Source organism: Myodes glareolus, chromosome 1 (genome assembly GCF_982192425.1).
Source record: "Myodes glareolus chromosome 1, mMyoGla1.1, whole genome shotgun sequence".
In the NCBI taxonomy this organism is placed as follows: domain Eukaryota; kingdom Metazoa; phylum Chordata; class Mammalia; order Rodentia; family Cricetidae; genus Myodes; species Myodes glareolus.
The window spans coordinates 13,554,659-13,698,837 of record NC_142026.1 but is presented as its reverse complement, the minus strand read 5'-3'; the positions used below and the strand labels follow the sequence as shown (position 1 = coordinate 13,698,837).

The 144,179-nt window shown below is 39.5% G+C and overlaps 1 protein-coding gene across 1 annotated transcript; it reads left to right on the top strand.

The window, feature by feature from the left end:
• Nucleotides 1-40,380: 40,380 nt before the first annotated feature.
• Nucleotides 40,381-106,956, top strand: Bard1 (BRCA1 associated RING domain 1). The gene is made up of 11 exons (XM_048459050.3): nucleotides 40,381-40,669; nucleotides 53,641-53,697; nucleotides 55,161-55,309; nucleotides 60,830-61,758; nucleotides 71,849-71,929; nucleotides 73,515-73,687; nucleotides 83,286-83,394; nucleotides 87,430-87,562; nucleotides 88,306-88,398; nucleotides 103,146-103,243; nucleotides 104,549-106,956. Exons 1-11 carry the CDS (start codon nucleotides 40,530-40,532, stop codon nucleotides 104,879-104,881), a joined length of 2,295 nt encoding a protein of 764 aa, XP_048315007.2. The 5' UTR covers nucleotides 40,381-40,529; the 3' UTR covers nucleotides 104,882-106,956.
• The last annotated feature ends 37,223 nt before the right edge of the window (nucleotides 106,957-144,179 follow it).

Below are 144,179 nucleotides of genomic sequence, written 5' to 3'. Positions count from 1 at the left end.
TGGAGAGACTCACACCTACATATAACTCCAGCTCCAGGGAAATTCATTGGAAACCTGCATTCATAAATTAAAATAAAATAAAGTAAACTCTTTCTTAAAAAGAAGTAAATGCATAAAACTTCTTAACTATCTCCTTTTACCTGCCTAGAATTAGGGCATAAAGTCTCCTTAGCAGGAGATAACACACGAACCTACAGACAACCTTATTCTGGCCTTATTCCATGGAGCCCCTCCTCTCCTCCATTCACCTTCCCACAGTCTGTCCCCATAGGAAACTAAAACTGCTTCCCCTTTTGTTGTTCAATCCTGTTCCTGAGGAAATGTGAACAAATTTCTACTTACCCAAGATAAGAAACTGACAACAGACCAAAGCCCAACTTGATAAACCAATGAATTTTCCTGGGGTTAGTTAGAGGCTTGTGGGTAAGGGGTTAGTTACATGGATGATTGAAAGGCAACCATATCACCAAAAGCCCACCCTAGCATGAGTCACAACTCACAAAGCCTGGAACCGTGGAGCTCTCTGAGCCACTTGCAAGCAACAGGTAAGAGAGTGTCTTCCCAGCAGTACTTACTGCTTGTACAGTCTTAGACATAGAGGGACCTTATAAATCTGATCACTTTCGGAGACTCCCTGAGACTTCTGAGTTGCTTACTTTTTGAGTCTTAATGAACCTCCCTTTAGAACTTTCTGGGTCTTTTATGTTTATTTTTTATTCATGTGTATTACAAGTATCTGTGTGTTTGCCACATGTCTACAAGGGCCTGTGAGGACTCGAAGAGTGTGATAGATCTCCTGGAACTGGAGTTACAAGGAGTTGTGAGGCACCTAACATGGAGGCTGAAGTTGAACTCATATCCTTTGGAGGAGCAGTAAGTGCTTTTAGCTTCTGAGCCATCCCTCTGGCCCCCAAACTCTCTGGGTATTAAAAGCATCAATCTAGGATGGACTGTTTCAATTTGGAGGAAGTTCCTACACAGCACCTTTCCTGTCCTTTTCTTAAAAAGTGTTGTTCTTTCCTGATGATATTTATAAGCCAGAGCTCCAAGGCACAGGTGGGTTCACTGTTTCTTCCTTGTTGGGCATATATGCTTTTGAACTTTATAATTCTTTGGTTATTTCCTTCTTTGCTGTTGTTGAAGAATATAAAACGAGAAATGACAACAGCTTGGTTTAAAGATCTTAACAGACTTTATTTGTGGTTCTAGAATCAGGCACCACTTTATTCTATCAACTGCAATAAGTACTGTGATGAGCTGAGCAGAACAGGCTGGTTTTATAGCCAGAAAAAGCTGATGAAAGCAGAAACAGAGAGCTGAAAGGCTGGTCATTTCAAAAGTGTTTTCCTCATAAGGAAATAAGGAAAGAGAAACCCAGCTGATGAACTAATAGCAGATTATTTCCAGTGACTTGTTGTTTTATAGTTCTGTTGTTGCTTGTTTCGTGATGTGAGATGTCCTATATATCTGTTCCTTTATTGGTTGATGAATAAAACTGTTTTGGCCAATGGCTTAGCCGAGTAAAGCCAAATGGGAAATCAGAACAGAGAGAGAGAGAGAGTAGGCAAAGTCAAGGAGACACCATGTAGCTGCCAAAGGAGAGGGATACTTCAGAACCTTAATTAGGAACCTTACTGGTAGGTCACAGCCTTGTGGCAATACACAGATTGATAGAAATGGGTTAATTTAAGATGTTAGTGCTAGCTAGGAATACACTAGAGTCATTGGCCAAACAGTCTTATAATTAATATAGTTTCTGTGTGATTATTCACGTCTGAGCAGTACCTGCCTACAAAATGACACCCATACATTTGGGGTTAACCCTCACGGCCAGCCACACGCTGTAGGTTCAGATACTTGTATACCCACTCAAGGTTAGTAGGAAAGTAGCTGAGAGCATGCCTACCACTCAGCAGCCCCACCTGGGGAAGCAGCTGGATTGCGTCTGCCAGGCGTGCACAGGCAGGAAAGCATGGCCGATTCCCACTGCCATACACAAAGACATTTCCAGGCTATGTAGTGTGCTGCATGGAAGATTTAGCTTTTACTTAGACAAAAAGGGTTTATGTGCTGCATGGTGCTTTCCAGAGTTGAGGTGGTGAGCATGGCTCCTACCTAATAGTCCCAGAGCTGGTGATAAACATGCCTCTGCCATGATGAAAGGCCAAAAGAGGTAAAGTCGGCATCCAGGGCTGCCACAACTACATTGCTTACCATTTTAAAATGCTCCTTGTCAGAAAAGGATTTCAGATACACAATAGGACAGATTCAGACATATAAGACCTCTAAGTGTGACACAGTGTGTTTAAAAATGTACATAGGCTTGGGAGAGAGAGGAAAAAGAGTATAGACAGTTATGAAAAGTAGTAAAGCCTTTACTTTTAGACAGTAAAAGTAAAATAAAAGAGTAGAGACAGTCATAGATTAAAGGAGTAAAGAAAAATAAAGCACATAAAAATGTAATATACACAGAGAGCCTGGATTACGTACATTATTGTGTTTTCTTTGGATTTTTTGACTGCAGAGAGGCATTTGTTTCTGGGGGCTGTGAAGTTAAACCAACATAAAGATATCTTGACCTCAAAATTTGGGTCTAAGGATATGTCTCTTTGGAAAACAGGATCTGCTTTTGTTTCCACAGAAGATGAGAACCTGTGGATTCCTTCCAGACTAATGTGGCTTGATGAAACAAGAATTTCCAAAAGTTCTCCATGAACCCTAAAAATACTTTGCCCAACAAAATGCAGGAAGCAGTTTGGAGAAAACTACATCCAAATTTACGAAAATGGTTGTTTATAAATGTTTATTTTCATTTTAAAGGGTTGGTAATAAATGTTTAATGGTCACAATCAATTTAAAATAAAAATAAGGGGAATATCATATAGAAATGAATATTTTACATTGGTATGGAATTTGGTTTATTAATATAAATTTAAGGTCAATTTTGTTATATGTATATTTCTATTCTTGTTTAAGGTATTAATGTTTATGCAATTCATTTAAAAATTGATATGCAATTAAAAATACATATTAATAAATACATAGTCATTTATAATAGTCAAACTTGTAGTCATATTAGTTTGGGTTTCTAGATATATAGACATATATTTCCGTTAGATAAATGGTCTTCAACATGTCACAGACCTACAGAATACAGCATTTAAAATGTTTTAAGAACTTAGACTTTTCTCAACAATGAGACATATCTGCTTCTGGCAGCACAAATTATTTCAGAGAGGTTGATGGGCATTGAAGAAACTCATATGGGATTTGTCTTCAATGTGACAAGGCTAGCCATTTGGGAAAAAAAGAAAACTGCTCTTGCCTGGACTGCTTGATGGCATGCTATGCAAACTGGACATGCAGGACCCACAGAAAAATGATTGCTGAACATGCCAAAAGAAGATAAGACGGTCCTTTAGGGTTCCTGCATCATGAAAGAACTGCCAGACATTTTGCAGGACAAAGAAAGAAAGCAACTGATGAACTTTGTCAATACAAGACAGATCAGATATTCAAATTTCCTGCTTCACTGATACTATGAACCTGTAGGCTGATGATGGATGTCCAAATGATATAGAAGAACTTTGGGTGACTGTTCAGGCAGCAAGATGTATCTGTCAGTCCTTAAACTTTGGAAGTTGCTTACAATGCACTTCTTGTTTACGTAGGTAATTGATATACTTCTGGAGTCTTTGTGGAGTTGAAGAGTAGATAGTTATAGTTTTCCTTAGTTATGATAAAAGATAAATTAGATATGAATCTTTAGATTCACAAAGAAGTATTGTGAACTATAATTCTTGCTTGATAACTGTTTTGTATATGTAATTTTACTATGTTGAAGGAAAAACCTTTCTTTTTAATTAGACAGAAAGGGAGAGATGATGTAGGATGCACTTCTGTATATATGCTGCTTTATTGGTTGATAAATAAAACTGTTTTAGCCAATGGCTTAGCAGAGTAAAGCCCAGCGGGAAATCAGAACAGAGAAAGAGAGAGAGAAAGAAGATGGAATCAAAGAGACACCATTTAGCTGCAGAAGGGGGATACCTTGGGACCTTAGGAAACGTACTAGTAGGCCACAGTCTTGTGGCAATACACAGATTGATATAAATGGATTAATTTAAGATGTTAGAGCTAGCTAGGTATATGCTAGAGTCATTGGTCAAATAGTGTTGTAATCAATATAGTTTCTGTGTGATTATACGAACCAGCAGTCTCCACTGCTGTTTGGGATTGAGTTTTTTGTTTTGTTTTTTTATTAGTTTTGGTTTTTGTTTGTTTTCCTTTGGGTAGGGATTAAGGCAAGAGTGAAGATTACTGGCATGCCACCTCTGGTCTATCTTGAAATTCACGTATCAAAATCCTTGTTCTTCAGAAGGTCAGATAATAACTTCCTTGTATTTTGGTGATGCTAAATTTTGGCACAAGTGACTCTGCTTTGGCTTCCAGTCTGATCTGTAGGTTCTAGTGCACTAGCTTTAGTCCAAAGCAATATATTTTTGTAATTTTCATTTAACAAGGGTCACAGTCAAAAAATGTAAGTAGACGTAAAGGTTGGCCTCCATGTCCTGGTGGCACAGTTGTACCCTGAGATCTCTTGGAGGCTGCAGACTTTGATATTGCATCCAGGCTTTCTCCTTGTAGGTTCTGATACCTTCCTGAATGCCATGAGGAACAGGCATGCTACTTCAAGAATCCCTAACCATCAACCCTTCCAGGTCTGGGAGCTTCATTAAACTGTCTCATCTTTCTCCTGAATTCATACTTGTTAATGCCTGTTCCCTTTCTTGATCTGTTTTCTATGATTAAACAATATTTTAACTCTGCTCATCAAGTTCCAGGTCTTCACTCTGAAACTTTGATAGAGCAAAGATGGGAACATCAAATGAAAACCCATGCTTTTGATCCATGTCTAGAAATACAAATGAAACATAGATTAATATCTTAGTTGATGAGTCTGACATGCAGAAGTGAAACAGTTTATGCCATTTCTTGTTTCTAACTTTCATTCATATTGTGTAGCTTCCTTTTTTTCTAGCTAACTAACTCAACTAACTCCACATCTTAGATTAAATCTCATTATTAACATTAAACTACAGCTCGGTTATCTCAGAAAATCAAAGATCAGCAATTTCAAGATCATACACTTCCACATCCACAAAGTCTCCCATCAGAGTGAGGACAAGGAGACCTCCTGGTGGCCTGTGGGTGACATCATCCTTCCATCCAGGAATCGTCTCCTGTAGAGTGTCCCTTTACAGGACTGGGTTTTTCCTTCCAACGTCTTTGTAAATTGTGTTAAGCCTCCCAGGGCAACCACAGACTAAAGGAAGTTCTCTTTGTCTGCCAGTACAGTGGAGCTAAACTGCTGGAAGACAGGTTTTACTTATGTCAGCTCAGTCCTGAGTGATTTTGAGCCAGTCCTAACCTCTCTCTATCAGTAAAATACTGCTGAATGTATTCTGACTTTCCCAAGGGTTATTTTGGAAACCAAATGAGATAACATATTTGAAAGTGTCCATAAGAATAAAGTGCTACACCAGCACTGAGTCTCTTCTTAGCAAGTTGTGTGAGTTTAACACTCATTGGCATTCATGGCCAATCTGAAGATTTATTCATAACTCCCAGGTCTCTACATTGCTTTCTTCTGCTATGCATTCAGGAGACGCTGTAATTCCATGCAGACATAAGAACAGGCTCAGACTAGCTTCAGAAAGCAAGAAAACATTTTTTCCCTTAAAACAATGCAAGTGTCTCATAATGATTTTTTTCATAATCTTGTTGAATTTTCTTCTTGGTCTCAGTGGGTATCTTCTAAGCCTTCTTTACATTTTCACCAGAGAATATTTATTTTCCCACAGAAATTGAAATATTCTTTCTGTCAGACTCATAAGCTGAATTTTGATTATTTATTAAACATAAGTCATTTCTTTATTTTCAATAAGAACTGATTAGATGTTCCAGAGAAAAATATCTTTAGGTATTATTTTTTCTAGTTAAATTTATAGATCTGGCCCTGCTGTGTTGGTGCACACCTTCAATCCCAGCACTCAGGAGGCAAGGTTAGGCAGATCTCTGTGAGTTCAAGTCCAGCCTGGTCTACAGAGCATGTTCCAGGACAGCCAAGGCTGTTATACAGAAAAACCCTATCTCTAAAAACAAAAAATAAAAAATACATAGATCTATAGAGGCTTGTCTTCAAAAAATATATATTATGCCATATCAAATATATGTAGTTCAAACATTAACATGTACTTCATATTTCATTTCCTGCCTGCCACTAAGGCACTATTTTTCTTCATTCATCAACTATTTTGAATTTGTGTCATTAAAAATAATCGTTGCCTACTCACATTGGAAGTTTAAAATTTCCAAGTGGTTTAAATTTCCCTATCAGTGTCCTTATAAAAATTTGTTTTTCCCCAGGGCCAGAAATGCTTTTAAATAGGCGATGAATTTCCTTAAGGGGAAAATAATACAGGGTTCTATTATTTATTTTATTCTTTTAATTTATTTTATTTTATTCAGCATTTTGGCCATACCCAGGATCAAGCCTAGGACCTGCAACACGAACAAGGGCTCTGTTGCTGACTGCATCTGTGTCCTATTTCTTTCTGTTTCTCCTTTTGTCCCATCAGCCCCACTGGCCAAATGTTCATTGCAATCAGTCGTTGGTCCTGTTCAAGGATTCTGGGTTTTGGTATATTATCACTGGGCTGGGCCCTCATCAAAACTCCTCTTGGATATCCTATTATTTCTGTAAGTCATGGAGATTCTGCTGTTACCGTTCTGCAGGATCAGTCTCTTTGTGCACTCCGACAGATCAAAGATGGGACAGCTGTTAGGGTGGGCCAGCATAAGGCCCAGGATGTGCATCTGGGTGGTCGTTGAACTGGTTGGTCAGGGTCATTGGGGCACAGCCAGCTCTCCTAGGCCCACACATTAGGGCCAGCTCTCCCATGCCTACATTCTGGTGTGGGGTCTTATCTCCTGAGTGCTGGGGTCAGCTCTTCAATGCGGGGAGGGGACGGCACCAACTCCCTTGCTATAGTGTCCAGAGAGAGCCAGGGCCAGCTATCCTGGGACCAGTGAGGGACAGGGCAGGCTACACACGTCCAGAGATTTCAACATGCACCGTTCCTATGATCCCCTGTGGGATGCAACATGAGCCACGGACATCAGCCCAGAACTTGGCTGCTTTTGGGCCTTGCACTCAAACACAGCCATGGGTAGCAGCCCTGGCCCAGACAGCACTGTGGCCCCAGTGGCAATACAGTTCTTGGACACCAACATGGCCAAAGGATGCAACCTAGACTCCGGGAAGCAGATTAGCATCTTAAAAAATTCTCTCGCATCTCATGTTCTGCTAGCAAATGTAGGAATGAGAACAAAGGCAGCCAATAATCCCACAGCTGATTCTAGCCACTCTGGTTCGGGTGGTCCTCCTGTCTCAGATTCATGATGTAGGTTCTTTTTTAATCATTTGTATCAGTGTACATTGCTTCTTTATCATCTCTTCCTGTGCAGTTGGGGTTGCATCCTTGAGCTACTGAGCCTTGTGTTCCTCCAGGAGAGTCCCTTGGGCTAGAGGCTAACTCAGAACAAATCTTTAATCGTGGGTGCAAGCTGAGTTGTTTACATGGAGTGTATACAGATTCCCGTCTACAATATGAAGTAAAAATATGTTCTTATCATGCAAAGGTGTCCCTATCTGTGACCTGTCAACAAGAAAAATGCATGGAACTAGACACATGTCAGATTATGGATTCTTTCAGATTTTGAAATACTTGCAAATACATGAGATATCTTGGAGATGGGAGCCAAGTCTGAGCATAGAAATTCATTGGTTCTATATGAACCAGATTGTCATGCCGTTAAAAAATGTGAATTGCATTTTGACGAAAATCTTTCATATAAGGTCGAGTGTGGAATTTCCTACTTGTGTCAGTACTCAAAGATTTCAGAATTTGGAGTCCTTTAATTTCCACATTAGGGATGCTAAATCCATATTGGGAGTGTCACACATAGAACAAAGTAGAGGCCACTTGCTTGGTCCCAAAGGGCTGGCTGTTCTCAGTTTTAGTAGGCAACTGCTACCATGCAAAGAATCATACTGTGACATTTTTTTTCTATTTTTCAGGACAGGAAAAAAACCAAAAACAAAACAATTCTTTTAAGCATTACTAAATCCAGAGGATTTTTGCTTTTTGTTTTGTTTCTTTCACTTCATGAGGCAAATAAACATATTGATTAGAATCTGACTCTTGAACTCTTAATTTTGACCTAGAACTTAATCTTTCTGGGCCTTCAGTCACACAAATGTGTTGGTGATACATTGGTGTGTTAAATAAATGCCATTGTTTGAGTGGTTTGTAATGTTTTAGATTACAAACCCTTTAAGAATTTGAAAGTAGGAGTACTTTCCTTAAATCTTCTCAGTGACAACATTTGGTATAAAATTTCAGTCTGTCCGCTGGCTCCCTTAGGGTTACTAATATTGCTGGGCAGTGGTGACACATGCCTCTAATCCCAGCACTCAGGAGGCAGAGGCAAGTGGATCTCTGTGAGTTCGAGGCCAGCCTGGTCTACAGAGCAAGTTCCAGGACATCCAGAGCTGTTACAACAGAGAACCCTTGTCTTGAAAAACCAAAACAAAAGCAAAACCCAAACCAAAAAACAAACAAACAAAAAAAAGAACTACATGGACCCAGTCTAAGACTCCTTGGTTTAATCAAATACAAAACTAAAATTTTATAACTCCTATCTTTTTCTAATTCCCAGGAATTTAGACCAAAGTCTAGGCTCACCTATAATAAATAATTAAAAATTATAAATATCTACTTTTCAGTTTGATATTTTTTCCTCCTTGGCCTTGATCATGAAGTTATTTTCCCCGTGATTTTCTTAAATTATAGCCTTTTCATTTCGTTTATTGTTTTTTGTTTTATTGCTTGCACTTTTCTGTAGTCAGTCCATCAAAATTAGCTAAGCAATAAATAAGTGAATAAATGAATAAGAAATGACAGTAAATTGCAATACAAGTAGTAAAAACTTATTCACATAATTTTGTGCCAAATAAAAATGAAAATAACTGTGAGCCAGAGAACAGCCTGTCTCCAGGGCCCTCGTACTCCTTTCTTGCACTGTTATTTTCTCTGTGGGTATTCTATTAACCCTCCTAACTGCTGACGTGCACCTCGGCTCCTCAGAGCGTGCCATGGCTGTCCATTACTCAAGTGTGTTGTCTTGCGGCAGCAATCTAGGTCACAAATCCATGCTGGGCTAACTTTCTTAGCCTTCTGTTGATTTCTTCCTCTTCCAGCAGAATTTCAGAAGTCCTTGCTAACTGTATGCCTCGTTCTGACCCTTGACCACATTCTGCATCGTAATGTCACGACTCCACAACACAACTGTACCATGGTGCTACATGAAGCTTGGGGCATCATCCCTTGTCTAGAAGCTTCATGGCACCTAAGCAAAGTGGTGAGGATGGACACTGGCTTGGTAGACATAGATTAAGCTTGCTTGAACTGCGTCTCATTCAAAGTTTCCTAGTTTTCCAAATTATTATTTTTTCAAATAGGGCAAATCATCCAACAGAAATGTCAGTGCTTCAATAGGCTTTCACCTCGCCATGCATTGAGAGCTGGAGCTACATGGGAACCCGCAGATACGGACAGATGAAAGCTATCCCTCTCCGGGAACTGAGAGAGCTCCTGCTGTAAGGGGTTTGAGTGGATTCCAGGGATGCTGAAATGAATACAGATCACTGGCAGCTGCAGATTAAAGAGGGAACATGTTCTTTAATATAGAGTGGTAAGGTAGGAGCGAATGGCTTCTGATAATTTACCAACCCATTTTACATTTTTATTAAACCTGTGCTGTTGGAGTAGAAGTTTATTAGGCTTTGGATGTAGCCTGTTATTCACTGCACAACACAGCCTTCAAGTAAATGCTAATATGGCTTCTAAAGGTTAACGTTGCCAGTGTCAGATATTTCTAGGCAGCAGTTTAAAAGGCTTGACATTTGCTGAGTAGCCCCCGAGAAAGTGCCTCTTATTAAAAGCACACCTCCTCTTACAAAGCAGCCCTTCCGTGGGCTAGCCTCGTTTTGGATAACATGGAGTGCTACCATATGCAAGGATGGGAAGAAAGGAGTTCTGCCTTTAAGTCAGTAGAGACAGTGAGACCGGACCTTTAAAAGACAAACTCTTCCTCTCTTCTCTCCCTCTGTTTACTGAAGAAACAGCGGAGCAAGACAAGTGCTATGAGACTATGAAGTAAGAGTGAGTGCCCATGAGAAGACCTTGGCCCAGGAGGGCTTTTGGGAGGATAGACTAAGATGGTTTGTTTGTGTTTTTCTTTCTTGTGAGGGAGATGTTTGTGATGTGAGGCAAGGCCTGGCATTCCCTTACTAAGCATGCGCTCCAACCCTGAGCTGTATCCTTACATCTGATGCTTACGCTCTGCATCAGCATCATCTGTGAACAGTCTGTCATTATTTCTTAAATTTGTATTTATTTGTGGTGCTGGGATCACACTCAGGTCCTTACACTGTGAGACAAGTGCTTTGCCAACTGAGCTTTCTCTCCAGTTCAATATCCTGAGATGCATCAGAATCTTCCTTCTAAAATAACTTATGGAGCATAGAAAAACCAAAAAGGGTTGCATAGAGTCTAGAAAAACAGCTGCTCCCTTGAGAAAGAAAAGTCAATTTCTTCCTCCTTCTCTTCCTTCATCCCTCCCTTTCTCTATCCCTCCCTCCCTCTCTCTCTCAATCCCACCTTTCTTTCAACATTCTCTCTCTTTCTCTCTCTCTCTCTCTCTCTCTCTCTCTCTCTCTCTCTCTCTCTTTCTCTGCATTCATGTGTACACATACAAAATTAAGTAGAGTAATTTAGAGGTTAAAATTTTATACATTAAAGTTGTATTAGACTAGTAGCTTGGGACAAGGCATGGAGTAAATATAATTTTCTAATAATCACTTGGTTAAGATTAAGATCAAATATCAAATTTTCTGTCACAAGAAACTATGCCTTTAAAAATTTCACAGCCTTGGTCAGGTATTTTGAGCATAGAAGAATCTATTAGCTGATTTAACTTTTGTTGGGTAGCTACATGTCTGAATAGAAATGACTCCTTCTTGGGGGGAGGGAGATTTACAAGACCCGAGAAGTAAAAGGAAATTACTAGGCTCAAGCAACTCATGAAAGTTCTGAGCCCCTGCCCGTGGCTACAGTGAACAATTACTGCAAGAGCAGACACTGTGGCCAGTGGAGCCACCTGCAAGTTGAGCGGGAAGCCGGGGGATGCAGTTTTCATGACTCCTCACTCATGCTGGGGTTGGGAAAGCATGTCTGGTGATGCAACTACATTTGACGTAGGCCCCCGGAAAAGGCCCTGCACTCTTATACCCAGATAACCCCAATACATCTTTTGGTTCGTCAAGCTAGACTGGGGTGGAATTGTTTCTTCCATCTGGGCCAAACAGACCTTAGTTCACATCTCCCCAGGAGAAGTCACGAGATATTCCCAACAGTAATCGGAAGCTTGCGTCATCAAATTGTGACAACGTTTTATTCACAGCAAGGCCATCAAATATTATATAAGAAAGGATTACTGGCATCTGTAGAAACCAAACTTGTGATACTTAAGTGAATTTATTCAAGGATTAGAACATAAAGAAATTCTTGTCTAAGAACCTAAAGGAATCCTAAAATTAAAACTTTATATCTTACCTTTTAACAAAAACTGTTCCCCCCCCCATTTTTGTTGATATGTATTCACTGTAGTGTTGGGTTTTATAAAGATCATTTATTTCAATTACAGAGTATTCTTTGCTTTTTCACTATAATTTGTCTGTTTTTCAGTCAGTTAGCTGCATATTGCCTTTAAGATGTGATGAGATATTTTTTCCCATTCCTAATCTGATACCTCAACTTAAAATGTTTTCACTTTAAAGAGAAAACAGTGTTAATAATGACCAAAGTTTATGCCATACATAAAACTGCACCAAATTACAAAGTCATTGGTCTCTCTAGCCCTAGGATGCATGATACACAATCTAGAATAAAATAACAAATCTATCAACAGAGACTGAATCCGACTCTTCTTAATCCAGTTTATCAGATCCACTAGAACCAAGAACATTCTACCTGACCTGCCAGACTCTCATTTCACCTTGTAGCATTAGTGAGGAAGCTGGGATTTATTAAGAACACCAATGTCTAGATCTTTCTCCATAGAACTTAAAAGTTTGAGCTTCACATTTTACCCTAAAAGATTTAAATTCTATAACTAGTCAGCTCTTCAGAGGTAAGAATGACAGAGCCTTTAGACAAGGAAGCAAAAAAATATCAAATGGAAAATAGAAAGTATATTTAACAAGTGGTGCTGGCATAACTGGATATCAACACGTAGAAGAATGAAAATAGACCCATATCTATCACCATGCACAAAATTCAATTCCAAATGCATCAAAGACCTCAACATAAAGCCAGCCACACTGAACCTTATAGAAGAGAAAGTGGGAAATACACTTGAATGCATTGGCACAGGAGACCATTTCCTAAATAGAACCCCAGTAGCACAGACACTAAGAGAAACAATTAATAAATGGGACCCCCTGAAACTGAAAAGCTTCTGTAAAGCAAAGGACATGGTCAACAAGACAGAATGACAGCCTACAGAATGGGAAAAGATCTTCACTAATCCCACATCAGAGAGAGGGCTGATCTCCAAAATAGACAAAGAACTCAAGAAATTGGTCATCAAAAGAACAAATAATCCAATAAAAAATGGAATACAGACCTAAACAGAGAACTCTCAAAAGAGGAATCTAAAATGACTGAAAGACACTTATGTAAATGTTCATCATCCTTAGTCATCAGGGAAATGCAAATCAAAACAACTGTGAGATTCCATCTTACACCTGAAAGAATGGCCAAGATCAAAAACACTGATGACACCCTTTGCTGGAGAGGTTGTGGGGAAAAGGAAACACTTCTGTATTGCTGGTAGGAATACAAACTGGTACAACCCCTTTGGATGTCAGTGTGGCGATTTCTCAGAAAATTAGGAAACAACCTTCCTCAAGACCTAGTAATGCCACCTTTGGGTATACATCCAAAGGATGTTCAATTGTGCCACAAGGGCATGGTCTCAACTAGGTTCATAGCAGCTTTGTTTGTCATAGCCAGAACCTAGAAACAACCTAAATGCCCCTAGACTGAAGAATGGATAATGAAAATGTGGTACATTTACACAATGGAGTACTACACAGCAGAAAAAAATAATGACATCTTGAATTTTGCTGGAAAATGGATGGAACTAGAAAACATTATTTTGAGTGAGGTAATCCAGACAGAAAGACAATTATCACATGTACTTACTTATAGGTTGTTTTTAAACATAAAGCAAAGAAAACCAGCCCACAAATCACAATCCCAGAGAACTTAGACAACAATGAGGACACTAAGAGAGACTTACATAGATCTAAACTACATGGAAAGTAGAAAGTAGAAAAAGACAAGATCTCCTGAATAAATTGAGAGCATGGGAACTTTGGGGGAGGGTTGAAGGGGGGGAGGGAGAGTCAGGGAGGGGAGCAGAGAAAAATGTAGAGCTCAATAAATATCAAAAAAAAAAAAAGAATGACAAGAGCCTCCAATGGATCTTTGAATAATGAAACAGGACTCCATTTGGGTATTGAATGGTGACAATTTGAATTCTTAAGCCTCAAGTTGAAGGTCTGGAAAGAGTGAGATCTACCATCCTGCAGTTTCAGCTCCCTGTTCTCCTAGAGCTGGTGAGCTGCACGCCGGCTATAGTGTTGGCTACATGCTGAAGAAACACAGCTCTCTCCAAAAGCTTCACTTGTTTTTCAGCACCTGAGTTCTTGCTTCCAACCACTTGTTCTCTCCACAGCACATCTTGTGTTTTCTGCTTGCATTTCAACTGGCTTTCTCCCCCGCCCCATGGCCCTGTTGTTTCTCTTTCGACATTGGCAACACTCGCCACTCTCTCCACCCATGGGCAAACTCCTTGTGTTGATGACACGGATTACCTCCTCCTACAGGAACAGCGGGCACCAAGTGAGCAACCGTCTGCAAGTCACTGGCATGTGCCTGAGTGTGAATATTATTCTGCCTCTCCTGGACTGCTGGCTGTGGTGCCTTGTTCATTTGGACTCGCTCTTTTCCAATATAGAACAGCGAGAAACAAGAACAAGGTAACCCATGGCTTCCACACCCAACTGCTAAATATTTGTCATTCGTATCCATGACACCAGCCAGTCTACCCCCAAATGGTCCCCACAATGAAGATCCAGAATAATCCCCACAATGAAGATCCAGTCAACCCAGGTCTGCTAGCTGCCACCTACTTACCCTCCTAACAGGATTTATATCCTGTACTCATGACCAATGTACACTCTGTGTCCCTGTCACTGTGGCCTATTAGGAGGTGGCAGAAACTTGAAGGGATAAGGTTTACAGAGAAGACAGGTTGTCAGGGTGATGACTTTGAAGGGAGTATTAGGACCCTAGCTTAATCCTGTCTCTCTTGCTTTCTGGTTGCCTTGAGGAAAAGAGGTTTCATCTCCTGCACCCTTCCCACTTGTGATGCACTGTTCTATCTACCGTGTTCACAACAGCAGGAACAAGAGGCTGTGGGAGGAAATTTCTGAACTGCAAACAAAAATTAATCTTCGTTCCCTGTAAGTTGACTGTCTTAGTGATGTCACTACATTGGTAGAGAGCTGTCTAACACATTATGGAGGAAAGATACATTGGAAAGCATAGAGGAACATAAGACTGTTTAGGTAAATCACACAAAAACTTTGAAAGGAAACAGGTGTTATATGTTAATGCTGATTTAAATAAGTACAAAGATAAGAATAATCAAATTCTTTAAGTGGAAGGTCCTTATAAATTAAAAATAAATGTACAGATAAATTTGTGAATTAATTATAAAGTGTACAGTGAACAGAACTTTAGAACAATGTGTTACTAGTTTATTAAAACTATATAATGGGCGAGGAGAACTGGGTTCAGAAATTAAGATCACTGGCTGCTCTTCAATTCCCAACAATCACGTGGTGGCTCGCAACCATCTATAATGAGATCTGGTGTCCTCTTTTGGTATGTAGGTGTACATGCAGGCACAACACTATATACACAGCAAATAAATAAATCTTTAAAAATCAAACAAAAAAACTGTATAATGGGTTAGAAGGATATAGACAGCCAGGTTTAATATTTGTGGACTAACTCAATAAAAATGACACCAAAAATGCCACTCCCAGCAGTATTAGTAAGTTCAAGGATTGGCTTATTAGTTGAAGACCAAAAAAAAAAAATACCTTCATGCTTCATCAAAATTTTGTCAGAATAACCCCTGATTGTCAACTTGGTGAAGTAAAACACCATATATTGTTCTTTCTCAGTAGTCAAAATCATTTTGTCTGGCTTGACGCTAAGGTATTGATAGGGCCACACTCTTTGGGAAGGTTCTAGGGACCAACTTGTTTCCTTGTCTTTTCCAGATTCTAGAACAGTATCCTTGGCTTGTGATTTTTTGCTACATCTTCAAACTCAGCACCATAGCATCTTTTTTGTTGTTGTTGTTTTGTTATTTTCCAAGATAGGATTTCACATAATACACCCCAATTACACTTGCTTCCCAGACTTCCCAGGTCCACTCCCAACAATTGTGATCCCCTCTTCCACAAAACGAAGAAACAATTTATATATATGAAGTCCAATTTGTGTTGCCTGTTTGCTCACTGGAGCATGGTCAAACTCCCCATGGCCAGTCCCTTAAAGAAAACTGTGTCCTTCCAACCCCCACCCCTACCAGAAGTAAGGAACTGTAAGAGATACACTTCATCTCATCCTTATTGTAACTTCTAAGAGTTTTCTTCAATGGATTCCTGTGTGTGTGTGTGTGTGTGTGTGTGTGTGTGGTGTGTGAGAAAGAGAGAGAGAGAGAGAGAGAGAGAGAGAGAGAGAGAGAGGACGACTGTCACAGGCATGTCTATGTCTCTCATTCTCAACTGTGAGCGAGCAGTCATTGATACCACTGCAAAAGAAGACAGCAGCATCTTGGATCATGAACTTCTACAGGGTTTCTGGCGGCAGCACTTTTTAATCTCTTCTCACCTCATAGCGTCTACTCTCCTGTGTTTGTGAACAAATTCCCGTTTCCCGCTTATGATTACACTTGTGATTACATTCAGGGCTCACTTCAAGAAATCAAGATGATCTCATCTTCTCCAGTTTTAATATAATTGCATAGTCATAATGCTTTAACTATGCAAAATTATACTCAGACTCCAGATTTGAGGGCCTGGCTGATCATTGTTCAGAGGCCGCTCTCTCGCTAGAACTTCTCTGTAACAGTGGCTGCTATGGTAAAGGATTTTTGAGCCCAGCAAGTTTGCATGTTCACTAAATATTTCCAAAGAATTTCTTTTCTTTTTGCCTTTTTTTCCCAGACAGGGTTTCTCTGTGTAACAGCTCTGGCTTCTCTAGAACTCACTTTGTAGACTAGGCTGGGCTAACCTTGAACTCACAAAGATCCACCTGCCTCTGCCTCCAGAGAGCTGGGATTAAAGGCGTGTTCCCCCATGCCCTGCAAGGTTTTCAAAAATTCTATTACTAAGAAATTGACTTTAGTTTGCCTTAACTCAGTATATAAGATGTGAATACAACATGCACATAGTATGATATTGTGTGATGCTAACTAACCATAGGTCTGCCCTTTCAGTGGTCCAGACGGACTCATTCCAGTTGATTTTTCAAGCTATTAAACTATTGATAGGCACACACATCTGACCTAGCAGTTACAGATAAGCACCCATGAGTCCAGTTATGCATAAAGGACTTGGTACTGGAGTATCTTTCAGAGGCCCTTGGCAGGGTGGGTGGTTCTCAGAAGTACACAGTCTACTTGTGAGTTTGATTGCATAATCTCTCCAGTAAATGTAGCGTGGGTTCTATGATTCTGATGCTATAGAATTATCAGGGTCATGACATAGTTACCAATTGACATGGCAAATCCAGAAGAGAATGCTCTAATGTATACAAGGCTAAAAGTATTACTGAGGAAGTTGGGTTGGATCTAGAAAAGCAGTCCAAGAATTGTTATCTCTTTACTGATTTTCTTAATTAAGTTTCTTCCCTTTATGAGGAGAGGGAGTTGGAGTCAACACACAATCAGGTAAAAGAGAGAGAACAGTATAGGAGAGATCCGTTATGAAAACAAATTGAGTTGAAATACAGCAGGTGAGCAAGTGTGAAGGAAACTAAATTTATTTATTTTTAAAAAGAAAACAAACTATCTTTTTTCATCATACATACCAATCCAAATTCCCATTCCCTCCTTTCCTCCCATTCCCTTCACAAACCTCCCAACTTACCCCTATTCAGTACTCAGAGAGGATAAGGCACATTGCTTTGAGGAAGGTCCAAGGCCCTCCCTAGGGTTAGGGTTAGGGTCCATCCAAAGAGAATAGGTTCCCAAAAAGCCAGTTTATGCAGTACGGATAAATCCTGTCAACCACATTCAGAGGGACTAGTTTGGTCCTATGCTTGTTCCTTCCCTGTCCGACTGGAGTTGGTGAGCTCCCATTAGCTCAGGTAGACTGTTTCAGAGGGTGAACCCATCATGGTCTTGACCTCTTTGCTCATCTTCTCACTCCTCCCTCTCTTCAACTGGACTTTGGGAGGGAAACTGAATTTGTAAGTACTTAAACTTCTCTAGGAAGAGGGTTCCATATATAAAACCCTAGATCATTCAGACTCCTGTCCACCACAGCGTGATGTCTGCCATGGATTTCAATGAGAGAGACAGAACAAAGTGAGAGGTGACGGTTTCATTACTTACAGAGATTACCAGGGGAGAGACATGGAAGTTACCATCATCTCTCATTTCCACCATTGTTTTCCATGCTCTTCTCAGGGCCACACATGAGTTAAAAAAAACTGTTTGGAATTGTTTTTAGTTGCTGGGTATTTTTTACATGCAGCTAAGTTTCTAGAGACTTAGAAATGTTTGAGATGCATGAATCAAACCTAACATGTAGCTGAGTTTATTGATGGATTCAGTACAAAGTAAGACTAATGATAACTGAGAATCATTTTAAGGCAACCTTACTATTAATGTCATTCCCTTGCCCTATTCTCAATAATAACACGATTTCATGTTCATTAGCTGGGGAAAATGACTAGTGCACATAGGAAACAGGAAATTTTTGTGCTTTCCGTAAACCAATGTCAACACTCTCATAACCACTGTTTATGAGAATTGATGGGCAACTTCTGATATTGCTAGAACAGGCATGGCTGATAATAGTGAAATAGTAAAGGACAAAAAATTGATAAATTTTAAGGAGTATCTCATTCAGTCAAAGCAAATAGATATAAATAATCCTCATAACTCTAAATGAAAAATAAATAAAACAGATAATTGCAGTGCTCTTCAATTGTATGTTTCAATAGAAAGGAAAGAGGTCACTCTTTGTCTTTATAAGGTGATGTCCTGCTCGTAAGCCAGACAGGGGAAGGGCAAAGAGCCTCTCTTTAATCTGCTTTTTTAACTGACTCCAGATCAAACAAGATATTCTTGTAGGGTGGCATATACTGGTCTCAAATAACTATAAACTCATAATTACATTCCAAATAATCATACCATAATATTTTCCACATATATATGTGTGTATATATATGCATATACACATATATAGTTTAAAAAAGAGCAGTCTTAAAAAGCTAATAACTTTTATGCATTCATTTTTTTCTGTGCTAGAGATTCAACAAATAAACTTCATTGTGCGAGCCAAATACTCGTTCTCTGAACTACTTCCTCAATTTCAATTTTCACAAGTTTCAATTAAGATAAAGACAATCTACTAAAATAAAAATATTTTATTGGCTGAGAAATTAGCAGCCATATTTAACGGATAAGCAATTATTTTTCAAGACAGGGTTTCTTTGTTTAGCCTCGGTTGTCCTAGCTCTGGAGACCAGGCTGGCCTTGAACTCACAGAGACCCGTCTGCCTTTGCCTCCTAAGGACTCGAATTAAAAGTGTGTACTGCCACCACCACCCCCTGGCCTCTACTGTATACTTGGAGGCTAAATTTTGAGATGAGCAATTGACTTGCAAAGATTAGGAACGTGTGCCCCAGATTGATTAATGTGCCTGAAGAGGTCAGAGGACAACTCTTAGGAACCATTTCTCTCCTGCCATCAGGGCTTCAGGCAAGAGTCACTACCTAACTGCAGAGCCATCTTACTGACCAAAGAACTCTCTTCTTAAAAGCTATGTAGGTAAGAGAACATGTTTTCAAACAGATTTATGTATGAATGTATGTATATAGGGTTTGTTGTTCTTTTTCTGACAAGGTCTCACTCTATAGGCCAGGCTAGTCCCAAACTCCTGGTGACCCTTTGCCCCAATCTGGTGTTGGGATTACAGGCATAGACCACCATGCTCAGTTTACACCACCTGGTACAAATGTACACTGCAGGAATTTTTTAAAATACCTTCTGAACAAAGCAAATAAAATTCATTTTCTACATGAAAATCAGGTTTTAGCAAATCAAACCTAGCAGAACACACAAAACCTCAGGAGGACCCTACTGTATTATTATTTTCTACTATGTAAAAACAAATATGCTTCACTCTGGATTTGAAACTTAATCTCTTCGCTATCCAATGTACTTTAAAAAAAAACAAAAAAACTAAGTATCAGAGACTCCCACTGTTTGAATAAATTTTGATGTCTTCCTGAACGGAGTAACTGAAAAAGAGGATATGATTGAATAGCCTTGTTTATTATGACTCAGCCAAGGCCAGCCATAAGAGAGGAACAAGCCATATTGGTACATTTGCTTCTGGTACATTCTAATAAACCATGGGGAATGAGTACTTGATTATTCGGATACTACTTGTTCTCATTTATGACAGAAGTGAGCACCGAGCACACAATTAGGTTGAAGTCCATCATTAAGGGGCTATCTGTGTATATTTTCATACACAGATTAAAATATTAAAGTATATTTTCAGATACCTTGTGGATGATCTTAATGGACTGTTGTGGTCAGTGATAAAGCATCACATGCAAAGCACAAAATGATTATTCTTTATAGAAACATGTTTTATAAAGGCCTCTATTACATGCCACTCCAACAGTTATTAAGTAAAGTGTGGACTACTGTTTGTGATTCATTTTTTTATCAATTATTTCATGGTATTTCAAATTTCACACATAAAGAACACACATTTTTGAAGAAAGGATATTATGTCTCATTAAAGTCCTTTTGGAAATAAATTAGAAATTGGAAAGCAATTCATAACTTAAAGTTTCTTCTCCTTTTCCTTTCATTTCTTTGAGTTAAAATACTAATTTTCTACAAACATTTTCTTATGTTTTACTGTACTAAAATTTTATTAAACCTTATAAAATGAGTAGTGTTTCTGTTCCAGATTTCTTCTAGACATTTAAGAAAATCACATACGTGAAGCTCTTTATGAAAAATAAAATGGAACAAGCGCCCTAACTTCCATAAAAACTACCTTGAATACTGTTGAACTTCACTTTCTTTTTTTTAAAAATATTTAAATTCAAAGTTTATTAAATTATAAAAGTTTCCTTTTCCGCCCCTCCTCCCAACACCCTCCCATTCCCCCCACTCCCTCTCCTCCTCCCTCTCCATCCCTAAGAGCAGTCAGGGCTTCCTGCCCTGTAGGTAGTTCAAGTTCCTCCCCCCTCCCTCCAGGTCCAGGAAGGTGAGCATCCAAACAGACTGGATCCCCAAAATCCAGTATATGCAGAGGAAACAAGTCCCGGTGTCATTGTCAAAGGCTTTTCAGAAAGACTCCGGGCCAGCCACATTCAGAGAATCCGGCCACATTCAGAGAATCTGGTTGGATCACGTGCTCGTTCAGTCCCAGTCCAACTGGCCTTGGTGAACTCTCATTAGATCAGTCCCCTTGTATCAGTGAGTGATCGCACCCCTCGCGGTCCTGATTTCCTTTTTCATGTTCTTCCTCCTTCTGCTCCTCATTTGGACCATGGGGGGCTCAGTCCGGTGCTCCAATGTGGGTCTCCATCTGTATCGCCATCCATCGTCGGATGAAGGTTCCCTCTGGTCTTGCCTTCTTTGCTCACGTTCTCTTTCCTTCTGCTTCTCGTTGGACCTAGGGAGTTAAGTCCAGTGTTCCAATGTGGGTCTCTGTCTCTATCTCCATCCATTGCCAGATGAAGGTGCAAATGGATGGACATAGAAAACGCTTTACTGAGTGAGGTAAGCCAGACCCAAAAAGAGGAATATGGTATGTATTCACTCATAAGTGGATTCTAGCCATAATTAAAGGTCTTTGAGCCTATTATTCGAGATCCTAGAGAAGCTAAATAGGAAGGTGAACCTGAAGAAAATCATGTACTTATCCTCCTGTAGATTGGAAATAGACAAGAGTCCCAGGTAACCTCGGATGCATGGGGGCGTGGGAGGGTTGTTGGAAGAGGAGAGGGTTAGAGAGAAGGGAGTAGGGGAGGAATGGGGAAAACCTGGGGGACTGGGATGGTGGAGGGAGGAAGGATGGATATGGGATCAGGGAAGAATATATCTCAACTAAGGGAGTCGTTTTAGGGTTTACATGAGACTTGATTATAAATGGGATCCGAGGTCCAAGGAGAGATCCCTAGATTGTTCTCTGGACAGAGGAGAGGGTGCCTGAACCGGCCTTGGCCTATAACCATACTGATGAACTTCACTTTCCCCAAAAGGGTATTGCCATTTTTCTTTCTGCTTGGAATTCATATTGCTTTCTTAACCAGGGTAGGACTCTTTTTGCCTTGACAAGACAAAGAGCTCCTGATTCGTGAGTCCAGAATGAAGGCACCACAGTAGAACTTAACTCTCCAGTGGAGCTGTTTCACAAGCTTGCTGTCCTTTACAAACTGATTTAAAAATACCTGTGCTCTACGAAGGCAAAGACGGCATTCTCTGTGCTTAAATACTACGTAAACTTTATGTAGTGGTCTGCGTTTTTTTCCCCTTCTTGCCCGAATGTACCACATGGTTTAGACTTTAGAAATGTTTGTGCAGTAATTTTCCGAGTAAAGAAAACGTCTCCTGTGTTTCTAGATTCGGTTCTTCATTAGTCTTACTAATTGAATAACAATGAATCAATTTATTCTTATACCCTGTAGTGATAGTCTGGATTCTGTACTGCAATATTCATATGCATTATACCTTTATGTGGCATAGTGATTACAGCTGTAAACTTAGAGAACCACGGAGGAACGCATCCAGATATGGACTTCATGGCTAAAATGACAGCATACTTCACTTTGTGAAGAAGGCCATGTGAGCATCTGGGTTGCTGGTCCGAAAGTTCTGTATTGGTAGACTTCATTTTCTACAGTGAATGGTGTCACTGATCAGGGAGATCACCACAAGTGGTACCCCACTTGCGGAAACAGAGGAGTAAAGCATTCTCCCTTATTCTTGGTAACAGGTGGAAGAAGATGATTCTTTTCCTGGGGTTAAAGTCAGTGAAAGGAAAGAGCAGGCTGTAAATTCTGAGAGAACTTGGTTTCACCTTTGTATGTCTGGTACCCAACAAAGTGTCTTAGTTACTTTTCTCGTTATGATGAAATACAAGGACAGCTTAAGGGACACAGAGTTCTTCAGTTCTCTCACCCAGCAGCCAACATCGATGACTCCTGCCTTTTCCAGTCACCATGAAGTAAGTGTATAAAAGCTTCGTCTTCCAGCAACCAACCAGTTCTGGAGTAGCCAACTTCCACAGTTTGCTGATTCAGTTCAACGTGGATAGTATCTACTTGGAGGTAGCATTTGAATCCCCAGGTTGAGGATTTCATTTCTACAAGACTGTGCACACCCTGCCCATCACTTCAGGTGCCATATGCAAGCCTCCCCCTTGACTGGTTAATATGGTAGAGGTGGCTCACTGAACTCAGAAACATACTCATGTACATTTATTCATTTATTATAACGGATGCTGCAGAGGACAGAGGTGAAGGGCTGCATTAGACAAACAAGGTATGCGAGAAGGGAGATGTGGCTTCCCTGACCTCCAGGAGTCTCCAAGTGTTGAATTAAGTGGAAGCTTTCTGAACCCTGTTGCTTTGGGTTTTGATACAGGATGCTTTATGCAAGAATAATTGAACAGCTCACATCTGTTAGGTTTCAAAACCAGGACAAATTTAACATCCCAAAGTAGAATCCTGCTGCCAGGTTCTCCCAGTATTCCTCAATATTCACCACTGATCAACTTAGCCAGTCCCCCACCCCCTCCCTCATCTCCCTTCTGAAGATCTTGAGGAAGAAGTATGAGGCTGAAACTCCCTGAGAGCTAGTCGGATCCCCCCCATTCTGGGGTTACAGGGGCTTTTCAAAAATGGCCTCATTAACATAAATCCAGGTGTGGTTGAAAGGGCTTTTTAAAAAGCGAAGAGCTGCCTTTTATCTTGAAATTCTTCAAAAACTGTTTAAGACCAGTGTTTTAACAAAAGAAACTTAATTTCCAATCATTTAGACGATGACAAGGGTGAGAAGAGCTGAGACAGGAACAGGCCAATCCCCTCGGATCTCTGTCTACCCCACTGTTCCAGCACTGTTTCAAAACTGCTATGCTTTGAGCCAAGTAATACTTGAAGGGCAAGAAATACTCATTTTAAGAAATACTTAACCTTTCTTGAATAATTATAAAGTACTCAGCAGAACTGAGCTTATCAAGATTGCGTGATCTTCAAGCATGTTCAAGCTCTAATTTCATTTAAAGAGACATAGTATATAAATACCAGAAGAGGACATTATGCCGTGGGTCTGCTTGATTCAATACTATGTTTATTCCCCCAAATGAGCAGATAAAATGACTATTTTAATTCAATATTTTTAAAACTTATTTTTAGGGATGGATTTTGCACTATCTTCTACAAATGTTGTATAATACAAAATTACCCAAAGTCTGAGGATATTTCTATTTAAATTGCAGGACTTTTTCCTGTCTGCAGTTCACCTCCTAGGATAGAAATAGCTAGATTTTGTGACTCTTGCTCAATGCTTCAACTGTTCTGGCACCCTATAATTCAAGAAAGGAAACTTAATTCCTACTTGGAAATGAAATATAGAAATTTCAAAGCAAGCTGCATTATCTATTGATCACAATGAGAGTTGCAGAAAACCTTCAGAGGTTTTTAAACTGAGGTTTTTTTTTTTTCCTAAAGGCAATTGTACACTGACAATTGAAGTTAATAATTTTGTTTTAACTTAACAAAGGTGGGTTTGGCTGAGTACTTCTTATTTTAAGTTTGAACAAAGAGCAGGCTAATAATCGTCTCTGACACGTATGGTTTACAAACTGCTTCTGTATAAGGTATTCCTATTTGATCGTCACAGCCACACGGTGAGCAGGCAATTATTATTTTCCTTATTTTAGAGTTAATGAAGGGAAAGCAGAATTTCTAAGATCTGAGGACAGGGCCAACTCTTGACACTCATTCACCTCTGTCCTTCTAGCGCCTAGAAGTGTTTTGTTTTTCCTCTTCCTGTGATACAATATTGCCCGCTAAAGCAACTGAAGGGAGAATGGGTTTGTTTTGGCTCCCAGTGTGAGGCTGTATAAGCCATCATGATGGGGAAGCTACAGGGGTAGAGGCAGTGGCTGGTCACACTGCAGTTGTAGTCCAGAGTAGGAGAGTGAAGAATGCCTGGGATTAGCTCACTTTCTCCTTTTTATTAAACAGCCAAGGACCCGAGTCCAGGGCCTGGTGCCATCCACAGTGGGCAGGCATAACTCTGGTTAATCTAGTGAAGACAGTCTGCCACAGGTGGCCCAGAAGCCCATCTCCCAGGTGATTCTGGAAGTCACCAACTTGACAATAGAGATGAACCATCACTCCAAAATCATTTGCGGCATGAGAGTAGTTGGAGAAATTAAGCATTAAATAGCTTAAGCAGGGAAACAAACACAGCAGACAGACAGGGTATAAGCTCCAAGGACAAGGCCCTAGTCTCTCTTTTCCTATTCAGTAGCTGCTTCCTGCCGCCCATCTCCTGCCACCGAGACTGACGCTCATCACATTACATTTAAAGATGTTACCTTTCGCGTTAGCTTTAAATGCTCTTCACCATAAAACATAGAGAACAAAGGGCATCTCTCCCTTTCCCGACCACTCCTGGTTCTGATGATGATTATCACAGCATCCACATTCACCTACAGCACTCAGCCCGAAAGATGTGGCAACATTTGACGTGAAGTTGCTGAGTGTGAAAATAAAAGATAACACGATCGGAAATCAATTGGGTCGTATGTCCACAGGACTGTCTGTCGCTCCTTGCCTCTGGCAAGACGGTCCTCTGGCGTTTGGGATGCTGGGGACTGGAAGATAGAAACCTAACTAGTTCCAGAGCCTCTAACCATCTTGTTCTGGAAGCAGAATGTTTCCGGATAGGATAGATAGGATAGATGCTTGTATCGGCAACAGCAGCAAGAGCAGCTGCCTATGACGGCGTATGCCTGTAAACTTAGCACTAGGAAGACAGAGGCCTGAGGATCTTTGTGAGGTAAAACCCGTTCTGCATATCAAGTTCCAGGCTAGTGAACTACATAGTGAGACCCTGTCTGAAAACCAAACCAAACCAAACCAAATAAAATAACCTCTTACCAAACAACAAGAGGAGGCCTTTCTCACCCAGGTCTGCTGAGTGAAAGACTGGATTTCAGACAAGACTCTCCCCTCCTCCCTTCTCTCTTTGCCCTTCCCTTCTCTTTCTTTCTTCTTCCCTCCCTCCCTTTGCAATATCTTAATAATTTATTTATGATGCATGCAGTAACTTCTGCGTACACAAAGCGACCTATTGGAATATGGAATTTCGTCACCCTTAGTCTCAGTTCTACTTTTTACAGGGCATCTTCCGAGGAATTTTCCAGGTCTCACAAGTCTCAGATTTGTTTCCGTAAAGTACTTATCTGCTTCTAAAAAAGCATTATGTAACGAAAACCTCTGGCTCTCACATTGCTCAGCCATCAAGCTTCTGATCTTTCAGCAGACTGTGTTTTTCATTGCAAGACTCCCCTCCTACCCTTTTCTCTTCTTCTTTCTCATGCCCCCAAATTGGCTTTTCTCTCCTGGTAGCATGAAAAATAGTTTAAATACTGCCCTTTGTTGTTTTGGATTTTGCTAGTGTTTATCCCCTAGCCAAAAATCTCATCAAGAATTTTCTCAAGTCACCCCATCAAAGAAATCTGTTCTGAAATGTTCAGAAAATGTATTGTCTGTGTGTCTTTGATGCGGTGTGTCTGTTTATAACCCAGGATGACCTTGAGCTCTCTTTGCCGCCCAGGCTGGCCTCTAACTTCTGATTCTCCTGCCTTGATTTCCAAGTAGTGGGATTGCAGTCCTATGCCACCACACCCATCTTTAAAATTTTTATTAAAAGTATTTTTGAAAGGAATTTTGGGTGCTGACCTGTAGCTCAATGGTAGAACATTTGCTCACAATGAGATCCTGCTGGCTTTGCTTTCCAGAGTGCCTGCCCTAACTCTGTCCCTTCTACAATTTCCATTGACATGCTCCATTTATTTTTCTCCAGATATGTAGGTTACATCATAATTGCTCTAATTACAACTGTATGTGCAGATGGAAGCTGGTGTGGGGAGAAGACGTAAAGTGAAGCTAAGCTAAGCAGCCTGGAGAATTGAGCCACATTAGAGAGCTTGTTGGCTATAAACAACCTGGGGGCATCCGTGGAGAACAAACATTGCAGGAGAAAAGAGAGTTGGACCCAGAAATGAAACTACTGTAGGACCAAAGGTGAAATCTGTTTTAACCGAGGCCTGCTTTCTTCTACCTTGTCCTTATTAACTGATTCATATGTGCATGTGAAGCATCCTTAGGGCTATCTGGGCAGCAGAGGTATTGTGATGGGTACACAGAAATCCTTGCTCTCTTAGCTCATACACTCTATTAAGAAATACAGATAGCAAGTTAGGAGTAAGTTAAATACATAATGTGTTCATTGGTGATGTGAGTTGGAAATACACAAAGAAGGAAAAGTGAACTGTGCTTGATGGCACGGGTGTGTAATTACAGCGACACTGTAGGCTGAAGCAGTAGGACCTCAGGTCCATGGCCTGCCTGGGCTACAGAACCAGTTCAAAGCCAGCCTGGTCAACTCAGTGAGACATACCCTCAAAATAGAGTGGAAGGAGAGTTGAGGATAGAGAACATCTGTGGAACACTTTCCTAATGAGGTCCTGGGGTTTATTTCTGGGGTGGAGGGAGACAAAGAAAATAGAAAGGTGGAACAGGAATATTCTTCCAAACCAGCAGCCATGGACTTGTGCTTGAATGTAAAAAGCACCGAAAAATCCAGAGAACTGATTTCACATAACGTGTCTGAGAGAGAAGAGCCCAAGACAACACTTGGTGTTGGGGGTGGGAAAAGGCATTCTCTCTGTCTGAACAGAACCAGGTTGTGGTCTAGAATGTTACTTTTGCACTGGATGAATATAGACCCCCCCCCACACTCACACAAAATGAAGATTCATGACTTCAGGCTATGCTAAGCACATGAACTTAGATGAAAAAACAAAAACAAAAACAAAAACCGTGGACCTCAACTGCCCCAAGACATGGTAAAATATGCCATATTATTCTGGCAGTACTGAACTTCTATAGGGTTGTAGTCAGATGGTGTGTGAGAATTGTCTGTATTCTGTCAATCATGTTTTAAATAAACGCTGATTGGCCAGGCAGGAAGTATAGGCGGGAAAACCAGACAGGAAGTAGAGGTGATGCAATGAGAACAGGACAGTTCTGGGAAGGAAGAAGCTGATTCCTCCCAGTTCTGCCCAGATCACCGAGAGGCAAGATGTAAGCTGCCCCACTGGAAAAGGTACTGAGCCATGTGGCTAACATAGATCAGAATGATGGGTTAATGTAAGTGATAAGAGCTAATAAAAAGCCTGAGCTAATGGGCCAATCAGTTTTACAACTTATGGAAATCTCTGTGTTATTTTCTTTGGGGCTAGCCGGCTGTGGGGAACTGTGTGGGACAGAAACCCCAACAAGCTGGCCCCTTCTTGTTACAGTCAGAGAACTCACAAAATGTCATATTAGAAGGGGGCACTGATGTGCTGGTAAATATTGAACTTTTTGAGTGTAGTTTCAATATCTCGGTATCATTCATGTTAATTTAACTAATTTAGTGAGAAAAAATCAGCAATTTTTTTTGTCTATGATCTATTTGTTATTTGTCTTTTTTTGATTCTGCTTTGAACACTGTAAGGAGACTTTGTGGTGTGGCCACTCACAACACAACAGCAAAAGGCATGACTCATCCACGCCTTTGTGCATGTAGTGTAAATACTCTCACCATGATTAATTCCAACCTATCATGGTGATGTCATTGAACACAGGGCTGGCAATAGATGTATAAGAATTTCCTTTCAAATACAACTGTATTTAGTCATAACAACAAAAATATAAATAATGGTCAACAAGAAAATATAGTAAAACTTTAAAGAAGTGATGTTTTAAATATACATTACATTTGTTTTAAAAACATAATAATCTGTTTGATGCTAGGGATGGTAATATACATAGAGAGTCCCAACATCCAGGGATGGGGCAGAAGGATCAGGAACTCAAGGACATCCTCAACTACATCATGAGTTTGAGGCCAGCCTGGGGTACATGAGAATCACCTAAGACAATCGAAATAAAAAAATAATGATACATTGTAAATTTTATATTTACAGTGATTTTAAATTATAGTTATTTTAAACAAACAGTTTGCAAAATTTCTGGAAGATTTAACCCGTGCTTTTTGTGAGCCCATGTGTATCAGGTAACAATGCCTTGGATAATGCCAAAGTTAGATAAGTGGGTTTGGGGCTGTGGGCTTTTAATCCTAGCACCTGGAAGGGACCAGCATGCAGGCTGCAGTAACTTTGTGACCAGGCTACAAAATGAGTTCCAGGTCAGCTAGGGCTGAATAACGAGATCTATCTAAAAAAAGCAAAAAATAAAACCAAAACTGAAACTATGTGTGGATAAATAAAGAATGATTAGTTTGAATGCAGGAATGCTTGTTTCCCTTCTCAGAGATCCTGGAGTTATTTTAGTTCTTTAATTTTGCTCTCTTTCCTTTGATTTGACTAGGGGATTTTCTCTGGCTATCTGAGCACCACATTGCCGACTCTGACACATGAGCCGACAAAAGCCTCGGCAATTAGTTGTTGATTCCTGCAAGCCTCCTTCTGTCAAGGTGATATTTTCACCGATTTCTCCCCCAATTTTAACAGTTCCTTAATGCATCCTGTTGTGTACTGGCTATGATCACTACTATCTAATGTGAATTAGGCTGAACTAAATGGGTTGCTATTGTCTGACTTTTTGGGATTGTGGGAAAAAAGCTTCAATTCAGTATCTCAGCTCTCCAGTAGAATGGCTGCAATGTTTCCCTGTCCATTGTCTGTGTGGATGCTCCCAATTTTGCTCACCTGAAATAAGCCTCCTCCAGCTACTATTTCAAACCGTTTCTTGGCCAGGCTTAAACTTCCACCTTCCCCTCTGCCACAAAGCTATCCACAGCCACATCAGTTTCCTTGGAGTGATTTGAAACAGGCTTTCCCTTGACCTCTTGTGAGGCTTATGTGTTATCACACACATACCCGAACAATAGTGTCATATGCCACACACTATTTCCATTGTTTCTTTTGTTAGCTTTGTCAGTAACTAGGCAGCCCATTTTCTGCAAGGAGAGACTATAACTTAATAATTCTCAGGTGCTTGGTCTTATGGCAGCTTGATATGCCACGCTTTGCTGACCCCAAGGGAGGACTGTCAGGTTCTGAGTGATTACCGAGTAGGGAAGGAGAGGGGAGGTGTAAGAGGAGAGGAGTGAGGGAAGGAGGGAGTCGGAGGCTGCAGTCAGGATGCAAATGAATCAATAAATTAATTTAAAAAGTTATACTCACAAAACAAAGAAGCTTGGCAATGTACAGTGCACCGTTGTCTGGGAATTAGCGTGTATTCTTAGTATTCCAATAGATTTGGCCTTAAATGTCATCCTTTGAAGTTGAACGGAATTCAAACTAGGTTACAAAGGTTCTGAAAGTCTGGGTTTGAAGTTAGGGAGCCCCGGATCTAGTTCTGTGCTGTGCTGCTTGTAAGTTGTGTATCCCAGTTCACTAACCACTGTTTCACCTTCTGCTAAGAGGGATGATAATGGTACCCACGCTACAGAGCTGTAATTCTCCACCTTCCACACTACAGAGTCGTGGTTCTCCACCTTCCTAACGCTGCGACCCTTTAACACAGTTCCTCATGGTGTGGCAACCCCCAACCATAAAACTATTTGTTGTTACTTCATAACTGTAATTTTGCTAATGTGATAAATCATACTGTAAGTATCTGGAATGCAGGATATCTGATATGATTCCCAAAGGGGTCACGACCCACAAATTGAGAACCACTGCTTAGAGTGATATAATTGCATAGTGAATTGGGATAATACAGATTCTTTTTTAGTGACTAAAACTAGTGGAACACATCTGTGAATGTATGTACATGTGCACGTTTGAGACAGGGTTTCATTATACCTTGGGCTGATCTCAAAAGTGTGATCCTCCTGACTCAGCTTTCCCAGTGATGGGATGACAGCTGTGTGCCACCTAGGACAGCTTTGTTGTGATGTGTTTTCAGAAAGGACATTGTAGCACAGGCTGGTCTAGCATGCTCTATGGTTCCAGGTTGATCTTAGACTCTGGATTTTCATGGCTCAACCTCTAGAGTAGCTGGGACTACAGGGGTGCCAAACACAGTGATTTCCTTTTCCCTCGTATTATCAATTTTAATTAATTTGTTTACTTTCATACAAAATTGTTTTATGCTTTTTGAATTGTTGAAAGTGCTAGGATGTATTGATAACATTGAGATGTACGCACTACACCGTGTGTGAGCTTATTTATCCATATACTGGGGATAAGACATTTTCTATTATTCTTATTTCATCTGAAAAAATACAAAAGGCATCATTTGAGGTAGTAGGAAAAGTTACTAAATAAAGGCATATGCAGTAAGATCAAGGTGAGATTTAATAATCTCACCTACAGTGGTGCAATTTAGGTAACCAAATTTAATTAAGCCATCTAAATTTTAAAGCCTAATGACTTTTAAAGGGTTCTACCAATACTAATGAAGTGAACCCAACACAAACAAGGAATAATTCTCAAATAGCATATGGGGATGGGGAATAAATAAAGCTGAAATGCAGTTTATAATTGATCACGACGTTTATGATAATGGTATATAGTCTTCATTTCTTCTCTTTATGGAACACACATTGTTTATGAGGTATATTTAAATACATTGGTTACTTCTCTTTTGGAAGGAATTCCAATCATTTCATAAATTTGATTAAATTGGTTGCAGAATTCTGAAGAACAACGGAACCCCAAGTAGGGCCAGTGCTCATTTCCTAAATGAACATTTTATGTGCAAAAAACAGCTGCTGGACTCCAGCAGAATTTTAAACAAGCTGTTTTTAAATTTTACTGACAGCTGTTTTGGCGATTTTTGTCAACAGAATTTTCCTGCTTTGCATCACGGCACTTTTTTATTACAGTGTCCCTTCAAAGAATAACTTGCTTGCCTTAATCACGTTTACGGAGATTTACGACTTAATGCTTATTCGGTGGTGGGGTTTCTCAACACAAAATGTCAGTGAGCCTGTTATGAATTGCTTCTGGCATTGCTACTCTATCTTTTATTTGGCTGGGAGTGTTTCCACCTGAAAGTGATAAATTCCTGCTATAACCACTTTATGTGCTTCAGTAATTACACTGTACCGAAAAGGGGTGGGAATGAGGGTTTCTCCTGAGGTATTTCCTTAAAAATAGCAAGTAATAAAATGCAGTGGAATGGGCCGAACTCTGACATCTGTTGAACAAAATGCAATGACCAATGAGCTATTTGCGTCATATGGAATTTGACAAGTGACCAGAAAGTAAGAAGATATTCAAAAGTCTATCAAAAACCATTTCTAGAGGGAATGTTGTTGTAACTATGTCCTTAAACTAGCTGCTTTTGATTCTCTGACAAATGTGGGAGTGCCCACAAGGATGCTGTTTACATCCTTCCAAAAACTGTCCCAAAACATCAAGCAGATGCTTCTAGAGCCTTGAATAACTTTCCACTGAGTGCCAAGGTCTCTGTGACATTGAGACCTAATCTGTATGTACAAGTCAGGGACTGCAGCATGTCAAAACAGTTCAGTTATGCAAACAGCCCACTGTAGCTGATATCTTGATCAATATATACAGACACAACCGACTGGATCAAGGCGAGATCCACATTAATCATTATGATATCCATGGGTGGTGGATATTGACTAATTTTCATTCTACTTGTGTTTCTTTTCCATAAAATCTGCCTATCATGCTTAGGAATAAATAGCATCAATTTCTGGGGATGTTTTCCTCATGAAGGAGCAACACAATAAGATAAACAAAAGATGTTCAAGTTAATTAAAGGGTCATGAAGATTCTTATTACCAGGTCCTTACAACAAGCTAAAGAATCCTATAGATCCAATAGCTGCTTTATTTACGAAGATTTAACTAACAGTTTGTTTTGAATTAAGTTTTAATTGTATATGTTTAATTCTACACAGTCCATGGTGAACAGGGATCATTGACTGTGCTCTACTGAGGGCTTCAGACAGTTTCACAGTCTATGATTCCTTTCAACAGCCCTATGAGCATAAAGTCAGTAGTTCTTTTTCCTGTTCCTTTCTTCCCTTCTCCCTCTTTTTCTCCAACTCCTCTTATTTCTTCCTGTCCTTAGGTCTTCCCCCATCTCTCATCATCCTAAATGGGACTTCATATTTGTGAAGCGGGTACTTCTTCATTCAACTATGTACCTGGCTCGGAGAGTGGTATAAATTAATCCTAAATTTACAAATGATGAAGAGAAATCCTAAAATAGGCAAAACAATAGGCCCAAGGAAGTAATCCTAAGAAATGGCAGGGCTTGGCTTATAATCAGCTTTGCTGATTTCCAAACTCTATGTGCTTAATCATTATGCCACACTGGATTCCAGAAGGAGAGAAGCCAGCATAAAGCATATTACTTTAGCTTATTTTAATAGCATTTTTATGCAGGAAGGCTAGCTCAGTCAGATGCACACAGCAAATACCATGATCCTAAATTCTGTGGCTGTTCATTCACTTCATTAATTAACATATGTGATTGTGCCTAATCAATTGCTTCCAAATTGCATTTTTTTTCCAAGCTCTGGATTTCATAAAAGTCCACCTGCCCTCTGCCCTGATATAGAGTTTCTCTCTTTAGCTCTTGCTGTCTGGAATTCTAGAGACCAGGCTGTCCTCCAACTCAGAGATCTGCCCGCCTTTGCCTCCCAAGTGCTGGGTTTAAAGTCATGAACCATCACTGCCCAGCCATAAACATCTTTGTATCTGACAAAGAGAATGTACTCTCAACATGTCAAAGCAGTTGACCCCATTGCATGATTCCATAATGGAAAATCAGAGGAGAGTTAGTGAGGGTAGGGATTCGTAAAATAGCCTCACTAACTTGTAAATTATCCATGGGAGGAAAGTCTGGGGATTCCTATATCCATATATTCCATTTTTCTTCTTATACATGCTTATCCAAGTGGCTGCAAGAAAGCTTATCACTTATAAAACCCTTCACAGCACAGGAATAGTGTCATGACAGTTTTCAACAAACCAGTACATGACATCAAACCTGACGATCAGGAAAGAGATCCAGACTGAGATGCCTTTATGCACAGCACGACGGAAAATAACCAAAGCCCTGTGGGGAAAGTGTGGGAGCACAGCATAGGTAAATAGGCTAAAGCAAGCAATTTGTGTGCTTCAGAATCCTCCTAGGATCACAGCGTTAATTTGGGGAGGATGAACAGTTTTGAGAGTCTCAAGAACTTTGGATTACTACTTACTTGAGAAACATGTGCAAAATGAAATGGAACAATGAATCTAAATTCGTGTGTGCGCAGTTGGTTCTCGTGAAGAATCACTGAAAGGGGACTAGGAGCCACCTAGCCCCTTTAAGTGAGAAGCGCTGTAAACTCAGGCTTTAGTGACACCTTACTGATAGACTGGGTTTCTTTATGGATTTTCTTTTGCCTCTGAGAGAATAATTCTAGTATTCATTCACACCCCCACTTCTTATTAGGGGTGGGACAGGTTTTGTGAAGTGCCCTACCACCACTCAAGAATTCCAGTGTTTTCACCACTATTGGTCACCTCATCCTAAAGAGGCTGTCTATGTTTTATGCATAAACACACACACACACACACACACACACACACACACACACACACACGAACTGGCTCTTGAAATTGAGCATTTATGGCTGAGGGAATGAGTTGGTTCCAAAATATAAAACCTATCTCCGGTAATAGTAAAGGCATAGCAACTTCAGTGATAGTAGAGTGAGCTGGAAGCTATGGGATGGGCAGTTGTAGACAGGAGGGTAATCTTGTTTATTCTTTTGAAGACTGCTATCACCACCATTACACAGCTGCTGAGGATGACATGACCCCTGCAGAAGAGGTATCTGGGCCACGGCAGAGGGAAAGAAACCAGGAAACTAGCAGAGAACTCACTGCATCTGCATCACAATTGCTTCAACACTATTGTAGAAATGGGCCAATTGGAAACATCTGGTCCCCAAAGTATTTTACAAAATGTGAAATTTTCATTTACCATGATCACAGTGAAATAGTTCCATAATTAAAAAAGCATTTGATAAATGTGTTCCATGTTCTTCTTTAATAAGTAGAGAACTGTTCTTACTGCTACCATTTCTTGGATGCTTATCGATTTGGGCAATTCATACTTATGCTCCTATGATAGTATCAAAAATCTATATGAATTATTCTCATTTTTTCAGAGAAAATTAATACTCAGAGAGTAGAAGACTGAACCTGAGTCTGTAATCCCAGCACTCAAGAGGCTGAGGGAGGAGAATGACAGGTTCAAGTCAACCTGGACTACATAGCAAGATCCTATCTCAAAAACTAATATTTGACATAGGCCACATATTTGTATGAGATTATAGTGGGCCGGAGTCCTGAAATTACCCATTTACTTCACGAATGCTGCAGAGGCTCTCTAAGTTTGAACAATTGAAGTCACCTAGAACTTGATTAACTTGAGGTTCAGCAAAGAATCAGTAATGGCTTAACTGCGTCTGTGATCAGGGACTAATTTCACAAGGCCTCTGAGTTTTAGAAAAACTGTGTGGTGAGTTAAACTGTGTTAAAGTCTCTTTAAAAGCTTTATGAGCCCCAACAGGAGCAGTTGAGATGTGACTCAGCCATAGAGTACCTGCCCAGCATGCACTTGGTGTAGAGGTGGGGATGGGGCAAGGAGTTGATTTTAGTTTGTTCATCTGCTTCTACTCAAATGACCAATTTTGGTTAAGTCTCTGAAACATGTTGGGTCTTTTTTTTATGTAGAGGACTACTGAAGTTGAGGGAAAACAAGAGCTCTAAAAATAAAAACATCAGGGTCAAAATTGACATCTCTGAGCCACACCCTAAATGTTTCTTTTTGTAAAGTATTTTGTTTGGGTGGGCTGCTATAACAAAATCATAGTTTGGTGATTGTTATGGTAAAAATAGAACTCATGAGGGGCTGTGAGCTTCAAGGAGCAGCAAGTCCCAGGCAGGGAGCTGCGCGGCAGGTGACAGACTGAGAAGGATAGGCACACCATGCAGAGTGAGGTTGGATATTTATTTAGTGGGTTATGGAAGGGAAGGGAGAAGGAGGGAGAAGGGGGACAAGGAGAAAGAGGCAGAGAGAGAGAGAGAGAGAGAGAGAGAGACAGGGGTAAGGGGAAGAGGAGAAGAGCCACAGCAGCGGCTACTTTTTCAGATGACAGATGGAAAAGAAGAAGGTCTCAGGCTAGAAACTGAAGGAAGATCCACTTGCCTCAGTGGATCGAAATTTTAATCCTCGGTGGATTGGGTATTTAGGATTTAATCCTATTTAAATACCAATTTAAAACATTAAATTAAATTAAACATGCCAATTTAAAACATGAGACTTATTGTTTTTGTAGTCTGGAATGACATACAATGAACAGACAATTAAAACATGCAACAGTAAACATAGGTGCATTTAAGTCACATGTATGTTCACATACACATTAAACAGGAATTGGGTGAAGAGGATGCTCGTAGGTGGGCCCTACCAAAGGTATACCACTGGACAATACACATCTGTAACAGAGTCAGCACCGGGGGACCAGAGAGGAAATATCTCAGTAAAGATGTCAGGACATGGTCACTTGAATTGGCTCAAAGTTAAGATGGCAGTGAAGTCACCTGACCTCAGTCAAAATGGCAGCGGTCACATGTTATATGGAGAAGCCACGTTTTTTGAGCTGTGGGAGTTCTAAATATAATAACAAGAGAGACCTAGAGGCGTGATCCACCCTGTTGTCTAGCTGCCACACCACAAGCTGCGGCAGGGAGCAAAGGCTGGAATTGGAAACAGCCGCCTTGTGGATTCCACTAATCTTGTCGGTTTCCATAGGACCAGTGGTAGTGGTGGCAGGGATGGTTTGAGGAAAAGCGGAGCCAGTGGGACACCAGCAGAGCATTCACAGACCAGCGGTTGATAGTTTGGGGGTTTATATTCCATAGCTGAAAACGTGAAAACCTGCAAGAACAGCACACTATAGGGCTTTTAGGAGAAAGTCTCTTCTCTATAGGCAGGGTGTGAGTGAAGCCTGACTGTCTCTGGTCCAGGCGACTCAGAAGCCAGAGACTAGAGGCTGCTCCGAGCGTGTGCAGTGCTAGCATGGGAGGAACAACCTGGTTAATCCAGTCACGTTCTTAGCTATGGGAATCAAGTAGAGATGAATGTCAGTGAAGGGCTCAATCCTAGCCGTGAAGGCTGTGGTTGGGGGCTGGAAGGGGAAAATTCAACACCGAAGCCGCTGGTGTGCGTAGAGGTCAGTGTTCAGGCAGATAGAATGTAGAGCTGTTGTAAAGAAACCTGGTTCCTGAGACCAGGGTTCCACAGGTCCTCAGCCGGCCTGCCTGCAGGCCAGAGGGAACGTGGAGAGTGCCAGAGTCTAGTCACAAGCAACAAATGTTAAGGTAAACCGCTGCAGATCCCCATATGTCGGCAGTGGGCTGTGGGCTACCAGACCTCAGTGGACCACAAAGGCAGCCAGTCTCAAGCAGGGAGCCACATGGTGAGTGAGAGACAGAGACCCATGCAGAGAAAGTGGATACCTATTCAGTAGGCTATGGAGGGAAAAGGGGAGAAGGAGAGAAGGGAGAAGAGCAGAGAGAGAGGCCGAGAGAGAAAGAGAGAGAGAGAGAGAGAGAGAGAGAGAGAGAGAGAGAGAGAGAGGAAGGGAGAAAGGGGAAGAAGAGAGGCAGGCAGAAGGAAGATCCACTTGCCTCAGCAGAAGCAGTGGGTGGGGTTTGTCTCTTAAAGGGACAGGACAGATCATTATACTGACCATTTCCTTTTGATTTCCCCATTGAAACAGACTGGGCATCACTTCCTAAAGCCTTTTGTGGGAAGTACAGGGGGAAAACCCAATTGTGCTTTCTTTGACCAGATTGTAAAATGAGGGGCCGGCTTGTTGGGGTATCTGTTCTGCCCAGTACCCCACAACCGACAAGCCCCAAAGAAAATCACACGCAGGACTCCATAAGATTATAAACTGATTGGCCCATTATCTCAGTCTTCTTATTAACTAATTCTTACGTTTTACGGTAGCCCTAATTCTTGTCTGTGTTAACCATGTGGCTTAGTACCTTTTCCAGCGGGGCAGGTTACATCTTGCTGCTTTGGTGATCTGGGCAGGAGTGTGAAGGGAGCTTTCTGTTTCCCAGAATACTCTCGTTCTCTTTGTTTCACCTCTACTCCCTGTCTGTTTTTCCCGCCTATACTTCCTGCCTGGCCAATCAGCATTTACTTAAAACACGATTGACAGAATACAGACAATTCTCCCGCACCACCAGATGGTCCCTAGCTAGTTCTTAGGAGAAGGCTCTGGTCTTCAGCAGACATTTGCTGACCTCTGATCCTCCACCCTAGAGCACCACAAAGTCAGGGTGAATACCGTTAGGACACAAGCAAGCATCCTTCTGGGCACTGAGCTAAGGCAGAAAGGGGAGTGCCATATCCTAAGCATCCTGCCTGGGCTCCAAATGGATGGCTCATGTCAATCACTCATTTATCCCAATGACAACCTTGTGACAGATTTGCCTGGAGTCAGGGTTGGAAACATAGCCCCATTTCTAGAACACACTGTGAGTCAAATGGATCGCCAATCTACATTACAAGTGTGAAGTCAAGGGGCCTTCCTAGAACAGCAAACACAGGGTCAGCTGCTATACCTGTCATGCAGTAAAGAATTTATGACAGTCTGGAAGACAGACATTCAGGATCAGTGTCAGCATTGCTAGGCTCAGATGAGGGCCTTCCCCACTTTCTGTGCTCTGACATGGTAGAAAGTGAGAGAATTCTTCCTCAGCTGAAGATTATGGTGTTTCTGTTAATCCCAAAGATGGGAGGAGAAAAACCATCAACCCAAATAAACACGGCCAAACTAATTAAAGCAAGCATTTTAATTTGTATACATGGTCTGCCTCCCGCTAAGGCAGGGTCCAAGAGGTTAGAATTAGACATGAGGAAGACAGGGTTTTTATAGCTCGGGGCAGGATTTCCAAATGGGGGATCTGATAGGCAAAATAAGTGGAGTTACAGGTGTAGAACATAAGCACAACAAGGTGGTCATAACGACGCCCTGAAACAAAGACCTGACTGCAAGGTGGGCATAAGCTGGTCATAACAAGGTAATCAAAACAACCTTTTGAAACAGGGTAGGTGTTGCAAGATGGTCATATCTTTTTGAAAGAAACAGTTGGTTTGGAACATCTAGTATAGAGCAATTTGTAGTTGAGGTTAGAGGTGAGGCTAGCCCAGACCTAAGGAAACAGAAGTTTAATCATAAACAGGAATGAATCTGATTTGTCTTTACTATAAGATGCAGACTGGTTCATCAATTCTCAAAATCTCACTTAAACCTATGTATTTCCATCAGGCATTGCCTCCAAATGCCATCTTATTAGTGACTAGGGCTTCAACTCATGTACTTGGGGTAGACACAGTGATGTAGTCCCATGTTGTATTCAGTACCAAATTGTACCCTATGAGGTTTTAACAGATAATTAAGTGAAGTACTTACAAGAGACCTGGCTCATACAGTTCACAAATTCGAATCTTCAGCCTGACTTAGAGCAGGCACTGTATTAAGGAACAGGCCAGATGTAGTGGATCTCTGGCCCTTTGGGATTTGGAGATAAGGAAGAAATATGCTCATATAAACGGACGTGATACAAAGTGTAATCTTGAAAGGACCCGGGAGAATCTAAATGGAGGATGAGGAAAACCTTTCAAGGACGGATGTTTGAGTTGAGATCTGAAGGAGCCCCGGTAAGAGGAAAATCCCAGGTTCCAAAGTGAATCTTAGTGTACGAAAAGGCAGCAAGACGGAGATTTTTGATGAGTCGAAGAGAAGCTTCATGGCACAATGAATGTTCCTCAGGTTGGCGTAGGCCACCTGATCAGAAAACAAGGAAATACCTTTAGAGTTTTATCTTTATTTTCGAGACCGTTTCTCTGTGTAGCCCTGGTTGTCTTGGAATGCTGTAGACCAGGTTGACCTTGAACTCAGAGAAACGCCTGCAGCCGTCTCTGTGTGCAAAGATTAAAGGCGCGTTACCTCTACTGACCTTTAGAGTTTTATCTGGGTAGTGGTAAGATAAATTCTGTGTTTGGCAAGGAGGAAAAGAAAACTTTCTTATGCAGAACGGCAGTACTTTTATTGTCATGGGAAAAGCTTTTCCAAGTTCAACAAGTTCAATAGTAGCGAAACGCCGTTGTTTTTTTCTTTTCTTTTTCTTTTTTTTTTTTTTTTTTTTTTTCTGACAGCTTCAGCAACGAGTTTCCGCGGCTGCGGGTGGCCTAGACTCTGGTTATGGGGTAGGTACACAAGCCCTGCTCAGGAATGACATCCATGGGGGGGGCCGCCCCCCGGTTTACGTTGAAGGCGTGGCCTTGAGGCCGCGCCCCTCTGCTTCGCGCGCAGGAATTTCGAGACGTCCCGCCTCTCGGGGCTTGAGGTCGTGACCTCTACCCACGCCCCCTCAACCGGGAACCCAGAGACTTCAAGCCCTGCCCCTCCGCTTCCGGAATTTTGCCCGCGTCTCGGAAGCTCCGCCCCCAGCCTCCGAGGGCGTGGCCTCACACGCCCCTCCGTCTCGGGGAGTTTTACCGCGCGCGTTTTCGCCGCGCTGCCCTAGGCGTTCCACCGGTTCGGGGGCTCCGCGCGACGGCCGGGTCCAGCGGTGACCAGCGCGGGGTGGCTCCCGAGCAGGGCCTGCCCTCCCGCCCTCCGAGGCGATGCCGCGTAGGCCGCCGACCGTCCGCTCGGGGAACAAGCCTTCTCCCGCGCCCGCTATGGAGCCGGCTGACGACGGGCCCTGGGCCTACAGCCGCGCGGCGCTCGCCCGCCTGGAGAGGCTGCTGCGCTGCTCCCGCTGGTAAGGACCGACCTGGCGACCCGGTGTCGCCTGCTTCTCCGTGGCCCGTTCCTGTCCTTTCCAAGTGGCTTTCCGGTCACTTGCCGCAAACTGGGTTCAAACGGCACTTTTCGAATTTTCGCGGGAGAACAGCCATGGGGGCGTGGCCTACGAAGCTCAGGTCGCTGGCCCCTCCCCGAAGGTGACGCTCCGAGCTGGGTGGGGCTAAGGCTTTGGGGTCAGTGGCTCGGTGTTTTGGGAAGGTGGTCACCCTAAATCCGGGCCACGACAGCCCCTTTGAGACCCACCTTTTCCAAGCAGCAGCCTCGGCGTGTGAGAGAGCGGGCGGCCGGGATGGTGACCTGGCTAGAGGTAGTTTGACGGCGGCAGTGCGGTGGGCATCGCAGTTTTCCCCGAGTTGGAGGATTAAGGAAGTGTACCACTGTTCTCCAGCACGCCCTATCAAGGATTTTGTTTGGTCCAAAACACCTTCTTGAGTGGTTCTTCCTTTCCTGTAGCTGTTTGTTGAATACGACCCCGAAAGTGCCCCTCTCTTCCCATTTTTCTCTTTGGCAGTACTGAATGTGGAACCTTCAGCCTCTAGTACTGAATTACTGCAGTGTTAAACAGCAACTTTTTTTTTTAAGTCAGACTTAATTGATACCGAATTTTGCACTTAACATTACTTATTATTTTCAAAATGTTAGTGTTCCAAAGAATGACGATACACTTCTTAGGAAACTGGCAGTTTTGTTAGCATGTAGACATTCTGAGGTGTGCTTGTTTTTTTTTTTTTTTTTTTCTGAAGCAAATGGGTTATCTTTCTGGGCATAGACATTATCTGAAACTGTACTTCTAGTCACAATAACAGAAGCCAATGCTGGCTCACACTTTAAAAATAGTCGAACCAAAGGCAGGCACGTAGATGGAAGCAGCATTTCAGTTTCACTTAGAATGTATTAGACCGCTTAAGGTCAGGTTCCAGCCGCATCTTTGATCCTCTCTGTACCTCAGTGATACTGATTTGTTCATTCATGTGTTAGTAATGCACATTTATTGAACACTTAAGGCTGGTACCAGTATGGCTTCAGAGTAAGAAGTCATTAGTAAGCAAAGCAGACAAAAAACCCCAGTGTTTCTGTCACTCCGCCTCAGGGATTCCAAGCCTTCTATTTGGGAGAGGAAAAAAGAAAACTAAATATAATTATACATGTAAACCGTTTTCCTATGGTGATTATCGTAAATGGTTACAAAAAGGTTGACGAACCATTTTGATATACTAGGTAAAGTGTACCCAATCTATAGATTGTCCTCAAATTAAGCAGTTTCCCTGTTTAGCACCTGCTAACTATTTCTTTACCTTCTAAATTAAGCAAGCTTACCATAAGAGTCAAGAGCCTGAAGAGACAGAAGTAGTTAGGCCAGACTTAAATATCTCCCTTCCAGTTGGCCAGAGAATGCTGTACTTCTGCTTCCCCCCTTTTTATTACTATAAGTATATGAACCTAGTATGTGGTAGATGAGCTAAATTTAACTAATAGAGGGTGTCATTTTTTCCTCTGAAGTGTCAGCAAATATTACTTAGGTTTGCAGCCCCAAAGAGTCCATTTTCTTTCTTTAAGAAGTTGGCTTATGACTTTATTGAAGCTCTCTGGAGGCAGTTACAATCAGATGACTCTCTGAGTCTCTGGCCAGCCTCTTCTACGTACAGTTCCAGGCCAGCCGCGGCTACATAATGAGACCCTGTCTCAAAACCAAATCAAAACAAAAATATAAAAATGGTTTTTATCTGAAGGATGTAGAAAAGCAGACTGCTGACTTGATTTGGACTTGAGGCAACAGCTTTCCAAACAATTTTATGTTTTCTTTTTCTTTTTTTCTTTTTTCTTTTTTTTCCTGTTGCTACAGCGACCTGCTGTGTAGCCTGGGTTTGCCGGGAAGATACTCTATGCCCTTGCCGTCCTACATTCAGCCCTCTGCTGCTGTCACCTCCTTGGCACTAGGATTGTGGATGGATTCTGCTATGCCCAGCTTCAGACTCAGTTTTAGCAAAGAAAACTTAAGTTTAAAGACCCTTTGGGCATACAGTTTTACAGTGCAGAGGAAATGACCTATATCACATTGGGACTGCTTTTCTTTTTCCATTTTGCTGTCTCTCAAGCTCTCTGCCACCACCCCCCTCCACCCCCCACCCCCGCTTCTGCCCCACTTGCTAGAAAAGAGCAACCCAGGTTGGTCTGCGGCTTGCTTCGGCTCACCATCACCCAGAGTGTCATGTTATTTGAAATTGTGTGTGTCCTTTTACAGAGCTGCAGAGTTCCCCCCAGTATGCCGGCGATGATTGCCCCATTACCCTCGCTATCGGCTTGCAGCTGTCATCTATCTGGGGCTCCCAGCTGTCACCTGTCTTGTGTAGCACATTGGATCTGTTCTGTAGCAAGCAAGACTTGCTCTTGCAGTGGATTGGCTACATTACAGGGCATCCTTTCCTGACCTTTAACATGATTCTGGCTTCAAGGTGAAGCTGGTGAAAGTAAAGTGTTCAAGAGGTCAGATGTGACATTTGTGCATTTGTGTTAGGGCCAAGCCTCACAACCAAACAGAAGCTATTTAAACATTGGGGAAAAGGAGGCTGGAAGACCTTGTTGTTAGAGGCTGCCAGAAAGGAGAGTTCCAGGGTGTTCTGAGGGAAGCAGGAAATGCATATAGGAACTGCCTTGTCAAAGCTCCAGGTGCCCTTCCTGCGGTGCTCTTTGTGAATTAAAACTAGTTAGGTACTTCCTGGCATATTTTTGGGGTGGGGAGGGTTGGACTTTTTATGCCAATTGTATTTTGAGCTTATGTCACATTAGAGAAGATTAAAAAGTAATAACTTTGAAGATAGTTGGTTTTCTTTTTTCAAGTTATTCCTTATTTAAAAGACAAAAATTCATTTTACATTATACATGCCCACACACATGTGTCTTTTGAGACATTCTCACTCTGTGGTTCTTGGTGCCCAGGTTGCCCTCAGACACATACTGATCCTTTGACTCAGCCACCTGAATTTAGGTGTGGACTTGGTTTTCGTTTGTGTCTTTTTTTTTTTTTTTGACGGGGAGGGTTGAAGTACAGGATCATGCTATGTAGTCCATAGGGGCTTTAAACTTGGGGATCTTACTGCCACAGTCATGAGAGTTGTGGGATCACAGCACTATACATGGATTCTAGGGGCAGGGTGGGTTGTTCAATGGTTAGAGTGTTTGCTGTACAGGCATGAGGACCTGAACTCAGATCCCACCTTCCACAGAAAGTGAGGTTGGCTCTGTACATCTCTAACCCCAGTGTGGGGGTGGAGTGGAGGGAGACCGTCTGGCTGAAATGGTTAGCTACAGGTTAGTGGTGAAATGATTGAGGATGATATCCTAGCATTAGTTCTGTATGTGCCTACATATGCACATGCCATACATATATACACATGCTTGAAAGTATACATACAAGTTAGAAGACATTATTGGATAGACACCCGTCATCCCAGTCCGCCCAGCTTTTTCAGATCTTGGGTCAGTGTTATTACTCTTAGTTTACTTCATTGTTTACCTAATCCTAATAAGATTGCCTGTTTTATACTAAATGGCATATGAATGTTCCTAAAATAAAGCTTAGATTTTCTGACTGCAGCATTGAACTTCTGCCTTTCTTTAGGAGTTTCGGGTCTTTAGAGTGATCCTTAAGTAGGACGACTGCTCCCCCCGGTTAGCTGTGGCACTGGTTGGTTATTCATTAGAACAGGAAATCACCAAAGCATAGTAGCGGCAGTGCATTTTCTACCCGTGAGGCATACATGCTCAATTTTAAGGCGTGTAAGGGGTACACAGTTCAGGGTAAGTGATGATGAAGGCCCAAGAGATGTAGAGGAGGGAACTTTGCTTAGGTCGTTATGGTAGAGGAAAGCCACATGGGCTTTACAGTTGTACTTTTGAGATGTGGGTAAATTTTTATTAATAGTACCATTGGCCACAGTGGTGGAGGTGGTGGGATAGTAGCAAATGATTTGTGTGCCAAGAATGGTAGGATACATGAGAGTGGGTGAGATGATCTGGGAGTTAAGGCCACTTAGATCTCGAGGGATAAGAGCCTATCAACAAAGTGTCCTGTTTGTATAATTAATGTTCCAGTTTGCTTCCCTGTTGTGATTAACGCCATGACCAAAAACAATTTGGGGAGAAAAGGATTTATTTCAGATTATATTTCTAGGTAAGGATCCCTCTCCAAGGGAGACCAGGGCAGGAAACTCAAGACAGGAAATGAGAAGTGGAAACTGAAGCAGAAACTATGGAATACTGCCTGCTCTGTAACCAGAACTTAGCTGACTTACTTATCCAGCCCAGGCCAACTGCCTAGGGAAGGTGCTGCTCACAGTGACCTGGGAATTCCACATCACTTGTCAATCAACACAATAGCCAATCTGATAAGGTGGTTTTTCAATTGAAGTTCCCTTGACTGTATCTAATTGACAGTTAAAAATATAACAACAACAACAGCAAAAAAATCAAAACCAAAAATGAGCTAGCACAGCTGACTTCCCAACGAAAGCTATTCATGTGGCCTCCTAGAACTCTGGTGTCCTTAGCTATCAAATGATGAATGTAAATGAATTGACTTTTAAAGCTGTCTCCAATTTACAGATTTCATAATTGTCAGCATTGTTTAAAGCTTTTAATAAAAATTTAACATATATGTAAAGAGGGCACAGATAGTGTCCAGTTTGCATCATATCCTTCAGTCTAGAACTCATTTATTTATGGAACTTATTTATGTGTTATTTTACTTACTCGATGTCTGCCTCCTTCAATTTTGGTATTATGCTCATAAAGATAGGTTCATGTTATTAGTCACAGTGCCAGATATGTTTCTTAATGTTAAAATAATGAATGAAGAAAACTAGGTCAACTAGGTCCCAGTTTCAAAGTGGTGATACCAAGATGACCTACTTAATTCACCAAGAGCACAAGAGAATCCTCCATTGGTTTCTAGTGTTAATTTCCAGTGGTTAAGGCCTCAAAGCAGCTGTACACGTAGATCGGTCTGAATTCTGAGAGTCAGAATTAAAACTACCATATATGCAGTCCCCTTATGAATGAGGCCCAGCTGGGGTTATAGAGGGCTTATCAGACACATGGAACACCTTTTATTTTACTTAATTTTAAAACAGAGTCTCATTGTGTTGTGCAGGTTGGTCTCAGATTCACAGATTCTCACTCCTCAGCTTCCCTAGTGGTGGGACTGCCAGTGCATGCCACTAAGGGCAGCTGGATGCCCTTTCTTCTGTCCCTTGTACCCCTAGCGAAGGTATTACTGGTAAGCAGGTCTGGGCTCAGAGGACACATTAGAGAGTGACAATGGATACATGCAAGAGTTGCTTCCATGTGATTGAAGTCTATTTCTAGAGATGAGAAGGGAATAGAGGAAGGCCTAGCTGTGAGCCTTGAAATCCAGCATTCGAGTGACAGATGAAAGCGATGAGGCTTTTAAAGAACCAGAGCAGCAGTTGCTTAGATGTTGTTTTACTTTGGAGGGAAGGGAAGAGAAGACAGACACAACACTGTTGGGTCAGGTCTACCTGATGGTCACTGGGGCTTGTGTATAGCAGCTTCTCCTAGGATAGGACCGACTATAATTAGTCATTACTGAAATTCTCTTGTGCATTATTTACTTCTGTTATAATTGCCTCACTCATTCAACATTTGCTGACACTAACAATTAAATACAAATTTAAAGTCTTCCCGTATGGTTTGTCTGAATCGTCACAAAGAGACTCTGGCCAGGGGAGCAGATCAGTGCCTTGCTCAACCAACATTAGAGAAGCTTCCTTTCTGCAGCAGATGTGAACACATAGAGACCCACAACCAGACAATGTGCAGAGAGTAAACACCTTGTCTTGGCCCCAAATAGGATGTCTCCATCAAATCCCTCTCCTCAGGGTTCAGGGAACCTTGTGGAAGAGGAGGCAGAAAGAATGTAAGAGTCGGGGGGTGGGGGCGATGTAGGACACCAAGAAAACATGGCCCTCTGAATCAACATGAGCAAAGCTCATAAGAATTCGGAGACTACACCAGCATTTATAAGGCCTGCATGGGTCAGCACCTGGGTGCTTATATTATGGCTTCTGGTTTAGTGTTTTTATGGGATTCCTGAGAGTGAATGAGTATCTCTCCATCTACATCTTTTCCTTGCACCATATCTTAGGTTCTTTCCCTTCTGGTTGTTTGTTTTGTCCTATTCTGATATTTATATTTTGTTTTATCTTATTTTATTATCTTCCTGTGGAAATGTTAGTCTCTAATGAGAGACAGAAAGGGGGTGGATCTGGGTGAGGGGGTGGGGTGGGGAAGAGCTGGAGGAGGAGTAGAGGGAGGAGAAACTCGTCAGGATATATTATGTGAGAAATAAATCTCTCTTGAATCCAAGGAAAGACATAATCTCAATGAATAGTATGCTTAGTTGGGCATGATGGCTTATGTCTGTGATCACACCACTTGGGAGGTAGAAACAAGAGCAAAAGAGGTAAAGCCCAAACCTAACAAGTGCTGTATTGTTCATTTGCCTTTACCTTACTTACTAGAGACGCCACATATTCTCTTAAAGGGAGATGTAACAAGTTGCTTAATTGGCTTGGAAAATTGTACAGTTTCTTGTTTAACACACTGATCTACAACTTAAGAATACCTTGAGGATACCCTAATGGGAGAGCACTGGAGTTTTGTTCCAGCTAATAGTAACTAGCAGGTGTTCCTCGTGGGAGTTTAGGAGAGCCATTCAGTTAAACACTTCTGCCTCATTAGTATACTCTCAATTGAATTCAATTTTCCTTTGTAAAGAAAATTTTATCAGTATGATTTTTTTTTTTTTTTTTTTTTAGAATTGCTTGTTCTTGCTGTTTAGTTTGTCTCTAAGTTATGGTGCATGGGTTGCTCTGATCTCCTCATATCCACTATGTAGAAAGTTAGAGAAGTGTGAGTGTAGTTGAGAGTTGTAAGGCTGAGTTTTACAAAGGTATGGAGAGTTGAAAGCTCTCCTTATGAAGTAAGTGTCTTTCTTCATTTTCTTCCTTCCAAGTGTACTCACAGGACATGGGTAAAGGTAGAGTGAGGAATTTTTGCCCAGTCTTCCATTTGCTTCATTCACTAAGGGTTATTGAGATCCATGCTAGGTGGTAGGTAGAAGGGATTGGGGAACTTAAAAAAACAACAGACAGAAAAAGGTCTCATATGAAAGACTATAGTGAATTTGGAAATAAGGAAATGAGAATCTAGCAGTTAAAATAAAAGTGTTTTCAGCATTTAATTCCAGAACCCCAATTAGATGACATTGCTGCTCTTTGGAACTTTAGAACATTTTGTGTCTCCCTTAAGTCTTATATTCATTTTTTTATATAATACCCCAGTAGATTGCAAGTCCCTTAGGAAGGAATGACAGTCAGTTGAGTGTTTTTTCACATGCATGGTAATTGTATGAAGTCCACGAAGTTCTCTGCTTATTTGTTTAGTGTCATTTTTCTTATGTTCCCGTATAGTGTTTGAATAGTATGTTGAGAGTGTCAGATGTTCATATTTGTTGTATAGAAGAAAGTGTATTCTAGACTTGGAGAAGAGTTTAGGCAAAGTTGGGGCTAGAGCTGGATGCAGAATATGTGGGAATTGTCACAGACATTGGCCCAACCATGGCAGAGCTTCTGCTGGGAGCAACAAGAAGGGTCATACTGCATGGCATTGTTGTTACCAGATTCCGAAGGGCACTGTCATGGTAAAATGTCTAATTTAAAATGATACTCCTGAAGGAATGATCAGGTGGAACCTTGTCTGGTAACTCAAAATCATCAGTGCTTGTGTATCCTTTAAGAGATTTTTATGTGTGTGCCTTCATATGAGAAGATCCTGTACATGAAGTAATAGCTTAGTCATTACCTTACTGCTAAAAGACTTAAGTTGCTTGTTGTCTTTTGTAGTAACACGCAGTACTGGAGTGAGTATTTTTACCACGGTTAAAAAGGCTTATGCATGAACATAGATGACAAAGGTAAAAGCTTGCAGTGAATATTTTCTTTATCTCTCACCATTCCTGAGGTCTACAATTTGGGTTCAATTTATTTTTTACCTCTAGGTTTCCAAATAACATTTATATTCTCTTTTCTAGGTTGTTTTCTAGTTTAGATACTATTTCTTTTCTTCTAACTTTTAAAGCTGAATTTTCTTATTCTGTATTAATCTTGCACTGTAGAAGGTGACTGGGTATAGCATTCAAAGTCCAAAGTAATTTCCCATTATTAATTAAGTCTTCACTCCCCTAGTCTTTCAAATCTCTTACAACCTTTGAAAAGTCCTATGTGCTGATTTCTGTTTAAACAGTATGTATGGCACTTTAATTTTAAGGACTTCTTTTTCATATTTTGAAATTTTCAAATAGTTTCATCCTGGGGCCTTTAAGGCAACAAAGACGTTTTACTTTTTAAATGTTTATCTTTAGTTTTGAGGATTTCACACATATATACAATGAAATATAATCATAGTTGTCCCCTATTTTCCCCTCCAGTTTTTCCTATACTCTCCCAACCTATTGTGCTTCCAACATCATCTCTTTAAGTTTTTCATTCAGCCTATTAATTTCCATTAGTGCTGCCCTTATATGCATGGGTGTGGGGCTGTCCACTGGAGCATGGGAAACCTATTGGTGGCCACACCCTCAAGTGATTCTCCTCTCCCTTGGCAAGTCTGTGTATCTCGTTAGTAAGGGTCTATTGTTTCTTAATCTCTGAAAGCTTACCTAGGTAATATTTGATGTTTTTAAGTTTCATTATTTACAAGTATCTATTATATTCAACAGAAATTCCTGCAGCTTTAATAATTGAGTTAAAGTTGGATGTATTTAAGATTTTGGTTGGTATCTCTTAGTTGTAAGGTAAAATTCTTTCATTCTTGGTATCTTCTTAACCAAAGGTTTGACTTTGACATAGTTGAACTCCACTTCTGCAGTGTCTGCCTTATACTCTTCCTTGAAGTTGGCCTTGCCTTCTTTCCATTTGGCTATCACATTTCCTTTACTGTTCTTTTCCCCAGAATCCATACAGAACTCACTCACATTTCCCATGTCTTGTCTCATTTGTTAAAAGCCTCATAATGACTGGTCTATCCTACTAATTAGAATAGTTCTACTGGTCAGTAATTCATATATATATGCCACTGCTAATTACATGATAACATACCCTTGCTAGGGTGAAGGGTAAAAACTATAGAAAAGGTTAAAAGTTACCTTAGGAAGGAAATAGGAGGCTTAGAAACAGAATGCAGACATTGAGTTTAGTGGTACCAGAGAAAGCCAGGAGTATGTGGACCGACTGCATCGTGGAGATCTGCTGACATGGAGGGTAGGAAGTGAAACAGCCAAGGCGGTGCTGATGTAGGCAGGGAGAGGTGCTGTAAGAAAATGAATACTCAGTGGAAGGAGAGGGTTCAGGAAGAAGAGGTTAGTGTAACTTCACAGGGAAGTCAAGGAGGAGAAAGAACCCAAGGCTAAGATGTTTAGGATGGACTTACTGGTAGAGCATTTAGTTCAGTTGGGGGACATGCTAGAATGGGTGGTGGGGACCAAATGCAGAGACTTTAAGGTTGAAGGGAAGGTTACCTGTCTTAAGTTTTCTATTGCTGTGAAGAGACATCATGACCATCACTACTCTTATAAAGGAAAACATGTATAGTCGGGGTGGCTTATAGTTTCAGAGGTGTCGTCCATTATCATCATGGCAGGAAAGGCAGCGTGCAGGGAGACTTGCTGCTGGAGAAGGAACGGAGAGTTCTACATCTTGATCTGTAGGCAGTGGGAAGTGAACACTGGGTGTAGCTTGAACATAGGAGACCTCAAAACCAACTCCCACAGTGACACACTACACACTTCCTCCAACAAGGCCATACCTACTCCAACAAAGCCACACCTTCTAATAGTGCCGCTTCCTATGGGAACCATTTTCTTTCAAACCATCACATTGCCTGTGTATGCTTACATGTGAGTGAAAGAAAGGTGACTGATTCTAACAGTGATGGCCACAACCTTTAAACAGGAAAGGTATTGGAGCTTGAGAACAGTCCATTGCAGGAATGAAGAGTACCTGAGGAAGAGCTTCTCCTCTGAGAGGGGAGGGGCAGGTAAGGTTATGGGACAGGTCGCAGGGGTCCAGATGGTCACAGGTTCACACTGTGTGAGGTACTTAGGAGCTAAGGTAGCTTTGAATAACCATGTAGTCATTGCTTAGCTTTTTACTTAGTGATCATCTCATCATTGTCCAGGTACAAAGGTGAAGAAATACTGCTTTTTAAAAACATAGTTTTTTTTTTCTTTTTTTCTTTCCCTTATTTTGGATAGAGTCTCATTTTTTAGGCCAAGAAACCAGGAACTCATTATGTAGTGAAAACTGTCCTTAAACCTGGGATCCTCTACATCTGCTTTCTGAGTGTAGGAGAATTAGGTGTTAAATACCTCATCAATCACCCTTCTTTTTTTAATTTATAAAAGTTTATTAATTTATAAAAGTTTCCATTTCCGCCCCTCCTCCCAACACCCTCCCACTCCCCCCACTCTCTCTCCTCCTCCCTCTCCATCCCTAAGAGCAGTCAGGGTTTCCTGCCCTGTGGGAGGTTCAAGTTCCTCCCCCCTCCCTCCAGGTCCAGGAAGGTGAGCATCCAAACAGACTGGATCCCAAAAATCCAGTATATGCAGAGGAAACAAGTCCCAGTGTCATTGTCAATGGCTTTTCAGAAAGACTCCGGGCCAGCCACATTCAGAGAATCTGGCGGGCCAGCCACATTCAGCCAGCCACATTCAGAGAATCTGGCTGGATCACGTGCTCGCTCAGTCCCAGTCAACTGGCCTTGGTGAACTCTCATTAGATCAGTCCCCTTGTATCAGTGGGTGAACGCCCTCCTCACGGTCCTGCCTTTCTTGTTCACGTTCTCCCTCCTTCTGCTCCTCATTTAGACTTTGGGGGCTCAGTCCAGTGCTCCAATGTGGGTCTCTGTCCAAACGAGAAACAGAAGGAAAGAGAACGTGAGCAAAGAAGGCAAGACCAGAGGGAACCTTCACCCGTTGATGGATGGAGATTTTCTTTTATTTTTGAATCATGGTTTCTCTGTGTTTCTCTGGCTGTCATGGAACTCCCTCTGTAGACCAGGCTGATCTATCTCGAACTCACAGAGATCTGTTTGCCTCTACCTCCTGAGTACTGGGATTAAAGGTGTGTGCAACCACCCTGGACTTCCTTCTGATATCCTTCTGAAAGGCAAGGAACACTGAGGCCTGTCTAACATTATGAACTTGCATTCACAAGTCACTAGTAAAAGTGTCTCTGAGAAGTTAAACCTTGTGGTCTGGGCTGAATACAGAATCCAGTGAACCACAAGGATGGTCAGTATTCACTGTAGAGAGTAGTTGGCTTTGGCTAGGATACACAGATGCAAGATACACAGACAAGGAGTAGGAATTCCATGTTGTAGGGGGGAACAAGTAGAATTTAGCTCTTAATTATGAAAGAGGTGGTTAGGTTTCATAATTCATATAATAAGACTTATAGGAGCCACACAAATACTGGTTATAATCATTGTATTGTTAGAGTTACCAAACTCATATTTTGTCAGTTCTATGTAGTGTGATTGAAAAATGAGGTTTTGTGAGTTTTTGAAAGTAATAGTTTTATAATGTCAGCAAGCAGCATTTTTAGTAACTTGAGAATATTGGGGCTGTGTACTTTCTTCTTACTTAGCCCCTTCCCAAAAGCTCCATTTTACCTTAGTGTTCATATCTATTAAATGTGCAATGTGAAATGTTTGATGTTTTCAGAAATGCAGAGAACTGTGTTTTACTGATAGGTGATTTGTGTTTAGAGGTAACTGGATAATAATGGTGTAAACACCTAAAGGTCTTGGGGTTGGTCTAACAAGCCAAGTGCAGGAAGTGGTCGTGCTTTACGGGCTTTCCTTGTGTGCTGTGCTCTTGATGTATTTATTACCCCTCTGAGTGTCAGGCTTCGCGTCTGTGTACTAGGAAGAGCCTGTCCGTTCCCATGACTTGAGAGGCAGCAGGAATTCTGATGGACAGCACTAGGGAGGTTTGCTTCTGCCGCTCTTCTCTCAGTGTATTGAATCTCCTTTAGTCTGAAGACTGCCAGCTCGATTTGTGTCTGGAATTGTTTAAACAATCAAGTAGGTGTGAACTGAAAGAACTTCTATAAAAGTAGATGACTCCTTAATAGCAAACTATTAGGTTTTTGTTTGTTGTTTTTAAATGGAAAGCACTGTATTATTATGGTCAAGGTGTTCCAATGTTTTCTGGGACAGTTCTAGGTTTTATCCCTGGTCCCAACATTCTATCCAGTAAAGAACCCCTCTTCACTCTGAGAAATGTCTCATTGGATGGCAGGCCCCATTTTAGATTTATAGGTTTCACTTCAAGGTAGTCAGGGAAGATGTACCTTAGCTGTTGAAAGAGGAAGTTGGGAGGTGCTTCAACACTGGTCCCTTTTCCTAACCTCTCAACAGATACATTATAAAAAGTACTAAAATTAGGTGGGCGGTGGTGGCATACGCTTTTAATTCCAGGACTCAGGAGGTTGAGGCAAGCTGATCTCTGTGATTTCAAGGCCAGCCTGGTTTATAAGAGCTAGTTTGCAGGATAGGCTCCAAAGCTACAGAGAAACTGTGTCTCAAACAAAGCAAAACAAAACAACACAAAACAAAAAAAAAACAAAGAAAAAGTACTAAAATTCATTATGATAATTGCTATTTGAGTACAACAAGTATCTCCATGGGGTATTTAGCCAGCAGAATTAAAGCCTTTGCAATAAATGTCTCCTTAATATTTTATACTTTAATGAAAAGAGAAAGAAAATCGTGTTAGGTCTTGGGTGTGTAACTTATTGGGTAGAAAATGCTTATGTAACAATGACGTATCTTCCTTTCTTCATTCAGCGCTAATATTCTGAAAGAGCCCGTGTGCTTAGGAGGATGTGAGCACATTTTCTGTAGGTAAGTAGTTAGAGCCTGATGTGCACTGGTGGAATCATTTTTGTTTTGTTGTTTTGGTTTTTCGAGACAGGGTTTCTCTGTAGTTTTGGAGCCTGTCCTGGAACTAGCTTTTGTAGACCAGGCTGGCCTCGAACTCACAGAGATCCGCCTATCTCTGCCTCCTGAGGAGTGCTGGGATTAAAGGTGTGCGCCACCACTGCCCTGCTGCAATGATGGAATCATGATGCCTGTCTTGATGTGCACTTTGATGTAATTGCGATGTCTCTATGTTATCTTTAGAACTGTTTTTATTTACAACTAAGAAATAAAGCTCACAGGGGAGTGTCCAGAGTTCCAAAGGAAGTAGCTCTGCTAAGGTTTTGGAAATGCAGCCGTGCCTTTGGCATAATTCTAAAATTCTGATATATCCTTGAATATTCCAGTTTTGAATGACTGAGACAATAATCTTTCAAAATTTATTGAAGTCTATTTCTTAAATTTCCAAGGTCGGGCGACTTAAAACAGTAAACATTTATTGTTGTAGATCAAGTCAAGTTCTGATATATGTTGGTAGAATTTGTTCTCCTCTGGAGGGTTTACGGGAGTATGTTTTTGCCGGGTTTCTTGTGGGTTGTAAATGAGGTTTTCCCTTGCTGTGACAGAATAGCTGACCTCAGCAGTTGATGGTGTCTATTGGTCAGCCTGTTTGTCACTGGGCCAGAATACCTGCCTTAAGTTATCTGAGGAAAGGTCTCTTTGAACTCAGGGTCTCAGGGTTCAGGTACAGTGCTTTGTGCTTGGCTTTGGTGAATTTGGTGCTTAAACACCAATTTTACTTCTTGGGGTTAGTATAATAAGCCAAGTGCTGGGTATGTTTATCTTTCAAAGGTTTTGTGAGAAGAACCTTGTGAAAAAGGGCAGTGTGGTGGTAGGAGCATATGGAGGTAGATGGTCTGTCATGGTGGCCAGGAAACAGGAAGGATTGAGGATTGAGCACTAGGTATAACCCGTAATGACGTCTGTAGGTAGGCCCACTTGTTAAAGTTTCATCTACCTCCCCAAATAGCGCTACATGATTGGGGACCAAGCATTCAACTGTGAGTCTGTCAGGGGAACTTGTTATGTGTAAGTCATAGTCTCTAAGCACACATTTGAGATTCACACTTACATAACAGGGGAGAAGGATTTATATTGGTTAGAGGTTTCTGGTCCATAGTCCTATATATTGAGACTACTTGTTCACATCTCTATAGCTTTACCCTTAGGAGCCATAGACTTGTTTGCTGGGAAAAATTAGGCAGATTGTCATGCTAAATAATGTCTCATCATAGTAAATTGATCAGACTTTACATATATGTGCATACCCTATTCTCAAAGCACATTGCTTTACCATACTATGGGAAACAACTGCTGTTTTCTTTCTGTTCATATGCTCTAGTGTTTGGAGTTCAGATTCTGCTGATTTTTCTTTTAATTTTTTTAAGTGTTTGTATAAGTGACTGTGTTGGATCAGAATGTCCAGTATGTTGCACCCCAGCCTGGATCCTAGACCTCAGGATAAACAGACAATTGGACAGCATGATCCAGCTTTATAGTAAACTTCGAAATTTGCTACATGACAATAAACTTTCAGGTGAGTAACATGCTGCCATTCTTTTGTTAAAGGGTGGACACATTAGTAATGGTAATGACTACATGAAGGAAGAGTGGATAAAGAGTTCTGAATGGTGTAGCTCAGATCTTAAGATTAGTAGGATTTTTTTTAAGTTATTTTGAGAAATGAGATAATTAAGTCTCAGCTTTATAGATGAGGTGCCAAGGTCCAGAGAAGTTAAATGCTCTTGCCTACAGTCACATGTATAGTTAATACAAGAAGCAAGAGAAATGGTACTCATTTCTTGGTGTCAGTCCAGAGAATCTCACTTCACACTGACTGCTTCTGCAGTTAGGATAATTTCTGTAGATTATATATGCTATAGTGACTTTATTTATAATAGTGCTTAATTCACTTAAGTACCCTGTTACAAGATAGAATACAATATTCTTGCAAGGATCACTTTTCTAGACTGAATTAATTATGTATACATTTTGAAAGAACAAAAATCTAACACTCATTTTCTCTTCTATTTAAATGGGGGTTAATGTTTTTCAAATTGTTCTTAGACTCTGTGTATTAACTATATGTCTTCCCATTGTGCCTTCTGCTGAGAACTAATTGGCTGTGAAAAGAAACTAAAGTGTTTTGAATTTTTATAATTGGATGTTGGAGTTGTATTTTGATTGACCAAAGCGTATCATTTTAGCATGAATTTATAGCAAACCCTGTCTGGCAGGATGCCGTGAAAGAATGATAATGGTAATAAGAAATTGTTGGCTTTTTTTCTGTTTTTAAGTCCTTTGTTCTCTGGATTCTGATATGTTAGCATATTAACTGCTAGTAAAGTTGATTAAGCAAAATTAAACAAGTCAAATGATTTTAAGTATTGTTGTCAACAGGTCTGTGTTTTTAAGAATGTCAGTCAAAAAATGTAAACCTCTGTTTACATTTAGTTATTTGATCATTGTATTAGACTCCATTTTTTAATGATGAAATGTGTTATAGTAGCACTATGAGTTAATCGTATCCATGTCTGTACATATATTTTGTAAAGTACTTGCTTTAAAAAGCATTGAAGTTATAAATCTCTTCATGCATTGATTTCAGGGCTGACTACTCTGTATTGGATAACCACTTGGGGGGACATTACTCTAGCTCCCAGCATTCATTATTATTCTGTAGTTCTTTGTTTAAGTTTGAGGCTTCATGAGGTTATTCTCTTTTGTGCTAGCATGTCTATTGGTGTCATTGGTTCTGGTCTTGTTTGGATAGTGTGTATATGTTTATGTAATTATATGAATAACAGCTCTGTGTGTGTGTGCGCATGTGTGTGTGTAAAAACAGAAAAAGAGGCCATGAACTTGAGAGAAAGGAAGGTGGGAGGATAATTAGGAGGGATTGAAGGGAGGAAATGGAAATGATATAATTATAATTTCAAAAAAATATAAAAGAAAAACAAGATTATAAAAAGGACTGTATTGAGTGTGACCAGAGAAATGGTTCAGCAGTAAAGGGCACATATTACTCTTGCAGCGGCCCTGAGAGCAGTTCTAGTACACAGGCTAGACAGTTGCTGCTTTCTGTACCTCCGTCTCCAGAGGACCTGACTCCTGGCCTCTGTGGACCTGTATTCGTGCACATGTACATACTGATAAAATTAAATCCTAAAAAAGGAAAAAGACTGCATTGAGAGAAGAATTGCCATTAGTTCATCTGAATGTTTTTCTTCCTCAAGAACAGGGTGTGATGGTATGTATTTGGTAGTTGAAAAGATTGTGTGTATGTTCTAATTGACCTCTGTCTTCCCCTCATGTACTTTAAATTGGTGTAGTGTTTTCCAGTAATGGTCCATGTGTGTTTGGCGGTGTCAGAATTGGGAACGGAGAAGAATCAATGAGTCATTACTTGGACAGTATGGACAGTATATGTGTCTCTGAGAGTTGCTTTCATTAGATTCTTATGGGTATGTCTGATTGCTTAGATTATTGGCCAAGCCCTGAAATGGAGGGGTTCTAATTTGAGATTGCCATATTTTAACTTGACTCTTCTCTAATTATTGTATAATAGTGTTTTAAGTTATAGCAGATGCTGTAACACTGAGTGACAAACCAGATGGCTTAAGCAAAAGAAACTGCCTCAGTGTTAGGGACACTAACACTGCTTAGGGAGTCTGTGCCAGAGCAGCTTCCTCTCGGATGAGTCTGTCTAAAACAGACTTTAATTAAGATTGCATTTTGGGTACCCCGTATTAGTTATAGTTTCTGCGTATGAACTTAGAGAGTAGAAGGAAGTTCACAGTTTAATACATAAATAAATAATTTGACATTTTTAATGGTGATTAAATGAGAGGAGGCTCGTCTGGTCTTTGTAAGCTAATTGCACTCACAGTGGCTCACTGTGTTAGGTACCTTGGGGTACAAAAAGAAGTAAGGTTCCCAGAAATTTATTGTGCTGAAGGGTGTTTGAATCATAGTATTGTTTTTGTTTATGTGGACAGTGAAAAATTTGAGTTTTGAACAATGTTCAGGGTGGGACCTGACCCCTTTTAGAATATGTTCTTACTGTTTTCCTATTTTGAACATTTGTTGGTTTGGTAGGTATTTGCTAAATTTGTTGAATTAAGTTGAATAGAAATCAACAGTGTGGGGGTAGAGTTCAGACTCCAGCACCCACACTGCAAGCTAAACATGCTGTAAATACCTGTGACTCCAGCTCAGAGATCTAACAGCCTCCTCTGGCCTTCCTGCATGCACAGGCTCGAGCGTGCACACACATGTAAAGTAATCTTTAGAAGAAAACAAAACCGAGAGTGTGCCTTTGCTCCCTTGATGGAAATCACAGAAATGTTAGAGAAGTTTATTGAATATACCTCTGTTTTTGTAGTACATTTTTTTTTTCCTATTTTAAGTTTTATCACTTTCAACTTTTCCCTGAGTCTTCTCAAAACAAGCCAGCTCTGAGGGGCAATTCAGTTTTAAGGCCCTACTCTAGTAGCTCCCTTTGTTTCTTTATAGTTGATTTAGTATATGTATTGAGGTTCTGCGCTAGTTTATCTAGTAAGTATTTCTAAAACTACATTTAATTGGTAGAAGGTAAAATGTTTTATAAATAGACAGAATCAGGAGTTTGGAACAAGTGAGAATTGCTTTTCTTGTAAGAAAATGATCTCACCTTAAGACAAGGACATCAGATTGAGTGATTCCTGAAGCCTTAGCTGACTCCAAAGTTCTGTGACTGTTAAATGATCACATGTTAAAGTGCTGAACTGAGTAGGATGGTTGAACAGTTCTCACGTTTGCTCTGTCTTTAAACAAAAAACCTGTAGTTCATAATTTATCTCTCAAATGAACCTTGTTACTTGCATTTACACAAACTGCAATTACTGTAATTAAAGTGGGTAATTAGGAAGAACTTGTCAGATCATGGACATGGCATATGATACACTAGAAATGAAGAAGCCTGATTTATAGGAGGCATGCAGAGAGGAGCTTCTAAACATTTTAACATATTTTTCTCGGTTCAGTGTACTTTAAAGAGAAGAGGTTGTCATATTTTCCTGATGGCCATTTATGGATAATTTTAGCTTATTCTTTATAACAATCAGTTTTCTACAAATAGAGTTAAATTTAAAGTTTCTATTTTCCCCTTGAGCCCACCATATTAAATCAGCCCTTGCAGGTGCTGGTCAAGTTTTGTGGAACGAGTTGGTGCTAGTGACATTAAAATAAAGAACATTGATTGGGCTTTCATAGGATGATAGTTTGCATTCTCTTCTCTAGTTTGAGGAAAGATGCTAGTCCTTCTGAAGTGGTTGCACAGTGTTTCATATATGCTGTGACTATAATAGACAGAGAGGAGCGTTTGGATAGCCATGTTGCTGTTGTTATTTTAAATAGGCCTAAATACATCTTAACTTACAGAATATTATTCTTTAGTGAAGGTGTTACTGTTACACAGATGGTAAACAGAGTGCCTCCCTTTTATTTTTTTTTAAGTAAGGAACTAGCTAGTCAGAGATTTCTCAACTTCTGTTGTGTAACTTATAATAGAGAATAGTTTGGAAAGCGCACAATGTACATCATTATAATCCTTTGATGTAGATTAATGATAGCGAAATCACATTTCTAATTGTTTCTCTTTTCTATGCTTGTTATTAAATTTTAAGAAAAAGGAAACTTGGCTAAAAACCTCCTTAGTAACATGTATGTCTGTTTCTTGATATTTTTTAGTATATTCTGAAATATTTAAATTCAGAGAATAAGATTCTTTTAAATGTCATCATTAAGAAATTTGCTATGCAGAGGAAGGATCAATGTTTTTCTTCATGAAATGAATATGATAATTTATCAAGCTTAGAAGCACTCACCCATGAAACAGTTGTAGCTGTTAATGATATGATTTATGTTCTACCAGCTGAGTTGTTTTGCTTTTTAGTTTTATCTTAGATATGCTGCATAAAATCCAGAATTTACAGTTATTGTTTGCAATTATCCTTGCTTAGTTGGACCAAGAGAGGTGATTAAAATCCCTGAGCAAAGATGTCAGTACACCTTAGTTAGTGAAATGATTGCATGCATATAAATTGCATAGTTGTGTACTCTCTTTTCACTCTTTTATAAGATAGGAAGCATGCTGCTAAAGTTAAAATTTACTTTGTTTAGATTTGTGGTTTTTAGTCAATTGAATATGTTAGTATTGCTCACATACCTTGATTTCACTTTAGCTGTACAGTTCTACCTCTTATTAGTATAAACATCGAGAAATCAAGATTTGACTCCTTTTTAGTTGAAAATGTCATTATCTGCATTTAAAATAATAAATTAAAACCAAATACAACTTTTCACAGACTATTTGAGGATTAACCTTTAAGTCTGTAATCCTGAGGCCTTCTTAAGAAGTAATCTCTGGGGACATTTCATTTTGACCTTTCTTTAGGCTCAAGATTGTGTCAGAAGTGGCTGGATTTCAAAATCTACTTCTCACTGAAGAGAAACGACCTTGTTGAATTTAGATGTATAGTCTCTCTGTGAATGGAAACCTCATTCTCTTTGTTTTGATTCCTAAGATTCTGTCTCAGTATCACTGTGTAGACTGCGTAGACTCAGCAAATCATTGCAATAGCTGTGGGGAATCTGCCCTCATTCTGTTACATAATTTTGCTTGTATTGGCCTTATCTGTTTTCTGTCTTCCTGGCACTCACTGTGCTCCCGTGACACCCGGAAGAAGTGTCAGCCTGAGTGCTGGTAATGTTAGGCATGGCCGTGCGTGACGTGCGTGACATTCCTACAGGTTAAAAACTACTTACTTAGTAAATTAAAAAAAAAAACAAAAACAAAAGCGACTATTTTCCATTTCTTCTTCTGTACCTAGTGTGATTTTTTCCTGGTAGATGTGTTTATAAAGAAGCAATTCTAGGCACTTAAGAATTGGTAGTGTAGGAGTAGAGAAATAAAAGGTGACTGTTCTTAGGAAAACTAAAAGTCAAATTCATTGGTAGCTCAAGATGGAGAATGAATTCTCATAGCATGTTTCTCCCCCCCCCTTTTTTTAATCAGATCTCAAAGACAACACATCTAGGGCAGATTTATTTGGTAATCCAGAAAGAAAGAGGAATTCAATTAAAATGTGGTTCAGCCCTCGAAGGAAGAAGGTTAGGTACGTGGTGAGTAAAGAGTCAGTGCTAACCCAGCCTGGAAAGGCGGAGGATGGCAGAACCCAAGGAGCCTCCATATATGATTTTTTCTCTACAAGTTCCCCTGAAGTTGTTTCTAAGAGGGCCAAAGCAGCTTCTAGAACATCTGCAAAAAAGCAGCAGAAGAAATCTTCAGGTGAGATTAACCAGGAGGGGAATTTAAGGCCAGAAACAGATAATAGTAGATTTGATTCCAACGGGGAAATGGAGAAGGTTGTCTCCTGTAGCCGAATACCAGTTGTGAAAAGTCCACAGGTAAATGGTGAAATAGACTTATTAGCCAGTGGTTCTGCTGAAGAATCTGAATGTTCTGGAGGATTGACTGAACTCTCCTTACCATTGGCTGAGCATATAGTGTCTCCAGACATTGTGAGCAAGGAAGAGACACCTGAGAAGAAGGTCTGTGTAAAAGATCTTCGTTCAGTAGGGCGTTATGAAAATCACAAAGGCTGCAGCAGGCCTCCCAGTCCTGTTTCTAAGAATTGTGGGAGCAACGTTCTGAGCCCCAGCAGAGATGTCATTAAACCAGCAGTGCTTGCAGAAAATATGCTGTTGGTTGACTGTTCTTCTGCTCCTTCGGACCAACTTCAAGTTGATGTCACACTCAGGAGAAACAGTAACATATCAGATGACTCACTCAGCCTTTCACCGGGTGCACCCCTACCTCTGCTGAATAATTCAACTCACGGACAAATGATGCCAAGCCCCTCCACAGTGAAGCTGTCACCCAGTATTGTGGCAGGGAAGAGAAATCACAGAGGAGAGACTTTGCTTCATATTGCTTCTATTAAGGTAGGCTTACCTACTCTGAACTAAATCTTGGAATGAGACTGTATCAGTTTGCTGTTACTATAACAAATACTTGAGATAGTAAGAGAAAAGGTTTAATTTATCTCACAGTGTTGGAAGTTTTTGTTCATGCCCAGTAGGTTCTGTTGCTTTGAATTTGTCATGGTAGATGCGTGTTATAGAACAAAGCTGTTCACCTCATCAATGAAAAACAAGAGAGGGAGTGAGGAAGGAGTGGAGATCCTGTTCTCTATGTCCAGTGACTTGAAGACCTTAATGTCGAAGATGGAGATGAGGTTGGGGTAAGGGAACCCGTCCATTATACATTAATGGTATAGGGTCCTATACTCTTAAGACAACTCGGATTTTTGTAGTTAACATCTGGTTATGTTTCAGATGATATCTACTAAGCCTGTTTTAGAAAATTAGTCTTTTGGTCATCTTGTCACATTAATAAAAAATCTCCACACATACGATATTGTAGTATTTTTTAATGCTTCCTAGATATAGCTAGTTAATAATTATTATGTTTCATCCAACTTTACAAACTATATAGTATATGTCAGCTATCACTGTGGAGCAGAAATAGCTTCAGACAAGTAAACCAATAAAACTTGACATGCATATTCAGGTAGCTCATCCACAAACTAGATTTTATATTCTGTTCTAGGCATGGAAAAAAGCCACAGTAGAATAGGAAAAAATAGGGGCATGATGGTATCATGGTGATTTTTCTTCATTGATGTGTTCATGATTGCATTGTGTATGCTTTCTCAATAGACCATTTACTTGAAAAGTCTTGCTCAAATTAAAGTTGCCTGTATTGTGTTCTTGAACCCAATTATCAGATATTATTGCTATTAGTTGACTGATTCTGATTTATTAACACTTAAATATGCATTAATTTGTATTGTTTTTAAACCATTAATAATCATGTTCTTTTAAAATTTTATTTTGAGCTGAATGTCTACTCCCACCTGTTTGATTTTTGTTAGGTTTTTACAGTTCTGGGAAACAAACACAGGGACTTCTTCAAGCACTTTTATCAAGTAGCTGTGCTTTCAACTTCTGTGTTTGACTTGATCGACATTGCCTAGGAAGAAAAAAAAATACTAGTGGGTTTATCAACATAGTTTTCTTATTAGAAATTATTTTTATTTAGTTTTCATCTTAATTTTTTTATTTGTAGTAAGAATGAACTGTCTAGCTATATGAGGAAGCCAAATACTATAATTCTGCTGTCTTATCTCAGTTGCATGCCCATCTTCTTCAGAAAAAGATTTGAATGAGCCTTAATGTTAAAGCTACCATAAAATGAAACAAGGAGCTGGGAACTGAGTCCATTTTACACAGTGAATTCAGAGTTGGTGACCTTTAAAGCAGCCAAAGCAAAGAAGGAGAAGTAGCGGGCTTATGCAAGTCAAATAATAAGGCTTCTCCGAGTTGCTGCTGTGGTTGTTGCTTCTCCCTACAGCACAAGGTAGATTTGGAGCTTCCACAGTTCATGGTGCTTGTGATAGTTAATCTAGATTGTCAATCTTTTTGGAGCTGGGTCCAGTAGTTCATACCTGTAACTCTAGCATTCAGGAGGTAAGGCCAAGTTGAATTATGTAGCTAGTTCAAGGCTAGCCAGACCACAAAACAATCCCCCAAATTATCCCACTTCTGGTACCAACTTCTTTCTTAGTTACTGTTCTGTTGCTGTGAAGAGACACCATGATTAAGGCAACTGTTAAACTGAAGCCCAGCAGAACAAACTCCATATTCTGCATCCCCATGTCCGATGCTCTTCAGAACTTCAGCTTCTCTCAACTTTGTTGACTGCAACACTCTTCTCTCTCTTGGGCTGCCACCACACCCAGTCTGCAGCTCTCCTTGACAGGTATCCCTACATATCCAAAATTTTGGGGTTTCCAGCCCAATTCAGGCTTCACCTTTACAACTCCATACAGTGGCCTCTCTGGCGCTGCACCTGCACGGCCTGGATGCGGAGACTGGCCAGGGTGCCAGGTTCGAGACACAGAGACTTCTTTTCAGGTGGAAGAACAGCAACCTTTATTTTTTCCTGAGCTAAAGCCTTTTATACCTCTCCTGCTTCTGTGGAAAACCACTGGCCAGAAAGAACACAAACATCCTTGTCAATTACAGACCCTAAGGAAGTTCTGCTGTTGGTCAGGGGAAGTGAGGGCAGCTAGATCACAACACTTTGGGACTGCATTCAGGGCCTACCATATACCTAGCCTCAAAGGCTTTCTTTAATGGAGGAGAAAGATTCCACAACTCCTTTCCTTTATTCTTGACCCTAAAACTATGTGACCAAAGCCTTCAAGTTCTGCTGTCTGCTCAGGCTAAATTGTAACACTCTTGATGATTTACATTTGCATAAGCTTTGACTTGTGGAGGTTTTCTAGGCTAAGGAAATCCTCCAGGTTTATTCCTTTTACAGGTTCCTTTTACAGGTTGCAGGATTTAGCTGATTTAGCTAAATCTTGCCTTGGTGTTGCCAGTCCCTTTATTTCATTTAGCATCATGCTTTTTTTTTTTTTCCTTTTTAATCTCATTAAGCACCAGTCTTGGCTCCAGCATTGCATATCCTGGTGCTCTTTTGTCCTTAAACTGTACATTTTATATTTCTCTTTGCTTCATGTGTTCATTTTCATTGTAGGTCTATATAATTGTGATCATTAATAGCCACACAATGAAGTCTGTCATGAAATCTCCTCTGTCAATGCCATTAATCCAAAACTCTTCAATTCAACTGCTGACAAATTTTTAGGACAGGGGCAGAAAGCAGTCACATTCTTTGCCAAAATTGCACAAGAATGTGGCAGCCAGTAACATTCTTGGCCTCTGAAACTATATAAGCTGGGCCCCACATTTCATATCACCCTCAGCACCAGCATCCATTCTCCTACTAAGATGGTCCATTAAGCATTGCTTAAAGCATTCAATTACTTTTCTAGTCCAGCGTCTCAAGACTCCCGTATTCCTCCAAATAACAACATGGTCAGGCCTGTCACAGCAATACCCTAGTCCCTGGTCACAACTTTTAAAAAACATCAATAATATTAGTAAACACAGTTCTGTGTGTCTCAGAGGCAGATAGTAAGGGCTCTGACAAAAGTATGGCCTGTTCATTGAAGAAGTCCATCTTTAAACTGACAGTTGAGCTGCTGTAGATCTCTGGAACATGGGCTTGTTTAGAGGAAGTGGTCACTGAGAGTGTATCCTTACAGGCATATCTTGGAATAGCCTTTTTCCCCCTTGTTGTTTCTGCTCCTCTCTGCCTCCTAATTGCCATGACGTGAATTGCTCTATGTTACCTTTATGCCACAGTGGGCCAAAGCCCCCATGAGCAAAATAAACCTTTCTTTCTGTAAGTTGTTTCTGTGTTGCAAAAGTAAGGTACGGAGAAACGTTTGCTTGTACTTCATGCCTCAGTAGTGGGTTTTCTGAGAAGCGTAAGAGGCTGACATTTCATAATGCCATGCAGACATAACAGATGTTAAGATGGCAACCTGAGGCAAGGTGCTGAGAATCTAATGAATTCTAATTCAGGGTAGAGAGACAGTCATTGAGAGGATCTGCTTCCGAATATAGCTTTGCAGCTCCTACTTCTAGGCAGTCCTGTCTGTTTCCTCCTCCTAGCATCATGAGAAAGTATAGAACACACCTGCAAACGGGACCTATGATATGTTGAAGATTTTATTTCTGGAATACCACATGGAGTGAGCACGTAGATCCTTGAGTCGGCCACCCACCGCTCCCTTTGTAATACTAGTGATTTTTTGTATCACTGCGTTGTCAGGATATTTATGATTTACTTTATTCCATAAGAATAATTCTAAGAAGCCAGAGAATTGTTTACCATATTGTAGAATTCCATTCCCAAAGGTAATTTTGTCCTCTCTTTATAAAATGACATCTGATTGCTGAATGGGGTGAAGTTTTAACTATCTGGTTTCAACTGAAAAGTTTAGCTATGATGGGTAAGTAAGTTCTATTATGCATAATTGTAATTTCCTATAGTTTTTATGAAGATTTTTTTAGTGGTATTTTTGAAGAGCCAATCTAATAAGAGATAAGAATTCTATTTGCATGCTTTTAGAAAGTTACTTTATATTGCTGGAATGTGCACATAGTCCTAGTATGTGGGACCATTTAAAGAATCTTTCCTTTTACTGCAAAGTTGCAGATATATAAATTGACTTGGGTACACACTCCTTTATTTTGATGCCTGTAAAGTACCTTTGATGCCTTGAAAATACCCAAAGCACTTAAAATTTCTTAAAAGTTTTCATACTTTCCTTAGCTGATGTTTTTTTAACGCTTTAAGGAAATCTTAATTATTCTTTTAAGTTGTGAGTAGTGAGTGTGCTTCTCCTAAGGATAATTCTGCTGGAGAAGAAAGTCATTTAAAGCAGCAAGAAGCAGAGTTCATTTATTTCCTGGAAAGTTTGTACCGGTGCAGACCATCCTGTTCCTGTGGGCCCTTTCTAATTATCATAATTTTATTTATGTGCATGATATTGAATTTACATGAAGTAGAAAGATGAAAATAAGACAAACTTTCGAGTATTATGAGGAGAAGGCAGCTGAGGTCTAACAAGCAGCAGTTTGCTAATCAACTGTATGTTTTAGACTGTTTAAAATAGACAGCCTACCTTTGATGATACTCAGGAGCAATGTGAAAGCAAAGCAGGAGGTCTAGGAAATCAGAGTCTTCTGCTCATATTGCTAACGCTGGCACTCATTTCCTGTTGGACTTTCACATGTGGCTTTTATTTCTCACTTGTTTCTAGTGTTTTCTGGACTTATTAGGTTATTTTAAGAATTATAGAAGTTTTGACAGTTTTTTTTTTTGTGTGTATAATTTTGGGGATACTTTCATTTTGCAGGTAGGATAGATGTGTGGCAATAAATTTATACAATATTCAGGGAGGTTTAAAAAGAATTCAAATTTTATCTTGGTAGAGCTTTCTGAATTCCTTTGGAACTTGAGTGCAGAACAAAAGTTAGTAAATTGTGTTAACTTGTACAGGAAGTATGGAATAGGGATTTGAGGCAAATATTTTCAAGTTCCAACTGGGCAGCTTTTTTTCATATATTATACATAGTAGTGAATTTCATAATGACATTTCATACAGTATCTAACATACTTTAGCTATCTCTCTATGTTCTAATTTCTTTCCTGTTGCTGTGCACACCACCAAGATCAGCTTGGGGAGGAGAGAGTTTGTTTCTACTTAACCTCTGGTGGGTCACTGTCCATGATTTAGGACAGGGCAGGAACTCAGGCAGAAATCATGAAGGAGTACTGCTGTCTGGCTTGTGCTGAACTTTTATATAGCCCAGGCCTATCTATTCGCCTTGGGATTGTTCCATCCCAGGTGAGCTGGGCCCTCCCACGTCAGTCAAGACAATTTCCCACAGGCCATTCTGAGGGAAGTCTTTGGCTAAGGTTCCCTCGTTCAGGTGGCTTAAGGTTGTGTCAAGTTGACAGTAAAAACTGAGGCTCTTCTTCCGTTCCCCTTTTCTCCTTCCCACCTCCCATTAGTCCTCTCTATTCCCCTAGGCAGTTTTGCTTCCACTTTCATGTCATATTATACATATATGATTTATATAAAATCCATATAAATCTAGTATCCACAAATGAAGTAGACATGGCGCGGGAACTGGATAAGTAGACGAGAGAGTACATCTTATTCCAAAGTTGGAGAGGGGGAGACAGAGAGAAGGAAGAGAGAAAGAGAGACTGACTGACTGACTGACTACTAACTAGGTTTGGCATGGGTTTGTAAACCCCAAAACCCACTTTTGGTGACACTCCCAGTCAGTGTCAATCTTTCCCCAAACAGTTGTACCAACTAGGGACCAAACATTTCAATATATGATTTTATAGGGGTCTACTCATTCAAACCACAGTGGATAATTTTAAGTTTTTCCCTGTCTTGTGCTTGCCTTAATTTATTTGTGTGAGTAGGTGGATAGGCAAGTGTGTAAAGTAAGAGGACAACTTTCGGGAGTTTATTCTGTTCCACCATGTTGGCTTCTGATATTAAACCCATGTTAAGACACGGTTGGCAGACACGGTTGGCCACTAAAGCTGTCTCAGGCCCACTTTCTATTTGAGGATAATAACTGATTTCCGTTATTGAACTTATATTCACAGCAGCAATATGTAAGGGTTCCCCTCTCTACATCCATTCTTATCAGTATTTGTTTTCTTCTTTTCGCACTAGGATGGGGTGAAATCTCAGTGTTTTAATTTGAATTAAACACTGATACCTAGTGATTTTTTGTACTTAATGGTCATTTGTGCTTTATTTTTTGAGAGTTCTCTCTTCATAATTCTATCTCTTTTATTGATTGGGCTCTTTCGTTTCTTTCATTAACAACTTGTTTATTTTTATTTTATATGTAAAGTTGTTTTGCTTATATAGATATCTGTTTGCAGAGGCCAGAAGAGGGTGTTGAATCTCTCAGAACTGGGGTTACATTTAGCTGTGAGTCACCATGAGGGTGCTGGGAATTGAACCTGGGTTCTTTGGAAGATGAGCCAGTACTCTTAACTGCTGAGCCATTTATCTCTCTAGACCCAGGTTGTTTGATTCTTTGTATTTTTTTGAGTTCTTTATATGTTGTAGATATTAATCCTCTGTCATACGTTAGCAAAGATTTTATTCCCTTCCGTAAGGTGTGTCTTCATTTCATTCTTTGAAGAAGCTTTTTAGTTTCTCTTCAGTTCCATTTGTGAGTCCCTGGCATTATTTTCTGACAGACTAATCTTTTTTAGGAACTTCTTAGCTGTTCCTGTTTTGTGATGTGTTTTTCTAGTTTTTTCCTCTAAGAGATTCTATGCTTTGATCTATTTTGAATTGAATTTTGTACAGTGTGAGATTTAGGAAATTTAGTTTAGTTCTCTCATGTGGCCATAGATTTTTCCAAGCACCACTCACTGAAGGTCTGTCATCTCTATATATTTTGGTGTCTTTGACACAGTCTAGGTGTCTGCAGCTGTGTGCTGGGTTCTTATTCTTTTGATCTGTTTTTGTGTCAGCACTATGCTCTTTGTGTGTGGGGGGGGGAGAGGGAGGAAGGGAGGGAAGGAGGGAAGATTTTGGGTGCTAGTACCATGCTTTATTTAGTTACTGGGTATTAGTACTAAGCTGTGTTTGTTTGTTTGTTTGTTTGCTATGGTTCTGTACCTCCAGCATTATTCTTTTTGCTCAGGATTGTTTGGCCCTGTAGAGTCTTTGCTGGTTCCAGATGAATTTTAGGATTCTTTTTTCTATTACTTTTAAAGCAAGATTTGTTTGTGTACGTGTGTGTGTGGGGGGGGGGCGGGATGCATATGAGTGCAGGTTCCTGAAGAGGCCAGAAGGGGCATAGGATTACCTGGAGCTGGAACTGTAGGCAGTTGTGAACTTCCTGATATGAGTGTTGAGAACTGAATTTATGTTCTTTGCAAGAGCAATAGGCACACTTGAATGAATTTCTCTAGCCCCTCTTTCATTTTTATTTCTTTTTTATTTCAATGAAGGCTGCATTGAAATCTTGGTGGGGATTTCATTGAGTCTATGGATCATTTTTGGTAGTATAACCATTCCCAGAATAGTCAATATTTCAATCAGTTGAAATGTATTTAATACTTTCTTTTAGGCTATTAAAATTTAGTTATTTGGTTAATTTAGAACATTTTAATATATCTTACAAATGGATTTTAAAAAAAGACTTTAAACTACCATCTGAAGATGTTTTGTATTTGAGAAGTAGCCCCATATTATGGGAAGAGAAAAGTAAACTTTAGAGGTTGAAGATGTAGATCAATTGGTCAAGTGCTTGTCTAGTATGCAGGACTTAGATTCCCAGCAGTGCAGAAAGCTAGGTGTGGTGACTCTAGTTGCTGTATACCAACACTCTGTATGTATACAGGGCAGGAGGATCAGAAGTTCAAGATTATCCTTGGCTGTCCCGGGTTACATAGGTTCATGCCTCAAGGGAAGATTGTAAAACATAAAATTTTAGGGCCAGGAGTGTTGGTGCAAACTTTTAATACCACCACTTGGGAGGCAGAGGCAGGCAGATATCTGAGTGAACTTGGTGAGTTCCAGGGCAGCGGGGACTACATAGACTCTATGTCATAGACCCAGTTTCAACAACAACAAGTAGAAAATTATAAAGCCAAGACAAATGCTCTAATGGGGGTGGGGGTGGGGGTGGGTGGGTGGGTAGCAAACTTAAATAACTTCTGTATTCTTAACCCAGTAGAGGTACAGATTTGTTTCAGAAAAATAAATGATCTGAGTTGCAATTGGATAGGAATGAGAGATTCTGGTATGTGGTTGCACAGTAGGATGCATATAATAATGGTGCTGTATATTTGCATTTCAGAAAGCTAGAATATTCTGAATGGTTTCATGTTTGAGTTAAAAAGTAAACAAAAAGTGTATTGGGCCTGGGTTTGGGAAATTGCAATCTTTCTTAAAGAAGGAACTGAATGCAACATGTTTATAGTTTTATTTGCATGTAAATTTTATTTACCCAGCATTTTCAAGTAGGCTAAGTCTCTTATTTTGCTTTTCTTTCTGCCATGAACTCAAGTCTCCCCCCCACCCCTTATGTTACCCTAAAAGAGCTGGTTTGGTTTTTGTTTACCATGATTGATAATAATTTTAAGAGAATTTTACAAACTTCATCCCATTGTATAGATGTTACTCTTTTTCCTAAAGCTTTACATTGGTTTTGAGTGTGTGATTTTTTTTTTATAGTTAGAGATTTTAAAAAAAGCTTTGAGGGTCAAGCAATACTTTGATTAAATAGTTAATCAAGTATGGCATATGGGTGGCAGATATTTGCATCCACATGGAATAAGGAATGCGTGTGATAATGAGACTGCAGTGGTATGTAGTTGGAGATTGTGTTTCTGGGGAAAGGAATATAAAGAAGGGTGTTGGGGGTGTTAGAACATGGTGGAGGGCATGCTTAGAGAGAGTGTGCAAGCCTAATTCTCAGCTTTATCTCCTTTGCCAAAGCTTTCTTCCATTATAGGCTAGCAACAGAGGGACTCTTATTGACCAAACCATTTTACATCTTCCTTCAGTCCACTCACCCATATTAGAATTTAGTTGAATCATGATACACAAGACACGGAAAGTTCAGAATTGGAAGGAGACTTAATTTTCTTGTCATTTAGTTATTGCTAATAACTTAACAACTTGAAAGAAGAAGGAATATTGTCTACTGGTCCTTTACTTTATCTTAATTCTCTTTTTCTAACATCTTGTTCTTCTCCTTTGACACCAGATTCTGATGATGTAATGTGTCTGCTGTTCTTTTCCTTTCTTCCTTATGCCCTCCCTGTGTTAGTGAGCCACTGCTGAAAAGTTACTATGTGGATCTCAGGATTGCTGGGCTCTGAGGAAGAGAAAGCTATGTACGGAGCAGTATGAATTTGATGGAAGCTGCATTTCCTACCGTTCAGTTAATTGATGATGGGTAATGGTTTTAGTTTCAAAGCAGTGAATGAAAATTAAATGCTAATTTTGTGTGTTGTATGACTGTTTCTCAATCCCTGTCCTGATTTCAAACATAGCAACTGTTTCTGCCATGACGATTCCTTTGGTACAAATAAAGTGACTATAAACTAAATTAGCAACTCAGGGTAAATAGAGTAACTGCCAATAAAGTGGTACTTTTGGCAGTTTCAGCAGTTGGTTTCATTGACTAGCTTGTTGACTGTAAATAGCTTTGTTTATTTTAATGCTCAAAAATGATTTTCATGTATGTTCAAAATGATGTTTTTGCAAATGAAATGATGACTTGAATTTTAGGCTAGTCTCTGGCTAGAGGTCTTCATTTTGTATCTTGAACTGAGTTTTCAATATGGATTGCTAGTAATATACAAGTACAGACTTGACATCTCTGTACTTAGAGGCAGATAATATTTCTTGGCTAATAAGCAGCAGCCAGGGTGTAAGGGGAAAGATTTGTCTGACTTGAAGAAGACAGAATCTTTAAAACAAAGCCTCAGTAGCCACATTTCATTCATGATATATTTTAATGTCCTTTAATTTTTTTGTTATTCTACCAGGGTGATATACCTTCTGTTGAATACCTCTTGCAAAATGGAAACGACCCAAATGTTAAAGACCATGCTGGATGGACACCATTGGTAGTTTTCTTTTGTGTATCTTTGCAGTGTTGTGGATCTCTTTGTTTTTTCATTCTTTTTATGCTTATGGTTCTAGTTTATGGCTTTGTGGTTGTTCATATATCATGCTCTGCCACCTACACTCTTTAGTCTGAAGAATTTGTTTTGACCAAGTATGAAAAGAAAGTTATTTTTCATCTAGCTGTTTCAGTTGTGACAGGAAAGTAATTGGCCACCTTTTGAGTATCCTTTAGATATAGGAGTCCATTTCACTGTATTGTTGGGAGTCAGCTTATGTCATGTATGACGGTAACCGCTACAGTGGTCACCAGGCTGCCTCTGCAACTAGATAGAGTTTGGCTTCTTGGAACAGAGTAGTTGAAAGCATGGAATGTGATGACCAGGGAGTACTTAAATCTTGCCTCATACTTTGTCCACTTGCAAAATGAGGCAGTAGCAGTAGAAAGCCTTGTCATAAACATTTAAAAAGTCTGTTCATTATTGTTATCATCAATTGCAATGTGAAAAAGAGAATGGAAAAAACACTTGCAATCAATTTTGGCATTAACGAAGACGGTAAGTGTTGGCTTAGAATGCAAACCAAAGCCTCCACAAGGGAGGTGGGTGCCTTTTTCTTGTAAACTAGAATTTCAGCACAGAAATGAGACTCATTAGGCCAGATACAAAAAATGGCTTGAAGATAGAATATATAAATGTGCTGTATTTATATGTGTTAATATATAGTATATATAAAATGACTTCTTGACAAATTCTTAGGCCAAGAGGACTTAATCTAGATTCAGTTTGTTGTATTCCACAGACTAGCCAACATCGTTTGGGAAGGTTAGCTGCCGCAGTCTTGCTTAACTCTTGCTCCTTCCTTTGTTACTAGTTCTATCATTTTTGTCTGTTTAAAAGCACATTTGAAAGCCACAAATATCCAGTAATGTCCATCAGCAAAGAGATCTTGCCTTTTTAAATCGTCCTAGATGTCACTTTGCTGGATGGGTTTGTGTAAATGTGGGTGTACAGTTTGGTTTATGGATCGAAGCACTGAATTCTCCTCAGCCTTGGAGAATTCCAGATCTCTCTGTGATCTGGTTGTTATACTTTTAAGAGTTTTTCCCAATGTTGTAAAATTACTGTAGAAAAATTTAACAGGAGCTTGTGATCCAAACAAAGCTTATTTTTTTTCTCATGAAGTATACAGATTTTCTTTCTTTTTTTAAAAATTTATTTATTTATTATGTATACAATATTCTGTTTGCGTGTATGCCTGAAGTTCAGAAGAGGGCACCAGGCCTCATTACAGATGGTTGTGAGCCACGATGTGATTGCTGGGAATTGAACTCAGGACCTTTGGAAGAGCAGGCAATGCTCTTAACCGCTGAGCCATCTCTCTAGCCCGGAGTGCACAGATTTTCATCACTGTGTATTTTACCATGAAAATTACAGTTAGTGGCTTTGATGGTCAAAGGCCTAAGGTTTGATAGTAGTTATATGAGAATAAGTTTACTGATTTCATTACTTTTCTCATGAATTTTTCTAAAATGTATGTATTAATTTTCTTTTCCCACTTCTTCCTTTAAAACGTATTTTTGATTAGCATGAAGCCTGCAGTCATGGGCACCTGAAGATAGTGGAATTGCTGCTCCAACATAATGCTTTGGTGAATACCACAGGCTATCAGAATGACACACCACTCCACGATGCGGCCAAGAATGGGCACATAGATATAGTTAAGGTGTTATTGTCCTATGGCGCCTCCAGGAATGCTGTGTAAGTAGTTGCCTACAATTTTCTAAATGGGTTTATGTTCCTAAATGAAGGTATGTACTGAAGCAGTAAGTACCCAAGTTGGTATTTTGGTCTCTTGTCTTCCACAGCTAAAGTTAGATGTGAGAATCAGCATGCATGCTAGACTCAACACTCATTCTCTCTTCTTCAAAACTCATTCATTTGAAGCAGATTTATTCTCTTCAGTAACACTATCAAATCCATTTAGAAACCTTGGTTTTGTAGACAAATTCCCTTAGTGATTTATATGCTGTAGAATGAATCATACTTAATAAAATTTAGATATTTAATTTTTTTATATATTATAAAAATTAGATAATTAATTTTTTTGCAGTACTTAATATTTTAGACTCATTTTAAATATTCTGTTATCCCTTTCTGCTTATTAGTTCAACAAAAGTTAAAATTTATAAGAACTCAGATATTGGGCAAGTGCAGTTGAATTATCGCCCAGATTTTTCACATTATTCAAATGAGGCTCTGAGCAAATTGTTTTGCAGTGTCAGGGCACAGAGGAGCATTAGTGAATGCTGGCGGCTGCATCTTAAAACTGCTATTGTCGAGAGTATTGCAAGCAAATGCCGTATGCAGATTTTTATATCTTTAATCTGTAACTTGGCTCCTGTCTCCCTATATGTTATTTTACTCTTCAGTTAATGAGTTGGTTGAAATGAAATTTCAAGAATTGTTCCTCTGTGCTCTCACTGCTTTTGTGTGCTTCAGAAGAGCCCAACAGAAGCCTCACCCTTGGTAGAAAGCTATGTAAACCACAACATGCAGATCCTCTGACTTGTGGTCTTTAGTAGGTAGCCACTTGACACAACTGAAAAACAAGTTACTAATGAAGAAAATATCATACCCTGGTGCTTCTAGCGTCAGTAAGTGTGTCAGCCCTTCTTTATTTCCCATCAGAAGTTTTAAGGCATCTGGGTCAAATTCTGGGAGAAATGTGTGTGTGTATGCATGGTTTGTTTTTCTATCTTTCTGTGTGTATTTGTATATAAGAATCTCATAGAGGTAATATATAATTATGTGAAGACCTTATAGCTCTGACCCTCCTGTGGGTGTAGTAAGCCATTTGATGAGGCAAATGGCTGCTTGAGTCAGGTGAAACTGAGTAGTCTCCATCCTAGGGTTCTTAAATCAGCCGTGACTGCTTTAATGAATGGAGCACTGGTCATGGTATTAGGAAATCCAGCTTTTATTTGTGACTCTATTATTGACTTTATAGCTGCAGGCAGGTTAATTTCTGTGCTTTGGTGTCCTCACCTATAAAACATGGGTGCTGCCTGCTGCTTTTCTATTTCTTCAGATCATAGTGAGGATTAATGAGCCAAAACACAGAGCCTGTCTTGTGATTTGTACGTCATGATTCTTCACTGTGCTGTGAGGACTCGCTAATGTACAAGGAGTGGTTACAAGGCAGGGGTGAGTCTGCCTTCACAGTTGCTTTCTCAGAGATCAGGTGCCATTTTGTAGTAAGTGGCCTGAGCTAGCAAAGTGACACAATTAGATATAGTTAAGCACTGTCTGGTAGGCCTTTTGCTTTAAAGGAAGTGTTTATGTCAATGTCTGGTATTCATGAGCCGGTAGACATCCATAGCTACTCAACACTTGGAAACCACTACTCTGAAACAGAATCCTTAAAGGTGTTTACTTTTTACTGTTTTAAATGTTCATGTGTCCAGTGGCTCCTGTTGTAGGATGATTGGGGAGGTGAATGAATTTAACAACAAGCTGAGATGGTTGTTGGCTAGAGGATAATAGGGTAGATTTATGCATTGAATTAATTCATACTGTCTGGCTCCTTAGAACTATGTGGAGTGTGTTGTGAGGAAGACATGCTATCCCTCCTTTCCAAATGTGGAACCAATGCTTGATCTGCCTTTAAGAACTTTTCCTTTGGTGGACATTGCATTCTCAAGTAGAACAATATTATATGGACCAATGGACCTATTAATTGCTTTCCTGCCCTAGTAAATTTTCAAAGTAATGAATCCTCTACAGCAAAGAACTGTTTTATAACATTCAAAACCATGTTGCTCTTTTGAAAGATGGTGCTTTTGCTTGCTTACAGCAAGCAAAGTGATGTAAAAAATTAAGTCTTTGTGATTGCAATTTTATGTTGTTCATAAAGAATCCCATTTATCGACTCTCTTGACATTGTCATGCCCTGTAGGTTTAGTATTAGTAAAAATACCTAGCTTATGTTTTTGCATGTTGGGTGATCTTCACATGCAAACATAAATTATTGTTTGTTCATCTTTCCTTATTTTTTTCCTATTGCTGCAGCTGACTCAGGGCACAGCTGTAGGCAGATGTCTACCATGTCACTCCTGTATGGGAAAGGACATTAAAGGATTTTATTGTTGTCTGAGCGGTGCCTTTTGGTTATAGTTGAAGCATTAAACACTTCAGCTTAACCCTTCAGTAAATGAAGCTCATCTCTATAATCAGTCTTGATAAAGAAGAATCCTGGCTAAGAAAAGGATTTCAGTCCCTGTCTCATATTCCTTTATGTTTAGATGGTACCATATAGGAAAATGAATAATTTTTTTCTTATTTTCATTAAAAAGCATGCTTTGATATATTTTACCTTATTAATATAAAAGCTGCATGAAATGTATCATCAAATGGAGGAAACTATGATTAGCACTCCAGGTATAACTTACCATGTTTTCTTGTGTTTTTTCTATATCTGTGTCCCAGCAGTGCAAATCCAGCAGTATTAGCGTCACTGAGCTGGTACTATCTGCTAGGCACTGTCTTAAGAACTTTTGACCTATTAATTCATTTGGCCTTCCTAAAGTATTAGGAAACAGGTTCTACCAGCCCCATTTTCCAAGTAGAAAACAGGCACTAGAGGTTGAAGTAGTTTATGTACGTGACACAATGATTCTAGATCTGAAACTTGAATGTGGGCAGTGTTCCTATATAACCTGACTCCTAGCTATCATGAACTACCATGCCGTTCCTCCTGCCCACACCTGTTTAGAGAAGTACTCAGGGTCTTGTTGCTGTAGGAGAAGCATCCACCATTTAACCCTATCCCTCTTTCTTTCATGACTGGGCCATAGCTGCTGCTTCTCAAACTCCTTATTCATGTGGAACACCTTTCCCCTTTCTTCATCTGTTTTCTCCCTTCTTTCCTCAGGAATTTTCTTGACTGTCACACAGTGTCCACACACCTTTCTCCTTGTTTGGAGTATTCTTATTCTGCCTCTGTAACCCCTTTCTAGCTCTGGAAAGTTGCACTAGACTTACAAGTCTCCCAGTGTGCATCTCTCATTGAATTCTGTCAAGATACAAGCTACACTGTGTCCTTGGTTCCTTAGTGCCTAAAACAGAGGGAAAAACCACCTGTTGAATGAACATTTTTCAAACTGATTACATAGCAATGGTTATCACCTCCTATATGCATGCACATACTCCATATAGACATATATGTGCTATATATGTTTTCATACAGTCAGTGTGTTTCAGTAGTACTGATTTTTCAGGGTTTTTGTTTGCTTATTTATTAGCTATTAGGTAATAGAAACACTCAGATCTTCTGAGAAGATTTGAAAATGTAAAATCCTTATCTTTGTCTTTAAAATTTTTAGATGAGCTGGGCACTGGTGGCCCAAGCCTTTAATCCCAGCACTGAGGAGGCAAAGGCAGACGAATCTCTGTGATTTCAAGGCCAGCCTGGTCTACAAGAGGTATTTCTAGGACAGGCTCCAGAGCTACAGAGAAACCTTGTCTCAAAAAAACCAAAATTAAAAAAAAAAAAAAGAAAAGAAAAGAAAAAGAAGAAGAAATGTATTTTCTGGGATTTGTGATTTAAATCCCAGAGAGAGCCAGGCATGGTGACTCACACTTTTAATCCTATCTCTTGGGAAGTAGTGGAAGGCAGACCTCTATGAGTTCTATCTAGATCAGCCAAGGCTACATGATGAGACTTTGTCTCATAAAACAACACCAACAAAAATCTGAACAAATGAAAGTACAGGAAAGGGGCAATAGAATGACTAACAGCACTGGGGAAAGGCATTTGCCTCTAGTCCTGGTTGGTATGAGATCCATCCCTAGGGCCCAGGTATGGGAAGGAAAAGCCCAACTCCTGCCAGTTTTCCTCTGGTCTTCTCTCTGTCTCTGTCTCTCTGTTTCTCTCTCTCTCTCTCTCTCTCTCTCTCTCTCTCTCTCTCTCTCTCTCTCTCACACACACACACACACACACACACACACACATACACACACAACTAAATAAATGAATCTAATAAAAGAAACTCTTAAAGTAAAATCACAGGGCAGTCAGTAGGGGCAGGCATATACTAGAGGAAGAGAAATAGTAAAACCTGCTAATATACTGTGCTATAAATCAATAGAGAAAATTAATAAAAAGATATGATTTTTGTCAATGATTGTATGACAAGCTTCAATAACCAGGAAAATTGCATTTTTAGTAGAATTTCTAATGCATGAACAGTATTAACTATATGTAATTCTTTGGAGTTCACTGAATTTTAAGAGATTGTCTTTGATATAAGGTATTAAAGGAATGGTTAGAAGGGATACATATGGAAATTATTAGTATATTGTCAGGAATTATGCTTAATTGTATAAACCTGTGTTCTGAAAATACCTTGATTATTGTTGCTGTTGCACTAACCCAGGCATATTTTCCATTTTCACAGTTGCAGTGTCTCCTTCTCTCTAGTGTTCATTGCCTCTGTCTGCCAATTGTATCAGTTTCTTCACTCTTATTCACCCGTCACATATGCTCATACAATGAGAAGAGTTCAGCTCCCTGGATGGAGAAGGCTCTTTTCCAGCTGGTACATACATTTTCGCAACCATATTGCTTATTTCCTCCTCAGGCTCTACACATTCACCTACCACATGACAATTTCCAGTCTTGACCCAAGGCCATTTCATTTGCTAATGTATGTTCCTTACCTACATTTGACCCCATTACTTTGCTTTGGTATATACTTGGTCAGTTTCATATTTATTTGTTGAGTTAGTATTTGCTTTCAGTGGTTTGCAGAGAAGGAAAAAGTCTCTACACCCTTCTTCTAGATACATGATGTGAGTTAAGGCTTACGCTTCATACCAGAAAATAGAGAACGTTGCGTTTATATTTGAAAAGAATCATTAAGCAATAGCCTTGTCCTTTTCAGTATGCCTATTTTGAGTTAATGTGTCACAATCTTTAAAAGACTTTCTTACAATGATGGAGAATAACTAATTTACCACTGTTCCAATTAGCAGTCACAATGTTAGTGACTAATGTGTTCAATAGTTTCTTACATTTCCTTGAGATATCTATTTTACACAAAGGGAATAAATAATGTGGTAAAATTAAATAATAATTAAAATAAACCAATTTTTCTCGCTATACATGTAACCTGTGTTAACCCATTCAAATCTGGAAAGAACATATTTTGTATGTGTCCACATAAGAGTAGACTATACTTCATCTTTGGTTGCTGTGGTTAGGTTTCTGCTTGTAAGCCTGTATTTGTTTTCATATTTCTGTAGTTGACAAGAAAACAAAATTATGACAGAGTACCATAGGCCACATCGTCCATGAAGCAGGACCTTTCCAGAACCTATGGTATCTGTAACTTATAATTCTGTAATTTACATATAATAAAATCCTTTTAGTCAGCTTGTGAAGAAATTCTTCAGTTTACAAGAGTATTTGATTGCTCCAGACCATGTGTTTATGCAGAAGTCTGCTGTAGTAGCTCTATGGCTGTGACATGTTATGAAGCGTTTTCATTTAGTCCTTTTTCATGTTGTCATCGGGGATTTTTACTTCAGCTCTTATAAATAACTATGCTGATGTCATCAGTTAGTGTGTATTAAGTTCACTAACTAATGTTTTTTCTCATATATATTAATAAAAACATATATACTATGATTTTGTTTATCCATTTTTGCAGTTGGTTTAAGAATTAGAGTCTTGATTTTTCAAATCAGGCTTCTATTTTGTGACTGACATTTCTAGCATCTGTACATGAGGAGGCAGTGTGGTGGTGTGAGCGTAGAAGAGCATGAGGATGGGACGTCTCCAGGAGAGTGCATGAGATCCTGTTGATGTGCTCTGATGGTACTCGCTCCAGCCGTAAGCAGTGGCTTGTGTCACAGTGTTGGCAATCAGAAACCTCAAATGCACTTGTCTTTTACATTGGCGGAGAAAGAATATTGCCAGGAAAGGTCCATGGTATGGACCTGGACATAAAGGGGAACCTGAGAATGCAGCCTTATGACTTTTTACTCAGCATTGCTAAAAGAAGACGGAGCAACTGAGCCTGGTGGTCATGAAGAGCTGTCGTGAGAGATTTGCTGTGACTTATTTCTTATCTTAATCCACTAGCTCTCTTTTCCCAAGATGCCATTATAATAGCTTTCCCTATGGTCACTGGTTCAGAGAGGCTTAGTCCTTAGATGTGTGACTTCTGTGACTCATCAAAGCTGACACTTTTCTTCTTCTTCCCTTAGTGGTTCATTCTTTCCCCTTTAAGACTTTCTCTACGTACTCAATTACATTTATAAAATTGATATAGTACCTTGTTAACATTTTTGTTTCCCATTTAACACATTGTATTTTCACATTTGCTTTCAGTGCTTGGAATCAAGTCTAGAGTGTTGTGCATGTTTTACAAGCTCCGAACTCTATATATCCAGCCCTCTTGAGCTTTAATTGAATATATACATACAATATTCTTAAAACCCATAAGAGACTAGAAAAGATAACTTGATTTTGAAAGCTCAATATTGCAATATAGTATATTAAAATATATTCTAAAATATTCTTGAATTGTAAAAAAGAGGAATGGTTGACCAAATGTTGTAGTTTTAACAAATTATTTACAATGGACTTGTTAAGCATGCTATTGAATGTAACTGAGTATACATGGCAAATGTGACCTAAATAGATCATCGGAACCTGTTGCTCTGTTTTATTATAGTTATGAAATGATGGGGTTCTACTTTGAGATTTTGTCTAGTATTTCATGTTGTGATTTGTAAAGATGTACACATTCAGAAGTTTGTATCAGGCTGTTCTCTGAACCACACTAGTCTGCAGTTAAACAAAAAAAGATAAAAAGTACTCCCCAAAATAGCTTACATAATGATTTATTAACCTTAAATTTTTAGGGCAAATAAAAAAAATAACGACAAAAGAGAGACATTAAGTAATAAAAAGAAAGCTTCTAGATTAAATTAGCCTGTGTATTTCAAGGATATGTTGATCTCAAAATAGGAATCAGGAGATGTCCTACGTTGCTCTTGTTTCCACAGGAGAAAAAAGCTATGGATCAAATTACTAAAGATTCAATTAAAAAAAAAACTCTCTAAAAAGAGAAATGACAGCTTATCCACAAAGGTGACAATCATACAGGTGGTAATAAAAACCTCGTAAGGATTGGGGCAGGGTTCTGCTCGTGTCTTTACAAAAAATACTCATCTTCAAAAAGTCAAGAGACCTTGGATATTTGGATACCTTAAAAAATGACTTGTGAGGACAGATCATCTACAGGGTAAAATTTCATTCTCTAAACATATATGTTTATATCTACTATCCAGAATTTTAGACTCACTTAAAAATCAAAGCTGGCTTTGGAATTGGACAATGGCTATCCTTCTCTAAGTCCAAGCATGCTGATAAAAGACAAATTCAGAGTTTCTGTCTCATGTCAGGAGCCATCCGGTATGGGACAGAAAGAAGAAAGAATTTAGAAAAAAAATTTACTTTTCTCCATACCTATTTTGTCTATATTGTTTCTTTAATTGGATATATGTCTATATAAATAATGTTTAAGTTTTCCAGAATAAACAATAGATTTTCCTTCAGTAATCTTAAAGTTTTCAGGAAGAAGATGGGGTCCCAAAATAACTACAGTACTTGGTTGATAGGACATCATGATGCTAATTAAGACTGGTTTTGGGTACCAGCTGCTCAAGATGGTTCTAACTTGTTTAGTTAAAATGGTGTACCTTCTTAAAACGTTCTGGCCAAAACTCCAAATTAGAACTTCAAAAAAAAAAAAAAATCCTACCGACTTCTCAGAGACTATTTGCAATTATATCAGACAGTACTCTTTTTGTTAGATTGTATGCATGCATGTTTCTAACTCTGTTTAAGACATTTTGTATATTGATACAATTTTAGGATATATTTATGTTACATTATACATTTCTACCTCTGATCAAGATACTTATACATTGTTTACATTTTGAGGTCATTGTCCTCATTTGCCACACAGTTATTTAAAGATTGTTTACTATTCTGATATGACGTCTTAGTCTTTAAGTTATACAGGTATTAAGTAATGTAGGTCGGTAGTCATCCATGTTTGTCATACTTATAGTTAGACTAATCAGGTTCTTTAGATACATAAGATGGTATTCTGTGTATAGTTAATCTTCAACCATTTCAACGAACTGTAGAATATGGCTTTTAAATAACTTAGGGCTCTGTTGACATGAGACATGATTACTCCTGGCAGCACCTATCTATTCCCGAGAAAATGTTGAGCACCGAAGTCATTCCACTTAGAACTTGTTTTGTTCTTGGTAAAACTGGCTTTTGGGCAAGGAACTGACAATGTCTCAACCACTGACAAAATACATGTCTGTACTGGAGACAAAAAAAAAAAAAAAAAAAACCTGCCAAACCTTGCCAAGACAGGATAAGACGGTTTTGAAATTTTTCCTGCCTCTGAAAATTGTCTATCAGTTACTCTAGGCCTTAGCCAAAGTTGGTTGTTCCAATGTTGCAAATGAGACTTTGGGTGATTGCCCAGGTAGCCAGTTGTCTCTGTCATCTACTGCACATTTTTGAAAGCCGCTTGATTGCACTTCTTGCCTACTTAAGTAATATTATTTCCCTTCTCAGTTCTTCAAGAGGGGGGTAAAGACCAGATAATCATAGTTACTTTCCTCTTATGACTTAGCCAAGTCATTTCTAATACAAGACTTAAACTCCTTAAGATAAAATAATTATTAAAACATTTTGCATATGTGGTTTGCTTAATATTGTTTATACTGGTTGTAATTCTAATTTTTATACTTGATACCTATTCTTATTGTATATAGTTTCGTATTGGGTTTGATACTCTCAAAAGGGAGAGGTGATAGGGAGCCTCCTTCAGCCAATGACCTTTGAGAGGCTGGACCAGGTTGGGCGTGGCCTTGGGTACCAAAATGGTTCCAGTCAGCTTGCTCTTTCTCCTGGCTTGCCACACTTGGATGTTGGAGTATGTTTTGCTCCCCGTTGTGATCTCTTTAATAAAGAGCTCGCTATACCCTATGCAGAGCTAGTGTGAGATTCCTTTATTCATGTCCCCCACCATCTGATGCATTCCATTTCATTCAGAGGTGTCGCTAAGTTTCTTGTAGAAGATCTCTTCAAGGTTTTGATATAACACTTAGTGCTATGAACTTACCTTTTTGAACTGCCTTTGTGTCCTATTGGTTTGAGTATGTTGTTTTCATTTTTATTCAGTTATAAAAAGTTTTAAATTTCCTTCTTGATTTTATGATATATTTTATTTACTTAAGCACGTCTGACTTGTTTCACCAGTAACATATTTGGTGTACGGCCCGTGGATTATACAGACAATGAAAATATAAAATCACTATTGCTGCCACCAGAGAAGAATGAATCATTCTCTACTAGCCAGTGCTCAGTCGTAAGTATGGGTTTAGATTTGGGACATTTATATCTTTTATTGATCTTGGCTGTGAAAGGAGCATAACAGAAAAACTTCCAGTTAGCAGGTACTAATTATTGAGTATTTCTGGAGTACTGACTACTATGGATTCAAAGATACAATCAGAGTACATCTACCAAGAAATATTTATTAAACCCTGTGTAGTTTTGGCGGCATTCATACAACAATGAATTTGACTAAAGCAACCTTTATTTCAAGGAATTTGCTTGCCAGTAAGAGGTAGAGAAAAAATGGTTTGTGAATATGTAAATTGACAAATGCAATCATTTCAGAAGTGGGTACACAAATGCTTACAAGAGTGATTTTGTATTGCATAGCTGGGTGGAGGTGCTAGACTCCTGAACAACACTGCATTAGTGAGGGCCTTTAAGGAGCAATTTGAACTAAAACTTGAATTATGACGGGGAGGCAGTCAGGTGACTACATAAAGGACATTATATAGAGACCCTCAAATAGATGAAATGGGCATTTTGGAGATTGCAGAATTAGTAATTGCTGGAGATAGAGCCTGAGAATAGAAACCATTGAGAGGTTTCAGAGTACAGGAGAAACTGGAGTGAATTTTGTCCTGAGCATTTGCTCTTTGGATTTACAAAAGGAATCTGTGCAGAGTGTGCAAGAGTGAAAGAAATATCACTTAGGATTGTGGCAAGCAAGTACCAGCATGATATGAACAGCCGGGAAAGTCTGTAAGATGGAAAGTAGTGAAGTTCAGTGAATGTTTGTCCCAGCAGTACTTTTTCTTGGGTTTCCATGATGAGTGGGGAATGAGTAGAATTAATACCACTGGAGGCATAGACTAGTTGGTGCCATTTGCTGGCATTGGAAAGGGGATCCTTCATCCTCTGCCAATTTTGCATCTATTGTTAGAACTGTTAAGTATTAGTTGGCTATATGAGCCTTACACCATTCAAACCCAATTGTACCTGTCAGTTACTTATTTATACTGCTAGGAACTGAACCTAAAACCTTATATTTGCTGGGTAAGCAGTCCATCCTTGAGCAACATCCCTAGTTTTGGACCATTTGCTAAAAATAGCAATCCCTCAGTGCGCTCACCTCATTCACCCCCTTGTCTGTAACATGAGGGCCGGCTTGTTGGGGTTTCTGTCCCGCCCGGTACCCTGCAGCCGGCAACTCCCAAGGAAAATCAATCACACAGAGATCTCTATAAGTTATAAAGCTGATTGGCCCATTAGGTCAGGCTACTTATTAGTTCTCATAACTTATGTTACCCCATTATCCTTATCTATGTTAGCCACACGGCTCAGTACCTTTCTCAGCTGGGCAGCTTACATCTTTCCTCTCCGGTGGTCTGGGCAGAACTGGCAGAGGGAGCTTCCTAGAATACTCCCAGTCTCTTTGCTCCACCTCTACTTCCTGTCTGGCTTTCTTGCCTATACTGCCTGCCTGGCCAATCAGCGTTTTATTAAAATATGATTGACAGAATACAGATAATTCTCCCGCACCACTTGTCCCCTTTCACCATACAGTTGAGAAATAGCATTATACTCTCCCTGTACTTTATTTTTCCTTCCCCTATTAGAATATAAGCTGTATGAGAGCTGGGACTGGTTCACTGCAACAGGTCTTTGCATGGAGAACAGTGTGGCAAGTACCAAGTGCTTGATTACTTGTGTGTTGATGGTGAGCAAGCTTTTAAGCCTGAAAGTGGTAGAGGTGCATTGAACACAGATCCCAACATGATACACTTGCTTGATAGTGGAGTCTAGAATGTTTGTATTGCAAGCTGTACTGATGAGCTCCTTCAGGGAATGTGCAGATGGGTAGAGGTGATAAGTTGATGTGGTTTAATCCATCTGTGTCTCATTCAGAATTGTATAAACTTGGTTGCCCTTCTTTGAGGCTCAGAAGCAACCTCTGGTCTTAACCACAAGCATCCATCCATGTTCATTTAGGGACTTTTCTGCCCTTGACCCCTTAAAGCAGCATGCTTACCTTTTCTAGTCTTTTCTTGATTCTTTAAAATTTTTTTATTGTATTTGCTTATGTTAATGTGTGAGTGTGTGCGTGTGTGTGCCTAGATATGCACATATCATATGCACATATAGAGGCAACAGGAATCATTCTCTTCTTCTACCACTTGGGTCCTCGGGGTCAAATTCAGATTGTCAGGTCTGGCTGCGAGCCGCTACTCCCCCAGAGCCATCTCTTTAAGCCTCCCTTTTAGATGCTTGATAAATTTATTAACAATTTAGGTAACAATTTTATCTAAGAAAAATACCATGTTGAATTTAAGTTTTGAGTTTGTTTAATACCAAGAAACATAATCTGTAAGTCTCTTTAAAGTGAGGTTTTTATGTTTGGGTTTTTTAAAGCATCATGGTTTCGAGATCCCCTTATGTGAATTAAATGCACAGCCCCTATGATGTTCAATCCAAAGTCAACATGTGACTGGAAGCGGTTTGTTTTATTATAGCATTTCTTAACTATAAGGCAGTAGTACCAGTTTTTCTATTTTATGCAAATTTAAAGAAGACTTTGACAGGGAAATGCTTGACCTACTTTGATACTGCCTTGATTGGCACAAATAGTATTGTATGCTATATTTAGAAATGATATATTTTCATTCTTTTATACAAAGAACTAATTTAGCTAAAGTGGGGTCATGTAAATCAAGAAGCAATGTTTCTCTTCTGAGCTATTTTGATGGCATTTATTTAATGGAAAAGAATTTTGACAATTGATGTTTTTATATTGTAAAACTATACTGAACTAGTTTCATATTATACAGTATTTACATTGTTTGGATTTGACTTGGCTATCTTTTACAGAAACTAGTAAGGCATTTATATGGGAATGTGACAATGTCTGTGTCTAGTCAAACTTTTGTTATCAGAATCATAACAGAGTAAATTTAGCTTGCTGAACTTAATTGCCAAGCACTGTCATTTAAAAGACTTACTGTGATATTTTTGTATACCTACTTACTATATAGTAGATCTCATTTATTTTGAATGGATTTCACCAAGATTTAGCTGTCATGTACAGGGACTCCGAATGAATTATCACTTCTCTGGTATGTGAAGTTGATGTTTAAATACTAGCCTCTTCTCACCTAGTTGCTGAACTGTGATGGTGCCTGTGCCTCTGCTGTTTCCTTCATGTGTTGCAGAACCCTTGAAAGCCCAGATTTCCGGTGCACATTTGTACTCACTGCATGTGAAGGCCCCTGTGTCTTGTGTTGTGTGTGGCATCTTTTCCTTAGTGCAGTAGCTCTGGTTATGCATTTTCCTCTCTAGATCATTCCTTCTCTTTCACAGGTAGCTTTTGTCTAATTCCCGTTCTGTTTTTTTTTTCCATCTGTTGCATGCTCCTCCATGTCATTGTTCCATTGAATCATCTCTTCTCATTCCACATGCTGTTCACTGGTGCTGTTTGTCTCCTGTAAGTGCTGAGTCTAAATTAGGTGTTGAGCTGAAATCATTAGTCTCTGTAAGTCAGCCTTTCCTTCTTATGAGCATGAGCAACTCCCTCCCATTTGTGGGCCTGCTTTCCTCCCCCATCAGTTCGCTTGCCTATGTTCGTTCCTCTTTTTGTTTCAGTATGAAGAATTCATTTTCTTCACAATTAGAGCTGAATTTTCAAAATAATCTTAGCTTAAACTGTATAGACCAAGTTTGTCTTTGACTCTTTGAAGAGGGGTGTGAAATTGGTCATTTTTAATGGCTGTTTTAGGTTATTGGGGACAGACTGAAACACTACAGGAATCCAGTTCAGCATCTGGAAAGGAAGCTTGCCTGCATGGAGAGAGCTATTCCAACTGACGTTGATGGGAGGAAAATAATTAGAAAAATAGTTATTCAAATGGATTGAGTATTAGAATTATAGGTATTGATTCAGTAGGAACTACTGGGAATTATTAGCTGGAGTAAGGCAATCGTAAAATAAATCCCCTGCCTAATGGGTTGTTCCTTCTTCTGTGTTTCTTACGTGTTTTTACCATGGTGCCTCTCCATTTTTCACTACCAGGTGACTGCTGGACAGCGAAGGAATGGGCCATTGGTGCTGATAGGCAGTGGACTTTCTTCACAGCAGCAGAGAATGCTCAGCAAACTTGAGACAGTTCTTAAGGCTAAAAAGTGTGCTGAGTTTGACAGTACAGGTGAGGCGTTTGATTTCTTTCTAAATAATTTTTTAAAAAGTTAGTCCCTTTAAAGGGTGAACTTTATTAATTTATGTTTTAAGAATTGGCTTATGGTTATATATTTTGCATCTTGTAGTCTAGGCTGTTTCTATTAATATACTAGGAAATGTAAAGTGTGTTTTATTGTTCTGTGGATGTGGAGCTGCTCACATAGCTGGTAGGCAAGTGCACTACCCCTCACCTACATCCTTAACGGGAGCTGTAAAGTTAAGCTTTACACTTATTTTAGGGTAGGGTACTGTTAAGAACAGATTTGAGTTTGTTACTAAAGTATAACACAGTGTGATATTCACAAATCATTTGAAAAGAATTTAAAAACTTGTATTTGTTAATATATTTTTATGATCTATCTTTTATGTTTGTGGCCAAGTTAAAAAAATATGGCATGATTTTTTAAAAATTTTTATTTTTCTATTCAATTATTTACACTTCCTTCCCTCCTCCCAATCCCCTCCCACTCCCCCACACCTCCTCCTCCCTCTCCAGCCCTGCTTGAGAGAAGGCAGGGAATCCTGCCCAGTGGGAAGTCCAAGGCCCTCTCCCCTACATCCAGGCCTTAAAAAAGTATGGAATAAAAGAAACATTATATTCAATATAAGTTTCTTTTGGTGAAAACTTATGTGTTAGTTAATAAAATAGACTTAACTGCTTATAAAAAAAACCAGGAAATTATTTTGGTTTTTCCTTACTGCTTTTTTTAGTAACTCATGTCATTGTTCCTGATGATGAAGCTCAAAGTACTTTGAAGTGTATGCTTGGGATTCTCAATGGATGCTGGATTCTGACGTTTGAATGTAAGTACTGGATTTGGGAGGATTACTAGACTAGTTAGATACTCACTGCTTTGAAAAGGATTCATGTATTATTGGTGCCCTGCAGATATTTTTTATAAATGTGCATAAATATGCTCTGATTTTAATGTAGTTGTATTCTTCAATACCAACTATATTAATAAAGAATTAATGTTGTTTCTTATTAGTTTTTAAGTCTAAATATTAATGTTAAATGGTGTATTTGACAAAATATACTCATGTTTTAATCCATTTAATGGTGTACCTATGAAGTAAAATTAATTTATTGCTTTCCATTTAAAATGTCTACAGTATTACCCATATAACATCCTTTTCATCTCATGGCTGACTCAGTCCATTTAGGCAGCTGTTGGGGGAATTTGCCATTTCATTCTACATGATCTGATTACAGCAGCCATTACCTCAGCCTCCACTGAAACTGTTTCCCTGTTTCTCTCGTTAGCAGTCATATGCCATCACCCTCAGAGTTACCTTCTCTCTTCCCTACTGTTGCTATATGCTGCTTTTCATACTCCCCTCCCCCCACACCTTTCTTTCCTCCAGAACCTTACATATCTCCTCACTCTTCCTAGTTAGTTTTTTTGCCTTGGTACTTGAAGTATCTGCTTTTTGGTGTGATAGGCTAAAATATGATGGCAGATGCACCAACTGTCGTTAAGTACTTCTTGAGAAAGCTAAGTGGCTGCAAAGGACTGACAGGGGGGTCTTAGAGTTGAGAACCTTGATGTTGCTTATGGTCAAGAATGATGGAGGGCCCAAATTTCTCAGACTTGCCACACACATCTGCACATGGAGTTGCTTTGTATTGTGATTTGTTAATCTTCTAGAGCTGACTGCTAACTCTGGATACTGCGGTCTCCTTTAATGATAATTATACCAAAACAGAAGATTAAGTATATTAATTTTAAGAACATTGTATATTAAAATTCATTAAAAATATTGGCTTTGTGCTTTGAAGGCCTTGTGGTAGAGTGATGATCAAGATCTTAACTTTGAAGGTGACTTGATTTGAAGAGCAGTTCGGTATTAGCTGTCAGCATTCATGTCCTCTAATTGTCTTCCACTTGCTCCCTGTGGTACTAGTCAGCTCTCATGGGTGTGATTTGCAGTGTGAGAAACCATGTCGTCTTTTCTCCTCATTCTCTGTTAATAGTTGCTCCCAGTCAAAACCAGCTTGAGAAGCATGATAATTGATTGGCAGTATGATTAGCAATATGCCTGCGCTTGAATTTTATTCATTCATTTATTTATTTATTTATTTATTTATTTATTTATTTATTTTGTCTTTCCTGTCTATAGTAAGTCTCTTTGAGTCTCAGTATATAAAAACTTCAAGTGCCTCTAATGTTATGACTTCCTTTGTACCACACCTGGGCCAGAACCATTGCCAATGGTTAGAATTAGTCGATTTATTTTAATATCAAGATCCTTATTTATAAAGAAGCCATGTGGGATTTTGAATAATCTGATGCTTTTGAATTTTAAGTCTATTTAACAATTTGCTGAACTGGCATTTGGTTACATGTACAGGCCATGATCCATTTTCATAAAACCTATCTTCTGTAGGAAATGTGGATTTTATCACTTTCTTGGCTTGCCCGTGTCATTTTTATAGAATCAAAGCTATGGACTCAAGCTAACTTAATTGTGTGATATCTGGTGATTCTTACAGTAGTGACTATATCCTCTATTACAGATGGTCCTTTTAGGATAAAGAATGGGTACGCTCTCTTATTAAAAAAAAGCCCACAAAGAAATAAGTTTAAAATTTAAGACAAGTATTTAAATTGTCCCTAGGTCAGTGGGCTTGTAAAAATAAGTCATATACTCCCAAAGTGTTTCTTTCCTGACAGAGATTTCCCAGTCTGTTTTTTAGTGTCAGGCACCTCAATTTTATTGAAAAATATTTCAGATCAATTCAGAACTGTCTGAAAATCATATATATTAGAGAAAAATGAAGGGGATTATGGCTTTCAAAATTAGTTATAGGCATGCATGACTTACTAAAACTTTCTTGAGTAGGATTCTAAGCATTTGTTTGTTGGTAGACAAAATTATTAATTGAAATAACTACTTATAAACTTTAATATTAACATTTTATAGTATTTTCCATAAACAAATGAATTGAAGAAGAATTTTCTTCATGTATATCATGTACTTGTGTGTGGAGACTGGAGGTTGATAGCAAATGTCCTGGGCTCCCACCTTTGTTTTTGAGACAGAAACTCAGAGATTAGCTGGACAGGCTCACCGCCTTCTGGAGATCTCCCTGTCTTGCAGACTGTTTACCACTTCACTGTGCTAGGGTTACTCCAGACCAGTTATTCTCAACCTTCCTAATGCTTTTTGTATAGTTCCTCATGTTGTGGTGACCCCAACTATAAAACTGTTTTTGTTGCTACTTCATAACTGTAATTTTGCTATTGTTTTAAGATATAAATATCTGATATGCAGGATGGTCTTAGGTGAGCCCTGTGAAAGAGTCCTTCAACCCTCAAAGGGATCATGACCACAGGTTGAGAATCACTGCTCTAGACTTGCATCTCAACTGAATAAGGAAGAGCAGGGAGGATACTCTTTGGTGGTTTCTGATTGGTTAGTTAATTTGAGTGATTTGACTCTAAAAAGACTAATACCAAGAGTTCCTTTTTAAAGTAGACTTTTAAAAATTCTGTGGAGTTTTAAAGATTAATGTAATTTCTGTTTTTCTCAATAAACTTTTGGACATTAGACAATTTGTTCTTTAAACAGACAGTATTGGTATTAGTCACAGTGCAGGTGTCAGTACTGCTTCCCAAGTTTTGTTTACAATGTTTTGATAGTATACTAATGCATTTTTGTGATGGGATTTGTTTGCTTTTTCTATATGCATTAAATAAAGTAGATTTGACATTTTGTCTCAAGAAATATATGTTTATTTATAAGTGTACTTATAACTAGAATATTAACTTGAAGTATAGGATAAAAGTAAATGATTACTAAGTATGACAAAGTCTGCTGTCTGTCCTGTGACAGTATTTTCAGTGATACTTCCAACTGAATGTTTATGATAGCACATGTGCAGGTTAGTTTTTTATGACTTGACAGAGATAGAGTCATCTGGGAAGGGGGAGTCTTAGTTAAGAAAATACCTTCACCAGATTAGCCTTTGGGCATTTCTTCATTAATGATTAATGAAGCATTAATGATAGTGGAAGGGTCCAGCTCACTGTCAGTGGTGTCACCTTTGGGTAGGTGGGCCTGGGCCATATAAGAAAGGTAGTGGCACGCGCCTTTAATCCCAACACTCAGGGGGCAGAAGAAGGCGGGTCTCTGTTAGTTTGAGGCTTGCCTGGTCTACAAGAGCTAATTCCAGGACAGGCTCCAAAACTACAGACAAACCATGTCTAAAAAAAACCCAAACCAGAACAAAACAAAAATAAAACAAAAAACAAAACAAAAAGAAAAAGGTAGCTGAATAAGCCAGGGAGAGTAAGCCAGGAAGCATTCCTCCATTGTTATGCTTCAGTTCCTGCCTGCAAATACTGGTAGTGTCCCCCATGTGTTCCCCACCACCTGAGCCTTGAGAGAGTGTGGTGACAGTGTACTTTGTTATTTTCTATTTTGTCTTTGTGTAGAAAGTGTGAAATTTTTTTGATTGTAGTGCAACCATAGTCTATTTGACTGAAAATTCTAATATAAATCCATTTTCTAAAGAAGATTCCTTTGGTTTTTACAGCCTTAGTAGTCAATTTTCAGCTGAATCAGACAGGAACTCCATAGATGTTTATTTATTGTTATTCTGAGTAACAAATTCCTAGTTTAGTTCTAATGCCTTATCTGTTCAGACTCTTGATTTTGATATGGAGTGATGTTTATGTATTCTAACTTTCTTAAAGGAAATTTGTTGACTGAGAGTGATATTTAATTCCATTCTTTCAGTTATGAAGAGCCAGAAGCCATAACAATAGCAGTTGGTTAAATCAACAACTTTGTGTTTTCTTGCTTTTAAGAGAGTGAAAATACTTTTTTGCTTTCCATGTAAGATAGGGCTTCTCTTCCTGAGGACACTCTACAGATCTGCATCTTTAAGCTCCACTCACCTTTATGTTCTCTCTAATTTTGTGTAGCTGTGTGTCTGTGGTAGTTTGAATGTAGCTGGCCCACATAGTCTCAGAGGGAGTGGTACTATTGGGAAGAGCGACTCTGCAGGAGTGCTTCTGGCCTTGTTGGAGGAAGTGTGTCACTATGGAGGTGGGCTTTGAGGTTTCCTATTCTCAGGATACCTAGCTCAGTGTCTCAGTTGACTTCCTGTGGTCTGTTATCAAGACATAACAAACACCTTATCAGCCTGCATGCCGTCATGCTCCCCACCATAATGATAATGGACTCAACCTCTGAAACTGTAAGTGAGCCCCCCTCCCCCTCTTGAAAGTTTTCCTTTATAAAAGTTGTCATGGTCATGGTGTCTCTTTACACAAAAGAAACCCTAACTTAGACAGGGTTCAAGGACACTCCCTTTTACTGTTTCCCTTGTTGATCCTTTTCTCCCAAGCCTCAGAAAAATTACTCAGTTCAACATAATTGATGATCATCTGTGAATCTAAAATGAAGATATATCTACAAATTATGTTTTATGAGCTGGAGACAGGAATGGATGCTAACAGTTTAGAATAAAGGAATGCTTTTCTGTATGGTATAAATTTTTTTTAAAAAAATACTGATGTACCCTTGACAATCATAAGCTGCCTGAATATGCAAAGACCCCCTGACCTTGCCAAGATGGCCAGAGCTGCTCCAATGACTTTACATTAATGATTTTGAGCTAAGAAGTACTTTAACTGTGCTTCTCCTACATACATAGAAAAATAGCATGATTTCTGGGCTCATCAAATAGTAGGCATGGTCAGGAATCCATCTATACTCAGAGAGTCTGTACAGGTGACTTGTTCCCTCATCCCTGCAAAGTGATAGTTCCAGTTAAAGTATAGAATATGTTCAAGCTAACAAAGATGAAATAAAGTATGCATCATAAGAGAAAAGTGGCTGTACATTATATGAGAATAATAACTTGACACATTCAAAGAATATGTGGTTATGGTAGATGGGGAAATCTGTGTCTACATGTATTACTACCAAGTTAATCTAATTTGAAAATAATTAGTGGAGAAAACAAGCAAAACTCTGATCTTGAATTTGCTTCTTTTTTCTTCAAAAGGAAAAAAATAAGTATCTTTCTGCTAAATTTTTAATAGCAAATGATAGTATAATGATGGACTTTATTAAACATTTACGATAGATAAAAATAATTGGATTAAAATTTAAGAAGTAGCATTAAGTTGTTGGTAAATGACTTGTTTTTAAACTAATATAAATAAAGAGATTAGGAATTATGGCATATATGGTATATACTTTATATGAGTTAATGAATAGAAATGCTTTTAAGCTATATTTTCGAGATAAAAAGATCTTCAAATAGAAAGTAGGTTTAGAAGTCCTATTGTAATTTGCCTAATTTCTGTGGAATAAATAAAACTTTCAAATATCCATTATTTTAGGTTGTTAAATAAGTATAGATGACTGGTTGGTTTATTTTATTAGTGATATTACTATGTCATTAATTACTGCAAGTTTAGAGAGTCTCGTGTTTTCTTTTACTTGCTTAGTGGATTATTATTATTTGATTAATCTCAAAGGAGATTCACAAGGATTGAAGCTTTGATTGTGGCAAATATCTATTGAATAGTGCATCTTCATTCTGAAACTCGGTCTACCATACCAGATTGACAGTGGTAATTTTAGCATCATATTAAATAAACTCCTTGACCTATTGAAGACAAAGATAAACATAATTATTTTTTCTCAATTCCTTCTCCCATCAGAGTCCTCAGCATTGTGCTTTTTGGCTAATCTTTCAAATATGACTTTTCCTGCTTATCATGTGATTTATGATAAGAGAAATAGAACGCATCTACTCTAAATAGAGATAGCTGATATTTCTTTAGGTGATTTTTTTTTCCAACCAAAAAAAAGACTTAAGGAAAAGTTGATCAGGAGTTGGAGGATATCTGAGTTTTTAATCTTAGTTGTGTCTCTAGGAAAACCACTTAAATCTTTGAGGATTTCTGTTTCTGACCTGACTAGGCATTGGCGTTGCAATCTTAGGAGTAGATGTCACTCAGTTTGCAAGACTTCCCAGGTTTTTCTGTGCCATGATAGCAGCTTTATAAAAGGGCTTTGGCTTTGTTCTCATTAACAGTTCTAGACTTGAAATGGACTCAGTTTCTTTAGCTGTCCTGGCTGGCATAAGCACTTTGTTTTTTGGAATAAGTGAATATCAGAAGCATGTTTCTTCAGCTCAGCAATTGGGTTTAGAGCACTGAACTTTTTTGCCTTTACAATTTACTTACTGAATGGTGCTGGGAGTCTCCTGTTTGCAGAGGTCAGCCCAGCACACCTGTGGGTTAGCAGCAGCAGTGGACATACCCTTTGGTCACAGGCTCTATGCTGGTGAAGCTACCTCTCCTGCTCTATTCTTGCCCACACTAAGGCTAACCACCTAAATGAAGGACAGATTGCTGAATTCAAGGCAATTTTCTCTTTATCTGGTAAAGATGGTGATGATACCGTCAAAACAAAGGAACCTGGGAGTGTCATGAGGTCATGGTGTCAAAACCAAGTAGAAACTGAATTGCAGGATATGATCAATGAAGTAGATGCTGATGGGATTGCGCTGTCTATCTACTTCCTATAATATTAGACCTTGGTGACTAGAAAAGTGCAAGATAGCAAAGGTATCTGTGAAGTGTTTCAAGTCTTTAATAAGGATGGTGATGCTATATCAGTTCAGCAGAAAAATAACAGATGAAATGATCAGGAAAGCAAGATGGGGATGGACAGAGTCACTGGAAGATTTTGGGCATATGATTGACCACAAATGAAGACTTACTTTCAACTACATTTCCCCTGTGCAACAGTTACACTGATTCTTTTACTTACCTTTTGCAAGAAGAAGGATCATTTATGTTTTACATAGCAAAAATGAATGTCAGAGAACCTCCCATTCACTCACAAAATCTGCATGTATTACTTTGTGGTTCTGTCCCCTAAAAATCATGGTTCACATCAGATTTACAGTATAAATACTTGGTTTGCTTCAGGATAGTGTGCAGAAAATGATTGAAGGATGAACTTGAAACACAGCCCTAGCAGTAGGGTGGTCATTTTGTATTTCCATGTGTTTCAACCCCACGGTGACAGTGACACACCCTGGTGAGTGCCTCAGCGTGTTATTTCCTTCTGTGTGCACTGTACTAGAATGAGGTGAATGTTAAGCTGTCATGCATTGTCAGAAGAGATCATTAACCAGAGGAACATCTCTGGACTCTGTTCTGAGACTTTTGGAATTTGTGCCAGAGTGGGCTGCAATTGTAACTGTAGGCTTCAGTGCAACCACCAACATTGCTCCTCAGGAATTAGAATCTATATTCATTCCACCTTGTAAATGCTCCTCTTATTTTTTCCAGTTTTAAAAAAAATACCTTAAGTGTACTTATTAGCTGCTACAGAGCTGAGGATTTTGTGATCCAGGGCCCAAGCACTGCAGAAGCATTGGTGCCTTCTGCTAGGAAATCATGCTTCCTACCCTACTGGTGGATGTTTTCTGTCTCACAGCTCCCAGTGCTGTACTAACAAGCTCTAGTCTGTCCAGGCTCTGTTCTGTTGATTGGCAGTGGCACATTGTTAGATCAATAGATACCATGGTGAGAGTTAAGATAATCAGCCAAATAAACCTATATCGAACAGATAGAGCAGCCCGCATAGGCACTGTCCACCCATTCTGTAATTGTCTACTGGCACTGTGGCCCTGGTATTCAGTTGAAGAGTGTATTGCTCTGCAGATAGAAGTAGGAGTGGATGTGTATATACTCTTCAGTGATACAAAATGAAAATAATAGCTTAGATATAAAAGAATGAGTTTGTTGATGATTTTGCTAGAATGCTGATAACCTTTTAGGTTCCTATTTTGTGTACAAACAGTATGTGACCAGCATACTGGGCTTTGTTGCCAGGATAGTATTTTGACCTAGTTATAAATTTTGAGTCTCATTTTCAATATACAGTAAGCTGCATTCCACATATACTCCCTTTACTTTTGAAACAAGGTTTCACTCTTTAGCTGAGGCTCTCTTGTAACTTACTGTGCAATCCAGGCTAGCCTCAAACTCACAGCAGTCCTCCTGCCTTAACCTCCCCAGCGCTGAAATTCCAGATGTGAGCTATCATACCCATGCAAAGTTAGTATATTACTATTAGCTACACGAGATAGCACTTTAGCCATCAATTATTTAAAATAATGCTATTTAAAACAATAATTTCTAAGTTAGAATGACAAGATTCATACAATCTTGAAAACTGGGGAAAGTATATTTGAACATCAAAACACGGGCAAAGCCAACAAAATAATAACCATACGAATAGGGAATTATGAGAAGTTTCTGATGTATTGGATTTTTAAGCTGTATTTTATTTTTATTTATGTGTGTGTATGAGTATGTGTGTGTGCAGGTGCTCATAGATGCCAAAAGAGATATAGGATCCTCCAGATGTGCAACACAGGCAGTTGTGAGCTGCCTGGTGTGGGTGTGGGATCTTCCTTTTGTCCTCTGCAAGAACACCAGGGCTCCAAACCTCAGAAGCATCTCTCTAGTCCCTTGTAGTTGAATTTTAAAGCACATTAACAATCCAAAACGAAAGGAAGTCTTTTGACAGCACTCAACTTTGGAAGAAATGGACTATTCAATTTCTAACTTTTTTTAATAATATGCAACTTCTTGGAACATTCAAAGCAGCTTAAAATCATTTGATATATTCACAATCACGCCTTTCAGACTCCAAGGTTTTGCTTGCGTACCAAAAATATATTTTTATGTAAAATTCACAGGCTTTAGAAAGCTAAGCAGTCTTGGGTTCAAATTCCCATTCTCCTATATGTACTAGCTAAAGACTTTGTGCCAGCTAACAACATTGTACTTTAGTTCTCCTCCTGAAATGGAAATAATGCACAGTAAATCCTATTGTTTGTGGATTCTACAATTTGAATTTGCTTTACATGCTAAAATTTTGTAATCCCAAGTCAGTACTTAAAAAGCCTTTGCAGACTTGTGGAGTATCTTAGGATTTGAGATGCCGATGAACGTGCTCCCAGCTGAGATCAAGCTTGTGATTTGTTGCCTTCTCCATTCAGCTACACACTGTAAACAAAGGGCTCTTTGAGCATGCAGAGCATATGTCTCACATGTGTTTGTGTTGCTGAGTCCATGCTTAAGTAGTCCCCAACTATAGTGCTACAATGCTGTCCACCATTCCAGATGCAAAAAGACGTTTTTCTAGAGAATACAGTGAATGATATAGTGGAAGAACTATAGTGATTTTAAACACACACAGAAAAGAAGGCCAGCACTGCATTTCCAGAGCAATCCTTGAGTATCTCCACACTGTTGCTTCTTTCTACAGTATGACTACTGCAAGTAAGGAACATCAACCACACCAGCACACATAGTAAAACGTGGGAGCTGCAATCCCTAGCAATCATCACTCTTTCATCAGCATAATGCCAGCATCACTGTTCATTTAAAGTTCGAGAAACTGCACATCTGGATGGCCCGCCCAGCAGGTTTCAAGGCTGATGATCTGAGTTTGATCCCTGGACTCCAAGTGGTAGAAGAGAACCAGCTCCTGCAAGTTGTCCTCTGACCTCCACCTGCATGTGCACTCTGCACACACACATATACACAAAGTAATCATTAACATGAGGACTGGAGAGATGACTCAGAGGCCTAGTTCAATTCCCTACAGCCACATGGTGGCTCACAACCATCTCTGATGAAATCGGTGTCCTCTTCTGGCATTCAGGCATAGGCAGAACACTGTGTACATAATAAGTAAGTAAATAAATAAACAGATAAATAAATCTTAAAAGAAATAATTAAAATGATTTAAAAAATATATTAGAAAAAGAAATAGTAAGTTGTACTTGGTAGTGTTTTGTCTTCTTTTTTTCCCTGTAATTTCATCAGAAACCATTAGTATGTCATTTTAGCTCATTAAGAAATACATTTCTTGAGAGCTTGTTTGGAGTGTAGCTACTCTGTATTTGCTTGTCCAAAGACCCATCTCCCTCTGTTCGGGAAAGGTTGTCCTCTTTACCCGAGAGCTTCCAAAGGGATGCACATAGAGCGGTGGTGGAGGAAGGGGACAGACGCCTAGCCAGCCATATCAACCGAATCACCTCTGGCGATCAATGGGGGTGACAGATGTCACAGCCAGATCACCCTTACATCATTCTTGCTGGCCAGTGGTGACACACACCTTTAATCTCAGCATTCGGAAGGCAGAGGCCAACAGATTTTTATGAGTTTGAGGCCAGCCTGGTTTACAGAGCTAGTTCCAGGAGAGCTAGGGCTGTTACACAGAGAAACCTTGTCTCGAAAAACAAAAAAATAAATAAATAAAAATAAAAAATAAAAATAAATACATTTCTTTTAATGTTCTTTTAGGCTCTGTGCGCATTAGTATTTTATTATTTAAATAGTGGGAAATTAATATTTTTGGAATATTAGACAGTGTTTATGCATTTGGATTATAACAGTTCATCTGTTCTTGGGATGAATATCAGATTATACACCATAGATTTTATAACTTAATATTGCTGTGATAGCTTTCCACTAATGAAGATGAATAAGAAAAGGGAGTTTTGAAAATGATTTACAGGTTTTAAGAATAGAACAACACATAAGCAAGTTCCTTCTATTCGTAATCAACTCATCTGTACCCAAGGCAATAACAAAACAGCTTGATTTTTCCGTATTCCTTAATGATATCCTGATTTTCTGCACATTTAATATTTCATTTTTTATTTAGTACCAGAAATTAAAGAATTAAAACTCTAGCTGTGCACAGTTTCCTAACTCACTACAAATTTTGCATTTCATTTCACTACCACAGCCAAACCACTAACACTTCTAGAATATTTCAGCAGCAATTTAAAAAAAGAAGGTAAATTGGTCTAGAATTGTGTTTTAGAAGTAAGTATGCATTCAAACGTTTTTACTAAAAAAAAATCCAATTATATTTGCTTTTAGTATATCTGAACTAAATGTGAAATGTAATGGATTTTTTTTTTCTCTTAAATCACCTTTCTGTCAATCTGATCTAACCTATTCTTCTGAAGGTTTGCAATTAGATTGGGGGAGAGGGAAAAGGTGAATCTCAAAAGCATGATCGGCTTGTGACTGACTGTATCCTTGACCCAAGTCCTGTCACTGACTTTGTAACAGAAATGCAGATCTTGTTGAGCTCTGTGAGTTGTTGAACAAGAGTAGAGCCTGCCCCTTGGCATCATGTGTACCTTGGCTTGTGATGCCTGGCATCCTTCATATCTTTGACACATACGTGCCTGTGAAGTTTTACAATGGATTATTTATTGACAGAGCACTAGAGAGCTGTGAAGTTACATTCATTTTAATTGAGAACTCACTTAAAGCCTTCTAATTTTAATGAAAGTTCAAGGTAAGTTTTGCAACAAAAAAGTGTATAGAACCTCTTTATAGAGATATGACTGGTTCAGTGTGTAAATAGTAGACGCTTAGTAATAAAGCTGCAGTGGCCCTAAGGAGGAAGGCTGTATGAGCTATTTAGCAGCTTCCGCTTTCCTTATTTATCAGTGATCTTGACAAATCAAAACTCAAAAGAATTTTATTTATTTAATAATTTAGTAAAGGATGCCATGGCATCAATGTTTGTCCTTTATTCCATGTTTGCAGGTTGACTCGCAGACATTTTACATTTTTCTAGTTTGGAGTAAGAGATAAACTCTTAAAAATAGTTACCTCAAAGTCTAGGTCAGGCTGAAATGAGCTGTCAGCCACTCTTGGGTTTACAGATTGTCCTACATATAACCCTTGTTCTGTCAACATGGTTTTCTCTTCTCATCCTCACACAATTCTCTTTATTTCAAGTACAATGTAGGATAGTTCTGGTGCCAGGAGCAGAGTGATACTTGGTTCTGGGCCAGTCCTGCCCAGGAATGAGCCTTTATGGCCCTCTACAGAGTCAAGGCTGAGGTGTCCCCCTCTACTGGAGTCCAGTCACTGCTGTTTTATCCATGTTAGGATGTTAATACAGTACACATGTCTAATTTTCAGTATATGTTTATATAGATGCAAATTCCTTCTTGGTAGGTTTTAGGATAGCAGTGATTGAGGATATCTATGTTGGTATCCAAAACTACTTTAAAGTAGGATTTTGACCTGTAACTCTTATTTTATTATTATTGTTTTTTTTAATTGTTCTTACTTCCTGTTGCTTTCTCAGTGATGAAACTGAGGTCATTGAGTGAAATAATCTTAAAGACAAATGGAAAATCGTCTGAAGATTTTGTTTTTATAGTGAAGATAACTTATTATAAGATCCATCTTGAGAGTTTTTTCAGGCTTTTGATAGACTCTTTAAGCTTATTATTTTTAATGTCCTTAATCAGAATATAATTATTATCAATTCCTCCCTCCCTTTCTTTCCTCCAGCCCCTCCCAATCACCCTCCTCCAAATCCCTCCAATGGCTCCCACTCTCAAGTTGACAGTCTCATTTGCTCTTATCTGTGTGCGTGCATGAAGAGATATAAATAGAACCTGCTGAGTCAAGTCTGTTTTTGTTGTTTGTGTGTGTGTGGTTTCAAAGCTGACCACTGTGCATTGGTCCATCCATAAGGAGACTCATCCCTAGGAGGAGCTGATTGTCCTCTCAGCAGGCAATAGTTGTCTATAAATCTTTGTTTATGGAGGGATCTCACAAAATTTCCCTCTTCCATGTTAGCTGTCCTGTATAGTACTGATGTTCCTGTTCAGGGAATGGTGTTTCACAGCAGTACTTCTTCCGTGCTATTCCCCGAGCAATAGTTGCAGGAACTCCTCCCTATCATCTTTGGGTCTCTGCTTTGGTCCAGTTGTGGTTTTCTGCAGAGGTCTTCATTTGCTATAAAGAGAGGCTTCTCTGAATGAGAAATAATAGTTATAACTATTATTATAGTTATAATATAAGGATAAGACTTGAAACATAGTAAGGAATTATGTTTGTCTAGCAAAGTGGCGGTACGACCTCACTAACCATAGAAAGCTGGCTAGGTTTCCAATACCAGCATGATGTCCCTCCTGGTGAATGCGCCATAAGTCTAATTAGACAGCTGTTTATTGACACCTGTATGCATATCCTGCTATGCTGGTATTTGTCATGGTTCCTAGGTGCTGTAGCTGGATAGGACTGTTTAATTGTTTCTATCTCTTGGCAGTTTGCATAGCATTTTTTGGAACCATGAAAGCTATACTGGAGGGAACAAGATTTCAGGTCAGATTAGCATGAGTTGTCTGAGTCTTGTATCCAATGTGTGCAGCGTCTTCAGCAGTAGGGCCCAGCCCCCGAGAGGAAACCAAGTGCTTCATTGGTAATCTACACTGTTTTGGAAGTCACTTGGACCATCTTGACCAGCTCTTCAATAGGAGGTTTCTTGTGTCTAGTACAGGGGTTTTGGTTAGTTTGTGGTTTCAGGGGGAACATTGTCAGCACAAGTGGCTGAACTTCCTCCTATACATGTATACATGTATACATATATGACACATATATGTATGTACTGTATCCAATTTTAGGTAAACATAAAATAATGTGATTCCTTGAAGCTTAATCAAGGAACATTGGTATTATTTGTCCCTCAACACTCATTCTCCATTTGTATTAACCTCCCTCTCTCCTCCCCAGTTGGAGACCCTTCCCTGTTGTTCCATTTCTTACTGCTTACCACTTATACCCAGCTGTTCTCTACCAAGGGCCTCCCCTGCCTGAGGTCTCTTTATACTCTTCCGGTGTCTGTGCTTACTACATACTTACACATATTGTGTGCTCAGATCTGAGGGGCTGAGGCTAGGAACTACTGACGAGAGAACATGTGGCATTTGTCTTTCTGGGTCTGGGTTACCCTATTTTTAGTATTTATTTTAATGGGTCCTGCTGAGCCCCTGCTGTGTGGCTGGCTGAGGAAAGTGCTATGAACAAATGCATTGTACCATTGGCATCTAACAGACCATATAAGCAACTGGCAAAGTGAGCAGGCATGTTAAATGCTCAGTTCAGACTGGACTGAACTTACTCATTGCTTAAAAAATCTTCGGAAGGAAGGAAGGAGGGAGCGAGGTAGGGAGAGAAGGAAGGAAGGAAGGGAGGGAGGGAGGAAGGAAGGAAGGAAGGAAGGAAGGAAGGAAGGAAGGATGGATTTCCTAAAATACAGAAAGCTAACTTTTCTTTTTCTGTTGTGTTGTGTGTGTGTTTGCATGTGCTGATGTCAGAGGCATACTTTGAGTTTCCACCATATTTTTCGAGCCAGGGTCTCCTGGAACCTGGAGCTTACCATTTTGGCTAAGCTAGCTGACCCATGACTGCTGGTGGAGCAACTTGCTCTCCACAACCCCTAGCACTGACATTACAGGTACATGCTGCCACACCTACTCAGTTCCTCCAGACTCATTTCTTCAAGTCAGCATGGCGTGCTCTTCCCCATCGCTCCAACCCTAGCTAGCTTTATTGTTTTCTTTGATATAATTGGGGTTTTAAGATTTGAGAATATTTAGAGCAAGAAGAAACTTGGATGAATTTCACAGATGCCACATGGTAATTGTTTGATTAGTCCTCATTTCTTTTCAGGGGTGAAGGCCTGTCTGCACAGTAAAGTACGTGAGCAGGAGGAAAAGTATGAAGTTCCTGGAGGTCCACAGAGGAGCAGGCTCAACAGAGAGCAGCTGGTATTTTTCTTTTACATACTCCTGCTTGTTCTCATGGCTTCACATCATTAACACCATCAGAAAAACTTTGCCCTTTCAGCCAGTACAGGCGACTGATTAAAATTTTAATTGTGCTTATTTCAAGCACTTGATTCTGAAAGATGATCACGATGTGTAGTAAAATCCAGAAGGTAATAATTTCACACTCTTAATGGATTTTTGGCATCTTGAACATTCCCGTAAAGCTTTCAGAATCTGAAGTAAGTTTCAGATACAGGAAGTATCTTGAAAGAAGACTTAGAACTGCTGCTCGGATTTAGTTACCATATGTTTTTCTTGCCACAGACTGCAGTTTTAATGGGCAATATTCCATTATTGTGTTGATATGTATGTATGTATGTAAATGACAAAGACGTTTTCTAATTAGAACTGTAGACATGACCTCATAATCTCATAATAACTGGCAATGGATCTCTAGAACTAAGGCCACCCTCTTACCTGGCTGCCCAGGAGACCTTCAGTAGCATGTAGGGACCTGAATGCAGAGGAACAGAACTGAACTGTCTGTGGGAAAAATTCTGCCCTTACAGTTTAAATCCAGTCTTACGTCACTAAAGCTCACTTTTGATATTGTAGAGCCTGTGAGATTTAAATCCTACCTATGTGGACAACCATCCTGATGGAGGAAATTGAAGAGTTGTGGTTTTGGTTTTGTTTTTAGTTTTTGGACAGGGTCTCACTATGTAGTACAGGCTGACCTTGAACTTGCTGTACTCTTTCTTGGCTAGCCTTAGAGCTAGAACTTAAGTGTATACTGCTATGCCTACCTACAGGTTGTTTGTTTTGGGTTTTGTTTTATTTTCACTGCAGAACACATTTGAAATGTTAGGAAAGTAAAAAGGAATCAGTCAACAGCTGAATACTAGATGAAAAAAAATCATAAATAAGAAACTCTTATTTGCATGGCTGGAGAAATGGCTCAGCAGTTAAGACCTGGGCTCAATCCCTGGCACCCACCAGCAGTTCGCAGCTGTCCATAACCCCAGTTCCAGGGGATCTGAAACCCTCATACAGACATGTGAGCAAAACACCACTGCATATAAAATAAGAATAAATAGATCATTAAATTAGAAAAAAAAAGAAACTCTTAGTTTCAAATGTGTGCTTTCTGATCCAGGTAGTGTGATTGAAGTACTGTCTTTGCCAGCACCTCATTAGGATGCTTCTTACTGACTCATGACTATTTTTTTTTAATGTTTTTCATTCATACATAGTGTTTTAAAATACTTTGTTCTGCTTCTAACAGTTGTTTTCTTGCTATTTCAGTTGCCAAAGCTGTTTGATGGATGCTACTTCTTTTTGGGGGGAAACTTCAAACATCATCCAAAGAACGACCTCCTTAAGCTCATTGCTGCCGCAGGAGGCAAGGTGCTCAGTAGAAAGCCCAAGCCAGACAGTGATGTGACTCAGACCATCAACACAGTGGCGTACCATGCCAACCCTGATTCTGACCAGCGCTTCTGCACACAATACATCGTCTATGAAGATCTGTTTAATTGTCTCCCAGAAAGGGTTCGGCAGGGCAAAGTCTGGATGGCTCCTTCCACCTGGCTTATCAGCTGTGTAATGGCCTTTGAATTGCTTCCTCTTGACAGCTGAGTGTCATATTGTGAACATTTTAAGTTGAACATGCATGGTTTATGGGAACCCAGCAATTGTGATGTGTTTGATCATTCATATTTTTATCAATAGGTAGAGCCATTTATATTCCCCCCCTTAGAATTGCAAAATAAAACAACTGATGCTAGGTTAGGAATTCATTTAGATGGCAGTATTGCTTTTAAGATTCTTTTGTTCTCTTGAGGTTGTAGCTATAACTCAGTGGTAGAGTCTTCACGAACCATGCATGAGTCATGAGGTTCCAGCCTGGGAACTGCAAGGAAGTTTTCATTTTACAACTGGCCTGTGATTTTTGATTGATCATGTCTTTCAGTTTTATCAGTATGTATCACAGATTAATAAGTGAGATGGCACCAGAACTACTTGTTAATATATAAGTGGTCTATTAATTTAGCATCCTTAGTAAATAGTATCATCAGATCTATTCTGCCTTAGTTACAATGACAATAGAATATCTATCAAAGTGTGCCATTATAAAGTTCTATTTGCAGATATCTTTTTCTTACATTGTGTTTTAGTTTCTTATATTTTCTAGGCCTTCATTCATGTTTATTCATTTTTAAATTCTGTGTATACATTAATTAAGAAATCATGATTTGAACCATTGGGTGTTAGTGACAAAGTCATCAGTATCCTTGTGTGTGTGCTTTTATTGTGCACATCTGCTCTCTGTCTACTGTGCATGTGTGCAGACCTCTGTTTTCTGTAACTTAGTTTATTAGTGCTACTAATCTTGCCAGTTTAGAAAACTATCAAACATCGATTTACTAGATTAGAAGCAATCTGTTTATAGTAAATCTTTCTGGGCATTACTAAAGTAAGCCTCTATAAAGATTAATCCCTTCCACCTTACTTTTTTTCTTTCTTCTTTTCCTCTCTTTCTTCTTTCCTTTTATTTATGATACTGGGTATGGAAGTCAAGATCTTGTGCATGCTAGGTAGTTACCTACCACAAAACTATATCCTCAGCCCAGGTTTAATCTCAATCTCTCTCTCTCTCTCTCTCTCTCTCTCTCTCTCTCTCTCTCTCTCTCTCCTTCTCTTCCCCTCCCTCCTGACAGATGAAGGGTTGGGATGGGAGCCTTGCACTTGCCAGGTAACTGAGCTATATTCTCAATACTATTTTTATTTTTAGACTGTTTTATTGAGTTATCCAGGATGGTCTTGAACTCACTCAGTTTTAATTTCTTTATGAAGTTTTTAGGTTGATGAGTAGGCAAAAGTTGGAAATGAATTGATTCATAATATTTTTACCATATCCTGCACAGGGGCCATAATGGTAAATAGGGAAGTATGAGTGAGAAGAACTTCTTCTCAATATGGAAACAACCAAGGCAGAGTAGTAGGAGGGCACTGTGTGCACGTGCGCACAATGTCTGCTTAGCCTGTCTCTCCTGCATGTCCTCATTGTGAATGGACAGGATCTATATTCAGCTTCATCGAGTAGGATTAAGATATTGTGGAGATAGTGTCCCCATAGGGTGGCTTTTCAATATGCCGAGGGGGCTGCTTCAGGAAGGTGGGAGCTGAGCATATGGAGGAGACATCTTTGGCCTCTTTGCTGAACTTGGAGTTAAAGTCACACAGCTGAGCCACCCATTCCCACTCAGTGCCTAGGGATGACTCATTAAATTTTGCCTACAAAGACTTCTGCTGCCCTGTTGTTTGCTGTTGTAGCTGCTCATCCTGTTTCAAATGCCATCCTTCTAGCTCCTTTATTGCTTTTTCTTTCCACATTGCTTCTTGCTTCCGAGAAATGGCTCAAGGGCTTCGGAGCGCTCCATTTGCTCTTCTCTCCATGTACAGATACTTTCAGTTTCTGATGGCAGTGGATCCACTTCTGAAATAGCTGCACAGCTGTCTATCAGACCATTACTCTCCAGGTCATTTTCACCTTCCTGACTCTAGCAACAGCATCTAGAGTTGGTATATGTTGAGCTTTATTACCTTATCTTGTACTTCCTTTTGTACAAATACTTACAATTTGTATTTTCCCTTAATATATTTAAACTTAACTCATCTCACATAAATCATTAAAATTATTTGTGCATGTATCTGTGTCTTCTGTAAAAATGTCTTACTTCCATATTGAAGAATGAGACTCAACATGACTCCTGAAGACGTCTTCCAGCTGTGGTTTTGTGTGGTTTCATAAAGCACAAGGTGCCTACATTAGTTGCTTTTCTCACTGCTCTTCACATAACAACTTGTGAGAGAAGATTATTCTGTCTTTTGGTTCTGCGTACTGTCCATCCTGGTGAGGAAATCTAGGCAGCAAGAATTTTAACCAGTTGGCACATCCATTGGTAGGAAGCAGAAACAGCAACGTGAATGCTGGTGCTCAATGCATGCTCTCTTTCTCCCCCCTTCCTCCATCCCTTTCTTTTCCCCTCACTCTCCTTATCCAGTTGAAGCCCTCACCCCATAAAGTGATGCCATGACACCCATATTCAAGAAAGGCTTTTCCCCTGCACTTAACCTAACCTGCACTTAACCTAATTTAGACAGTTCCTCAGAGACCTGCCCAGCGGCTTTTCTACTAGATGGTTCTGATTCTGTCAGACTGACAGTGTTAACCATCACAGGTGGCTTTTGGTGCTGAGAAAAGCTGGGATATTTCGGTTTGAATAGTGATGTGGGAGGATTGAAGTTTCTGGGTTATTCTGACTTGGCCAGGCTTAAGATGCAGCCCACAGAGGATCCTATGCAGATTTTGAAGCCAGACTGTCTGGTTTCATTTGTTTTCTAGTTCGCCTCCCTGAGCCCCAAGGTACAGAGTTAGAGGTATACGTTCCTTTTCATGAATCTGAGCATATAGCACTTCAGGACCACAGTTAGTTGATGGCTCAGAGATACCGCTAAGTGTAGCTTAGGAAAAGGTAGCATTGGTAGCATAACTTGTCACAGACTGCAGTGGACTAGCTATTCTTTCCTTCCCAGTCTGACTGCTAGCAGCCCTGTGTTACTGGAATAAATTTTAACAAGAAGAACCTGGCGTGTCTGGTTAATTTCTTGTCTCAACTTTATCCCATCCGCTTTGACAACTGTTTCCATCTATATTATTTTCTACCCATTCCTAAAGTTCTGCTGATCTTTCATCCTAAATGTGAGCATTGTTGATCTCCAAACTGCTTAGGCTTCTATGCTGCAGTGATGGACCATAGGATGGCCTGGCTTATTCGTTTTGGGCATGTTGCCACAAATTTTCTTAGCTGAACCCCCAGATACCCTTGGATAACTTCACTTCATACATCCATTGAAGAAAAGAAGCTGAAGAGGGACTTGTTTCTAACTAGTTCATACTTTGAGACACATTGAGTGGGTGTTGGAGGGACGACTATTCATTTGCCTGCTGGCTAAAGTGATGTGACCTAGGTGATTTGATGTGACTAGAATCTGAAGGTCTTTTTCTGAGTTTATCAGAAACTGTTCATAAGGTTAGATAATTACTGTTGAAATTTTGAAAAGAAAAATACAATTGGGGTAGATAGATGGTTCGTGAGTTAAGAGCCCTTGACTGCTCTTGCATGGAACCTGGGAACAATTCCCAGCACACAACTGAAGTTTACAACTGCTTGTAACTGCAGTCCGACAGGACCCTATGCCTTCTGGCCTCCACAGGCACTGTACACACTATACTCATGGTACACAGATATATGTTCAGGTAAACATCTATAAAAATAAATACTTTTTAAAATTTAAGGAAAAAAATGATCCCATATCTAGGATTCATAAACTAAGTTTTATGTAACTTTCTATGGTGCTAAAAATAACCTGACTCTGTTGAAAGGGCTGTCTATGTACATAGTCTACTCATCACAGTCCTGGCCACTCTACTGGAATTCTTTTTAGATCTGGAAATAACAGAGTTGGCCCATTCCTTAGCAGTAACAATTGCTACACCTACTCTTCTCTCTTCTTTAAGCATACATATGCTCTGGCCTAATACCTCTGGGGGTTTGTCCCAGGAACTCTCTTATCTGAAATCTACAGGTGGTTAAGTGCATTATAGAAAATGACATAGTGATGTAATGTTTGTATTTAGCTTGTGTAAGCTCCTGTATGCTATGCACTGTCTTCAGACTAGCTACCATGCCAATACAGTGCAAGTACCATGAAAATACTATTTAGGGAATGATGGCAGGAGGGAAGAAAAAGCATGAATAGAGCAGATGGAATATTTTTTCTAAGTGTTTTAATCTGTTTAGATAAAAATGGAACTCAAAAATAGAAAACTTACAATAGCCTTCATAATTACAGGATTAATCTTGTATACAGATTTATTTCCTATATTATCACATACATGATTTCATGTGGTTACAACTCCCTTCCAATAGGCTGTATCAGTATTTAATCTGGTCTCTTACTGGCTATCTTGACTGTTTCTTTACAAATTACTTAAAAATAATTTTTGTAATCAATTTTTATGGAGAAAGTATTTTCCATCTGTCACAGAAAGTCAGTGTCTGCCATTTTTACAGAGCACACTACACATACTTTACATTTAAACTAGGTCCTGAAGTTAGGCTTAAAATATCAAAATTAGAAAATGAACCTGATTGCTATAATATTGCTAGTTAATTAGATTTGGGGTGTAAGGTACAAGACATTATAGCTTTTCCAGGTTACAGACATAGGCATGGGTTCAGCCTTTTAGTAGGAATTTGAGATGACCTTGCTTGTATAGAACTTGGGTTGAAGTTACAGGCATGGGAACCAGAGGCTTGCCCTAAGTCTTGGCACTCACTAGGGGCAGGGTCTGCACAGCTGTCTATTAAAGCAGCATTTGCTGTAGCCTGCCATGTACTCCTGTGGACTTACTGGGCTGGGAAAATGAGATGGTATTCCGTATTTGCTATAGCCACCTCTTTACCTCAGCAGACATTAGTCACCATGCTTTCGTTTTGAGACCAAACTGATCCTAACATCTCTCAACTCTTCCTTTATATATCTACAGCTAATTGGTCAAATTGGTTTATTAGCTGAAACTTGTTGGTGGAGGTTTCTGTCCCACGTGGTCCTGCAATAAACACACAGAAACCATATTATTTGCAATACTACTTGGTCAAATAGCTTAAGCACATTTTTAGGTAGCTCTTATATCCTAAGCTAGCCCATTTCTATTAATCTGTGTATCACCACAGATGGCTGTGGCTTACCCACAAGGTTCTGGTGCATCTGTCACCTGCGGGTGACTACATGGCTCCTCCTCCCTGACTCCACCTGTTTTCTCTCATCGTTCAACCTGACTTTACTCTGTTAAGCCATGGGCTGAAAGCAGCGTATTTATTAACCAACAGCAATAAAGCATATTCATAGCATACATCACCTCCCCTTTCCTGTAAAAGAAAGGTTTTAACTTTAACATAGCAAGATTACTTATAACAAAATAGGTATCAAGCAAGAATTATAGTTATAATATTTATATCTACTTTATCTTTTATCATAACTAAGGAAAACTATAATCATAACTATCTATTCTTCAACTCCATCAAAGACCCCAGAAGGATATACTATTACCTAAGTTAACAGGAAGTACATTATAAGCAACTTCCAAAACTAAAATTGACAGAGATATCTTGCTGCCTGGACAGTCACCCAAAGTTCTTCTGTAACATTAGGGCATCCAATCTTCAGCCTACAGGCCCATAGTATCTGGTAGACTTTTTCATGAAGCAGGAAATTTCAAAGACAGTTCCACCTATATTGGCAGTTTGTCAGTCACTTTCTTCTGTGTGCTACAAATGTCAAGTAGACTCATGAAGCAGGAACCTCAAAGGACCTTCTTAGGCAACTTCATCAGTCATTTTCCTATGGGTCCTGCAAATCAGTTAAGCAGTTCAGGCAAGAGCAATTTCTTGCCCAAATGGCTAACAAATTCCATGAGGAGCCTCTTTGATGCTCATCTTCCTCTTGAAGTAATTGGTGCTGCCAGGAGCAGATGTGTCTCACTGTCTAAGTTCTTAAAACATTTTAAATGCCATATTCTGTTATCTTTGAGAGGTTTGAAGAATACCCATCTGAAATACATTTCTGCACATCTAGACAACCTAACGTGCCTACAAGCTTGATTATTATAGATGTATTAACCTATATTTCTTAATTATACGTTGCAATTTTAAATGAGCTGCATGAAAACAATACCTTAATCAAGAGCAAAATACATATACACAAAATTGACCTTAAATTTGTATCAATAAACCAAGAACCATACCAATGCAAAGTATCCATCTCTGTAGCATATCGCCCTTTAAATGTAAACAAACATTTATAAACAATATTTGGGAATAGTTCTCTTCATATTACTTTCTGCTGTTTATTGGGCAAAATAATTTTTGGGGTGTTCATGGAGACCTTTCGGATAGTCTTGATTCATCAAACCATATTAGTCTGGAGGGAATCCACAGGTTCTCATCTGTGGAAACAAAAGCAGAACCTCTTTTCCAAAGCAACATAATTTTAGGGCCAAATTTTGATGTCAAAATACCTTTAAAATATGTATGTTGGCCAGGCGGTGGTGGCGCATGCTTTTAATCCCAGCACTTGGGAGGCAGAGACAGATGGATCTCTGGGAGTTCGAGGCCAGCCTGGTCTACAAGAGCTAGTTAAGGAACAGGCTCCAAAGCCACAGAGAAACCATGTCTCAAAAAACCAAACCACTTAGCAGCCCATACAACAAAATGTCTCTCAGTATTTAGCTCCTTCACAGTCAAAAAATCCAAAGAAAACACATAATCCAGACTCTGTGAATATTCCATCTTTATGTGGCTTATCTTTCTACAACTTTACTGTCTTTTTAAAGACTTTGTTTTATTTTTTAAAAACCATTTACTCTTTACAACTCAATATTCTTTTTCTTCTCTCTTCCAAACCTACAGACATTTTTAAAACACACTGTGACCCTTTCAGAGGTCTTTTTCATCTGAATTTGGCTTTATTTTGTACCAGTAATCTTTTTCTGACCAGGGCCGCTTCTTTTTTTTTTTAAGTAAATTTTATTAAATTATAAAAGTTTCCATTTCCGCCCCTCTTCCCAACACCCTCCCACTCCCCCCACTCCCTCTCCTCCTCCCCCCTCTTCGTCCCTTAGGGCAGTCAGGGTTTCCTGCCAGGGCCGCTTCTTAAAACACTAAGTGGCATGACTAGGACAAAGGCTGCTTTGCTTTTTGGCTCCACTCAGTCCAACATGGCAGAGGCATGGTTCACCGCGTCTGCTAGCCATGCACACTGCCCCAGTTCCAGGTATACAGCTTGTCTAATATGTGCCATTAAGTAGTTTGTAGGATGCTGCTCACAAACCCCATTAAAATCTTATGAAGCCAGGCCTCCTGAAAGAGTTTGTGTTGGTGAACCAGATGGCTCCTAAAGAAGCCACACAGCCTTCCTTGCCAAAGCTGAGTCAGGAAGACCTGTCTTATAGGAGCCACGGCGAGCCAGCAAACAGAGCAAGAAGCTGCATTAAACTCTGCTTTTTTGTGTCTAGAATTTCTTTTCAAGCACTCTCAGGTTTTTAAGTGGATTTAGTTGACCACTTGGCATTTAAAACAGTGGCTCTCAATCTTTCTAATGCTGCAACCCTTTAATACAATTCCTTCATGTTATGGTGACCCCCCAACCATAAAATTATTCTCATTGCTACTCACAACTGTAATTTTGTTACTGTTATGAATCTTAATGTAAATATCTGATAAGTGATACCTGTGAAAGGGTCGTTCAACCACCCCCACAGGGGTTATGATCCACAGGTTGAGAACTACTGATAGAAGCTAACCCATGTTAAATAAAACAGTACAACTGAAATAGTTCCCTTGAATATGGTCAGCATACAACATATTCATCTATAAGATCTTTTTTTTTTAAAGTTAAAAGTTCTCTGGTATATGTTAACATTGATATGTTTATTGATTTCTTTACATTGGAATAAATTTTAAAAAAGTAAGAAAAGATAGCCAGTTGTGGTCCATGCCGTTAATGCTATCACTGAGTCTCTTAGTTTGGAATTCTCGAGGCTAGCTGGGTTCACATAGCATATTTCAGGTCAGATAGGGTTGTGTAGTGAGACCCTGTCTCAAAAACAGAAAACAAACAAGCAGCAACAACAAAATGGACAGCAAGATGGCTCACTGAGTGAAACATTTGTCACACAAGCCAGAGGACAGGAGTTCGGTTCCTAGAATCCACATAACAGAGGGAGAGAATCTACTTCTTACTGGATGTGCATGGAGGTCAGTATGTATGCACATGCACAGCAAATAAATAGAAATATTACAATAATAAGTCAATTGCGGGAGGCTTACTCAGTTCAGAGTCAGTCTTAGCTGGTGGCTAGTGTCTATAGTTGGGGTTGCAGGGTAATTTCTACAAATTTGCACATGTACACCCTCTAAAGGCTCTGGAAGGGAACAGGAAGAAATGGGGAAGAAACAGAAGCTGCTCAGGTGTTTTTGCACCTTTAGTCTCCACAGTTGCAACTTTAGCACCATTTATTTTTGGAATTGCAATTTCTAAATTACACAATTTAGAAGTTGTATTTTTCATTCCAGTACTTGCAATGTGTGTATGTGCACACGTGCGTGTGCGCACACACACACTTTTCTCTGAATGTAAGCAAATCCTGGTTCCCCAGGCCACATTTCTGAGACAAAGCTCTGTGGAATATACAATAGGACATAATGCTGTGTGTTCAAGTATTGTCAGTCCTATTCCCATGGCAGCGTCTTCCCTTTCTGCTGACGTCCTGAACCTGGTGGTCAAATCAGATTGCTTTTCTAGCATGGAAATGCTGATTAGCACGTGATGTTTAATTTCTGTTCAAAGAATGAATTCTAGAAAGGAAAGCCTTCGGAACTGTTTCTGTTGCCCGTTTGCCTGTCTGTGACAGAAAGCATGACAGGCAGGTAATTGACTTTCAATAAGTACTCCTATTTAGTGTGATGTAGAAATTCACGTGTGGTTATGCTTATGCTTCATATAATTTCCCTTAAAAATGTAGACCTGGGTTTTACATTTTAAAAGGAAATTGAATAAGAATCTGACCTTGATTCATTGAACAGCCCATCCATTGATTCATTGAATATTTATTGAGCATCTACTTTAAGTAAGTCATGACCACAGCCATCACTGGGTTCCATATATTCTAGTAAAGAGCCAGAGGAACCAACTTGACTGCTCAGGCATCGCTCCTGGCAAGATAGACTTGTCCAGTGCAAGAAGAGCACCTTGGGAATGCACATTCACTGTGTTGTTAGAACAGCATTAAACAGTATACCTGGCCACACGTGCCTTTATTGGTAAAAGAATTAACCTGTGTTTGCTCTGAATAGTTCCAGGTTCTTTTTAGAAAAGTGTGAAAAATATACCTTAGGAACAAATAAGTAGTCACTTTGGAGACTTTGGGAGGCTGTGTCCAAAGAAGTTGTCTAAGAATTCAGAGAATGGTGTTTTTGTTTGTTGGTTTTTTTTAATTCTCCTTGAAGTGATACTTTAGTCTCTTATAGAAAAGGAATTTGAGTCAGAAATGAGAAATGCTATTTGCTAAAACTGAATTGAAAATGAGTTTTTCTTTTTTTGTCCACCCATGTTTAATTTGCTAAGTTAATGAATTTAATCTGATGGAATTTAAACAGTAAAATCTATTCAGGTACATCAGATCTAACTTTTAAAAATGCTTCTTTTAAATATTTATCTTGGCTTTCTATGAATCCAAATATAGTTATTAAATGGGAGGGTTAGCTTTTTTCTAATGTCAGAAAGGTTTTTTCTATATAGAATGTTGGCATTTGCAGATTTTATTTTGTAATGATTTTTGTGCACATTGAAAATAGTCTAAAACTGCTAATGGATTTAGACCCAGTGGTGGTGATGGAAGGGGCAGGTGCTTCCCTCCGCAGCCTCACTGGGGGGCTTCTAGTAGTGCTAAGGGGGAGCTGCTTCCCTCTGTGTGAGGCTTTGTTGGGTGAATCAACCTGCTTCTTTCTTGTCTGGTGCTCTTGGCAGATATGGTTGAATGGCTCAGGTAAGTAACAGGTAACCTAGTGTCTGTTATGTTGAGGGCCATATCCAGTTGTTGCCCATACTGTTTATGTTCTCAGGTAGAGAAGCGAGCAATGCCTTTGGTATTCATACTCCTTTTTTCTGAAACCCGAGTTGTAACCTTCTCCATCTGTTTGCTGATGCTTTAGCGTACTGCCATGTAGGAATTATAGCACAGGCTTTCCTTCAAATGACTCAGCCTTGACTTTTGAAAGTCATATTTGAAAAACAAGCAATTCGTCTGTGTGTCTTAGGACAACTTGTCTGCAAAACTTAAGAAACATTTTCTTTTTCAAATGACACACAAGGCCATGAGCTTGAATTTCTTGAGTCATCTCCTGCCCAGTAATTCTCTCTGCGTACAGAAATGCCAGTGTCTTCATGGTAAGTGTTGTTAAGGGCAGTCTTTCCATCTCATGTTCGCTGGCAAGGCCTTGCCTTTAGTACTCGTATACAGAGATGGGTACATCTTGTACTTCTACTCTAGACAACATTCACAAGAGGTCTCCTAAAGTGCTAATACACACCATCTAGCTGTTGGGATGTGATGGAGACAGAAAGTTTCCAGTTAAGAGGGACACAAAGATAAGGCTGTCTCAGTTGGTGACCTTGGGCATTTTCGGGGATGGAATATCTAGCAGAAACTTCAGAGGAGGAGAATGAACTGCAGTGGAAATATTGCTTGGCATCTGATTTGATTACAATTCCCCGGGGATCATCAGGTAGGCCCTCTCTCAAGCAAAGATGAGCTTGGGCTTTTGTGGGTTTCCTTCAGGAAAATGTAGCGCATTTAAATTTCATTATTGCTCTGTGTTGTGGGAGTTAGGAGCAATAAACCACTTCACCTGATTGGAGTAGTAAATAATCCACAGAAGTAACATTCAGGTGGTTACCCCTGGGGAATATTGTAAAAATTATACAGTAATGTTTGATGGAATCCGCAGAGCAGAACAAGGAATTTAAGAGACGGGATCATTGTTGCTGACATCACCAGCCTGAGTGTAGTGAGCTACCCCTGATTTAGATTTTCCTTTCCCCTCCATCTTGTTCTGATTCTTTCTTGTTTACTTCATCACTAGGCACATTTATTGGGCTCCTTCCTTTACATGTGTTTCTGCCTCTGTCCTTTTCTTCCATACTGAGCAATGTCTGACTTGTCACTTGTTTTTGTTTCTGTGAGACTCCATTGATCCTGCCACAGCCACCCCTTTGCTGTTTTCAGCTGTGATTGTTGCTGTCCTACATCCTTGAGTTGCGTGCTCTCCAGTTACCTTCTGCCTTTGCTGTCGCAGAGCACAGTGCCCCACTGACTTCTTGAAACTCCCCACATTGATAAACCTCTCAGAGGTCACCGTCCTTCGGGAATGGTAGCACCCGTTTCTCTCCACTGCCATCCATATAGATCTTCAACGTTTGCCAGTGTTGCTGCCAGTTACCAAAATTTGTATTTCCAAGTTCTTGCGAGAACTGGTGACCCTTTGGTTCTTTGTAAAACAGCCGAGACTTATTAAGCTTTGTCCCGTAAAGCAGGGACTGGACAGTGCTGACGGCATGACTGCTCCATCAGGCAGTGTTCCATTATTTTATGTGCTCCTCTTCCAGTTGCTTCACCTCCCAGGGAACCACCTTTGGCCCACTCAGAAGATGAGAAGATGGGGTCTAAGGGTTTAAATAACTTGATTAGGGACATGAGTTGCCCTTAGTCTTTCTGGAATTTGAGCCTAGTCCCTCTGACTTGAGAGCGCTAAATAGTAACCACCTCCTTTGCCACCCACAATAATTACTGACCTATCAAAGAAGCTTTGGAGGGCTGGAGGGAGGAAAAGCCCTGTGGATGGAAGCAAATTGAAAGAAAACCCAGAGGAATGATCTTTAAAAGGTAGTGTGGAAGAGGCAGCAAACACATGCATGCCAGAGTGTTTAGAGATGGGCTAGCTTTAAAACTTTTCATTTGAATGACTATGGCAGTAAGATCCTATCTGGCATTCAGTTTTCTCCTTTGTATAAGGATGGTAATGATAGCCCAAGGAACTCAGAAGATTAAATGAGAACTTACAAAGTACTTGGCATAGAGAGGGCAATAAATAATATGGTACATATCTGAGTAACCAAACAGTTCCATGTGTTCTGAAGGGCAGAACCTTAAGCAGTAGAAGATTTTTTTCTCTTCTATAACTTGAACTCTAGAGGAATGTGGTCTAGCATAGTACACTGTTTCCCCTTCCTCACCAGACATTGCTGGTACAGATGTGCGCTAATGCTATTACGTCTGCATTTTAGAGCAAATGAGAGAAGGAGGGCAAAGGAGCTCTAACAGCCACACCGACCATTGCTTTGTTTTATTGCCCAGAAAGTCACATGAGCATTCCATCTGCCAAGTGTTGACGAACAACAATATCAGGAAAGAAAGGCTGTCATATGTGTATTACAGTGATTAAATGTATATCTTATATACCAAAAAAGCAGCCGAATACCCACAAAAACTGTGACAGAAGAGAGTGGCCTATGGAGCAAGCCTGAGCAGTGCAGCTAATTAGTTCAGATGGAGTAGTTTGGAGAGGACTGGAAAGGTGTGTCTGCTACATACAATACAATATAACTAAGGTAAAGAAAGCCTGACCTTTTCAAAGTAATGACATGAGAATATTTTTTAAAATATTGCATTCACGTCTTCTGTGGGTTGGAGTGATATGACAAGGTCCTGGCTTGGGTTTGGACTACACAGGGCTTCATTATCCCTTTCTTTATTCTTTAACCTGAATGAACCACATGAGTTACACTAGACAATAATGTGGTATTTTTCTCAACCTAGTCCCACAACTAAGGGGAAAGCAATCACAAACAATAGAATATTCACTACTAGGAAGGGTTTGAGGCCATGTTCTTGGCTATAAAGACAAGATCTAGTTTGTGATGACAGACCACAAGCCACTGGCTTAGGATATGGAAACCACTACAAGGCATCCATTGCCAACCTGCAGAGACTAGATCCTTGCTGGAGCAGTTGTTTGGAGGTCTCTAACACTGGGATGAGTTAGTGGCTTACTTGGCATTTGCAAAGCAATTTATTTATAATGAAAACCAGACTTGATGTCCAGGCTCCATTGTTATAACTAAGACTATGATGAAAGGTTAACCTTGAATATAATTATGGTCGGATACATTCAGATACCATGTTGGTGTCATATTGTTTGGCTCATTTGGCTTCATACGAGAAGACAAATACAGATAGGTTATTTCGAGTCCATTTCCTAAGGCTAAGATAAATAAGGGAACGGCATTTCTACATAGTGAGATGATTTTTTTTAAGTTACACTAAACAATCCTGTTGTGTTATATTTAACAGTGAAGATGTTAGTATCAGGAAAATGATTTGCAAAATCAGCGAGGGCTTGGGAGATGGCTCAGTAGGCAGAGTTCTTGCCATTTGAACACAAGCAGCTGAACCTGTGCTGTTGTTTTGTTTTTGAAGATGAATGTGGTTGCATATGCTTGGAATCCCCTTGCAGTGGAGCTAAAGGTAGATGAATCCCTGGGTCTCCTTGGCCAACCAGCTTAGCCCAATAGTTTCTGGCCAATGAATGACCCTGTCTTAAACGAACAAACAAAAACCAAGGTGGACATCCCCTGAGGAACAGTACCCAAAGTTGATATCATGATAAGTACTTTATGCTGCTGGGGAATAGGTAGGTGAAAAGGATATTTATGACTTTCTTTCTTTAAAACACTGATATAGCCTAATTTCAATGTGCTAGATCTTAGTTGGGTGTGATGGTACACAACATTAATCCTAACACTTGGAAGGCACAGGCAGGAGGCATACGAGCTGGAGGCCATCCTAGGTCTGTAGCAAGTTTCTAGAAAGGAAAGGAGGGAGGGAGGGAGATAGGGAAAGAGAAATAGAATCTCCCGATCCTAATAAAGGATTTTATTAGGGTTTTCTGTATGTGATGCTAAATGGAACACCAAGGCTAAGCACACATGCCACCAAAGAGCTGCACCTTACACTTCAGCAGTTCAGAATCAGTGCCAGTATGTGGCATCTGTTTCTCTCTCTCTCTCTCTCTCTCTCTCTCTCTCTCTGTGTGTGTGTGTGTGTGTTGATTTGCATGCTTCAAGTATGTTATTTTTTTAACCATATTATAAAACTGACATTTTCCTGCCTGTTGAAAGTTAAAAGGAAAAAAATATAACACGAAAAAGAGTCCAAGATTTGTTTCATCTAATAAAAACCATTCAAAAATTTAGACAGCAATTGAAAGCTGGACTGCCTTTGAGTCTTAACAGAAGCCCAGAACTGGAGCCTCGAAGGTTGCAGGTTCTTGTTACCATTGTCCTTGGGGGAAGCTAGGTATACTCGTGCCCTGCCATTCAGAGTGGAGCCTTTCACTGTGGCAGTGATTGAGGGTCGGCTTTGGCTGCTGGGCTTTTGCCGTTCTGAAGATAAGCGCGGACGTAGTCATCTTGAGCCCCGGATATTTATGTAGATGTGCTCGCTACGGCAGGGCGGATTGTGCTCTACCTAATTTCAAATCACTGCTAGGCATGATTGGGCCTGTACAATGTTTCTCAATTTCTTGGAGCTTTGCTACATATTTCTGCCACATAAAAGTCAAGGATATATTAAATTAAATCTCTGTCTCCTGATAATGAGATCTGTGGCTGCCACTCATCTCAGAGCACATTCCCACATCCGAGACTTTGAGATGTCAAGTATTTCTGTCTCTATCAGAATAAATTGAAGCATTTCTGCAAGAAGGTTCCGATTTCACATTTTGCTCGACATTTATATTGATTTTATATATTTAGAACTCGGCACTGAGGGCGTTGTTTTGTTTTCCTGTGCCTTGTGTGTCACTGCCAATGACGGTGACTCTGAAACCAGACTTTAGTCAGCAATATTATTGATTCATGAGGTGGAATATCATGCATTTTCCTCTTTTGTACTAGTATTAGTTCAGCAGAGGAGGTGGTTGTAAAATATTTATTTTTCTGAGTAAACTAAGCAGACATGAATCGGGACACATGGGAAAGAAATATATGTTCTTCCAAAACAGGTTCTGCAAAGGTGTTTTATGACAATAACAACATTTTATGTTCCTGTCCTTTACAATATTCTGAAATTTCTAATACAGCATAAAACAAATTTACACATCCCTTTTAAAGGCAGCAGTTATGGGTTCTGCTATCAATCTCAAGTTAAGGTGCACGGTATGGTTGGAAGCAGAGTGGCTGAGCAGCAAGGCAAACTCAGTGTCTGAGGTTTTAGGTTGAGGCCCACTAGTCTCACCCAGACCTTCTCGAGCGCTCTCTCTCTCTCTCTTATTCTCTCTCTCTCTTTCTCTAATTCTCTCTCTCAATCTCTCTCTCTCTCTCTCTCATTCTCTCTCTTGTTCTTTCTCAATCTCTATCTCATACTCTCTCAATCTCTCTCTCTTTCTCTCTCTCTCTCTCTCTCTCTCTCTCTCTCTCTCTCTCACACACACACACACACACACACACACACACGCACACACACGCACACACACGTGCTTTTTCTGAAACAGGGTCTGTCTATATAGTCTTGCTTGGCCTGGACCTCACAGAGATCCTGCCTCTATTTTAGAATTAAATGTGTAGAGATGAATGGCCTGTGCCTTTATGTCTGCCCCTAAATTTTTGTGACAAGGTCTCTTGTTGAACCTGAAACTTGACTACTTGTTTGGACTGACTGGCCAGCAAGACCAAAGGATCCTCCTGCCTCTACTTCCCCTGTGCTGAGATCACAGGCAGCCACTGGCATGTCTGGCTTTTATGTATTTTATGTATTGGTAGTGACCAAGCTATCTTCCCATCCCAAAGTGTCTTGCTTTTCTGATTTTTTTCTTATTAATAGACATTTATTGTAGAAACACTTTGAATTTTCTGCAGTATCATTATTAGGAAATCATACTACCCACCAATACCTCACAAAACCACCAGAGCTGTCTACCAAGTTTACACCAACGAGGGTAATAAGAAAAAAAACATTGTAACTGAAATGGTTTATTCCTTAGAATTTTTCCTTATATCTTTGCTGTCTCCCTCCTAAGTTTTGATGTCCATACATTTTAGCATATTCCTTGCTCTCTTCCCCCCACTTCATGAATAACGGTCTTGAAATCGTCATCTGTGGTTATTTTGGCCAAGTAAGATGACCCACGTGAAAATGGTTACATTCTTCCATCGCTGTAGGAAGCATTTGACACACTGTCTTTTATAAATTCAGGGCTTATTCCAACTAAGTTAGAAAACAAAACAAGACAAAAAGATCAAATAAAAGCAAACAAAAGCCCAAATAGCCATGGTGAATAGATGTGCATGCTGAAGGCAGGCCAGGTTCTCAACTACTAAGAGTAATGGGGAAAAGTTTTGGCATGGTCTAATGTCTGATATTTTGGATGCAGATAGCCTTCTAGAAGCTCACTAGGCCAAAATGCAAGCTTGCGATAATCAAAATGTTATTGTCAGAATATTCACAAGCTATGTTGCAAGTATTCCATAGATATAGGTTAAATCAGCAATATCTTCAATAACTACTTTAAACTCTATTGCAAACCATGGACTGTTTTTGCAATATACAAAGTATTATGGGTTGATTATCTTTAGATTGTGATTTCTTTTCTTTTCTTTTTTTGGTTTTTCGAGACAGAGTTTCTCTGTGGCTTAGGAGCCTGTCCTGGAACTAGCTCTTGTAGACCAGGCTGACCTCTAACTCACAGCGATCAGCCTGCCTCTGCCTCCCAAGTGCTGGGATTAAAGGCGTGCGCCACCACCGCCCAGCTTAGATTGTGATTTCTTATACTTTCATATGATTTCATGGTAGTAAGTAGTTTCTTGAGATATTATTTGCATTTTTAAATAAGGAGAAACTTAAATATAGATTCTCTTTATCCCAAACCTTGTAATATACTTTGCTTCATAGAATATAGAGAATATTTTCATGAGCCATTTCTCATAATCACATACTCGATAGTATAAGAGAATCAGGAGTTACGATCATGTCTAATCTTTGCATTAGGTTTTTCAGTCATGCATAGATTCCTGATCATCTTTACAAATTAGGAGGGACTTTAAATGGCATAGACTATTAAGTTCACAAAGTAAACACATAGGAAAGACCCCAAAACTGTCTATAATCTGAGGTTTTGTTGTTTTCAATGTGGTAAAAATATTTGAACTCCAAATTTGGCTCTGAACTTATAAACCTGCAAAATCTACACAATGGTGCAGGAAATGTGTTTTGAAAAGTAGTCAGAAATCAAAGGTCAATTCAATATGACTAACAAAATGAGAGATTACCAAAAGTGGTTTGCTTTTTCTTGCTTTTTTTTATTGAAGGAAAACATTTTATCTGTAAATGTCATTCCCTTCAAATGTTCAAAATAATTTCCAAAAGCATAAATATTTTATTGAAATTTTCACACTGCTTATTCAAAAGTCTTCATTCTTTATACCTCACTTACTTTTGACATTATAAATGTATATGTCTTGAAGAGCATCATGCATTTCAATAAATATTTACATAATGACTGGGTATGGTATTAGTCAATGCAGTGTGAATCCAAAGATGATTCAAGAGGAGGTATTCGTATTTCCTGATGATTTAATAAGCCTAAACATGATTATTTTAAAAATGACAACAAATAGTATAAGTCAAAGTTAGAAGAAACCAAATTATATTTTAATCTAACATTGCAGTGTATACATCAGATGGTATCATACAGGAACGTTGTGTCTGAATTGGACCACATTTTATGAATTTGAACTTGACAAACTCAGCCGCATGGTTCTGCATGTGTCAGCTGGGGTGGTACACATCTCTAGTCTTGACTGTGCTGTGCCTTCCTGCAGAGTCCAGTCCCTTGGCCAACAGTGGGCTGTGCACCCTCCTGGTATCCTAATTCTTCTCCACATGGCCTCGAATACTGGATTAGACTTCTACAAATATGGCGACCAGGTTCCAAAAAGATCCATTTCAACTAGTGAAGGAAGAAACTCTAAATTTCAGCCTTAGGCTCAGAGGTTACATTGCATTGCCTGTGTTGCGAAGTCAGAGAGGTTGTTAAGAGAGGAAATAGAGTTTTGTCTGAACAGAAGGAAAGACACAAAAATTTACAGCAATTGTCACCCGGGTGCAGGAAGGAGATGCTCCGTGTCTGGTGTGAAATTGTCACAGCCTCCTGTAAATTGAGTCAGATTGTGCTAGTACCTACGACTTGCCTTCTCATACCAACATCCCTCATTGCATAATGTTTAAACCAAATCTTTTGATCTGTCAAACAGTTTTGAAATAAAATATATAGGTAAAAAGGCTACCAAACAATTGCCATCCTCACATAGAAATTGAAGAAAAAACTTAAAATTTGAAATGTCAGCAGGCAGTACATAGATGTTGTTTGTGCTCATTGCTTTCCTGGATTTGGTGGATAATGGAAACTTGGAAATTGTGACACATACAGGCTGTAGAGATTTCTAGATTCTGTCTCTTATTCATCTTCTTTTCTTCCTTAGTGGAAACTTGTAAACTTGTAACTGAGCTAGCCTATTCTACTCTCCAGTGTCTGCGGTAATGAGAGGTGTAAGCGCCAGTGATTGACCACGAGGAGTATGGAGGAACCTTTCTTCCCCTCTTCCCTTATTTTCTGCTTCAAAGACATTTCGTACTAGGAAGAAATGCTGGGCAGAAGTCACAAGTCTGAGTCTAAGTCACCATTGCCATCTGTAGCCATGTTACTAGTTTCTCTTAATGTGCTTACTTAAAAATGAATGACGTGTATGCTAAAGCTTTCATAACAAAGTACCCAGAGTTAGTATACACATCAAAATTTTATTGTCTCATAATTCCTGAGGGTAATAATCTGAGATCAGAGTGTTGTAAAAGTTGCTTTCTTCCAGAATCTCCTCCATGATCTCATTTTCAACATGGTCACATGGTCTTCCCTTTGCATACCTATGTCCTAATTCATAAGAATGAATGCCATATCATCCTCCATAAGTGAACCTAGATTTTAAAAAAAAATACATCAGTGTCAAAGAAAGACTAGCTGAGGAGTGTCTGCAAAGGGACAAGAGAAGGCATATTTGATCAAGGCATGTTACATATACGTGTGAAAATGTCTCAAAATGAAACCTATTATTTTGTGAAATAAATTTGTAAATTGTGTCTTAAACTAAAGAACACTGTCACAGTGCAATAGGGCCCACCATAATGGCCACAATTTAACATTTTGTGTTTTCCCCAAGTATCAATACTTTCTACTTAATTTTGGGGGTTAGCATGCAAAACAATGAGTTATTTTTAGCATATAAATTTATACATTATCTATTTAAAGGTGTTTAAAGATGTTATTTCCAAATAAGAATCACATTCTCAGGTGGGTTTTAATGTTTGAATTAAATCAATATGAGAAAGACACAATAAAGCCCACAATAGTTTATGTATAGAAATTTCTTGATTAAACTGCAGTTGCAGCAAATCTTGAATTCTATATAACTTCTTGTTCAAATAGTTCAGTGGGGGTGTGGCTGTATGTAGGAGGAGCTAAGATACTTCTCTGTAAGAAGGTACTTTACAGGGCTGTTGAGATGGTGTGGGCTCAATGAGTACCCGCTGTCAAGCCAGAGGTCTCACAGTTGATCCCTAGAATCCTACAATTGTGGTAGGAGAGAACCAACTCCTGAAGCTGTGCTCTGACTACAGTGGCGTCCCCGACTCATACACTACATACACACATGCATGCACACTCTAAATGTAACAAATTTAATTCAAAGATGATGAGGAAGATGAAGATTATGAAAATATTCATAGTTGAGTGAGTATCATGGAGATTCTGACTGTTAAGGAGCCAGAGCTGAATTCAAAGGTGGATCTTAGAAGAGATGGAAAATATCCCCTTGGAGTAACTTTGTCACTGCAAAGAAGCAGAGATCACCTGCCCAAGATGGAGGTGAATCATGCCTAGGGTTAGTCTCCCTTTCTTATGAATCCCCATGTTTAATATGATGATAAAGGAATAAATGCCTGTGGCTTGTCGAAGGGGCGTTGACTTTAGCAGATGAGCATTTTAGTACATTTTCAGAAGAGAAAAGTCAGATGAAATAATGTTGATCAATGGGAAGAAAATGGTGGCAGACGTAACTTGGAGGTTAAATAAAACAAGATTTAGTGCAATAGAAAGTTGTTCAAGGGCTCCAGGTCTAACTAAGACAATAAGCAAGAAAGTGAGGAAAAGCAGAAAACTATGTTATAGGCTTGTTTATACTACCAAAAGGTTGACTCTCACCACACTGCTCTATTTCCCTCTTAGAGTCCAGTCACTGATAGGTAGCTGATATTTTCCTCCATGGACAGACGCAAAGGCACAGAGATCATGGCTAGCTTCCTTTAAGTGTGCGCATAATTACGATGACTGTGGAGCGTGCTGAGTATTGGCTTACTGAATCTGACGCTTGATGATAGTAGACAGCTCTTTCAACACACGTGTGCAAAGAGCCTGGTGTTACCAAAGCTCACCAACTCTCATTGACTAAATATCCGAGATCACCAAAATTATGAAAAATGTTTACCATTAAATATGAAAATGGAAATAAAGAGAAAGATTGACTGCAGATGAAATGGAGCCCATTTTGTATTCTTAAAAACATTCATGCATATGACATGAACAGAAATGTATAATACTGGGAGAAAGTGCATACAAGTTAGTGTTTTTTAAATAAACTTTAAAGTAGAAAAGTTGTAAATAAGACAGGAAATCTCCATTAAGTAGACAAATACATGAAAATAAGACTAAACCCACTAATCTGAATGTTTATAATCAGGATATCAACAACAGAGACAGAGACAGTGTGCATAACTTGGGTGATGTATGTACGTGTGTGTCTATATGCAAACCTCTAAATTTTGATATTTAGGAGGACACCGAGGTTAGACTCTGGTCACTATAATTTTATAATCCTAGTACAATTGCTAAAGAAAGCTGTTGCTGCTTTGAAGGTTGCAAGGAAGTAAGTGTGAACTAGGTCAACCACAGCCTCTTCGTGTTCATTTCAAAAGGTTTCTTTTCCAGTCCTCCACCGAACAATCCAAGACAAGCTGCATTCTTGGGGTAACACAAACAGCTTCCGTCTGGCCTGCAGGGTGAATAGAAGAGAGCCAGGATCCTGCAGAGCACATGCTTTGATTTTCCGACAAAGATCTCTGTGCTAAAGGACACGCTGAAGATGCTGAGCTCTGAGAAAAAGAATTTTCAAGAAAAGCAAAATGTTGTGAGGAGTTGGCCAGTTGAAAGAGGTGCGGGATTGAGTCTGCCTGGAACTGCACAAACCCATTCCATGTAACTGGAACCTTTGACTGGATCATTGCCTTCATGTTAGGGAATCAGGCCCTGTCAAGTTTACAGAACTCCTCCTTAAATCAGAAGTGTACCGTCTCATACCATGACATGGCTGGAAGGAAAAAAAAATCCAAAATAAAATTTTAAAAATGTTTTCAAGAAGTGAAAACAAGACAAGATTGTGGGAAGCTAATGGCCAAACGTGTAAATATTTAAAAACATATTTATGTGTGTTAGAATGCTGGATACCAGATAATACTCACTGAAAAGTATATATATATCTATATATATATATACAAGCAGCTATACATGTTTCAATAATAACTAACAAGTAACATTTATACAAATAATAGTCAATGCTACTGAATACTTGGGGCTTGAACTTTCTAAGCATTTCACAAGTCTACTCTTTAATCTCACAGTAATCACATGAGGTCAAGTTTAAAAGATAAAAATATTTTATTAAAATTAATTTTAATAAAGGAAATACTTTATTAAAAGAGTAAGTCTTTAAAGTTGGGTTTAATGACAGAACAAGGGCTTGACTCAATGGCTTCTGCATCCAGCCTTTGGACCAGTAAACTGAGACGCTATAAGCCGATATAAACTGCTGATAGACATGGGGAAGCATGAGCACAGGCCAATGAGGTGCTGGGGAGCTCAACAGTTGGGACACAAAGAAAGATGAGAAGAGAAAGTTAGCAAGGTTTGATAATAGAGACAATAATCAATATTACAAATATTGCGTGTCTTAGTTATTATTCTGTTCCTGTGAAAAGACACCATGGTCAAGGCAACTCTTCTAAAAAGAAAGCATTTAATTGACCTGTTTACAGTCTTAGAGCATTAATCCACAATAATCATGCAGGAAGTGGGTAGGCATGATACTAGAGAAAGAGCTGAGAGCTCTAATATGATGTGATACAAGAGGTAGAGGAGTGGGCACAGTGACTAGGACTAGTGTGGGCTTTGGAAACCTTAAAGGCCACTCCCAGTGATACCTTCTCCTACAAGGTCACATCTAATCCTTCCGAAACAGCTCCACCAGCTGAGGACCAACCATTTAAGTATATGAGCCAATGGGTGTCATTGTCATTCAAACCATCACACTGGGATAAGGCATGAAGAAAATTGGAGATAGAAATTTATCAGGATACTGCAGAATTTATCAGAGGAACTTCAAGATCTGAAAGCATGGAAATAGTAACAGCTTAATAGAAAGTGAAAGCAATTACACATAAATACGATGAAGCACATTTCAAAATCCATCATTTGGAGGAATACATTTATTTAGATAAAAAGTAATGGAAAGCTAAACTGGCAAGAAGTTTAAGAAAGTAGAGAAAGGTTGTACAACCAGCATGACTTGGTTATTCCTGAAGTTTAGCAAAAACTTTCAAAATGTAATAGTGCCGGTCTGTGCCTTTGCCTCTGAGGAAGTGAAGGATGGCGGAAGGGTTACAGGCTCCAGCACTGCCCAGAACTAGGCACTAGTGCCCAAGTTCAGGCCCTTATTTGTCAGTTACCTATTCAAAATTACTTCATTTTCCTGAGCCTCATAAGGAAAATGGAAACAAATTAGCACATGGTGTTACAATAACTAATTAAAATAGCATTTGAAAAAGAAAACAGTACATCCTTTAAATAATTAATAAATCTGTTAATAATAATTAACAGAGATTAGTAAATCTCTGTTAAACCTTTTCTCATTCTGAAAGTGAATGCTTTACGTTGTTGAACTGTGTGTATTTGTTTTGTTTTTCTTTCATTGTCCACTCAGTATGGGAAAGGAGAAAAGTTCAGTTTTTGTTCCAATTGCCAAGCAATAAGGAAAGATAAAGAATACTGAGGTGGTGAAAACATGGTAGAAATCTTGGCAAAAGATCAAAGTGGACAAGGTTGTGTTGTGTCATGGATCCACCTCTTCCTACACACTAGTCGACTTTTTCTTTCAGCATTTGCATTTGCTTTTTATCCTATACTTTACATCAGCACTAACTATGTCATTGAATAGTCACCAGTTCAAAGATGAAATCACAAATTAATGGTAATGACTTTACTAAACATGAAACTGTAACATACTAAAACATACGGAATACAGATTTATCAAGTGCTTAGATGTTAGAGCTATAATTTCTTTTTTTTTGTAGTAAATTTTATTAAATTATAAAAGTTTCCATTTCCGCCCCCCCTCCCAACACCCTCCCACTCCCCCCACTCCCCCCCTCCTTCCCCTCCGTCCCCCAGGGCAGTCAGGGTTTCCTGCCCTGTGGGAAGCTCCAGCTCCCTCCCCCTCCCTTCAGGTCCAGGAAGGCTAGCGTCCAAACAGACTGGATCCCCAAAATCCAGCATATGCAGAGGAAACAGGTCCCAGTGTCATAGTCAATGGCTTTTCAGAAAGACCCCGGGCCAGCCACAGTCAGAGAATCCGGCCAAATTCCGAGAATCTTGCTAGATCACGTCCTCGTTCAGTCCCAGTCCGACTGGCCCTGGTAAACTCTCATCAGATCCGTTCCCTTGTATCAGTGGGTGATAGCATCCCTCGCAGTACTGATTTCGTTTTTCATGTTCCTCTTCCTTCCGCTCCCCCTCCGGACCTCGGGGGGCTCAATCCGGTGCTCCAATGTGGGCCTCCGACTGCATAGCCGTCCTTCGCCAGACGAAGGATCTATGGTGATAAGCAAAATATACATCAGTATGGTCATGGGCCACGGCCGATTCAGGCACCCTCTCCTCTGTCCAGAGAGCAATCTGGGGGATCTCTCCCTGGACCTGGGATCCCATATATAATCAAGTCTCCTGTAAACCCTAAAATGGCTCCCTTAGTTGAAATATATTGTTCCCTGATCCCATATTCATCCTACCTCCCTCTCCCCCCCATCCCCGGCCACCAAGCTTTCCCCGTTCCTCCCCTACTCCCTTCTCTCTAGTCCTCTCCCCCTCCATCGACCCTCCCAACCCCCCATGCACCCGAGGTTACCTGGGACTCATGTCTATTTCCTACCTCCTGGTGGATAGCTAAATAATCTTCATCAGGTTCATCTTCTTATTTAGCTTCTCTAGGATCACGAATAATAGGCTCAAAGACCTTTAATTATGGTTAGAATCCACTTATGAGTGAATACATACCGTGTTCCTCTTTTTGGGTCTGGCTTACCTCACTCAGTAAAGCGTTTTCTATTTCCATCCATTTGCATGCAAAATTCAAGATGTCATTGTTTTTTACCGCCGAGTAAAACTCTAATGTATATATGTTCCACACCTTTTTAACCATTCTTCTATTGAGGGGCACCTAGGTTGTTTCCATGATCTGGCTATTACAAATAGTGCTGCTATGAACATAGTTGAACAAATGCTTTTGTAGTATGTTAGGGAATCTTTAGGGTATATTCCCAAGAGTGGTATTGCTGGGTCCTGAGGGAGGTTGACTCCCAGTTTCCTGAGAAACCGCCACACTGATTTCCACAGTGGCTGCACGAGTTTGCATTCCCACCAACAATGGATGAGTGTTCCCCTCACCCCACATCCTCTCCAGCATAGGCTATCGTTGGTGTTTTTGACTTTAGCTATTCTGACAGGTGTAAGATGGTATCTCAAAGTGGTTTTGATTTGCATTTCCCTGATCGCTAAGGAGGTTGAGCATGACCTTAAGTGTCTTCTGGCCATTCGAAGTTCATCTGTAGTGAATTCTCTGTTAAGTTCAGTACCCCATTTTTTAATTGGGTTAATTAGAGTTTTAGTGCCTAGTTTCTTGAGTTCTTTGTATATTTTGGAGATCAGACCTTTGTCTGATGAGGGGTTGGTGAGGATCTTCTCCCAGTCAGAAGGCAGCCTTTTTGTCCTACTGACAGTGTCCTTTGCTTTACAGAAGTTTCCCAGTTTCAGTAGATCCCATTTATTCATTGTTTCTCTTATTGTCTGTGCTGCTGGGGTCCTACTTAGGAAGAGGCCTCCTGTGCCTAAATCTTGTAGACTACTTCCCACTTTCTCTTCTATCAGGTTCAAAGTGGACGGATTAATGTTGATGTCTTTAATCCATTTGGACTTGATTTTTGTGCATGGTGATAGATATGGATCTACTTTCATTTTTTTACAGGTTGACATCCAGTTATGCCAGCACCATTTGTTAAAGATTCTTTCCTTCTTCCATTGTATACCTTTAGCTCCCTTGTCGAAAATTAGGTGTTCATAAGTTTGTGGGTTAATATCTGGGTCTTCTATTCGATTCCCTAAGTTGACTTCTCTGTTCTTATGCCAATACCAAGCAGTTTTCAATACTGTAGCTCTGTAATAGAGTTTGAAGTCAGGGATGGTAATGCCTCCAGAAGTTCCTTTATTGTATAAGATTGTTTTGGCTATCCTGGGTTTTTTGGTTTTCCATATAAACTTGATTATTGTTCTCTCCAGGTCTGTGAAGAAGTTTGATGGGATTTTGATGGGGATTGCATTGAATCTATAGATTCAATTGCTTTTGGTAGAATTGCCATTTTTACTATGTTGATTCTCCCAATCCAAGAGCAGGGGAGGTCTTTCCATTTTCTGGTATCCTCCTCAATTTCTTTCTTCAAAGACTTAAAGTTTTTGTCAAATAGGTCTTTCACTTCCTTGGTTAGAGTAACCCCAAGATATTTTATGCTATTTGTGGCTATCATGAAGGGTGATGCTTCTCTGATTTCCCTCTCTGCTTCTTTATCCTTTGTGTATAGGAGGGCCACTGATGTTTTGGAGTTGATCTTGTATCCTGCCACGTTACTAAAGGTGTTTATCAGCTGTAGGAGTTCTTTGGTAGAGTTTTTGGGGTCGCTTATGTACACTATCATATCGTCAGCAAATAACGAAAATTTAACTTCATCCTTTCCAATTCGAATTCCCGTGATCCCCTTATGTTGTCTTATTGCTATTGCTAGAACTTCAAGCACTATATTGAAGAGGTATGGAGAGAGTGGACAGCCTTGTCGTTTTCCTGATTTTAGTGGAAAGGCTTTGAGTTTCTCTCCATTCAGTTTGATGTTAGCTGTCGGCTTGCTGTATATTGCTTTTATTATATTTAGGTATGATCCTTGTATCCCCAGTCTCTCCAACACATTTATCATAAATGGGTGTTGAATTTTGTCAAATGCTTTTTCAGCATCTAGTGAGATGATCATATGGTTTTTTTCTTTCCGTTTATTTATATGATGGATTACATTGATAGATTTGCGTATGTTGAACCAGCCCTGCATCTCTGGAATGAAGCCGACTTGATCATAATGGATAATTTTTCTAATGTGCTCTTGGATTCGGTTTGCCAGTATTTTATTGAGAATTTTCGCGTCGATGTTCATGAGTGAGATTGGCCTGTAATTCTCTTTCTTGGTTGTGTCTTTGTGTGGTTTTGGTATTAGAGTAACTGTAGCTTCATAAAAGGAGTTAGGCAGTGACTCTTCTGTTTCTATATTGTGGAATACATTAAGGAGTATAGGTATTAGCTCTTCCTGAAAGTTCTGGTAGAATTCTGCATTGAAACCATCTGGTCCTGGGCTTTTTTTGGTAGGAAGATTTTTGATAACAGCTTCTAGTTCTTCACGACTAACAGGTCTATTTAGATTGTTCACCTGGTCTTGGTTCAACTTTGGTATATGGTACTTATCTAAAAAATTGTCCATTTCTTTTACATTTTCCAACTTTGTGGCATATAAACTTTCGTAGTAAGATCTAATGATTCTCTGAATTTCCTCTGTGTCTGTGGTTATGCCCCCCTTTTCATTTCTGATCCTATTAATTTGCAAGTTCTCTCTCTGCCGTTTGATTAGTTTGGATAGGGGTTTGTCAATCTTGTTAATTTTCTCCAAGAACCAGCTTTTTGCTTCATTGATTCTTTGAATTGTTTTCTGTGTTTCTATTTTGTTGATTTCAGCCCTCAGTTTGATTATTTCCAGTCTTCTATTCCTCCTGGGTAAATCAGCTTCTTTTTTTTCTAGAGCTTTCAAGTGTGTTGTTAAGTCTCCAATGTGTGCTTTCTCTGTTTTCTTTAGGTGGGCACTTAGTGCTATGAACTTTCCTCTTAGCACTGCTTTCATAGTGTCCCATAGGTTTGAATACGTTGTGTCTTTGTTTTCATTATATTCAAGGAAGATTTTAATTTCTTTCTTTATTTCTTCCTTGACCCAGGGGTGATTTAGTAGTTGACTGTTCAACTTCCATGAGTTTGTTGGCTTCCTGGGGGTACCATTGTTGTTGAATTCTAATTTTAATCCATGGTGATCTGACAAGACACAGGTTGTCACTAATATTTTTTTGTATCTGTGGAAGTTTGCTTTGTTACCAAGTATGTGGTCAATTTTCGAGAAAGTTCCATGATCTGCAGAGAAGAAGGTATACTCTTTCCTATTTGGTTGGAGTGTTCTATAGATGTCTGTTAAGTCCATTTGATTCAGTACCTCCAGTAAATCTCTTATTTCTCTGTTAGGTTTCTGTCTGTTTGACCTGTCCATTGGTGAGAGAGGAGTGTTGAAGTCTCCTACTATTAGTGTGTGTGGTTTGATGACTGCCTTGAGTTCTAGAAGAGTTTCTTTTACATATGTGGGTGCCTTTATATTAGGGGCATAGATATTCAAGATTGAGACTTCTTCCTGATGAATTGTTCCTGTTATGAGTATGAAATGTCCATCTCCATCTCTTCTGATTGATTTTAGTTTGAAGTCGATTTTGTTAGATATTAGAATGGCCACACCCGCTTGTTTCTTAGGTCCATTTGCCTGGAAAACCTTTTCCCAACCCTTTACTCTGAGTAGGTGTCTGTCTTTGTGGTTGAGGTGTGTTTCTTGTAAACAGCAGAATGTTGGATCCTGTTTTCGTATCCAATCTCTAAGTCTGTGCCTCTTTATAGGTGAGTTGAGACCATTGATATTAAGTGATATTAATGACCAGTGATCGATGACTCCGGTCATTTTTTTGGGTAGTAGCGTGTATGTGTTTTCCTTCTTTGAGCTGTGCTTGTGAAGGGTCGCTAGATGTCTGAGTTAATGTAGGCAGTGTTGGGAATGTTGGATTCCTTGGGTTGTGATTTTCCTTCTAGTATTCTCTGTAAAGCTGGATTAGTAGCTACGTATTGTTTAAATTTGTTTTTATCCTGGAATATTTTGTTCTCTCCGTTGATAGTGAACAATAGCTTGACTGGGTAAAGTAGTCTGGGTTTGCATCCATTGTCTCTTAGTTTCTGCAGTACCTCTATCCAGGACCTTCTGGCTTTCATGGTTTCCATCGAGAAGTCTGGTGTAAATCTGATAGGTTTACCTTTATAAGTTACTTGACCTTTTTCCTTTGCAGCTCTCAATATCCTTTCTTTAGTCTGAATGCTTTGTGTTTTGATTATTATATGACGAGGGGATGTTTTTTTCTGATCCAGTCTATTCGGTGTTCTGTATGCTTCTTGAACCTTCATAGGAATATCGTTCTTTAGGATGGGAAAGTTTTCTTCTATAATTTTGTTGAGTATATTTTCTGGACCTTTGAAATGCAATTCTTCTCCTTCTTCTACTCCTATTATTCTTAGATTTGGTTTTTTTATTGTGTCCCACAGTTCCTGAATGTTTTGTGATGAGAATTTGTTGGATTTGCTGTTTTCTTTGGACAGAGTGTTTAATTTCTCTATGGTGTCCTCAGAGTCTGAGATTCTCTCTTCTATCTCTTGTATTCTATTGGTTAAGCTTGTTTCTGAAGCCTCTGTTCGTTTACCCAGATTTTCCATAGCCAGCCGGCCCTCGGTTTGTGATTTCTTCATTGACTCCATTTCAGTTTTCAAATCTTGAACTGTTTCTATTACCTGTTTGATTGTTTTTTCTTGGTTTCCCAGAATTTCATTTACGGATTTACTCATTTCTTCAAACTTTTTGGTATATTTCTCTTCCATTTCTTTACTCATTTCCTCAATTTTTTTTGTTATACTTATCTTCCATTTCTTTACGGCAGATTTTCACCTCCTGTTTAAGTTCCTCTATTATTTTCATAAAGAAGCGCTTAGAGTCGATTTCTTCTATTTCTTCTGGAGTAGGGTGTTCAATTCTTCCAGTTTCGAGCTCCCTGGATTCTGGCGATGTCATGTTGCCTTTCAGGTTGTTGGAGGAATTCTTGCATTGGCGCCTGCCCATCTCCCCCACTCTGGATGAAACTCCTCAGCACTTTCTGGATAGAACTCCTCAGCACTCTCTGGGTAGGACTTCACAGCACTCTCTGGATAGAGCTCCTCAGCCCTCTTTGGGAAGAACTCCTCAGCAGGGCAACAGGGCTAGCTGGTCTTCCCAGGACCCAGGAGACAAAGGGCCCGCAGCAGTGGGGGGAGGGGAGGGGTCCCTTGGAACATCGAAGACCCTGCCGCAGAAGCTGAGGGGGGAAGGGCTGTGCTCCCTTCCCGGAGAGGCAGGCAGGCTGCCCAGGCTAGTACTCACTCACCTCTCTGGGAAGAACTGCTCAGCAGGGCAACAGGGCTAGCTGGTCTTCCCAGGACTCAGGAGACAACGGCAGAGCTATAATTTCTTATGTATAACAAAAGACAGTGGCCCAGTACATGAACCATGTAACTTTCTAAAAATAAGTAGTAAGAAGAGCAAGAAGCCAAATACAAACACACAAAAAACCCGGTGGATATAAGTGGGAGAGGAAGAATAACCTTGAGTGAGAAACGCAAGGAAGAGAAAAATTGGCTCTGTGAAAGGAGTTGCAAAATAGGCACTTGCTGTGGCTGTCTAAGAAGAGACTAATACTATCGAAATTAGGAATGAACATAAAGTCATTACTAAAGATACAAAAAGATGACATGCTAAATGAACAATATGAACAATTATTGACAGAAGTTTCCTAACGTACATGAGATGTACAAATCCCTAGGTTGACAGAAACCTGAGAAACCAATTCAAGAGGGAGTTTAAAATCTGAGTAGAGTCTGGAGTCATGGCTCAACCTTTAATCCCAGCACTTGAGAGGCAGATCACGATCAGTTCAAGGGAAGCCTGGCTAACATAAGGAACCCTAATTCATAATTCGGATCCAGGTGTGGTTTTGGGCTCCTACTTATCATATAAAGACTAAGAAAGAAATAGATTTGGAAGTTCAGGAATACATTGTTAGATTATAATCCACTGATGTTGGCAAGGGTGTGAGAATATAGTAAATTAACCATCTTTTCAACAGAATGCCGAGGCAACTGGGTATCCACATGGCAAAGAATGAAGCAGAAGCCGGCACTTGCCTGTAGTCCCAGTACTTAGGATGTAGACCTAAGGGAATTTCAAGTTAGAGGCCAGCCTTCATTCCGCAGTGACTTCCCCTACACTTCAAGCTGTTAACATAGTAAGACTTTGTCTCAAACAAACAAAATGAAGTAGGATGCCTGCCTTGGGTCAAATACAAAAGTTAACTCAATATAGATCATAGACTTAACTGTAAGACCCAAACCTGTAAAATCCTCATAGAGGTGGAAAGTAGTCATCCCATGTAAACTATGATTTTGTAGATATGATACTGATTCCATAATGGGTGGAAGAAAATAGATGAATTAGACATCGTCAAAATTAGAAAGGTTTTACTTCAAAGGCTGCTATGAACAAAGTAAAGACAGCTCAAAGGAGGAAAAAAATACCTGGTATATTGTATCTGTTAGAGAATTTGTCTCCATGACAGGTAAAAAACTTGTACAACTCAACAATAAAGAGACAACCCAAATAAAAATGTGTAAAGGCAATGAAGAGGTAGTTCTCCACAGAAGATAAATGCGTAGCCTATCAGTATATGAATGGTGTTTGACATCACTAGTTATTAGGGAAACACAAAAGCATAACAAAATGCCACTTCAGACCTATAAAGATGCCCAGAATGTAAAAGTGACAGTAATAGTTATGAAGGCTGCAGAGAAATGAGAACACATGTCCACAGCTACTGACAATGAAAAATGCTACAACCACTATGGGGAAACAGTCTGGCAGTTCCTAAAATGACGAAGTATAGTATTACCATACACTTGTCCAACTCTTGAGTATAAATCCAAGAGAAATGAAAGCTCATGCCTACACAAAACTTTTACATTAATATTTAAAATGACATTATTAATAACAGAGAAAACAAAGCATAATATTCCATGCTGTGAAAAACATTCAACTACAGAAAAGAATGAAGTTCTTGGATATACTGTGAAAGAGTGGAAACTTGAAAGCATCATGTTAAGTGAAAGAAGCCATTTTTCCAGTCCACGCATAGCAGGATAGAGAGGAGCTCCACAATTCTCTTCATCACCTAGAAGGGAAACTCCATAGCAACTGAACAACTTCCTGCTCATTCCCAGGATCCTGCAAAAGGCATCCTACTTTCTGGCTCTTAGAAACTCACGTGAATGGAATCACACAGAGTTAGTCTTTCTGTGACTGGTCTATCTCAGCCCCCACCCACTTCCACCCAGGCAAACCAGACATTCATCTCTGAGGGCCCTTAGTTCACATTTCAATGAAGAAGGGGAGGTCCAAAAACCATTCATTAGTCTAAGCACCGTCTGCGAGGCAGGGATTTCTCTGAGGATGTTACATCTAATGAAGATGATGTGAGATTCCCTTGATTGCATCCTGTGCCTATTGACTCATTCAGAGCTTCATCATCAACTGAAGTGTGGGAGCCCTGAGGCTCTCCCTCTCCCCACAGCTCCTGCCTCCCTTCCCAGGCAGCACTGTGTACCACCAGGCTCAAGAAACCCCAGAAATTAAGTTTTACGATTATAATGAGATCAGCAAAGTGTGTAGTGAATCTACATGAAAAATGAATTTTTTGTATGCAGTTTCCTCTGTAATAACATTTCATATTTTCATTAATCTGATCCACAGAGAGAATCAACGTAGTGACTCTGGGAGAAAAGAAATAATAAAAATTCTTAATATACACTGACCTTGGTCGCTAAATTGATGTTTTATAATGACTCAGAATTACTCCATTGAACAGTTCTTTACAGGTAGATATAAACACATAAAATTGAATTTTTTCTTTTGCAGACACACACTAGCTTGCACTTAATAAGGCGGTAGTTGTTAAAAATGGTACCAAGTCATACATATGTGTGCAATGAAATAATCTGTAAACCCAATAACAGGCTTTGGTGCTAACAAGAGTACCAGCATTTTCAAAAGAGTTACCCTTTTGTGAAAAGTTAAGGTGGACCCAGAAGTATCTCCCACCAATTTTTTTTTTTGGATTGGAAGAAAAAAAAAGTTGAACTGTAATTAGTTTGTAAGGTAGAAGTTCTACATAATTCAAAGCCTTCTCTCTGGAATGCAACTCTTATTAATGTGCTGGTAATTCTTCGGGGATTACAAATCATTTAAATTCCTGTAAGTTGCAATTTTAATTATTTTTTATTACTTAATTTTACCAAATGGGCAGATTTATAATAAGGTAGAAATTAAGTACAAAGAACATGTAAATAGGAAAATACATCTTACTTCTACATTACACTCATGGGACTATTTAAACATGTGTTAGGTTCTAGTTATTTTCTTTCCTTTCTGGGGGAAGTGCGGGTCAGCAAAATCTGTACAAATATGGTAATGTGAACATGATCCATCTGTATTTCCTATTTTAACACCAATGCAAGTATGTACTGAGAGGCACAAGTGTGGATAGGATAATGCACGCCTAGGAATGCAAACGCAGTATTCTTATATAGTCTGAGTAAACCTTACACACGTTTAGGATTATCTCTGGTGAGACACTTGAAACAGTGGTGTTTAAGCAAATGATATCTCGTGTTGGTTGAATTCCCTAAGGTAATTCACTGATCTCTACTAGGGAAAAGTAGCTATTAAAACAGATGCTATTTTAATTTGTCTCTGGTGGTTTGAGTAAGAATGGAACCCATAGGCTCATAGATTTAAATGCTTGGTCATTGGAGGAAAGTGCTACTTGACAGGATTAGGAGGTGGGCCCTTGTTAGAGTAGGTGTGGCCTTGTTGGAGGAAATATGTCACTGTGGGAGGGCTTTGGAGTTTCAAAGCAAGCCGGTGTCTCCTTCTTCCTGCTGCCTGCTGAACTGGATGTAGCATTCTGAGCTGGAAAGATCTCCAGCACCTTGTCAACCTCCATGCCACCATGTCTCCTGCCGTGATGATCATAGACTAAACCTCTGAATGTAAGCCAGCCACATGAAATGCTTCCTTTTAGAAGAGCTGCCATGGTCATAGCATCTCTTTTCAACAATAGAAGTAAGACACTGTGAAATGGGCTGCTTATGTAGCATCGTTATGTCTGAACTTTAAAAAAAAAATTGTTTAGTACAGAATTTCCTCCCCCAATACAAGAAAGTTCTCAAAGCCTTGACCTTTCAGACTGAGTCAGCACACTCCAAAACTATACATTATACAGGAGAAACACATAAAATGCAACATATATCCATGTATCAATAAACAGTAGAGGGAAACTTGTTTACATTCTCCCCGAGAATCAAATATAGAAAGATGTGGTCAAAAGTGCTCACATTCTCTGTCTCGTAGGCATCTTTTCTCGCCTTCGGATGACTGTGGTTTTCACAGCTTGACCAGCCTCTTTCCCCTTCACCTCTCAGGCACACTCCAATGGAGTAAAGTTTTATTGACAAAAAGTACTTCTTATTAAATTATTTAAAAATTTATTTACTTATCTGTCTGCACGCTCGTGTGTGTGTGTGTGTGTGTGTGTGTGTGTGTGTGTGTGTGTGCCATATACCATGTGTGTAGGTACCCAAGAAGGCACTGGAGAAGAGTTGGCCCTGGGTTCCCTGAAGCTGAAGTCAGCAGCAGTTATGCATTCCCTGATGTAGGTTCTGGGAATGAAATTCGGGTCTTTTAGGAAAGCAAGAATTCTTCTGGCCCTCTCTCCAGCCCATACATTAGTATAGTTAACCCGTGCCACAATTTCAGGGTTCTCTCTTTTAAGCATTGATAGACGATAGCGTGGCTTCTTCTTGTCCTTGCTCCTTTGCCTCCTGAACGCACCTTCTTAATCACACTGTATCACCATTTCACCCGTCGGGATATGTGCCATTTTTCATTGCTATAATCATAGTTATTTCAATATTTGAGATGATAGAATTTAACTTGCATAGTGATATTTCGTTTGTATTTTAATAAATAAAGCTTGCCTGAAGTTGAGAGAGTAAATCAGCCTTATAGATCAGGAAGTGGTGATACACATTTTTATTATTTATTTATTTTTTAATTTATTAATTTATTTATAAAAATTTCCACTTTCTCCCCTACTCCCAATACCCTCCCATTCCCCCCACTCCCTCTCCTCCTCCCTCTCCGGTCCTAAGAGCAGTCAGGGTTTCCTGCCCTGTGGGAAGTTCAAGTTCCTTCCCCCTCCCTCCAGGTCTAGGAAGGTGAGCATCCAAACAGACTAGGATCCCAAAAAGGCAGGACATGCAGACGAAACAAGACCCAGTGCCATTCTCAATGGCTTCTCAGTCAGCCCCCATGTCAGCCACATTCAGAGAATCCGGTTTGATCACATGCTCGTTCAGTCCCAGTCCAGATGGCCTCGGTGAGCTCTCATTAGATCAGTCTCCATGTATCAGTGGGTGAATGCACTGTTCGCGGTCCTGATATCCTTTTTCATGTTCTCCCTCCTTCTGCTCCTCATTTGGACCTTGGGGGCTCAGTTCAGTGCTCCAATGTGGGTCTCCGTCTCATTCTCCATCCATCGTTGGATGAGGGTTCCCTCTGATCCTGTCTTTCTTGCTCACGTTCTCCCTCCATCTGCTTCTCATTTGGACCTAGGGAGTTAAGTCCAGTGTTCCAATGTGTGTCTCTGTCTCTATCTCTATCCATCGCCAGATGAAGGTTCTATGGTGATATGCAAAATATTCATCAGTATGGTTATGGACCAAGGCCAGTTCAGGCACCCACTACTCTGCTGCACAGGGAACAATCTGGGGACCTCTCCTTGGGCCTGGGAACCCCTCCAGAATCAAGTCTCATGCAAACCCTAAAATGGCTTCCTTAGTTGAGATATATACTTCTCTGCTTCCATATCCATCGTTCCTCCATCCCCGCCATCGCAATCCCCCAAGCTTTCCCCAATCCTCCCCTACTCCCTTCTCTCTAACCCTCTCCCCTTACATTCCCCCCTCCCCCGTGCACCGAAGGTTGTCTGGCACTCTTGTCTACTTCCAATATCCAGGAGGAAAACTACATAATTTTCTTTGGGTTCACCTTCTTATTTAGCTTCTCTAGGATCACGAATTATAGACTCAAAGACCTTTACTTAAGACTAGAATCCACTTATGAGTGAGTACATACCATATTCCTCTTTTTGGGTCTGGCTTACCTCACTCAGTAAAGCGTTTTCTATTTCCATCCATTTGCATGCAAAATTCAAGATGTCATTGTTTTTTACCGCTGAGTAAAACTCTAGTGTGTATATGTTCCACAGCTTTTTTAACCATTCTTCTATTGAGGGGCACCTAGGTTGTTTCCAGGTACTGGCTATTACAAATAGTGCAGCTATGAACATAGTTGAACAAATGCTTTTGTAGTATGATAGGGCATCTCTTGGGTATATTCCCAAGAGTGGAATTGCTGGGTCCTGAGGGAGGTTGACTCCCAGTTTCCTGAGAAACCGCCACACTGATTTCCACAGTGGCTGCACAAGTTTGCATTCCCACCAACAATGGATGAGTGTTCCACTCACTCCACATCCTCTCCAGCATAGGCTATCATTGGTGTTTTTGAGTTTAGCTATTCTGGCAGGTGTAAGATGGTATCTCAAAGTTGTTTTGATTTGCATTTCCCTGATCGCTAAGGAGGTTGAGCATGACCTTAAGTGCCTTTTGGCCATTCGAAGTTCATCTGTTGTGAATTCTTTGTTCAGATCAGTACCCCATTTTTTAATTGGGTTAATTAGAGTTTTAGTGTCTAGTTTCTTGAGTTCTTTGTATATTTTGGAGATCAGACCTCTGTCTGATGAAGATCTTCTCCCAGTCAGAAGGTATCCTTTTTGTTTTACTGACAGTGTCCTTTGCTTTACAGAAGCTACTCAGTTTCAGGAGGTCCCATTTATTCATCGATTCTCTTATTGTCTGTGCTACTGGGGTTCTACTTAGGAAGTGGCCTCCTGTGCCTATGTCTTGTAGACTACTTCCCACTTTCTCTTCTATCAGGTTCAAAGTGGTCAGAATAATGTTGATGTCTTTAATCCATTTGGACTTGATTTTTGTGCATGGTGATAGATATGGATCTACTTTCATTCTTCTACAGGTTGACATCCAGTTATGCCAGCACCATTTGTTAAAGATGCTTTCCTTCTTCCATCGTATACCTTTAGCTCCCTTGCCGAAAATTAGGTGTTCATAGGTTTGTGGGTTAATATCTGGGTCTTCTATTCGATTCCCTAAGTTGACTTCTCTGTTCTTATGCCAATACCAAGCAGTTTTCAATACTGTAGCTCTGTAATAGAGTTTGAAGTCAGGGATGGTAATGCCTCCAGCAGTTCCTTTATTGTATAAGATTGTTTTGGCTATCCTGGGTTTTTTGTTTTGCCATATAAACTTGATTATTGTTCTCTCAAGGTCTGTGAAGAAGTTTGATGGGATTTTGATGGGGATTGCATTGAATCTATAGATTCAATTGCTTTTGGTAGAATTGCCATTTTTACTATGCTGATTCTCCCAATCCAAGAGCAGGGGAGGTCTTTCCATTTTCTGGTATCCTCCTCAATTTCTTTCTTCAAGGACTTAAAGTTCTTGTCAAATAGGTCTTTCACTTCCTTGGTTAGAGTTACCCCAAGATATTTTATGCTATTTGTGGCTATCACGAAAGGTGATGTTTCTCTGATTTCCCTCTCTGCTTCTTTGTCCTTTGTGTATAGGAGGGCAACCGATTTTTTGGAGGTGATCTTGTATCCTGCCACATTACTAAAGGTGTTTTTCAGCTGTAGGAGTTCTTTGGTAGAGTTTTTGGGGTCGCTTATGTACACTATCATATCGTCTGCAAATAATGAAAGTTGTTTAACTTCATCCTTTCCAATTTTAATCCCCTTGATCCCCTTATGTTATCTTATTGCTATTGCTAGAACTTCAAGCACTGTATTGAAGAGGTATGGAGAGAGTGGACAGCCTTGTCGTGTTCCTGATTTTAGTGGAATGGCTTTGAGTTTCTCTCCATTCAATTTGATGTTAGCTGTCGGCTTGCTGTAAATAGCTTTTATTATATTTAGGCATGATCCTTGTATCCCCAATCAATCCAACATCTTTATCCTAAAGAGGTGTTGAATTTTGTCAAATGCTTTTTCAGCATCCAATGAAATGATCATATGGTTTTTTTCTTTCAGTTTATTTATATGATGGATTACATTGATAGATTTGCATATATTGAACCAGCCCTGCATCTCTGGGATGAAGCCCACTTGATCATAATGGATAATTTTTCTAATGTATTCTTGATTTCGGTTTGCCAGTATTTTATTGAGAATTTTTGTGTCGATGTTCATGAGTGAGATTGGCCTCTAATTCTCTTTCTTGGTTGTGTCTTTGTGTGGTGTTGGTATCAGAGTAACTATAGCTTCATAAAAGGAGTTTGGCAATGACTCTTCTGTTTCTATATTGTGAAATACATTAAGGAGTATAGGTATTAGCTCTTCCTGGAAGTTCTGGTAGAATTCTGCATTGAAACCATCTGGTCCTGAACTTTTTTTGGTAGGGAGATTTTTGATAACAGCTTCTAATTCTTCGCAACTAACAGGTCTATTTAGATTGTTCACCTGGTCTTGGTTCAACTTTGGTATATGGTACTTATCTTAAAAAAAATGTTCATTTCTTTTACATTTTCCAATTTTGTGGCATACAGGCTTTTGTAGTAAGATCTAATAATTCTCTGAATTTCCTCTGTGTCTGTGGTTATGTCTCCCTTTTCATTTCTGATCTTATCAATTTGCATGTTCTCTCTCTGCCGTTTGATTAGTTTGTATAGGGCTTTGCCGATCTTGTTGATTTTCTCCAAGAACCAGCTTTTTGATTCATTGATTCTTTGGATTGTTTTCTGTGTTTCTATTTTGTTGATTTCATCCCTCAGTCTGATTATTTCCAGTCTTCTTCTCCTCCTGGGTGAATCAGCTTCTTTTTTTTCTAGAGCTTTCAGGTGTGCTGTTAAGTCTTCAATGTGTGCTTTCTCCGTTTTCTTTAATTGGGCACTTAGTGCTATTAGCTTTCCTCTTAGCACTGCTTTCATAGTGTCTTATAGGTTTGAGTATGTTGTGTCTTTACTTTCATTAAATTCAAGGAAGACTTTAATTTCTTTCTTTATTTCTTCCCTGACCCAGCGGTGATTCAGTAGTTGACTGTTCAGCTTCCATGAGTTTGTTGGCTTCCTGGGGGTAGCATTGTTGTTGAATTCTAACTATAATTCATGGTGATCTGACAAGACACAGGTGGTTACTAATATTTTTTTGTATCTGTGGAAGTTTGCTTTGTTATTGAGTATGTGGTCAATTTTCGAGAAGGTTCCATGAGCTGCAGAGACGAAGGTATATTCTTTCCTATTTGGGTGGAACGTTCTATAGATGTCTGTTAAGTCCATTTGATTCAATACCTCCAATAATTCTCTTATTTCTCTGTTTGGTTTCTGTCTGTTTGACCTGTCCATTGGTGAGAGAGGTGTGTTGAAGTCTCCTGCTATTAGTATGTGTGGTTTGATGATTGCCTTGAGTTCTAGAAGTGTTTCTTTTACATAAGTGGGTGCTTTTATATTAGGGGCATAGGTATTCAGGATTGAGACTTCCTCCTGATGAATTGTTCCTGTTATGAGTATAAAATTTCCATCTCCATCTCTTCTGATTGATTTTAGTTTGAAGTCAATTTTGTTAGATATTAGAATGGCCACACCCACTTGTTTCTTAGGAACGTTTGC

Bases quoted from the DNA above. Each gene is read 5' to 3' on its own strand.
- Bard1 (XM_048459050.3), top strand. From the start codon at position 40,530: ATGCCGCGTAGGCCGCCGACCGTCCGCTCGGGGAACAAGCCTTCTCCC. The intron at 73,688-83,285 runs GTAAGTAGTTGC...TTGTTTCACCAG, and splicing joins GGCGCCTCCAGGAATGCTGT to TAACATATTTGGTGTACGGC. The intron at 103,244-104,548 runs GTATTTTTCTTT...TTGCTATTTCAG, and splicing joins GGCTCAACAGAGAGCAGCTG to TTGCCAAAGCTGTTTGATGG.